This window comes from Pongo pygmaeus, chromosome 19, assembly GCF_028885625.2.
Source record: "Pongo pygmaeus isolate AG05252 chromosome 19, NHGRI_mPonPyg2-v2.0_pri, whole genome shotgun sequence".
Classification (NCBI taxonomy): Eukaryota; Metazoa; Chordata; class Mammalia; order Primates; family Hominidae; genus Pongo; species Pongo pygmaeus.
The window spans coordinates 43,658,500-43,781,374 of NC_072392.2; the positions used below are offsets into that span (position 1 = coordinate 43,658,500).

The following is a 122,875-nucleotide window of genomic DNA, read 5'->3' on the forward strand; positions in this document are numbered from 1 at the left end:
TCATGTCTGCAATTACAGCACTTTGGGAGGCTGAGGTGGGGGGATCACGAGGTCAGGAGTTCGAGACCAGCCTGGCCAACATGGTGAAACCCCATCTCTACTAAAAATACAAAAATTAGACTTGGCAAAGTGGCTCATGCCTGTAATCCCAGCACTTTGGGAGGCTGAGCCAGGTGGATCACCTGAGGTCAGGAGTTCAAGACCAGCCTGGGCAACATGGTGAATCGCCATCTCTACTAAAAATACAAAAATTAGCTGGGTGCGGTGGCATGGGCCTGTAATCCCAGCTACTTGGGAGGCTGAGGCAATGGCCAAGATTGTGCCATTGTACTCCAGCCTCAGTGACAGAGAGAGACTCCATCTCAAAATAAGTAAATAAATGAATAAATAAAAAGTGCAAGTTTGAAGCAGCAAGTGCTGATGTAGAAGCTGCAGCAAGTTATTCAGAAGATCTAGCTAAGATCATTGATAAAGGCAGGTCCACTAAGCAACAGATGTTCAATGTAGAAGAAACAGCCTTTTGATGGAAGAAGATGCCATTTAGGACTTTCCTCCTAGAGAGCAGAAGTCAGTGCCTGGCTTCAAAGCTTCAAAGGACAACTGACTATCTTCTTAGGGGGCTAGGATAGCTGGTGACTTTAAATTGAAGCCATTGTTTGTTTACCATCCAAGAAATGCTAGGGCCCTTAAGAATTATGTTCAATCTACTCTGCCTGTGCTCTGTAAATTTAACAACAAAGCCTGGAAGATATCTGTTTACAGTATAATTTACTGAATATTTTAAGCCCACTGTGGAAACCTACTGCTCAGAAAAGAGAATTATTTCAAAATATTATTTCTTTTTGACAATGCACCTGGTTCTGCAAGAGCCCTGATGGAGATGTACAAGGAGAGGAATATTGTTTTCATGCCTGCCAACACAATATGCATTCTGAAGCCCATGGTTCAAGGAGGGATTTTGACTTTCAAGACTTATTAGTTAAGAAATACATTTTGTAAGGCTAAAGCTGCCATAGGTAGTGATTCTTCTGATGGATCTGTGCAAAGTAAATTGACAGCCTTGTGGAAAGGAGTCACCATTCTAGATGCCATTAAGAATATTCATGAGCAGATCACAATAGCAACATTAACAGGAGTTTGGAAGAATTGATTCCAACCACCCTGGATGACTTTGAGGGGTTCAAGCCTTCAGTGGAGAAAGTAATGGCAGATGTGGCAGAACTCGCAAGAGAACCAGAATTAGAAGTGGAGCCTGAAGATGTGACCAAATTGCAACAATCTCATGATAAAATATGAACAGGTGAGGAGTTGATTTTAATAGATGAGCAAAGAAAGTGGTTTCCTGAGATGGATTCTACTGGTAAAGATGCCGTAAACATTGTTGAAATGACAACAAAGGATTCAGAAGTGTGTAGAAACTTAGTTGATAAAGCAGCAAAGCGGTTTGAGAAGATTGACCCCAATTTTGAAAGAAGCTCTACTGGGGGCAAAATGCTACCAAACAGCATCACTTGTTATAGAGAAATCTCCTCTCTAGGCCCCAGTTTTTTCTAAGTGAAGAGAATTTTAGAATCAATCTCATAGAAGTGTTGGGAGGATGAAGTTAAAACAAGTAAGACATTTAGGATAGGATGTGGCTTATAACAAGCTCTCCATGAATATTAGCTATCATCATTCTTAATAAAATTACCAAATTAATAGATTTTCTGCTCCTTCACACTTAATTTAGTAGTTTATTTCATTTATTTTATCTTCATTAAAACAGTTGGCACAAAATTAGTTTGTTGATCTGGGCAATAGACTTTTTTTTTTTTTTTTTTTTTTTGAGATGGAGTGTCTCTCTGTTGCCCAGGCTGGAGTGCAGTGGCACCATCTCACCTCACTGGAACCTCCACCTCCTGAGTTCAAGCAATTCTCCTGCCTCAGCCTCCCCAGTAGCTAGGACTACAGACACCCAGTACCATGCCCAGCTAATTTTTGTATTTTTGGTAGAGACAGGGTTTCACCATGTTGGCCAGGCTGGTCTCGAACACTTGATCTCATGTGATCCACCTGCCTCGGCCTCCCAAAGTGCTGGCATTACAGGGCATGAGCCACCACACTGGGCCAATTGGCATGTATTTAATAGTTATTCTCCTAGCAAACATTATTTTGTATTTTCTGTCTTAGCATAAACAAGTTTCAGTCTTACTGATGTGTGTTAAGCTGTTCCCCCATTTATACTTCAGTTTGTTTGCGGTTTTTAATAATGTAGATACAAATGTGAGGAATATTTATATGTGAATAACTTTTCACTTTTAAAAAGTTGTGATAGGCCGGGTGTGGTGGCTCATGCCTGTAATCCTAGCACTATGGGAGGCCGAGGCAGGCGGATTGCCTGAGCTAAGGAGATCGAGACCAGCCTGTGCAACACGGTGAAACCCCTTCTCTACTAAAATACAAAAAAAGTTAGTGAAGCATGGCGGCATGCACATGTAGTTCCAGCTGATCAGGAGGCTGAGGTAAAAGAATAGCTTGAATCTGGGAGGCGGAGGTTGCAGTGAACCAAGATTGCGCCACTGCACTCCAGCCTAGGAGACAGAGCGAGACTCCATCTCTTAAAAAAAAAAAAAAAAAAATTGTGATAAGGTCTGGCACAGTGGCTCATGCACTTTGGCAGGCTGAGGCAGCCGGATCACCTGAGTTCAGGAGTTTGAAACCAGCCTGGCCAACATGGTGAAACTCTGTCTCTACTAAGAAAAATACAAAACTTAGCCAGGCCTGGTGGCAGGTGCCTGTAATCCCAGCGACTCAGGAGGCTGAGGCACCAGAATTGCTTGAACCCTGGAGGCAGATGTTGCAGTGAGTCAAGACTGTGCCGCTGCACTCCAGCCTGGGCAACATAGCAAGACTGTCTCAAAAAAAAAAAGTTGTGATATAAAATATACATTAACATAAAATTTATCTTTATAACCATTTTGAAGTGTACAATTCAGTGGCACCAAGTATATTGACAATGTTGTGTACTCACCACCACTATTTATTTGAAAATCTTTTCTTTGCGCCACAAAAAACAAACTATAGCCACTAAACAATAACTCTTCATTTCCCCTCTCCCTAGCTGCTACTGACCTCTATTTTACTTTGTCCCTAAGAATTTGCCCATTCTAGATACCTCATGTAAGTGGGATCATACATTTGTCCTTTTGTGGCTGTCTTTATTTCACTTAGCATAATGTTTTCAAGGTTTCATCCATGTTAAAGCATGGATCAGAGCTTGAGACAGAGTCTCGCTCCATCACCCAGGCTGGAGTGCAGTGGTGCGATCTCGGCTCACTGCAACCTCCACCTCCCGGGTTCAAGTGATTCTCCTGCCTCAGCCTCCCGAGTAGCTGGAATTACAGGCGTGTGCCACTGTGCCTAGCTAATTTTTGTATTTTTAGTAGAGATGGGCCAGGCTGGTCTTGAACTCCTGACCTCAGCTGATCCACATGCCTCGGTCTCCCAAAGTGCTGGGATTACAGGTGTGAGCCACTGTACCCAGCCTATTTTATGTGTTTTGTACATATTGTTTAGCCATTGAACTTTTGATGGCCAGTGAGTATGACTGGGGCACATCCAGGCAGAGTGTGGAGCAGAGGACCCTCCTTTATGGGCTGGACTCACTAGTGGGCTGCTTACCTGTGACTCACCTCCAAGGCTCAAGTTGATGCTAACGTGTTGATTTGCTAGAACTCTGAGCTGTACCTGTGTCTCCCTGGGCTCTGGGAGATGTTTTTCTTATAGCAGTATTTTATGGAGATATTGTCTAGGTAGAGTAAAATGTACAGATCCTGGTTTTCTGTTGAGTTTTGTTTTGTTTTGAGGCAGGGTCTTGCTCTGTCACCCAACCTGGAGTGCAGTGGTGTGATCATAGGTCACTATGGCCTCCACCTCCCAGGCTGAAGCAATCCTCCTGCCTCAGTCTCCCTGTAGCTGGGACTACAGGCATGCACCACCATGCCCCACTAATTTTTTTGATTTTTAGTAGAAATGGTGTCTCACTATGCTGCCCAGGCTGGTCTCGAACTCCTGGGCTCAAGCAATCCTCCTGCCTCAGTCTCCCAAAGTGCTGAATTACAGGTGTCAGCCACTGCACCCAGCCTCAGCCTGTTGTTAATGGATATAAACAGCTGTGCAACCACCACCCAGAACCAGATCCAGAACATTTCCAGGCTCTCGAAGACTCCTTCATGCCCGTCCCAGTCAGAGACCCCCAAGGGTAATGCCATTCTGGCCTGTTGTTCAACTTGACTTGAATGGAATTTTCACAGCATATGTCTGTTTGGATCTGGCTTCTTCTGCTCAGTTGCGAGGCCCATTGATGTTTCCTGAGGCCTAGCTCCTTTTTATTGCTGAGGGCCACTCTGTTGTATGAAAACCACAATTCATTCTCCCTTCTCCTTTGGTGAACATTTGCACTGTTTCCAGCCTGGGACAATGATGAGTAAAGCTGTTAAAAACAGGCACATATGTTTTCCTTTCTCTTGGCTAATTTTTTAGAAGTAGAAAAGCCAGACAATAGAAGTAGATATTTGACTGTATTACAACTCACCAAGCAGTTTTTCTTATTTTTTTATTTTTATTTTTTTTAGCCAGAGTCTTGCTCTATTGCCCAGGCTGGAGTGCAGTGTCATGCACTCTCATGGACACACATGGATCCAGATGCCACAGCAGCCTTAGCTGGCCAACCTTAAAACAACACATTTGTTCTTATAGTGTTGGAGGTCAGAAGGCTAAAATCAAAGTGTCATGGAAGGTGGCCAGCAGGACCGTGGAGCCTCTGAGGCAGTGGGGCACTTTGGCTAAGAGCCACGTACTGGCTGTGGCTGGCAGGCAGTCTTGGCCAGCCAGGCTGAACTCCCCACTGTCGGGGCCAAGCCTGGGTGTCCTCTGGCGATGCTGAGTCCAGAACGAGGCTGCCCACATTCTGGTCTGCTGGGCTCAGCTCTGCTTCCTAGACTTCCAAATAGGAAGAAGAGGGAAAGTTCCCGGTCTCTGGGCACAACCAAGAACAGAGAGCAAGTTCTGACTCAGCAGAGGGATTGATTCATTCCATGCAAAGAGGTGCACTGCCAAGGCCGACACGAGCCAGGGACTCAGCACACGGCATCCCACCCAGTCCTCTCCAGAACTCTGCCGCATAGTGTTACTTCCCTGCCATTCAGAGGAGGGAAGTGGGGCACAGGCACGTCAAGCAACTTGGCCAATGTCTGAATTGCTAGTGTATGGAGCTGGGAGGGGAGCCCGTGGGGCCACAAATCCAGTGCAAAAATCCATCCTCCTGCACCCTACGAAGCAAAAGTGAGTCCAGTTGTTTTCCTGGGTTTCCTGGACACACAGATCTGAATTTCACAGCAGCCTTGGCTGGCCAATCTTAAAACAACAAATTTATACTCTTAATGACTCTAGAGGTCAGATGTTAAAAAGTCAATGTGTCAGCAAGGTTGTTTCCTTCTGGAGGCTCCAGGGGAGAATCTGTTTCCTTTCCTTTTGCAGCTTCTAGAAGCTACATGCATGCCTTGCCTTATGGGCCCTCCTGCCATCTTTACAACTGTCAGCTTTGTCCAGGCACATTGGCTCATGCCTGTAATCCAAGCACTTTGGGAAGCCAAGACAGGAGGATCTCTTTAGTCCAGGAGTTGGAGACCAGTTGGGCAACAAAGTGAGACTGTGTCTCTTCAAAAAAATAGAAAAAAATTAGACAAGCATAGTGGTGCATGCCTGTAGTCCCAGCTACTTGGGAGGCTGAGGTGGGGGGAATCGTGTGAGCCTGGAGAAGTGGAGGCTGCAGAGAGCTGAGATCACACCACTGCACTCCAGCTTGGGTGACAGAGTGAGATACTGTCTCAAACAAAACAAAACAAAACAAAACAAACAAACAAAAAACCAAAACCACCTTCTTCTTGCTTCTGTTGTCACATCTGCAGGACTCATTCTCCTGCCTCCTTTTTATAAGATCCTTGTGATCACATTGGGACCACCTGTATAATCCAGGACAATCTCCCCATGCCAAAATTATTAATTTAATCACATCTGCAAAGTCCCTTCTACAACATATTCACAATTTCCGGGGATTTGAATGTGGATGTTTCTGGGGGGTTGCCCACTGATAACCGGTGTTATAAGTTTCTTGAAAATCCTTCCAGAGATATTTTATCTATAAATAAATAAATGCAAGTCCATAGCCTCCCCCCACCCACTTTTTATACAAATGGCATCATTCCATATCAGTGCTCAGAGTTCCGTCTTCCTCTTTTTCTTTTCTTTTTAAGGCTACACAGAACTTATTATATGGAAATACCCTAATTTATTTCACTTTTTTCCTGTTGGAAGACTTTTAAGCTCTTTCCAATGCTTTGCTTTACAATCTTTTGTATTATAATGCTGCAATGAATAACCTTGTTTGTAGGATAACTTTCTATTTAAAATCTCATTTTTCAGGCCAGGCATGGTGGTTCATACCTGAAATCCTAGCCCTTTGGGAGGCCGAGACAGAAGGATCACTTCAGTCCAGGTGTTCAAGACCAGCCCTGGCAACATATCAAGAACCCGTCTTTTCAAAAAAACTTAAAAATTAATGGGGCATGGTGGCATGTACCTATTTGGTCCCAGCTATTCGGGAGGCTGACGTGGGAGGATCACTTGAGCCCAGGAAGTGGTGGCTGCAATGAACCATGATCACACCCCTCAATGCACTGCAGCCTGAGCAACAGAGTGAGAATCAATCTCAAACTAAAATAAAATAAAATAATCTTGTTTATCAGAATTTGAGGGCACCATTTAAGACATTTTGAAACTTCACAGAACTTTTTTGGAGAACTCGTTGCCTTGGAGATTAGCCTGTCCTGTCGCGCCCCCATGATCTGTACTTGCTCTTTCACCCTCCTGGCTTCCTTAATTAAGCCTTGTGTGTACTTGCCAGCCCATGTCCATCAAGCTCTGCCTTCAATTCTAGATGCTGTGCTGTGAATATGCTTAAGTGGAGGCCACATGCTTCCCAGGAGGGTGTGTATTTTCAGCGTTGTCTCTCATGATAGTATGAAAGGCTCTGGAGGGAATCACAGGCCTCCAAAAACAGGCAAGGGGAAAAATATTCCACAGACATGTTTCAGGGAAAACAGGTTTCCCAATCCTAGGCTGTGCTGGTCCATAATTGGATCAGGCTGACTCTCCCTCCCCCACACCACTGGTGTAGACAGGGACAAGAAAGAGAAGTTAGAGACAAAGAGAAGTCGGAAACACAGAGAAGCTGTGATTTGCTTGAGGTCACTAAAGTACTTAATGGCAGAGTTCAGACCTGACCTGAGGGGCAACAAAAGACACCCACCTCAAATCCATGGGGAGCAGAGTCTATCTGAATCAGATCCCAGATTTCCTGGGACTTTCACGGTGCCAGGTGTGTACACTGAGCTAGGATGGGTTTCCCAGGGTTCTTTGTGGTCACACAACTCAACAATACAGACCACAAAGCAGTGGTGAGTAGGCTGAATTTGGCTGGTGGGTGTTTTCTGTTTGGCCTGCACAGTGTTTAACTTGTTATTATAGGAAATTCAAACATGCAGAGAGAATTGTACCATCAACAACACACACCCACCACTCTGCTCCAACAATGATCAACTCTTGCCTATCTTGCTTCATCCTATATCCTCCCTCACTTGCTTCCCTTCCCACCCTCAGATATGTGGAAGCAAATCCAAAGATACCATTCCATTGCAAATATTTCATTGTGTATCTCTATAATATGGGAATTTGGGGAATTTCATTTGAGACAGGATCTTGCTTTGTTGCCCAGGCTGGAGTGCAGTGGCGTGATTGTTGCCTCAACCTCCCAGTCTCAAGCAATCCTCCCACCTCAGCCTCCCAAATAGCTGGGATTAAAGGTGTGTGCCACATCTGGCTAATATTTTTATTTTTTGTAGAGATGGGGGTCCCACTATGTTGCCCAGGCTGGCCTCAAACTCCTGGGCTCAAGTGATTGTTTTGCCTCAGCCTCCCAATGTCCTCCAGTTATAGATGTGAGCCACTGTGCCCAGCCAGGAACTTTAACATAATCCTTTTTGACAAAAATTTTCCTCCAAGAAATTAGAAAATTTTATAGAAAAATAAAAATCCAGATTTCTGTTTTCTCTTAAAAATTTGGAAGCTCTGCCAATACTGGGCCCAGAGGGTAATCATTGGTTAGCACTGAATAGATGTTGCCTTTTTAGATGAGGGGTGTGACGTCTACTTTGCCACAGTCCCCACCACTCCCCCACCTGGCCATGTCACCCATACACATCACCCGCCTGGCTCCTTTGGGCATTTAATTTGTGTAGGAAATTGACCTAAAGGAGATATTAGAGAAGACATTAAACACTTGAAGAATGTGAAAATCAGCAAGGAGATAGAACTGTGCTTTAATGTGGGTTATAGAACCACACTGGATATGAGGCATTTTGGGAATAAACTTTGAAAACTGGAAGTGCCAGTTTGTGAATTTTGCTCAGAGAGATCAAAGTTGGGGGTGGGTGACAGTGGTGAAGCACCTCCTATGTGCCACTCTCTTCCATCACAGGCCTTTTCTCACAAAATCATCAATCATATGCAGTAGGAGAAACACCTTCCTATTTTACAGATGAGAAAACGGAGGCACAAAGAGGTGAAGTAGGCTTCCCAAGGCCACTCAGGTCATGAGCAGCAGAGCTAGGATTCAGACCTGGAGTCGGCCTCACTCTAAAACGATGCATGCCTCACCATCGCCCATCGCTCCTTTAAAGAGCCCTGGAAGAGAGAATTTGACAAAGTGGTTGCCCATGGGGCCTGGGATGGGTGGGGAAACTATGCTAGGGCTCGGGGCTGCTGAGGGCCTGAGGGAAGGAATGGGGAGCCCGGGGGCAGAAGGAGAGGAGGCTGTCTCACGGCTACAGAAGGCATCTGGGAAGACGCTCTGCTGAAGGTGGCCAGGAGGACAAAGGTCAATGGTGGCCATTGTTATATGGTGGTGGTGGGGAGAGGGGGATGGCTTCTTCTTGACCTTTTTGGGTGAGTCGAAGGTTTACCCTCCAGACCGTTGATGGGTCCCTTTGGTCCCTTGGGCCTCCTGAGTCCCCAGCCAGGGCCCTGGGCACTTTGCTGGGAGCTTGGCATAAGGTCCAACAGCTCCCATTACTATCTAGTTCCTTACCAGCCCAGGGTGTCAGCCTGCTACTTCCCTGCCTGGAAGGAAGGCCTTCTGCCTGGTGCATTCCTGCTGCAGCCTCCACTGCCTCTTAGACTCTCACATAAGCTTGGCTCCCTGTTGCATCCTCTCAGGGACGGGCTTCTCCTTATCACAAGCTTAGACTGTGGAGGCAAACAGAAATCCAACACTAATTGGATTTGTGTTTGCCTCCACACAGGACCCTAAGGCCTGTGGGGCTGAGACTCCATCTGTTCTGGTCACAGCTGCACCCCAGCCCCTCGCATGGGCTGTCACACCCAGGCCGGCCACTGACTAGTGCTGGAGGGGAGCAAACGGGAGGCCGGCCATGTGACTGATGGTCCCACAACTTCTCCCTTCAGGCTGTCCCCTTTTCTGGGACTATCCAAGGGGGTCTCTGGGATGGACTTCAGATTGCTGTCAATGAGGCTGTTCTCAGCTCCAGTGGAACCCGGTGTGTGTGTATATGGATGGAAACGGTTCACTCCAGCCTCGTCCTTTAGTAAACCACTGTGCCTGTGAGCCTGGGTTAGTTCAAACAACAACATCCAAACTCACGTGCCTGGCTCTGGGGGGGACCCAATGCATCCCTAACCCATGCCACAGGACAGCACTCCGCAGGCACAACCTGCACCCAGGGGTGCCATTAACCTGGACTCCAGGATGAATGGGGCCTTGGGAGCTGACGGTCTAAGGAGGGAGTGGGATGGTCAGAGCTGGATGATTATGTTCTGGGTTGAACCTTGCACACTGTGACTAAGAGTTGCAAAAATCAAACTTCCTCCATTTCCCATAACTGCTCTCATCCACTCTGAGCTCTCCTTCTGCTGAGGTGAAAATATTGAAAATTGACATTCAAAGTAATTTGGTCTCTTTCAGTTTCAAGGCCTTTTTTGGAAACTACTAAGTCAATTCAACACACTAACATTGTATCAGGGCTGTTTCCCACCCCCTCCTCCCTCCCAAGGTGGGCTGTCTGGGAACAGAGAGGAGCTTACATGGATTCTCAGTGGCTGGGAGGGCTCTAAACCCTCACACAGGCCTGGCTGACCCCTGCCAAGGCACCCTGATCGGGTGACACAGAGGTGTGCAGCTCCCTCCTGGTTTGGTTAGAGACCACGGGGTGCCTTGCTGAAGTCTGCGGGGCCCACAGAAGAGCCTCTGGACTCATGGCTCTCCCACGGAAGCCTCTTTCCCTCAGTCCCAGGGGTCCTCTCCTTAAGACCTTCTGGGCCTTGCAGATCCCAACTCAACATCAGTTCGGCCACCTAGATTCTTGCTGACTTCCCCCAGGAGATGCCAAGGGCAGGGAGGCCCCGATCCCCCTGAACCCTCCAACCAGGGGAATCAGGACCACACCCATGATCTTCCGCCCCTTCCTCTCTCCCTCTCCGTCTGCCTCCCCCACCTCCCAGCACCAGGAGGGCTTCCCACTCCCATCCTGTCGAATAGAGACAGATCCTACCTCAGAGGGCCCTCCCCTCTCAGGAGCTTTCTGTCTCTCCCTTCCTTGGGGCAGGAATTTCCAAAGGACTACAGGGATGAAGCTGAAGGGCTCCAAAGGAAAAAAATACATTCAGAGGTATTTCAAATGTAATCATCTCCATTTATTCATTTATTCACTTAATTAATTAATTTTTTCTTTTGAGACAGGGACTATTTTCTTTGACCCAGGCTGGAGTGCAGTGGTACGATCATAGCTCACTGCAGCCTTGAATTCCTGGGCTTGAGTGATCCTCCCATCTCAGCCTCTGGAGCAGTTGGGACTACAGGAGTGCACTATGATGCCCAGCTAATTAACTTTTTTTTTTAAGTAGAGATGAGATCTCACTGTTGCTCAGGCTGGTCTTCAACTCCTGGGCTCAAATGATCCACCCGCCTTGGCGTCCCAAATTGCTGTGATTACAGGCATGACCCACTGCACCCAGCCCCAATTTCACATGCTCTTTACATTTGTTCTCTTCTTTCCCACTTGGTCAGGCATGTGCTGGCCTCCAACAAGTGTCCACTGGCACGGAAGGCTCTCTCTTCTAGGTGTGCTTAACAACTTCCAGCTTTGGTAACAATTGGTAATCACTTTCCAAGACCTATGCTTCTTGTTTGCTAATGTCAGCACTTTTCCTTAAGCATTTTCTACTTATTTTTAGAAAATCATACTGTAAAGGAAAAATCCAATAATTGCACAAAAACACATTAGATCCAAATTAGAGAAACAAAAAGATGCCAACCAAGCAGTCTCTGCCACACAGGTTGTATGCAAGATCCCAGACAAATGCAAGGCAGAATCACCAAGGCCCTCCTGTGCCTATCACTGGCAATAATCCATGCCACAGAAGACTATTTGCTTTCCCTGGGCCTAGGTTTGCTGTGCACTTTCAGACTGGCTTCAGTGGAAATGACATTGCCTTCCACTTCAACCTTCTGTTTGAAGAGGGAGGGTACATGGTGTACAACACGAGGCAGAAAGGAAGATGGGGGCCTGAGAAAAGAAGATGCACATTCCTTCCAGCAGGGGATGCCCTTTGACCTCTGCATCCTGCTACAGAGCTCAGATTTCAAGGTGAGCAGCAATCCCCTCCCCACCTCTCACCTCCAGAGCCCCCAGCCCTATAGGCCAATGGCCTTTAAGTAATCACCTTGATTGACATTCAGCCACAGTGATACCACTATACAGATAACACAATCATTTCCTTGTAAGGTGTTACCTATGGCTGCCTAGTCTCCTTATGCACCTTCATCTGAATCTACAGGTGCACCTGCTGCTTCTTTTACTCTGAAAATAAGAACTAGAGGAGTCATCACGTTGCTGTTTGGTGTTGTGTGTCTTTGAATTCCAAGCTCATTCCATTCCTCTGCTATCACCATACCTCCTCTCCAGGTGCCTGGTAACATTTATTTTTCAGCGACATTGTTCCAGCCTTTATCCAGGGTCTATTAAGGGTATAGTTTTGTAAGCACATTGCAAATTACCTTTGCAAGCACAGTAGGTCTCTGGGCTTGAGAAGCCTGTGGGTAAGTCAGTTCGAGTATGCTTATCTGAAATAAAGATGTTCCCATCCACTCAGTATGCAACCTGAGGTCACCTCTCCTCTGCTCCCCATGAGCATTTTATGCATATATAAATAATACCCCTGCAGCCATAAAAAGGAATGAGATCATGTCCTTTGCAGGAACATGGATGGAGCTGGAAGCCTTTATCCTCAACAAACACAGGAGCAGAAAACCAAACACCACATGTTCTCACTTATAAGTAGGAGCTGAACGATGAGAACACATGGACACACGGGGGGAGACAACACACCCTGGGGCCTGTTTGGGGAGGGAGAGCATCACAAAGATTAGCTAACAGATGCTGGGCTTGATACCAAGGTGATGGGTTGATCTGTGTAGCAAACCACCATGGCACCCGTTTACCTAGTTAACAAACCTGCACATCCTGTACTCGTACCCTGGAACTTAAAATCAAAGTTGAAGGGGATGGGCACAGTGGATCATGCCTATAATCCCAGCACTTTGGGAGGCTGAGGAGGGCAGATCACTTCAAGTCAGGAGTTCAAGACCAGCCTGGCCAACATAGTGAAACCTCACCTCTACTAAAAACACAAAAATTAGCTGGGCGTGGTGGTGGGCACCTGTAATCCCAGCTACTCGGGAGGCTGAGGCACGAGAATCACTTGAACCACTGCACTCCAGCCTGGGCGACAGACTGACATTCCATCTCAAAAAAAAAAAATTGTTCAAGGAAAAATAAATAATAAATAAATGAAACCCCAGGTGAGCTAAGACTAGAAAGACAAACCTACTGCAGGAAACAACCAGAAGAACGAAAACTCCAACTGGAGCCCAGTAGAGGCTCGGGTTGATGCACTTCGGGTCACACACACGTTCCTGTAACTGGCCCCACACTGAAGACCAGACTCCCGTCTTCATTTTCTAGAAAGAGGGTCCAGGAGCTCAGGGGTGGTTCCCATCCCAGCCTGGGACGCCTCCCCTGGAACACGGGCTCTCCTCTGGCAGGTGATGGTGAACCAGAGCCTCTTCGTGCAGTACTTCCACCGCGTGCCCTTCCACCGTGTGGACACCATCTCCGTCAATGGCTCTGTGCAGCTGTCCTACATCAGCTTCCAGGTCAGACTGTCCACCTGGCACCGGTCCCAGGGGCTGGGATGCAGGGCCCAGTGTAGCTGTGCCTAAGCCCTGCTGGGTGGACCCAAGCCAGTCTCCTACCCAGGTCACTCTGAGGACAACCTCTGCTTCCCTGTCCCAGTACCTGCCCGCCCCTTCTCCTCTGTCACTCTGCCCCTCCTTCTGTGTCACTGTGTCTGTCCGGAACACCTGCCTTGGTCTCCCAGACTCCTCAGCTGCCCCTTTCTCCTCACCCCTTGATTTCCACCCTGGTTAGGAGGCCATGTTGTTCTAGAAAGAATACAGGCTCAGGAACCAAACTGAATCCAGTTCAAATTCTCAGCTCTGCCATTCACCCTCTGTGGGATCTTAGACAAGTGACTTCACCTCTCTCAGCTTCAGTTTCTTCATCTGTAGAATAAGCATGGTCATTGCCTGCCCCCCATGGGTGGTTGTGTGGTTCAGTGAGGAGACAGATATCAGAGGTCACACAGTGGCCCCCCTGGGCCCACACCAGGGTCTGTTTGACCTCTGTGTTTTAACAACTTTGAATGTGTTGCCAACATCTAAAAGGTCAGGAGAGCCAGGTATGGTGGTGGAGGTCTGCAATCCTGGCTACTCAAGAGGCTGAGGCGGGAGAATGGCTTGAGCCCAGGAATTAGAGTTCCGCCTGGGCAACATAGCAAGACTCTGTCTCCAAAAAACTTTGTTTAAATAATAAAATAAAATAAATAAAACTAAAGAAGGTCAGGAGATACCAATACCACATGAAAAATGGGAAGATTAGGGTATGCTGGGCCCACATTCCCACAGGGCACCGGCAGCTGGGTGGGAGCTGCTATTACCCTTTTGGCATTCGAGGGAGCTCCCTGAGATCAGCGAAGCGCACAGTAGGCCCTCAGCAAATCTGGGCTCCTCGTCCTTTGGTCCTCATCTCTCATTCCCTCCTTCCCTGACTCTCTCCCCTGAGGGTGGAAGGGGAGGGAAGAGCCGGAGGGAGACTGCCCCCAGCACCCCATGCTGGCCACCTGAGCCTGGCCCTTTCCCCTCCCATCTCGGCGTGGCCCTAACCCCCTTGCCGCATCCCCCTGCCTGCCTGATCTCTCCCTCTTGCCCCTGCCTCTGACTATCGGCTTCTCCTTGGCTCTATTAATGCTTCTCCTCACTGGCCAGTGCCTTTTGTTTTAACAGAACCCCCGCACAGTCCCCGTTCAGCCTGCCTTCTCCACGGTGCCATTCTCCTAGCCTGTCTGTTTCCCACCCAGGCTCAGGGGACACAGACAAAAAGTGAGTTCAACACAGAGGCCCTGGGTGACTGAGCAGACAGTAGGAAGGACTGAGGGTCTGAGAGGCTGGCCCCAGCCACCAGGCCACCCAGAGCCTACAGGCCCCATCTAGTCCACTCAAGAGTTCCCTGTCTGTCCGCTGGGCACCCAGAGCTGGGGACCTGGGAGTCGCCCTGAATTCTTCATTCCCCCTTCTTTATGTCTCTCCAAGGCACCAAGGGTCCCAAAGCCACCGACTTGGCCCAGGCCTCTGGGATTCCTCACCATGACGACAGGGGTCCAGTTCCCCACCCCCCACACACAACCACTGCCACAGTGACCTTCTTATAAGCAAATCTGATCACACCCTCTCCCTGCTTAAAAATCTTAAAAGCCCCCAGCCCTTCAAATAAAGCCCAAATTCCCCAGTGGGGCATACAAATTCCTCCCAGTCTGGCCCCATTCCACGTCCCTGCCTCACCCCCAACCCATGAAGTTCACACAGCCTCTGCAGCTCACTCAAGGCCCTCTCAGGCCACCATGCTTTTGCATATACTGTCCCCAGAAGCACCCTCTGGCAGCCTGCCCCCAGCACACGCCTAATTGCCCTTCCATGCTCTGCCTAAGTGTCACTCCTCGGGGAGTCCTCCCTACCTGCAATATTGTTGGATGCTCCCCCGGTGTCCCCACGGAGTCTGTACATATCTGTGCCATGCCAGTTCACAACACCCCATTGTAACTATATTTGCTTGTCTGTCCCCATCACTCCACCCCCATCTCCCTATGCCCATGAGGCCCCAGAGGGCCGGGACTGTGGCTTGTTCATTTGCACTGTGCCTGGCACTCAGTAGGGACTCAGTGAATGAATGTGGAATGTGGTTCACACAGCCAGGGAAAATGGGATACCAGCCAGGGCAAGAACAGTCTACTGGGTGGGGCAGGATCCAGGACAAGGAGGCGAGTAGCCCTTCCTCTGGCCACTCAAGCAGTGGGGACTGGGAGGAGGGGCGCTTTGTCTATGCAGTCTTCTTATGGCTCATCACGGTACAGACAGGGCACCTGCCTCCTGCCACACTGACTTCAGGACTGGTCGAGCCCCAGGGAACATTTGTAGGGCAGCGCAAATTTGGCCCTGGCCCTGGCCCTGGCCCTGGGGAGGATAGAAAGTGTGCTGGATACAGTCAGACAGAACTGGCTGCCATTTTGGATTTGATCCCTTCCATCTGGGCAAGCTTGGGCAAGTTGCTTAATCTTTCTAAGCCTCATCGCCTCACCAGGGACGCAGGAGCTGAGGCTGCTTCCCTCACTGGAAAGCACTGAAACCCAGGAATCAACACACAATAGGCCTTCAACAAATACCACTTCTCATCTTAGTGGTAAAATATGGCACTGGAAGTAGTGCTCTTGGCTGTGGGAGCTACAGAGAGCAATGAGGTCTCTATCAAACCCAGCCTCCTCTCTCTGAAGAGGAACCAATGGGGATACCCTACCCCCCAACCCCAAAGCCCTGTGCACCTGGGGGTAAAAATCTGGGTGCCACGGGCTCAGGAAGGCTTTCTTGGGAGCAAGAGGGAGGTGGGTGTGTCTGGGGAGGCATTTCTGAGCACAGGAGCCTCCCTGGAGTTTTGCCATCGTGTCTTCCCATTCTGCGGTGCCTGGGATAACCACTGTTCTGACTCTCCTCACCCCTCCAGCCTCCCGGCGTGTGGCCTGCCAACCCGGCTCCCATTGTAAGTCTCTTGTTTTCTTTTTGGATCCTCTTCATTTTGGCTCTTCTGGGCTCATGGAGGAGGCAGGGTCAGGCATTGGGCCTCTCCCATTGGGAGTGGGGAGGGCACAGGCCAGGCCCTTGACCGTCTGCCCGGCCTGGTGAGGTTGGGGGTTGGATGTAGTTGGCTGGCCGTGATGAAACAACCTGAGTTGCCACCCTGTGGGCAGCCACGGAAGACCATGCCCCACATTCACTTCTCTCACCTGCAAAGGGAGGCTAGGATGAGAGACGTTTCCTTGAGAGGAAAGATGGGCCAGAGCCACTATCGTCCCCATCTGTGTTCTCCAGGGTTCTAACCTTTGCCCCTCGCTCATCCCCTTGAGAGAAGAAACACCTGGGCCCACCCTCTGTGGGGTCTGTGGGGCCATTGGGCTGGTTACGCCCCCTGGAGGGTGCCTGCCGTGTGGCGCCCTTTGGTGGGAGCTGGTGGTTTTCACGCGGGAGAGCCTGGGTGAGACCTGGTTTTTTCTTCCAGACCCAGACAGTCATCCACACAGTGCAGAGCGCCCCTGAACAGATGTTCTCTGTAAGTCTACAAGTTCTGGTCAGTTCACAGCTGCACAGTGTCCTCCTTCACCAAGAACTAAATTCCCTAGAGGCCTAGAGTCGGGAAGAAAGCGGTTTAGCAAGGAGGATGGGGACACTAGGGGCTGAGTGCCTGGCTCAGGTGACATGTGGCTAAAGCTGTCCCTGGGACAGCAGAGATTCTGGAATAAGCAGGATTCATCCAGTGGTGGAAGAGGCAAGTCCCCTAGAGACGAGGGGGGAAACTGGTCCGTGTGTCACCAAGTGGGGAGTGCAGTGGCCCCAGCACCCGGATATGAGGTTCCTGGCCCTGCATGTTGGGTCCCCAGGATGTCACTACTGATCACAGGCTTAAGCTCTTCTCCTGCTGGTGCAAATCAGGCCGGGAGCTTATCGTTAGTGGGGCTGCCTGCAGAGGGGTTGAGGGGCAGGTGACCGTGGTGTGGTCTGGGAACAAGGCAGGAAGTTCCAGGAAGGCTAACATGAAAAGGGAGGTGGATGGGAGAGTCCAAGGGCCAAAGGCTCACGAGGTCAGCCTCACAGTGGAGCCCCCTCTAGAATGCGTGGGTGCGCGTGGGTGAGTGCTCGCGCACATCTGCACTCGCCCATTGAATTTCCTGGTTTCTTTTCAGCAGACTCCCGCCATCCCACCTATGATGTACCCTCACCCTGCCTATGTAAGTGGTTTCTCAGGGAGGACGGAGGTTCTGTTTGTGGTGGGCAGGCTGGGGGTGAAGGGCCACTGCGGGGGTATCCGCTAGCCTTGCAAAATGAAAAGCGAAGGGCTTTCAAAGTGGTAAGCTGAAGGGCTTCAAAGCATCCCAGCGAATTAGAAGACTGTGGAGAGGAGCTTTCAACCTTAAAACTGTCATGTCAATATGAGCACATTGCATGTCCCTCCCTTTTCACCCCACGAGTCTTTTTGTGTTTGGCCAAAGTTCCTTTCATGATGCTAATCTAAGCCCATTAATCTGAGGAGCACTGGAAAGTTTTCCTTTGGCTTTTATGGAACCAAGTACAGATATCATGGGTTTGTTCTCAGCTGACAGCCCAAATTCATGGGAACTGGTACAATCTTCCCCTTTTGTGTGGTGGGCTGCCCTGGCTGCCACTGGCTGACCCATGCCTTTCCTTCTGAAAGCCGATGCCTTTTGTCACCATCATTCTGGGAGGGCTGTACCCATCCAAGTCCATCATCCTGTCGGGCACTGTCCTGCCCAGTGCTCAGAGGTAAGCCAAGGGCTCCAGTGACCTCTGGGAAGAGAGAGCCCTTCAAGGTGATTCCAGCCATTCCCCTGGCTTTGGGCAGGCTGTGGGTGATGGGGAGGAAATAAGGCCCAGAACTCAGTGGGCAAAGGTCCAGGTGGGCTGTCAACCCCAGGTTCCACATCAACCCACACTCTTGGAGCCACATTGCCTTCCACCTGAATCCCTGTTTTGATGAGAACGCTGTGGTCCACAACACCCAGATCAACAACTCTTGGGGGTCTGACAAGAGGGGCACAGCTGGGGAGAGGTGGGGATTGGGCAGTGAAGATGAAGCCCCAGGCTCAGTCCCCTCCCATCCCCCACGCAGCTCCACCCCAGCCCCAAGCCACCAGCTGTCCACTCCTGGTGGGAGGTGACATCCTCAGCCCCTCCCCTCTGACCTTTAACCTAAACTCTCACCTTGCACCCTGCATCAACTCTTCACCCCCTCCTGGAAAGCTAGCCTGATGGCATCCCACTGGCCTCCACCACCTGACCAGAGTGTTCTCTTCAGGGGACTGGCTCCTTTCCCAGTGTCCTTAAAATAAAGAAATGAAAATGCTTGTTGGCACATTCACGTGGGTTGACCATGGCTTCTTTAATTCATTTGGAGACATTTTGGAGTCTGTGGAATCAGGCGGGGGTGCTGCCGAGAGGAGTGGGATGGGAAAGCATGGACTCCCTTTGGGCAGGGGGGTCCTGACCTCGCACCTCCTCCCAGAGGGTCCCTCGCAAATCCCACGAGGGTGTTGGAGAAAGCAGGGTGGGGCTCTAGCTTTTTGGGCAGGAATCTCGGACACAGGAAGGTGGTAATGGGGGACCCCAGGAAACAGCCCCATGCCTCCGAGATGGGAGAGAGGCTGGGGCAGAGCCTGTGAGGGCCACAGTAGAGTCAGAGCTGGCTGCTCAGACCTGGCATCCCAGTGGGAGGAGGTGGCTTGGGGACGGGGGTCAGGAGAAGCCAACCTGAAGCACTGTCTGGGTGTGTGTTCCATTGTGGGTCTCCCTGGCATTAGGGGTTAGGACTTGCATAGCAAAAGTGGCTCAGTGTCCATGTGTTGGGTTCTGCCAGCCACTGGGCCACTGCCAGGAAGCCCAGCTCTGCATCCAGGTAATGCCAACACATCCTGCTCAGCCCAGCAAGAATCCAGTTCCTCAGGCCCCATAGTAGTCCTCAGAGCACTGGCACCAGTAGCACCCAGGAGTTTGTTGGAAACGCAGCATCCCGCACCCCACCCGACCTGCAAGATCAGAGTCTCTGTTTTCATAGGACCCCAGACGAGGCACGCACATTAAAGCTGGGAAGCCCTGGTCTGGAGCAGACTCCTGGCCTTGTTGCTGAGATGCACGGCTGTCACGCAGGGCATGGAGCTTTCCTGGAGCCTGAGGTTGGCACTACCCCTTCTCCTGCCCCTGAGATGCTATTGCTAGAAGGGGAAGGTGGCAAGGGAGGGGGCGAAGTCAGCCAGGGCACCCAGGAGGCAGAGGCCAAACCTAAGCTGGGAGCCGTGTGTTGCCAGGACCCCAATGGCCGCTGCTGAGCTCCTTTTTTGGTTCTGACCAGGAGAAGGAAACGGGGCCCACTCTACTAAGAAGGCTTCCTTGGCCTGCTCCAAACCCAGGAGGGTCCCCAGTCCCTCAGGCGAGGATGCTGTGGCCCACACTTGCCTCAACACGCTGCCTTCCCAGCGGCCACATCCGTACTGGCCAAACTCGCATGAGACTGGTGGCCCCAGAGCAAAACGCTTTCTAAGACAGTGTCCAAGAAGAAGCTCAAGGCCTTCCCTGAAGCACTGGCCTCATGCTAGAATCCCACCCTCAGCAGACCCCGTTTCATATCCTTTGTGTGGGAGGCAGGCCTGCGCCCCCTGCCCTACCACAGGTCTTTGGACCAGCACGAAGCTCCATCTGCTGCTGTCACACCTGGCAGCCATTTCAGAGGAGCCATGGCCTGCCTGGGGTATCCCTCTGTGGGGGATCTGTCCAGGCTGTGACACCAACCAGCTCCCCACTCTGAGAAGAGCTTTCCCTACAAAACACCCACACACACATACAGTGTGATAAAAATAAAATGCAATTCATATAAATATCTCCATCAAGGAATCATACAGGGAAGGCCCAAGTGGCCATGGGGAACAGACTGGGTGTTAGTTTTTTAAATACAGAGGCATAAATAACTGTACACAAGGCAGTTAAATACACAGTGGTGCGATAGCACCTCCTGGTGGTCACTTGAAGTGGTGCACTCAGCAGCAAGTTCCATCTTTCACCCAGTTGCCAGGCCTGGCATTGAAGATTTCATCTCCAAGGGACCAGGGAGGCCCCAGTTTGAGAGAGGAGGCTCCAATCAATCCAGGGTGCTACTTAGTAGGAGGTCAAGTAAAGGGCTTGATGGGGAGTAACGTGAGGAAATAAGACTTGAGGCTGGGGGATATCACTTTCCTCCATCTGCCCAGGCCCTGTGACCTCAGATAATGCAGAGCTGGCTCCATCCTTAAGTTCTGTGCTGGCAGCTTTAACCCCTCCTGTGGGCCGTCAGAGCACTGACATCTCCAGGCTGCTGGGCTGCACCGCCGCCGTGTCCTTCTTCGCCTCGTAGGGAAATACAGCACCAAAGATATCTTCATGATAGCGCTTCTGGCTCTTTTAGGTAAAAACAGAGAGCAACGTGTCAAGTCCAGGCTGGGATGAGCCCCTGGGGTTGCCCAGCTTCCCTATCGCATGGACCTCCATAAGCCATCTGTCTTCCCAACTGTTATACTTAGATTGTGCTTGAATCTGGTTTAGACTCTAACCCCGCTCAGCACCTGCTTTGGTGTGGGCCCGCTAACCATCTCCAAAGCTTTACTTAGTATACCCATTTCCTGCCCAGTGCTCATCCCCCACCCAAGATACTCCAGGAAGTGTGAGCTCTGAGATAAATATGTTTGGGAAATGCTACATCCTTTCTTTCCTTCCAGCCTTGAAGGGTCCTGATGAACAGCAGCATGCTGAAGGCTCCCAGAAGTCTTGTAGTAAAGCAAAATGTTTGGCTTGCCTTAACTAAGCATGTCCCAGGCTATTCAACCTTGGAACCTTTTTGATGCCAACTGTCTACCGACCCATTGAACACATTTGGGGAAATGCCTGTCATCTCCTCACTGTTCTTCAAACACGCCAGCTTAACTCCCACCCCCGGGGCCTTTGTACCTGCTGCCCCTCCAGAACAGCCCAGAGTGTTTCCTTCAGTATCCACAGGGCTCCTCCTCACCATCTCAGGTTTATTCTCAGATGCCGCCTTTCAGCTCCGCCTTCCCTGGCCACCCTATTTAAAATTACACTCCCCAGCATTCCCTGGGCTGTTTCCTGCTGTTTTTATCTGAAGCACTACACCTCTTTCTTGTCTGGGTTTGTCAGCCCCAGTAGAATGTAAAGAATTTTTGCCTGATTCATTTACTGCTCTATCCCTAGCACATAGTAGGTGCTCAATAAATGTTCAGTTGAACATATGAATGTGTCTTAGGGATAGTATGGAAGTGACAATCACAGGGTTTGGAACCAGAGAGAGGCAGACTGAACTCTAGGCTCTCACATTTACTGCTGTGGCCCCCGTAGGCCCCCTTCCCTCTGTAAAACAGGGTGCCTCCCTCGTAAAGTCCTCGGTAGGACTGAATGAAATGTCACAGGAAAATCCTTGGCAAGCAGTATGCCCAGTGAAAGTCCTTGATAAATATCACTATTATCATCATCAATAAAATGCAAGCCCTTCCTGCTGGGGGAATAAGGGTGAGCAGACACCAGCCTGGGTGTAAATAAGAAGTGTGAGGTTCACACAAGGCTGACCGGGGGCAGCCTTGCTCTCCCCTGTGTTCACAGCCTTGCTTTGGCCACACAGATACTTTCTGAAAGGGGGATTTGGGGAGAGGCCTGGGAGACTCTCCTGCCTGCATTCCACAGATGGAAAAATGGAACACATTCACCCGACTTCTCAAAGCTGCCAACCAGTCCAGGATGTGCAGTAGGGCCTTCTGACAGCCCACCCAGCTGAGATCTCAGCCACTGCTAAGATTCTCTTGGGGTCCAGAACCTTTCTGGGCCTGACTCCTCTGGGTCTACCTGCCACCCCTGGTCCTGGCTCCAAAGGCCTGTGCCCTTGGCCAGCACCCTCAGCCCACACACCCACTATTATACCTTGAGCTGAAAGAAATAGTCCTCGACCTGCTCCTCATTCAATTTCAGCTTGGCAGCCACCAGCTGCTTCAGGGTGTGGGCCACGTCCCGGGCCATGCGCACATCTCCGCAAACATAGAGGTGGCCCGGCTCCTCGTGGAGCACACGGAGCACCTCGCTGGCCAGCTGCTGCCGCAGGATGTCCTGAACATAGACCTGAAACCAGAGGAAGCAGTGGGTTCAGTCCTCAGCTGCTGGGGACAAGGCTTGCAGGCAGGCCTGCTGGCCTCAAGGAGGCGGGGAGAGGGCACTAAGGGGTGAGGAGTGAGTCCTCTCCCAGCCAGGACCTTGCATGGGGCCAGGCTCAGGATGAGGCACATGGACGCCCCTGGGGCTCGACTGAGATTAGAGAGATAAATGCTGGACACAGTCCTGCCCTCAAGGGGTTGACCATCCAGTGGGGATCCCAGACTGTCTCTGAATTTGCCATGCTTCAGAAAGGCATCAATGAAGGCAGTCCCCCTGCCCAAGGCTCTGCCTACACCCCGGAAAAGGGAGCCTCTCAATGCAGACTGTCCATCAGGTCCCTGCAGGGTACAGATCCAAGGCTCCCCAGATACAAGGTCCAGGAGTCAGTCGGGGACTCTCTGCTCCTGCTCCACACAGGATGCCCAGTGGCCCCAGCACTAGACACAGAGCACTGGGCCCAAGAGGTGCCCTGGTGGGACAAATGTGTGAAGGCCGAGAGTCTATTCTGACACCCCAGGCTCAGGGGGTAATGTGGCCCTGGGGACAGAAGAGCCCCTCTGAGGGCCGTGGTGGAAGCGTCGGGCGCCCTCCAGCCTTGCAAGGCTTGAGCGTAGCCAGCCTGGATCACCTCTCCCCAGGCAGTCGCGTGTCCCAGGGGGCCTGCTGGGGACCTTCAGCAGGCTGGGCTCTGGGGTTAACCCGTGTGTGACCTAGGTTAGTCCTGAACCTCTCCAGGCCCGTCGCTTCTGCTGTATGAGAGGGTGTGACGCTCTTCACAGCATCACTCTGATGGTTGTGAATTACCAGCATTTTAGAGCTCAGGAAGTGAAGGCTCAGTGAGGCGAGGGGCCTGTAGGGACCCAGGGCTCACACTGGAGCTTGTGTGTGTAATGCTTCACCTGCTTTGAGGCTGCATTTACCTTGGGCTTGCCAGGCAGGCGGGAATAGGCTGTGTGCACCGCATGCAGCACCCCCTTCTGGGCCATCTCCAGCATCTCCTCCTGGTAGATGTGGTCCTCATCTGGGCGGCGGCACCCAAACACCAAGGTCATGCGGCCTCCCCGCACTCCTGCAGGAGTCCCGAGCTGTTGTTACCATGTTGGTCACCAGACGGCGCCAGGGCTCCAAGCCCAACTGGAATTCTCACTTCACTCCCACTAGCTATTTAATAGCATTATCCTCACTTTACAGATGAGGAAACTGAGGCCCAGGGCATTCAGATCATTCATCCATAGTCACAGAACTGAAAGTGCCGATGCAGAATTCCCTCAGCCCATCGGAGGGCAAAAGCAGGGACTTTCCCGTTACCTTCACTCCCAGGAGAGGGAGCCCTGGCTACTATGCGGGAGACGGAAAGGCGGCCATTCTAATCCACAGAGGCCCGCACAGGGAGGCAAACTTGGGAGGCCTTCCCTCAAGAGAGGTCAGGAACCGTTTGTGGGGCTGCGGTTCTGCTCCTAGGCAGGCACCGGCCTCCTGGTGCCCCTCCCACCTGGGAAGCCTCCAGCCTTACCCTTGCGCTGGGAGTCATGGAGCCGCTGCTGCCAGAAACTGCGGAAGGGAGCGATGCCTGTGCCAGGCCCGATGAGGATGCAAGGATGGGAGGGGTCCTCGGGGAGGTGGAAGCCGCTGGCACTGAAGAGGACAAGAGAAGAGGGGGCCAGTCCTCAGACACCCCGGGCCCACGCACACACAGGATGGCTGAGGAGCTGGGCCTGTGGGAGGCAGTTGTGAGGGGGTGGAGAGGACAATAAGCTCCTATTTGATTTCCCACGTCCTGCAGGCTGCTTCACTTCTGTCCAGCCACCAGAACCTCCCCCAGGTCCTTCTGAAAAAAGGCCAAGCTCACTGGACTCTTGAGACCCACCTGTCATCGCTGTCCCTGCTAGAGACAGCCACACCAGTGTGACCCCAGTGCCTTCTTTATGGGCCACGGGGCTCTGAGCGTCTCCTAAACCCCAGATCCTTCCCTTTCCTCCCGGAACTCCCAGGGGTCGGTGGCCCCACAGGGGACAGAGTGGAAGGGGTGCTTACTTCCGCACAAAGCAGGGCACTGGGTCTTGGGGCTTCAGGTTGTTGAGCCATGTGCTGCAGACGCCGTGGTGCAGGGGACCCTGGCCATCTGCAACGATAACACAAAGTGACCAACGTCCCCCACTGCCCATGCGCAAATCGTACCAGCTGCTCCGCCCACACCACGTCCTCCTTGACGCCCCCACTCAGGCACTCTCAGGACTCAATGAGCAGCTGTTTGTTCTCCTGGTTCTGAGATCCACCCTCTGTGAGCGCGGAGCTGAGGAAGGTTGAAAGGGACTTAGAGAGGATGCAAGTTGCTCCTTCTGCCCAAGCAGAAACTGAGACGGGGAGAGGAAAAGTGACTTGAAAAAGGTCACTCAGGTCGCGGTGGAATCAGGTGGACAGCTCAGCTTCCCTGACTCCTACTCCAGTGCTCCTTCCAAAGACTTTCTCCAGGAACGCTCCCAGCTCACCACTGAGCTCCACTGACAGCAGCATGAAGTGACCCCTCAGGGTGGCTACTGCTGTGTGTGCTCATGAGCATGGCCCTTGCTGGTAGCAACCCGGGGTGGTGGATGAGCTCCGCGCATTTCAGCCTGCTCTGGCACCTCGCTTTCCTCCTCAGTGGGCCCTCCTGGGCTTGTAGAAACCCAGGAGGTTTCTCTGGGTTGTATTCCCTTTACAATGGCCCAGCACTTGAAGGAGGCCTCCAACCAACTGCAGAGGTCCCCCTGGTTTTCCTCAGGATTAAATTTTGATCTCACAGGACGTCTGCCTCTCCTCTCCTGGTCTGGGTGGGTGTTCTCTAGCAGGGCAAACAGAGTCTCTGCCAAGGTTTTAGAAACTGTGTTTTTGCTTCTTGAGGACAGAGGGCTCGGAAGTGTGGGCAGCTCCCAGCTTTGCCAACCCAGGCAACGCTCAGTTACAGAGGGCAGGGCAGGGGGCCAGAGGCCAGTGGTGGAGCCAAGACCACCTGGACGAGATGTTGGCCTCCCGCTCTATGGCAGCATCACCCCCTGCTTCGCTTCCCTCAGTGACCCTGACCTTTCCTTCTTGGCTTCAGCACAATGAAAATAATCTAATTATTTCTATGCCTCTCTCTCCACTGCTGCCTCTAGATGCTCCCTGAGGGCAGGGCTGATGTCTGTCCTATTTCCATACCCACCCCAGTGCCGGGCACCCACTGAATAGCTCAGTGAGTGAATGAACAATCAATGCAGAATCTCCCCTGCGTTCAGGCTGCATGACCAGGAAGGAAGACTAAGAACCACTGGCCTCCTACCAAGGGTTGAGTGCTCTTCACATCTGATCTCATTAAATTGTCCCAAGAGTAGTGGGACAGTGGAGTGGTGGAGGACTTGGACTCAGCAGTTAGACTATCCAGGTCTGAATCTCAGCTCTCCACTTACTAACAGTGTGACTTTCTGTGCCACCTGTAAAATGCACACAGTGCCTACCCCACAATGTAACTGATCATATACATACAGAAGGCTTGGTTTAGTGCCTGGTTCCTAGAGATCTCTCCCACACACCTCCTAATACTGTTAACAACTCTGGGCTGTGGGTTTTCCCTCCCTTCTTGAACTGATGAGGGAGCTGAATCCGAGTTGATGAACAGATGTCCAATAACGGGTGGAGCGGGGCTGTTCCAGAGCCTCTGCCCCCGGCTCACCTCGGGTGTGGTAGGTGACCACGGCCACAGTCAGGTGGATCTCCGTGGGTGTGTGATCCCGGGAGGAGCTGATGGAGTAGAACCTGGGCTTCAGAATGGGGAGCTGGGAAAGCAGGAAGCCAGCAGACACCCGCAGGGACGGGAACTCTTCTAGCACCTCCAGGAACGTGGGGCTGTTGGTGAACTTCCACTTGCTGTACTCTGAGGGCTGAAAGCCAAGGGTGATGTCAGTGACTCAGGGCGCCTGCCCCGCTTTGGGGAAAAGGCTGTCACAACCCAGTATTCATTCATTCATTCACTCACTCAACAAACAAGTCCATGGGCCAGGCACTGTCCATGGTGCTGAGACTACCGAACTTGAGACGAAGTAAGTGCCTGTCCTGGAGGAACTCAGTCCAGTACATTTATCTAACTTGTGTTACCTCCACTGTCGGCAACTCATGGGCAGGGGTCAAATCTTTATTGTAATTTATTTGGGGCAAGGCTTTGGAACCAATCAGACCTGGGTTCAAATCTTGGCTGGGTGTCCTCACTAGCTGTGGAATCTTGTCCCAATTACCCTTTGTGAAACAAGGATAGTATTGCCTGCCTTGTGGGGATGTTATGGGAATTAAATGAGAAAGCATGTGCCAAGTTAGTACATTGCAGCCACAAAATAATGGCGGTGGAGGTAGTTGAAATCGAGATAATTAGCTGTAATGATGATGATAATAATGACAACCAGTGCCTTTTGCAAAGACTTGGAACCAGACAGTTGCATGTGAGTTAATGCATTCTCTCATTAACTTATTATTTCAGCTCTCCATCTGTCACTCTGTTCATTATGCCCATTTATCCATTCATTGACACCATCCATCCCCCAATACATCTTAAGTGACAAGTTTATTCCAGTTTTGGGGAAAGCAAAGACAGATAAGGACAGCTCCCCTTTCTAGCTAATGTCCAAGGCAGTGCACTCTGGTTGTACCCTGCAGACACTTGGAAGAACTCAGTTCATTCAACACAACTGTGTCCTAGACATGGGCCAGCAGACGATGCCTGGCTTCCCACCAGCCTTTGACAAGTCTCGCTTTGGGAACCTGGTGTGGATCCCTCTTGGAAGTTAAAGACCAGCTCTGGACTCTGGCTCCCCACATGCTGGGACCCCCTACATATCCCCACTGCCCACCAGCCCTGATCTTCACCTGACACAAGGCCTCCAGCCTCTGTCTCTCAGGCTCTTCTGTGGCCACCTGGGCCAGCTTTTGGAGCAGCAGCTGGGTTGGGGGTGTGGTGATGTCCAGGAAGTAGGTGAGGGCCTGGCTGAGTGAGCAGGGGGGCAGCCTCTTGTCACTGACCCAGTAGCTGCCTGGATGGGGAAGGAAGGTGTCAGGATGGAAAAGAGGCCCCATTCAGGATTCTCAGTAGGTAGCGAGGCCCCTAGGCAGACACCCCCTATTCTCCAGCTTCAGGGGAAAGGAGGCTCTAAAGACCTGGCTCTAAGAGCAAAAGGCAGGAAGAAGGTGGCGCATGGAGAAAGGACTGCCAGGGAAGGCTGATCACCAGCCCCAAAGGGGCACTAAGTTGGCGTGGTCCTGATGAACTAACCATGTCCTTCTCTGGCCCAGACCTGAACTTTAACACTCACTGGTGATCTACAGACTCACAGTGACTAAATCCACCAAAGACTAATGGATACCTCACAGGCCAGTTGTTCACTTAGAGAAAAGCCCATGACTACAGTCCCCTGGGTGCTGTACCAAGAGGTGCTGGCTGAGCAGAAGATGAGCCCAAAGGGAAGTCCCAGGGGGCAGCATGCGGGGCAGTCACAGCACAGACCCAGGGGCCAGAAGACACGGGTTCAAACCCTGGCTCCCCACTTCCGAGGTGACTGAAGCCTCTGGGCCTTGGGTTCCCTCCCTGTGAAACAGATCTGATACCACAACCTATCTTGCTGGGTTGGCATGAGCGCTGAATGAAATTGTGCTGTAATAGTTGGTGCTGTGCCTGGTACACAGATGCTTTGTAAATATTGGGTGAAAATATGAGCATGACATTATCTCCTCTAGAACAGAGTCCTGATGAACCACATCCATCACCCTACAGTCACAAGGGCAACTGTCTCATTGTCCCCATGTCTCAGGTTCTCTCACTTTCTCCTGGACAGTGGGGGACACTGCCAGGCTCTGTTTCTCTGATCCCACTTTCTTTTTTATTTTTTTGAGATGGAGTCTCTGTCACCCAGGCTGGAGTACAGTGGCGAGATCTCAGATCACTGCAATCTCCACCTCCTGGCTTCAAGCGATTCCTGTGCCTCAGCCTCCCGAGTGGCTGGGATTACAGGCATGTACCACCATTCCTGGCTAATTATTTTTGTATTTTTAGTAGAGACGGGGTTTTGCCATGGTGGCCAGGAATGTCTCAGACTCCTGACCTCAAGTGATCCACCCGCCACAGCCTCCCAAAATGCTGAGATTGCAGGCGTGAGCCACCACACTCAGCTCATCCCACTTTCTGACTTTGGCCACTGCATTGAGGGGGATGTTGTTATCACTGGGGAAACTAAGGCCAGGGAGCCGTGCCTTATGGGCTGGGACTGTTTCCACAGCTGCTTTCACATAAGCTTTGGCGGCCCACCCTCTCACCACGAAGGACAGGGATGACTGTCACTGGCAGGCCCAGGCTCAGCCCCTCAGCCAGGTGGGGCGGCCGGAGGATGCCAGGCAGCATTGGCTTTCTGGCCCGGGGCTCACCGCTCTCATCCAGGACCTCCAGGCGCACTGTCTGGTGGGGCGCGGGGCCGTCCACCACTCGCTCCAGGATGCCTTGGACCAGGGCCGGCTGGTTGCCTGGGCAAACCCCAAGGTGCTCCCCCGGCAGGTAGTTCAGGCCTTGGCCATCCTCACAGGAGAGTTCCACCAGGATGGTGGCACGGCTGGGGAAGGAAAATGAAGCCTCAGGTGACATTGCAGGATTTCCTCCAGGGCTCCCTGATGGGCAGGCGAGATTCCCCAGGAAATGTGCCTTCCTTTCATTTTCCTGGCTGGTTCTACAAGCCTAGGCCACCACCCTGAGCTTGGGATGAGGCATCCCCACAGGCAGGGGTGCTTGAGAGGGCCCCAGGAGCTTCCCTCTGGGGAGGAGGGGGGCCCACCCCTTCCTAGCAGCCCTCTGAGCCCCCCGAGCGCTTGGCCACAGCCTCTGCCTAATGAAAGCATCTGCCTTGGAGATACGTGGACATCAGAAGAAACCTTTCCTTGTCACCAGGACAAACGCTGTTCTTATTAGAACCAAGGCCAGTTTTCCTAATGCATGCGGGGAGGACAGCACAGATAGATGAAACCTGCAAATAATCCACAAGACTCTCTCCCAGAGCTGGGAAATTTCCTTCCCTGCCAAGTCAAACAGTTTAAGTCTCTCTTGCACTCTCCTTTTAGTGAAAGAGTTCAATGAGGAAGGAGAGGAAGTGGAGCAGATGCTTAGAGTTCAAGCTGGAAAAGTGGCCCATGGTTAACCAACAGTAGACGTAAAAGCACAGGTGGCCGCAGGTTACCAGGTGGGCCGGTCCTACCGACAGTGTGGCTGCTAATGCCAGCAGATACTCCTCTCCTCTCCCTTCAAAGACTGACTTCTTCTGATCTTTCATTCATTAAAATAAAATCGACAGAGTATCACCCACGAAGCCCTGCACTTTCCCTTACCTGGATGTCGGACTTTGTAGATTCTGCCGAGATTTGAGCCTCAGGGTGAACACGTTCTTGGCGTGCATGCTGCTGAGGGCTGTGGAGGACACAGAGACGGTGAAATGGCAAAGTGGCTCTTGAGCATAGGTAGGGGAAGCTCCCAGATGTCTGAGTCAGTGACACCTGAACACCACCCTTGAGGCATCCTGCTGAGGTGGCCATTGGGGTTTTCTTTTTCTTCCTTTTATTCCACAAATAAGGCCGGGTGTGGTGGCTCATGCCTATAATCCCAGCACTTTTGGAGGCCGTGGCGGGTGGATTACTGGAGGTTAGGAGTTTGAGACCAGACTGGCCAACATACTGAAACCAGTCATGGTGGTAGTGCCTATAGTCCCAGCTACATGAGAATCACTTGAAGCCAGGAGGCGGAGGTTGCAGTAAGCGGGAACTGCGCCACTGCACTCCAGCCTGGATGACAGACCAAGACTCCGTCTCATAAAAAAAAAAAAAAAGGTCCTTGATCTGATACAGGGCAGCTTCTAGGTATTGCTTCTAGGTGTTGGGAAATTCAACCTAAAAATGGAAACTCCCAGGACATCTCCATGGCTTGGGATCCACAGGACAGCATCGTTGACGTTGGGGATATCTTAAACATGTAGAAACCTTCAGGACTATCTTAGACAGGGCACAGGGCACAGCACCCGGGGGTGCAGAGTGGAGAGTTCACCACTACAGCCTGGAATCGCCTCTGTGATGCCTTCTTCATGACACTTGGCTGCCTTCGCGGCTGGAAGGCTGGGGCTCAGACCCCAATGTGGCCACAGGCTAGCAGCTTGCTTCACCTCCCTGAACTGCAATTTCTCCATCTGTGCCTTTCTCCCAGGAGGAGTGTCCAGGTTCACTTAGCCCATGTGGGCCAGGAGCCCCACACAGTGCCTGGCACACAGTAGGCCCTCGGCGGATGCTGACCCCTTCTGTCTCCACTACCCTCCAGGGGCTCCCTCCTGAAACAGCCTCCCTCAGCGCCTTGAGTCTTGTACCCTAACAGGCTCTTGCTGCAGTGAGAGGGAGGCTCCGAGGCCAACTGTCTCTGTTCAGAAAGACCTGGGGGTCTCCTTGACCATGGGCTTAGGGCTCAGACCCCAACACAAACAAGCCCCATGTGCTGCAGAGAAGGAGGTACCTTTGCTGAGGTCCAAAGGCTGTGAGTCCTGCACGAGCCTATAGTGGTGCGGGTCCCAGGTCACATTGGAGGTGTAGAGCTTGGGGATCTGAATGTGCTGTTTGCCTCGGACATCAAACGTCTCACAGGCTGCCTGGAAGAAGGTGGAGCAGACTAGGGTTAATGGTCAGCAGCAGCAGCATCCCCAGCACTGGGGCTACCACTTTTTAGGCCCTTACCATGGGCTGAACACTGAGCCATGCGCTTCGCGTAACTTCGAAGCACACTTACCTGATAGGGTGACAGCAAGGACTCAAAGAGGTGTCTGGGCTTGGCACATGGTAGCTATTGCTACTATTATAAATACTGCTTTGTTTTTGTTTTGAGACAGGGTCTCACTCAGTCGCCCAGGCTGGAGTACAGTGGTGCCATCATAGCTCACTGAAGCGCCAACCTCCTGGGCTCAAGCAATCCTCCCGCCTCAGCCTCCTGAGTAGCTGAGACTACAGGTATGCACAATCAAGCCCAGCCAATTTTCTGTATTTTCAGTAGAGGCAGGTTTCACATGTTACCCAGGCTAGTTTCGAGTCCCTGGGCTCAAGCGATCTGCCCACCTCAGCCTCCTAAAGTGCTTGGATTGCAGGCATGCTCCACTGTGCCCAACCATTATGAATGCCAATATTGACATGATCTTGTTGTATCCTCATGCCCACACTGGGAGAGGTCTGATTGCTCCCATTTTCCTGGTGTGGAGCCACATGGAGGAGGCCTGGGCTTTGAAACCAAGCCTGCCCTGACGCAAGCTGATGCTCCTAAGCACCACCACTGAGTGACGCTCTGCATGAGTGATGAGTTTCCTAAATGACTGGGGCCAACCACAGCAATAAAGAGCTATGGAGATACTGAGTGGATCCAAAGTGGATCCGCCACTATGTGATGCCTGTCCCTAGGCTCTCTATGGCTGTGAGACTGAAACAGACACAGTAGTTAAGAGGTGACCTAGGTAGTCAGTGGAGGAAAGACCTTAAACTAGAAGCTCCCTAAGGGCAGGGGGTATCTGTGCCACCTTCTCCCCCAGAGTCGTGTGCACAGGGTGGAACTCTTCTGGGGGGCTGAGGGACAGCAGCAATGACCTAAGCCCTCAGCCTTGTGGCCCTGGCCCGTGCCTGGGACCACATCTACAGGACCATGGGCAGAGGTCATGGCACCTGGGACACCCAGCACAGATGTCCTAGGCATGAATGCACCGTGTCATGTCCCTGCTGCGGGGGCAGCTCTGGCTGGGAACTGACCTTGAAGGTTTGCACGGCCCAGCTGCGGAAGGCGTCCTCCTGTCCACTGAGCTCATCCCCTTCTCCCATCGGGGTGAGCTGAGAGGCCCCCAGGTGGGACAGCTTCTGATCAATGTCATGAGCAAAGGCGCAGAACCGAGGGTACATGCTGGAGCCAAGGCCAAACACAGCGTACCTGCCCAAGGACACACACAGAGACTCATGTCCCATGCAAGCAGCACCTGGCACCCAGCACCAACAGCCTGGAGGGCCAGCCCCAGACTCTCCCCCTCCAGCTGCAGCATGGAGCTGGACCCCCTTCTGGCCCCCCCGACCCCTGAGCCTTGTCACCAACTCCCACGACCACCCCATGCTTGGCCTGCAGACCTGTGAGAGAGACTTGGTTTCTGTGGTTTGACCCTCGACACGTTCTGAATACAAACCTTAGACCCAGGGTTTCTCTGTGCCTGCACGGTTCTGAGAAGACCCCCTGTGCACACCCAGTTCCATCCCCTGAACCCAGACTTTGGGTCCACAAGGCAGGGCTAGGAGGAGTAGGACAAGGGAAAAAGCTTTACCTGAATTTGTTGTTGAGCTCTTTCAGCATGAAGAGCGATTTCTTCAGTTTCTAGAAAGAGAGGGAATGACAGAGTTCTCAAGCCAGGATGAATAAAAACACTGTTTTTTCCTTTCTTCTGGAAACCTGGCCACAGCTTGCAGGAGAAGGCTCACGGCCCACAATGGAAGTTGGTTTACATATGGGGCTACCTGGCCAAGGACCTGGTTGTCAGCTGACAAGTTTAGCTTGTCTCTCACTCCAACTAAACTGTAGCAACTCGTGTAGGCCCTGCCCCTTAATGGGGTCCTGGAACAGCCGGGCCCCCACCCATCCAGCCCTAGCAGAGGGGGCCTGCCTTGTAGCATGGCTTCTCCAGAGGGGCTCCTAATGGGCCGTGATTCTTTTTGGAACCCAGTAGAAGCAACAACAATTGGTCCCATAGTCTCTGCAATAAGGCTGGCTTTCCAGGAATCCAAGATGATTCCAGGAGGTATGTGATCCAGCAGAACTAGCGTCAAATCCCATGGTGACTATTTACTCCCTTTTCATGATTTATTTTTTAGTTATTCCCCTTCAATTACATTTTCATTCTTCTGAGCACTGGAGAGACAGTCTCAAATTGGTGCTAATAGACCTTTAATACCTCTCTCATTGCCTAGTACTCTTTTTTAAAAACAAAGATAGCTGAGCACGGTGGCTCACGCCTATAATCCCAGCACTCTGGGAGGCTGAGGCAGGTGGATCACCTGAGGTTGGGAGTTCGAGACCAGCCTGACCAACATGGAGAAACCCCATCTCTACTAAAAAAAAAGAATACAAAATTGGCCAGGCGTGGTGGTGCGTGCCTGTAATCCCAGCTACTTGGGAGGCTGAGGCAGGAGAATCACTTGAACCAGGGAGGCAGAGTTTGCAGTGAGTTGAGTTCGCACCATTGCACTCTACCCTGGGCAACAAGAGCAAAACTCCATCTAAATAAATAAATAAATAAATAAATAAAACCAAAAAACAAACAAAAAAAACAAAGAGCAGGCCTTGGCCAGGGAATAGTATCTAGCTAAAATTCATTAACTTCATTTTGTTTTCATTGAATTTATGTTTTGCTGCTTCCCATTTGTGGGAGTGATACAAGTTTCCTTTAAGTATGAATTTTTAAATACAAACAGGTAGGCCATTCACAGAAATATATTAAATATGTCATAGGAGAGGTGGCACTCCCATATGGCAATAATTACGACAGAGGCCGGCAGATAACCTGAGTGACCCGGAGTGGCCTGAGCACTGACTCCCAAATGCCCTCTGTAGGACCTGCCGCATCCCCCAGACCCTTCCTGGGTCCTCCTGTGCCCTACCACCCCCTAGACCAGCCAGACCTCAGGCCACCCACCTCTCCATTGCCGGGGCAGTCTCCGTTGCCAAACGTACTGGTCACCACCAACAGCAGCCGCTCCTCCTCCAGGCAGCTGAGGTTGTACTTATCCATGCAGACAACCTGGATGGCACCCAAGTGGACATCAGCCCTCGGCTCCCAGTAGGGCCCTCCCTACCCTGCCCAGACACCCTGGGCTTCCTCCCACACTGTCCCCAGGCTGCGGCTCCTGTGCTCATCTGTCTCTCCCAGGGCCGGGCACAGGCGTGGCACAGAGGAGGTGAATGAACCAATTTGAACACATCATCCTCTGTTTTCCTTCCCCGCTCAAGCCCTACGGCTAACCTGTCGGCAAGCCCTGGAAGATCTGTCTCCAAAATACTGCCCTTCCCATGTCTAAATGCCTCTCACCATGTCCACTACTATTTGCAATTCTCCATGTGTGGAAATATTTCCACAAAATTGGAATGAGCAGGTCACAACTGTGCCCGGAGGGAACGGCCGGGGAAATGTGCCCTCACCTTGCTGTTCTATCCAGGCCCACCCAGCTGAGGATGGGGGACCTGCCACCACTCTCCTGGCAGTTCTGGACTCCTGGGAGCCGGCAGTTGAGGCTTGGACCCAAGAGGTTTTTTCAGCAACCTGGCCGACCTGGTCATCAGTCAGTGCCCCCTTGGCCTAGGCCTCTACGTGGCACAGATCACAGTTCATCCCATCGTGGCATTACGCTGGCCTGTGCCCTGTCCTCAGGGTCACATCCATCTCCCAGAAGCCGTGCGACCCTGGAAAACCCATCAACCTGTCTAACAGTCAGGTTCCTCCTCTGTGCATTAACAATGGCATTGACGCCTGATTTGCAGGGCGCTGGGAGGGGAGAGGGAGGTGTATGCTGGAGAGCTCCCCAGGGGCAAGGCCTGGCTCTGCACCACTCACTGTCAGATCCTCAGAGCCTGGGGCTGGTCCAGCACGTGACCACCATTCCCTAAGAGTTGGATTTTAACCGTCAGTGTTGAAGGCAGGGGATAGAGCTTAGACAGACCCTCTGCGGCCTTTTTTTTGTTTATCTGCAGCTTACTCATCTCTTCCCCCTTTCACATGTACCACTGCATCCTGCACAGCCGGTGTTCAGTGAGCCTGAATAAAGTTCAGCCAGAGCAGCTGATGTATATTGAGGCCTGGATTCACTGTGAAAGTGTTTCTCAGACTGTGTTCTCCAGAACACCATGAAAAACTCATCTTCTGTGTAAGTTTGGCAATCCCTGCACACAAGTCTTTCCTTCTCTTCCAGATTTATGATGCACATTAGCACATCCAAGGCTCTGAGACATCCAGGAGTGGGGAAACCGTTTTAACTTTTCCTAGACTCCCCTGCACACAAGCAGAAAAAACAACAGCCATCCCACTGAGCCAGTACCTTGGGGTTGAAGGCACAGCTGAACAAGGCCCCCAGGTCCCAGGCCAGCGCCTCTGATTTTCCTGTCTCTGTCGCAAAGAGGATGGTGACTCTGACTCGGGACGCCATTGTCTTGCGCATCAGCATACAGGCAAAGAGCACAGCTCTGTGGGGACAGACAGACAGGCAGGCGCTGTGTGCTGAGTCAGCCTTTCAGAAGAAAATGGGGGACCAGGGGAATGGGAGGGGACAGCGTTTAACGTGGGGCAGGTTGAGGGAAAAGCAAGCTACGTTTCTTACCAGCCATGCACCGTGACAACTCACCCTTTTCCTCCCCTCACCCACTACTATAGGCCCCTTTGGGAAAAGGGAGGAGAGAGAAGGTTGGAACAATGGCAGCAGGGGACCCTTGGAATTGGCAACTGGACCTCTGGGAGCCAAATTCCACAAAGAATATACATTCCCAGGCTGGGCGCCGTGGCTCACATCTGTAATCCCAGCACTTTGGGAGGCTGAGACAGGAAGATCGCTTGAGCCCAGGAGTTCAAGACCAACTTGGGCAACACTGCGAGACCCCGTCTCTACAAAAAATAAACAAAATTAGTCAGGCGTGGGTTTGTACCTGTGGTCCCAGATACTTGGGAGGCTCAGGTGGGAGGATCACTTGAGCTCGGGAAGCAGAGGCTGCAGTGAGCTGTGATGGCACCACTACACCCCAGCCTGGGTGACAGAGTAAGGACCCTGTCTCAAAAACAAAAGCAAAAAGAATATCCATTCCCTGTGTTCTTGCCCTTCGAGGACTGGAGGCAGAGGCTGACTAGAAGGGAGAGACACAGTTCACACATCACTACCAGCCACTGCCACTGCCACTCACTTGACCAAGACTTTCAACGGAATCTCCCTTCTCTTGGGTCTCCGCTTCTCGTCCTGCCAGACATGGGTTTTCCAGGCCTCTACCTTCAGAAAAGAAAGGAGATGTGAGGGCAGGGCGGGGTCCTGGCTTGGCTCGGCTTGCGGATGCTGCATTGGTAGAGGACCCTTCGCACCCGTCATGAGCCTGAGAGAGAAGGCTGGCCTGCGCTCCACCCCCATCACTGAACTCCTGCAAGGGAGGGCTGTGGCTGCCTCTCCCCCAGAGTTGCCTCTCCACTGCCCAGCATGGAGCCTGCACATCGAGGGGGGTGGCTAACTCTTATTCTCATTAGTGTCCTCCTGGAAGGAACAGGCTGCACTCCCTTTTGCTTTTAGCATCTTATCACCAGGCAGACGACATAATGTACAGTCCCAACCCAGACACCTTTGAGAGCAAGAAGAGCTGCGACTACAACAGGCAAGACTCTAGGACATGCAGTCACCCTGCATGTGAGGTCCTGTAGATGGAGGAAGCTCTTCCTTTAGATGGAGGAAGCTCTTCTTAAAATTGAACCCAAATCCTTTTTGGCACAAAATGAACTCGTCTCAATAGCTCATGGTTACTGAATGCATTCTGCGTTGGGCACTGGGCTGAGCTGTTCCATATACCAGCTTTGCGATCCACACAACCCCCTGTTGTGGAGTGAAGCCCATCCCTTTTAGAGATGAGAAGATCAGGGCTCAGAAAGGGGAAAGGACCCACCCAAGACCCTATTGCTAGGAAGTGGCAGAATCAATAGCGTCTGACTCGGGGGCTAATCCCCTCAGCACTCTGCTGAGTGACTGTTGCCGGACCCTCCCGTGGAAGCAGGTATAATGACAGACCCCGCATCCGAGCCACAGGCCACTAGCGGTGCAGTGGAAGGCACTTCCTTCAGTGCCACTCTCCGTGGAAATGCACAAAGGCTGCTCAGCATCCTTGAGTGGGGCCTGGAAAGCCCTAACAACATACTCCTGCCTCCCCTTGTGCCCTGCACGTGTAACAATGAGGTGCACACACACACACACACACACATACAGCCACACCTGAGCCCCCAGGAGGGAGAGAAGAGAAAGGTCCCTAACCTGATAGTAGTAGAAAGGGGACAGGACGTAGTTCAGCATCTCCTGGTGAAACACGGGGGTGATGCTCCCAGACATGGGAGGGACCAGCCAAATCCAGTCTGCCGGGCAGCCCCCACGGGACCGGTATTCATTCTGCATGTACTTCATGAAGGATTCTGCAGCCGAGTGGTGGTCCATGATGGTCACATTCTGCTTCTGTATCAGAAGGCAAGAAGGGGAGTGGAGATAAGGGTGGGGGAATCAGGAGAGGGGCCGGTTGGCTGCAGGGCTCCCAGAGAGTGCCTGGGAAGGCCTGGCAATCTATAACATGGGAGAGCAACTCCTCCTGGCCCTCTCCTTGCCTGCTGAAAATAAACACCCAAAGGGAAGGCGCTTGTGGAGCCTCTGACAGAGCTCAAGAAAGCACATTAGCCAGGGTCAGCCCACAGGTCCCATGGGGGCCTCCCTTAACTCTTTGAGGGCAATATCCAGCCTCTCATGCCCACAGGTTTCCCCAGACTCCCAGCAAATGGCTCTCTCTGGATCTACATAACTTAAACCACAGCACCTTTTGGCAGGTAAAGGAAATACCATCCCAGCCATTTATGGTGGAGAGTTCTAAGAGTCACTTGCATGGGGTTGTAGCCTCCTCAGCCAAAAAGAAGCCAGACCCCTCCGTGGGGAGGTCTGAAGCATTGGGAGAACTATAGTGTATGGGAGACGAATCACTCACAGTCTGAAATTATGGGCTGTGGGGTCTGACCCCATGGAATGGTCCAGCAAGGCAGCCACTGGCCTCTATGTCTGTGGCAACCCATTCAGTCAAGAGATACTTGTTTAACATAGTGGTTGAAACTCTGGCTTCTTATTTGCCATGTGACATTAAGCAATTAGTTCTTTAAGTTTCCTTATCTGTGAAATGGGAATTATATGAATTCCTATAATGGCCAGGTGCAGTGGCTCATGCCTGTAATCCTAGCACTTTGGGAGGCCGAGGTGGAAGGGTCGCTTGAGCCCAGGAGTTTGAAATCAGCCTGGGAAACATGGTGAGACCCTGTCTCTATAAAAATTTAAAAATTAGTAGGCCAGGTGTTGGGGCTTACGCCTATAATCCCAGCACTTTGGGAGGGCGAGACGGGCAGATCACCTGAGGTCAGGAGTTTGAGACCAGCCTGACCAACATGGTGAAACTCCGTCTCTACTAAAAAATATAAAAATTAGCCAGGCATGCTGGAGGCACACACCTGTAATCCCAGCTACTCAGAAGGCTAAGGAAGGACAATCGCTTGAACCCAGGAGGCAGAGGTTGCAGTGAGCCGAGATCACGCCATTGCACTCCAGTCTGGGTGACAGAGCGAGACTCTGTCTTAAAAAAAAAAAAATTAAAAATTAGCCAGGTGTGGTGGCACATGCCAGTGTTCTCAGATACGTGGGAGGCTGATGTGGTGGGAGCATTGCTTGAGCCCAGGAGGTCGAGGCTGCAGTGAGCCATGATCAAGCCACTGCACTCCAGTCTGGGTAACAAAACAAGACCTTGTCTCCAACAAAAAAGTTCCTACATCATGAGGTTGTTGAAAGGATGCAATAAGCTGAAATAAGCAAAGCATAGTAAGTGCTTAATAAATGTTAGCTGCTCTTATAATCTCCATCTGCCAGGCACTGCATAAGGCATCGGCGTTATAGAAGGGAAAGACACAACCCCTTCTCTGCATTAGAGCCTAGTCTAACTGGGTGGGGAAGCAGAGGAAAATCAGTCATTTTCACATGGCCTGATAGAAACTCTGATGGAGGCAGGCAAAGGTGCTGGGGAAGGGCAGAGGAGAGGATACAACACCAGACAGAGGCCCAGGGCGAGTTGGCGAATTTCGGGAGCAGCTCCTGAGAGGAAGGGAGACTTGTGAGAGGGGTGCAAGTTAGTTGAGTGGGGCACCGTATGAGTCAAGGCAAGGAGGCATGAGAGGACCAGCTGGTGTCAGGCCTGGGAAGGCCAGCCATGCCTTGTAAATCCTATAGACATACATAAGTTATATATGTGTATATAAAAGTCCGGCCACCACTCTTGTGGACGTGGGCTCTCATTCATTTATTCTTCCAAGACACAGCAACTCCTGGGAGCCAGATCAGTTCTAAGCTCAGCGGTAGCTACAGGATGGGTGCAGTGGCTCACACCTGTAATCCCAGCACTTTGGGAGGCAGAGACAGGTGGATCACTTGAGGCCAGGGGTTTGAAACCAGCCTGGCCAACATGGTGAAACCCTATCTCTACTAAAATTACAAAAATTAGCCGGGTGTGGTGGTGCAATCCTGTAATCCCAGCTACTTGGGAGGCTGAGGCAGGAGAATTGCTTGGACCCAGGAGGCGGAGGTTGCAGTGAGCCGAGATCACACCATGCACTCCAGCCTAGGCAAAGGAGGGAGAGTTCATCTCCAAAAAAAAAAAAAAAAAAAAAAAACTCAGTGGTAGCCACGATCATGATGACAACATAATAAACAGTAAGAAAATCATTGCTTACTGAGTGTTCTCCATGGGCCAGGCAGTGCAGCTAAACATTTTGCATGCATTTTTACTTAACTCTTATAATCCTCAGGTGAGGGAGGCACTATTATCCCCATTTTACAGAGGAGGAAACAAGGGCCCATCTTTTGAATTTTACCCTGAAGGAGGGTGGTGAGGAAGTCCTGGAGACGCTCAGGCAGTGGAAGGACACAGTCAGCCACGGTCAGGAGACAGCAGAGGCTCACAGATTTTCTGGGACGTATCCACATCCTGCCAGCATCAGGGCTGGTGCTGGGAGTCCCCAGGAGTCAGGATGTGTGGTGCAAAGCCAGCCCTTCCTGAAACACCGGGGGGCTTTTCCTGTTCCATCTTCCCCTCCCCTGTCAAGCACAGGCCTGATCTGCCTATGGGGTGACCCAGTCATGGGGAACAGTGTGTGCTCATCTGTACTCTGTTCACCACTCACATCCTTGGCCCAGCCTAGTGCCCAGCACCAGGCAAATGCTGAGTAAAACATTGCTGAATGAATGAATGAATGCCCAGTGGTGGGGTCTCCAGGGCATCTGTCAGCTTTGTGGCAATGGCCGTGGCTTCTAAAGTAGTATCTTCCTACATCTCAGGCCTCCTTCCCACAGGGAAGAGAAGTGTTTCTATGAGTAAGAGCAGCGGATGGGCCAGAGGGCTTAGCCCCACACAGGAGCCTAGTGGCTGTGTGTGGGCTTACGAGGAGGTGGAGGCTGTCATCCTTGCACAGCAAGCAAGAGCAGCCACAGCTCATAGGTCCCCTCCCAGCATCACTCATTCATGCACGCATCGGACAAGGACTGAAGACCCAGTTTGTGCCAGGCCAGTACGCGAATGTGGCCCTCATCATTCATTCTTCCAAGACACATTATTTTAGCATCTACCATGTGCCAGACACTCTTCCAGGCCAGAGGTGCAGCAGCAAACAGACAGACAAGGTCCCTGCCCCATGGAGCTTACATGCTAGTGGGGGAAACCAAACAATAAAGAAAGCCGGCCCGGCGCTGTGGCTCATGCCTATAATCCCAGCGCTTTGGGAGGCTGAGGCAAGCGGAGCACTTGAGGCCAGGAGTTCAGAACTAACCTGGGCAACATGGAAAAACACAACTCTACTAAAAATATAAAAATTAGGCAAGCATGGTGTGCACCTGTAGTCCCAGCTACTCGGCAGGCTAAGGTGGGAGGATCACTTGAGCCCAGGAGGTCAAGGCTGCAGTGATCATGCCACTGCATTCCAGCCTGGGTGACCAAGTGAGATGATGTCTCAAAAAAAAAAAAAAAAAACGGAAAAGAAAGAAGAAAGTCGATGTCCTATATAATGCCAGGAACTGTATGAGGAAGTATTTTGAAGAAAAATAAAATGGTTAAAGGACTAACACAAAGAGACAGGTTGGCAGTGGGGTGAGGGCATCATTTTACATGGCATGGTCAGGGAGGCCTTCTTTGTTTTTTTTTTTTGTTTTTGAGTGGAGTCTCGCTCTGTCGCCCAGCCAGGCTGAAGCAGCTGCGGGATGAGGAAGCGCAATGAGATCTCTCCATAGTTTTGCTGTAGAAAGGAGCAGAAGGGTGAGGCAGTGGCTGGAGGGAGCCTGAGGTTTGGCAGGAGTTATGTGGTTAGCTATTCATTTATTTCTTTGAAATGGGGCTAAGAGAGCCTGTCTGTACACTGCTGGGAATGACTCAGCAGAGAGAGAGACATTGATGATACAGAGAGAGAAGAGGGAAATTTTGGGGAGTAAAGTCCTTGAGTGATTGAGAGAGGACAGAATTCAGTGCTCAAGTGCAGGGATTGAACAGTCTTGGGAGGTGAGGAGCGCCTGTTGCTCGACCTCTAGAGTGAGCAAGGGGGCTGACTTATAAATTAAGCATCACATAAGTCACTGGATCAGATAAGCTTCTAACCAAAAAGTCTTCAGACTCACAAAACTCCAGACATACCTGGAAACTATGGAGCACAGCAATGTTGATCTCAACGACAGCCTGGTCTTTCCAGAGCGAGGCCAGCTTGTGCGTTTCCAAGCCCATTCTCCTGCCCACTTCCTACAGAGGCAGAGTGATAGCGGGGAGTCAGTCCCTGAAGCCACCCCCAGGCCCACACCTTCAACTGGCCAGCTGGGCTGCCTGTGTTACCTCCAGGATGTTGTAGCGCTGGACGTCACAGAAGTCCCGGACTCCGATCTCTGTGCCCATGTACCAGCCATTGAAGGGGCACCCTGGGAACTCCAGGCCGCCCACCTCGAGCAGCATGTTGGCCACTGCAGGCAGGGCGTACCACTTTAGCTCCAGTTCCCGAAACCACTCGTATCTGGCAAAAAGGCAGACACAATTTAACTGGGGCCTTCCTTATTTTTTTTTTTTTTTTTTTTTTTTTAGTGACTTGGTCTTGCTCTGTTGCTCATGCTGGAGTGCAGTGCAGTGGCACAATCATAACTCACTGCAGCCTTTAACTCCTGGGCCCACGCGATCCTCCTGCCTCAGCCTTCCAAGTAGCTAGGACTGCAGGCATGTGCCATCTTGCTCAGCTAATTTTTTTCCTTATTATTATTATTATTTTTTAGAGTCTTACTATGTTGCCCGGGCTGGTTTCGAACTACTGGCCTCAAGTAATCCTCCTGCCTCAGCCTCCCAAAGTGCTGGAATTATAGGTGTGAACCACCATGTCTGGCGCTGGGGGCTTCACTTTTGCACCTTTGGCCTCCCACTGACCGCCCACCTGCCCACCAAGAAGAAAGCTTCAGAAAGAGTCAAACAAGAAAACTCCTTTCCAAGAGTTGATTCTGAGTTAATCCCAGCCAGAGAGACGTATTGGACACATAGGATGCCATTTATTAAATTATGCATTCATGCACTCATTCATTCATGCAAAACTATATTAAGCGTCAAGTATGTGCCAGGCTCTGTGCTAAATGCTGAGAACGCAACACAACAGAGCAATTAAGGACTCTAGTGTCAGAAAGCTGGGGTTCAAGTTCTGCCTCACCACTGACTAGCAGTGTGAACTTGGGATGTTTTTTAGCTTATCTGAGCCACAACATCCCCATTAGCAGAATAGAAATCATAGCATCAAATTCATGGAATTATTATAAAGCTAGTAATATCATTCACTTGTATATTCATTTATTCCACAAACATTTATAACTGAGCACCTACTATGTGCCAGGCACTCTGCTAGCTGTTGGGTATACATTGTGAACAGAAAAGAAAAGATCTCCACTCTCAAGGAACTTGTAGTCTAATGTCTAGACTCTAGATTATAAATGGGTAAACAAATATCTAAGAAATAAAAACAAGATGATGTGTTAGACTGAGGGTAAGGGCGCCTCCTCTAGCTTGAGTGGTCAGAGAGCCTTCTCAGAGGAGGTGACATTATAGGAAATACCTTTTGACAAGAAGAAATGAGCCTAGAAAAGTTCTGAGGAAAAGGCATGTCAGGCAAAGGGAACAGGGAGTACAAAGGCCATGAGTCGGGACTGAATTTGGTTCATTCAATGTCCAGGAAGAAGAGCCCAGCCCAATGTCTGCTAGAGACTAAATCTCAATACGCAGAGGTATTTTTGCAATTATGAGAACTGCATAGAGCAGGGGCTGGGCCAGTGGGACTCTTGAAGTCACTGCAGCCCTATATGCTCCCGACAGGAGAGGGACAGCTAAGAGCATTGGCAGGAGGGCAGAAGAGGCCTGGGCTGCTCCTTTCTAGAATCTCAATGCATTCCTCTCTTGCAGTCACTGCTTCTCAAGCTCCTGGGGCCCCATCCGCCTAATCCTCTGCTTCCCCTCAGCATCAACACATCCTCCTGTCTGAGGCCCAAGGTGCCAGTGCAGAATGGCTGCAGAATGCAACAGTGACAAAAGAGTCCTTGAAAGCCAGCCCCCTGAGTGTCACCTGCTGCTGGCTGGGCTTTAGGGGAGGTATGGGGAGGGCTGGAGCCTCACTTAGGAAAGGAGAAGGGCTGTGTGTTGACTTGCCCCTGCCCCCAGCACCCTCAGCCTACTTACTTGGGATGTTCCATGGCCACCTCAAGCACAAGGTCAGGTGGAATTTCGAAGAGCTCAGGGTCACGGCCATCGGCTTGCAGGACCAGGGGGACCACATCGAAGCGGCCGTACTTGGGCTTCCAGCCCAGGTCGATGCACAGCTGGGGAACAAGACAGGCCCTGTGAGTCTGTAAGCCTGGGCTGCGTGTCTCCTCTGGGCTCCACTCTGTCACTCACTCACCACAGGGCTCCCTGCCCCAATGGCCGGGGGCTGAGGCTGGGCCGGGTACCTGAGTGAATTCCACATTGGCAGGGTCCCCTCTGATGCTGCCATCTGGCATCTGGTAGCCAGCATAGCGGATGAGCTGAGCATTCCACACCCGGAAGTCGTGCTTGCCATCGCTCCGCTGGGGGAACACGGTGATGGCCGACCTTCCCGGGACAGGAACAGTGCTGTTTACCACCTGGCCCTGGTGGGGGCCCAGCCATCCTGCACTGGCCCAACCTCCCTCTCCACCATACCTGCTCTGCAGCCCCTGATCCCAAGCTGACTGAGCCAGCCTCCTGACATGCCTTCTCCTCCTGCCCTCCCTCAAGACCCAGGGTCCACCCCCTCAAGGGGGCCTTCCCATCCATCAGGCAGGGTTAGCTGATCTGCCAGTCTTTCCCTCACTGCCTATGTCTCCGTCCTTGAAGTTGAGTTAGCTGGATGCCTGTCCAGTGCAGGTCGTAGGCTCACACCACCTGGAGCAGCATCTTAGGGTCCTAGTCATCCTTCCTCCTACTCCCCCATACCCCATCTTCCCCCAGCTCCCCCAGCCTAGTCCTGTGTTGGGTTGCATTAGGTAGGCACTGAGTGTTTGCTGAACAAAAAGATGAATGAATAACCAAATGAGCTGTTCAGTCCTATTAGCTTTGACCTCGTTGGTTGGGAGAGGAAGGTAACCTCTTAATATCCCATCCCTTCTAAAAAATGGGAGCCCCCAACCCTGAATAGTGAAGCAGTTACTTCTTAAAGATCCTCCATCCCCTCCAAATGGCTCCACATCAGAAGGAAACCAAGGGCATGGGCTGCCGATGGGAGCTGAGCTCACAGGGGCTGGGCTCACTACTGGAAGTCTCTGAAGAAGCCTGAGTCTTTCTCTTTTTTCTTTCTCCCTGGTTTCTCCTGGAGCTGGAGATGCCTCCCCTAGACCCAAGTGCTGCATCTTTTGGCTAAGATTCTCAGGCAAGGCAAGCCCCTCTGCAGCCCTGGGAAACGTGCACCGACCTGATGTTGCCATTGTTGGTGGAGTAACGCACGTGTCTGCAGATGTGTTCAAACATTTCCCGGGCAGTGGAACAGCTGCGGGCATCAAAGACCTGCAACAGCCCATCCAGACCATGCCCATCAAAGACTGGGTAGACAGAGGCTTTGAGGCTGATCAGAAGTCACTGGGAACCAATAGAGCAGCCGAAACACTCAACACCCAAACACTCAACACCATGCCGAAGAGTGCAGCCTCCCATCTGCACCTGCCACTCTCAACACCATGCAGAAGAGTGCAGCCTCCCATCTGCACCTGCCACTCTCAACACCATGCAGAAGAGTGCAGCCTCCCATCTGCACCTGCCACTCTCAACACCATGCAGAAGAGTGCAGCCTCCCATCCGCACCTGCCACTCAACACCATGCAGAAGAGTGCAGCCTCCCATCCGCACCTGCCACTCAACACCATGCAGAAGAGTGCAGCCTCCCATCTGCACCTGCCACCCAACACCATGCAGAAGAGTGCAGCCTCCCATCCGCACCTGCCACTCTCAACACCATGCAGAAGAGTGCAGCCTCCCATCCGCACCTGCCACTCTCAACACCATGCAGAAGAGTGCAGCCTCCCATCCGCACCTGCCACTCTCAACACCATGCCGAAGAGTGCAGCCTCCCATCTGCACCTGCCACTCTCAACACCATGCAGAAGAGTGCAGCCTCCCATCTGCACCTGCCACTCTCAACACCATGCAGAAGAGTGCAGCCTCCCATCTGCACCTGCCACTCTCAACACCATGCAGAAGAGTGCAGCCTCCCATCCGCACCTGCCACTCAACACCATGCAGAAGAGTGCAGCCTCCCATCCGCACCTGCCACTCAACACCCTGCAGAAGAGTGCAGCCTCCCATCTGCACCTGCCACCCAACACCATGCAGAAGAGTGCAGCCTCCCATCTGCACCTGCCACTCTCAACACCATGCAGAAGAGTGCAGCCTCCCATCCGCACCTGCCACTCTCAACACCATGCAGAAGAGTGCAGCCTCCCATCCGCACCTGCCACTCTCAACACCATGCAGAAGAGTGCAGCCTCCCATCCGCACCTGCCACTCTCAACACCATGCAGAAGAGTGCAGCCTCCCATCCGCACCTGCCACTCTCAACACCATGCAGAAGAGTGCAGCCTCCCATCTGCACCTGCCACTCTCAACACCATGCAGAAGAGTGCAGCCTCCCATCTGCACCTGCCACTCTCAACACCATGCAGAAGAGTGCAGCCTCCCATCTGCACCTGCCACTCTCAACACCATGCAGAAGAGTGCAGCCTTCCATCTGCACCTGCCACTCTCAACACCATGCAGAAGAGTGCAGCCCCCCATCCGCACCATCGCTCCCATTTCATAGCTGCCCTCCAGGGGAGCACAGGCAACCCCACTCAGAAGACCTCAGCAAAGCCAGAATTCCAAGAAAACCTGACTTGAAAGCACCATGAATCGGGATTCCCACAGCCCCAGGCTAGGTCCTTTCCCACACCAGCACATATTACACAGCCAGAGTTGGTTTCACTGGCAGTTCTAATCGATTTCTCTGTCCAAGTGCTTTTGATATTATCCTGCAACAAATGATTCCCCAACAAAAAGACGGCCTAGGAGGCTAGGCTAAATAGAATGTTCTCTTGGAGCCAAGAATTCAAGCATTCGAGGAAAACAACACATCTTGCAGCACCACGGCCTCAAGAGTAATAAAAACAAGGTCGTGGTTTACTCTAATGATGGCATTTAGTCTCCTGAATTTGACACAATAGAGAATGGGCAGTTAGAAACCCTGGTGCTGAAACAGGACTCAAGGCTTCTAGGGAGGGACCCTAGGTGCCCCATCTCAACATTTGGGAATGTGACAGAGGATCCAGGGCCATGGCTTCAGTCCCAGGAGGCCTGGGCACAGCTCTGTGTGGCTGTTCCAAGCCATCTGCTCCGGGCCTGGCCGCCTCCAGCTCTCTCCCGCTCAAGTCTAAGGAAGTTCACCTGCAGGTTGGACCACTGGATCCTCCCAATGCAGCGTGGGGCATTGCGCCAGGCCTGCTTGGTGGCGAAGATGAGCTCATCTCCCGTCAGTTGGTAGGTTCCTGTTGTTTCTATCTCCTTTGTTACTGCTTCCACTCTGGCCAGATGTTCCTCTATTTTTGCCCTGGGGGACAGGAAGACAGCAGGAAGATCAACAATGAGATGGCCTTACATGGGGATTAATTCAATCCACAGACGCTGGAACTGAAATAGGACACCAGGAGGGCAAGATGCCTCTCACCAGAGACAGCTCCCTCCAGGGCTGGCTTTGGGGACCTCACACTTAGCCTAGAAGCACCCCATGCTTAATGCTCTGTTGTCCCCATCTTGAAATTCTTAATCATTTTAAAATAAAGAGCCCACATTTTCATTTTTACATTGAGTCCTATAAATATTACCTAGCCAGTCCTGAGCCCATGGGAACACTGCTTATTTTCAGGTGCTTTTTCTTTAATCATATTCATCTCAGTAAGGGGTGCAATCCTTCTCAGACACTTGCAAGCCTGGGAGGAGTGTCCCATCCAGCCATAGCAATGTCCTTTCTCTCCATTAGTTAGGAGAGTGCCCTCCTGCCTTGCCGTGACTGAGAGATGAGCCAGTCCCTCCGTGGCAGCTCCAGTGTACTGGGTACCCACATGAGCTAGGCACTGGCAACTCACAGGCAGGGTCTCACTGAGTCTAGGAGGGAGGTATTTTTGCATCTATTTTATAGCCAAGGCTCTAGGAGGTTAAGTACCAGGCCCAGGAACATAAGTACAGGAAAGAGCAAAGTCAGGACCCAGACCCAGGTCGCCCTGATGCCAAGCCCAGGTTCTTAACTGTCAGCGATGTGACCTTCCATCTTCCACCCTAGCGGGGACAGTAAGCCCAAAGATGTTGAGGGCCTGCCCACCCTTCTCAGGAGCCTGGTCAAGCCAGGACTGGGACCTGGCTATCGGAGCTCAGTCTGCAGGGTCCCAGGGCCTGGCCAGAAAAGAGCTGCCCATGTCATAGTCTCTCTAAACCGTGCTGTTCCTCAGCCTCAGAATTGCTCATTCAGTCACTCCATAAGCAATTCTTAACTTGCTTCTCTCCTCCCATCCCAGACTTCAAAAATATCCCAAAGGGAGGGAGGGACTCAGTCAGAAAGGCTTTGAAACACACAGACACACACACACACACACACACACACACACACACACACACACCACCACCACCAACAACAACCTTGAGAATTCCAATCAGCACCAAAGCCTTTTGAAACAGCATCAAAACTATTTAAAGAATGAACTCCTGATTAAGGAGAGTGGGTAACTCCGAACAAAATGGCCTTTCTGTGGATGAAGAGTGTCTCGACAACTTTTCCTTGATTAGAGAAAAAAAGCACAAAGACAAAACACTTGATGATATTTATCCCCAAGGACACCCCCGCCATAAGAAGCTGCAGGGTGAGGTGGGAACCACCCCACTGCTGGGAGACTTCCCTCCCCAAACAAAGCTTCCAGCAATATTCCCCGCTCTGCACCCAAGCATGAAAACAGTAATGATCACCATAACACCCACACCACCAACACACATGGTGGTCAGCACGTGCATATGCAAGAAAGCGTTATTTTTTACATTCACATCCAATTCCTTCAGAGTTTTAGATGTGATAGCCATTTTCATATAGTCATGTTTCTAAGGCATTAGAAATGCTATGATGTCTATGAGCTCTGAAAAAAAGGAGTGGCTTTCATCATCAGTGAACAGATTTAAATGTAACATGCAGCAAGTCACAATCTCTAAATATACTATGATTCTTCAGATACAAAAGGCCACTGAACCTGCTCAGCTGGTCATGTCTTAGACTGCCAGGGTCCTTGTGAGAAGAGGCTGCCAGTCCCCGTCCACACCCCCAGGATCTCTTGGTCAGGGAAGCAGGGGTTCAAGGTATGTACTTGTGACTTGGAAAAATACAATTTTCCTCTGTGAGAAGCAAATGGGTTCCAACACCACCAAGCATGGCCCTGTAGCCCTGCTGGGCTTCTGCACACCTGCCCAATTGCCTTCCACACAACAGCAAGGCCTCCCAGGTCCAGAACAGAGTTGGGAACCTGCAAGGCCACAGGGCTAGGTACTAGAGCATTGACGGGAAAAGCAAGGGCTCGGGCACCAGCTGCCTGGGTTCAAATCGCCACTCTGGGGCTTTGAAGGGTGTAACTTTGAGCAAGGTACATCTCTTCTGTAGATTTCAGTTGCCTTGCCTGTAAGATGAGGATAATAATAATACCAATCTCGTAGTGTTATGGTGCACACGTGCTTTGTGCTAAATAAATAAATAAATAACATAAGTACTGTGGCCCAATGAAACCCATCCAGGAAAATCCCTGGACCCCGAAAGGCTCATTAATTAACAACCGAGCTGAAAGGCCAAGGATCTTGTGAAGTTTGCGGTCACGAAGCAGGCAGCCCCTAACAGGCTGCTCAATTCAGGCTGTGCATTAGAATCACCTGGTGAGCTTTTGAAGCACACACATGTCTGCCTCGTCCCCATCTCCCAAGATTCTGCTGCCCTTGGCTCAAGGGACCCTGCCATCAGAATTTTGCAGGCTCTCCAGGTGAGTCTACTGTGCAGCCAGGGTTGAGGACCACCGACCCTGGAAGATGAGGGCCTCTTCTGAAGACTCACGTTCCCTCCCAGCTCAGACATTCTAGGGTTGTAGAAAACTGGAGGTGGGCCAGGTGCAGCGGCACACACCTGTAATCCCAGCACTTTGGGAGGCCGAGGCAGGAGGATCACTTGAGTTCAGGAGTTCAAGACCAGCCTGGGCAACATAGTGAGACCCTGTCTCTATTAAAAATTTAAAAAATTAGCTAGGCATAGTGGTGCACACCTGTGGTCCCAGCTCGTCAGGAAGCTGTGGTGGGAGGATTACTTGATCCAGGAGATCGAGGCTGCAGTGAGCAGAGATTGTGCCACTGCGTTCCAGGCTGGGAGACAGAGCAAGAACCAGTCTCAAAAAAAAAAAAAAAAAAAAAAAAAAAGACGAAGAAAAGAAAAGAAAAGTGGAGGTGGTACCACCAGAAGCCACTCTTCCCGCCAGGGAGTCCCAGGTACACATCTGTGGCTCACTTCGTGTGGTGCAGTGCTATGTGAGGCTCTCCCCTAATAGCCACACTCCCCTCCTAGCCTAGAAAGCAATCCATTTCTGGGCCGGGCTCAGTGGCTCACGCGTGTAATCACAGCACTTTGGGAGGCTGAGGTGGGTGGATCACGAGGTCAGGAGATTGAGATCAGCCTGGCCAACATGATGAAACCCCGTCTCAACTAAAAATACAAAAAAAAAAAAAAAAATTAGCCAGGTGTAGTGGTGCACGCCTATAGTCCCAGCTACTCAGCAGGCTGAGGCAGGAGAATTGCTTAAACCCGGGAGGTGGAGATTGAAGTGAGCCAAGATCGTGCCACTGCACTCCAGCCTGGGCAACAAGAGCAAAACTCCATCTCAAAAAACAAAAATAAAAACAAACAAACAAAAAGAAAACAATCCATTTCTTTCAGACATTCTTTCTTACAATCTCTTCACGCATTTTTGTTTTAAAAGTTTTAAAGGGGCCTAAATTACATAGCCACATATTTTATTTGGACAATGCAGTGTTCTAAAAACATAATAATGTCCAATACTTACGTCGTGCTTACTGTGGGCCAGGCATTCTTCCTAGCTCTTTATATTTTTTAACTCCTTTCATCTTTATAAACTCCCACAAACTACCCTCCTCCTGCAAGGTGGGTACTATTACTATCACCATTTTCGGTAAGAAAATAAGGCATAGAGAGACAAAGTAACTTGCCCAGGCTTACTCAGCTCATAGGGCCACAGCTAGGATTTGAACCTGGGAAGGCCACAATGCTATACAACCTCTCTTTGGATGATTAAAATTGTATACGTTGGCAATAAAATTGGCAAATGACAATTAAAAATCTTTGTATTCCAGTGTCTGACACAAGGCTGGGGCATACTCAGTGCCTGATGTGTGCTGTCAACCAAATGACCAATTGGCCATAGAAATGAAGGATGTCTAGCATGGTCCTCAGGGAAGCCTCACTGGGTAGAAAAAAGAAGAGAACTCCAGAAATGTAGAACCCCACCAGGGTCAGGGCAAAGAGCAATGGCCTGCCCTCTCCTAGTCAGGTGGCCTGGCTTCCAGCTGGAAGGAGGTGACTTCAAGTATGTCACCAGCTTCCATGTTCACACCTGTAGGAGTAGGGGCCTGACTAGGTGGTCTCAGAGATCCTTTCTGTCTCAAACATTTCATAATTAAAGGGTCCATATTAATTCATAATCAAGGCCTCTGGATGCCAGGACACTGTTCTGAACTTACTGAATCCTCACAAAAATCTCACGAGCCACCTTCTATTATTATCCCCATTTTATATTAGGTTGGTGCAAAAGTAGTTGCAGTTTTTGCCATTAATATGATGAGGACGTTGAGACACAATGCGGGAGCCAGGGCTCAAATTCAGTCACTTTTAACTGGTATCGCTATGTACAACGTTATCCCACAATTATGAGAACCTGCTCCAGGGTCTTCTCCCCTAGAAAACCGTGATTTTCGCTCTGCAAAATCATAGTGATTTAACACCACAAATCTGGAAAGGAAAGGGATCTAGCTAGGATCAGAGGGTGATGGGTAGAGACAGGAGAGCAGGAGGAAGAGCAGGAGGCAGCGACCCTGCAGGAGGCAGCGACCCTGCAGGAGGCAAGCCTTACTCTTTGAAGGAGCCGTAATATTGGTTGACAAATTCGATAGCTTGAGGTAGAAGCTCATCTGGAGGGGTAGGCTTGTCCCTGGGTCCTCTGGTCAAACTTTTGGGAGTCATAATGGACCCCAGGCAAGATTTGGACCTGCAAGTTAAAATCTGGAAAGAGAGAAGCAGGTGGTGAGGGTGGGCCATTCGGCCTCTTGCCATCCTCCTCTGGGGCCAGCTCTCCTGGCTACCTGGCTCCTCTCTGGCTGCTCCGGCTCCCTGCACCTCCTCTCCACCCCTGTGGCACCTCCTCCTTGGGGTCCACCTGGCTTTCTCCCACCTAGATCTCCTCTCTTCCACTGGCTGAACCCCAGTGGGTGTGAGTCAGGTTTGTCCCCCTACTCCGGACTCAGTCTCTGGCCCTGCTCCCCAGCCAGCTCCAGATCCAGAGCAAAGTCAATCCAATAAGGCTCCTATGGGAACATGATATTGGTATTTGGCCAAAACAAACTGAAATGAGACATAGGAAGGCACACACGTGCACGCACGCGCGCGCGCACACACACACACACACACACGAATGAAGTGCACCCGAATGTTAACTGTGGTGGTTTGGGGGCATGTGGGAAATAATTTTGCTTTCATGGTCTTGAAATTGTCCATTCTTTCCCACTTTACAACAATAGAATGTATCCTGAAGTTAGAATTAAAAACTTAGATGACAGAAAGAAGCCTGAAAAGACATTTAGTCCAACCACTCACAGGATACTTGAACCCCTCTGCAACCTATCAAATTGCATTTAAATCCTTCCAGTGACAGGGAGCTCACTACCTCCTGATGTAATACAGTCCAGCTCTGAGCAGTTCTGTTAGAAAATTCTCCCTGACATCATCCTGAAATCTCTCTAAGAAAGATGAATTTGTTTCTGCAATCATTTATTTGACCTTCTGGATTATCCATTATTTACTGGGGTGGTTAACAGGGAGTTGGCATCATTTACTTCCTACTGTAATCGGTGAGGAATGTCTCTGTTCCCAGACCCCTTTGCCCAATTAGATGATTGTTTGGTTTGCCCAGGGGGACAATTGTTTGATCCACAAAGCCCTGGCAGCTTCACCAGCTTGGGACAAAGGTGGTTCTCCCTGAAGCCCCAGACTTACCCCTTTGGCCTTATGGTGAAGTGTGTCTTGGAAAGTCATCCCGCTGCCCCAGTTTTTGATCCTCACATGCCGTGGGGAGGACAATGGGGTTGCATCCAGCTTGACCAGAGATTCTGGAGACTTCTGCAAGGGGAAAAAAACAGGGTTTTCTCTCAGGTCTCTCCTAGACCCCAGGCCCTGCCTTGTCTTAGAGTGGGGAAGGATCTATGGGTGGCCACACAGGGCAGGGTGTCCCTCCACGTCCCTCGTCTGTTTCCACCTCCCGGGCCACCTGGGCCAGTGCCTGCTAAGAGCTCCAGGTGCCTGGGCCACTGGCCAGGGTCCTCTCCTCACCCACGATCTTGCCAAATGCTTCCTCAGAGGAACTGCAGTAGGAGGGACTAAGGACTAAGTTGGAGGTGAGGAGGATGACTGTCAGAGCCAATACTACTGAGAACAGAAAGGCACCACTGCATTCCTTCCCTGGGAGCATGTAAGGACATACAAGCCACCCTCTCTCCCACTCCTACCCATTTCTCTGCCCACCTCTCTAGAATGGTATGGAACCCAGGAGATAGAAGCCAGCTGTCAGTGCACCTTGGGGGCCACCACTCCCAACCACTGGGGGTTGTCCCACTCTCCCAAAGCCCTAAGCCCTTCCTCATTCCCACCTGTTCCCCCCAACACCCCAGGTCTGGGACTCTCCACTCTCCATCCAAACCCTGGCTTCCTGCCCTCTCCAGCCCAGCCTCTAACAGGCTGCTATGTATGCATCTGCCTGGACCAGGGAGGAAGGGGCTTCCCACACCCATGTGACTCACTGACCTTTCCCGTCTCCACGAGGGGCTGCGGGGACTCATTCTGCTGCTTGCTGAGGCTGTGATACTGGAGGTCATCCTGTGTCACTGGACTGTGAAAGAAAACAGCTAGCATGAGATGGGGTATCCGAGGATGGAGGGGCATCTTGGAGTTCCCTCTGCCAGTAACCTCATTTGACAAATAGGGAAACTGAGTCCAGAGGGTGGGAGTGAATTGTTCATGGTTGGCCTGACCAACTGCCCCCCTATCCCTACCTTCCCTCTTCCTCTTATCTTCTTCCTCCAGCAGAGCCAAAAGGGTATGAGCAGAGCTGAGCCAAAGCTACTGGCCCAAACAGCAGCCCATAGAGGATTTGGAAAATGCTCCTTCCCCCTCTGGAAAAGCCAAGTACAAACGTGGTACAGGGGCTGGGTGGGCAGAGAATGGCTCCAACAACTCTGCCTCCCAGACTAGCAGCACTGCCCAGCAGCCACTTGGATTGGTTGATTGATTGATTGATTGATTGATTGATATTTCTTGAAACAGAGCCTTGCACTGTCATCCAGGCTGGAGTGCAGTGGCATGATCTCAGCTCTCTGCAACCTCCACCTCTCAGGTTCAAGTGAACCTCCCACCTCAGCCTCTTGGGTAGCTGGGACTACAGGCGCACACCACCACGCCCGGCTAATTTCTGTATTTTTGGTAGAGATGGGGTTTCACCATGTTGCCCAGGCTGGCCTCAAACTCCTGGCCTCAAGGGATCCTCCCGCCTTAGCCTCCCAAAGTGCTGGGATTACAGGCAGGAGCCACCGCGCCCAGGCCCAGCCACTTGTTTTTCATGACTTAAGCTTTTTTTACTTAAAACACTTGATTTATCTTGGTTTATTTACTTATTCTACATTTCTATTACAGAAAATGTTAAGTGTACAAAAGTAGAGAGAATAATAACCTCCCATGGGCCCTTCACCCAGATTCAACCCAATTCAACAGTGATCAATCCACAGCCGATCTTGTTTCAACTATACCTTCCCTGCCCCCATTATTATTTTAAAGCAAATCTAAGATGTCAAGTTACCTTCACCAAGGTAAAAACAAGCATTGTAAAAATTAGCATTAAATTACAGATTACTTACAAATTAAATTAAACATTACTTAAAGTAATTTTTTAAATTAAAGATTACCTAAAAATTCAGTATTCTGAAACTGGTCAGAAACCATTTGTTCTGGTTTGGGATTTCAGGTTCCTTCAGGCAAACTGAATAGTCACCACTCACACATGCCTCCCCTAGGGAGAATCATCCCACCAGGGCACCTTGGTTTGAAAGCATATTGTGTACCATGTTCTCGGCAGTATTTTCCAGGGTGTGCATGCTTGTGCATCAGAGGGAGAGGTGGTTAGAGACTATTATGAGGGTCTCACATTTTCTACTTGATATGTATCTATGATGGTGAAATGGGATAAATGATCATGTATTGCTTTTACGCTTATTTTTTTTTTTTTTTTTTTTTTTGTCTTTTGTTTTTTTTTTTGTTTTTTTTTTCCTTTTTCTGGAGAACAGGGTCTCGCTATATTGCCCAGGCAGGTCTCGAACTCCTGGGCTCAAGCTATCCTCCCGCCTCTTGCCTCCCTGAGAGCTGGGATTACAGGCGTGAGCCACCGCGCCCGGCCGTATTGCTTTTATTATAGGAAAAAAAGACTATATGTTACCATTATATAATTAATTATATACATTACATAGTAACAGTAAGTGATTTTTAACTACAAAGTGATACTGTCTTAAAAGAGGATGTAAGTATGTATCAGAAAGCAACTTATATCTGAATCAAGGCATTCCACAACCCTGTAAAGGACCTTCCATGTGACCAACCATTGCCACCTGGCAAAGATGCTTTGTTTAGCCAAACTTTACTCAGACTTCTGAATCTTCTGCTGGGCCCATCCAAGCATTTCCTTGTAAAAATGCAGTTTTAGCAAAAGAATCCCTGCTTAGTCAGTTTAACAAGAACCCTCCATCCTTGATAGCTTGTCGCCCTCCCCATCTGATCAGGGTCCTCATCCTCCATCCTCCCCCAGGCGATGTCTGATCACCTTAGCCTGTCCTAAGCAAGAATCCTGTTAGGTTGGGTGAGGCAGAATTCCCCCTATGCCTGAAGTTTTTCTTGTTAATTTTCCATCCACAGACCCCACCCTGATCCTTGGCTATAAATTCCCACTTGCTCCTGCTGTATTTGGATTTGGGCCCAATCTCTCTCCTCCACTGCCAGATCCCACTGCAGTAGGTCCCTGTACCTATTGAGATGGTCCTAAATAAAGTCTTCCATACTGTTCTTTAACAAATATCATTGAATACTTTTTTCTTTAACACACCCCTCTGGTCTAGACTGGTGTGGCCTGCCAGAAAAAAAAAAAAAAAAAATATATATATATATATATATATATATGGTAATCTGGATATTCAGATATTCTGGATATGCAGAACAGGTAAGCCATGGCTGAGCAGTCATCATGGGGCTGCTTCAATAGGAAGATGTATGGGGGATGGGGTCCCCAAGGAGACAACTGCCCCCCTTGCTCTTTTGCCATTCCCCCTCACCCCAGCACCCGCCCTGCACCCATTCTTGCTTTCTCTCACTTACTTCTGGAAGTAGAGTTGGACAATTTCAGAAGCTTCAGACCAGAAACATCTACAGTACTGTTTAGATTGAGAAGCAATGTCTTTGTACATTTAACATAATCATTTTACCCCATATATTAAAAAGTATCATTTTTAAAAGTTGCCTAAAAATCCACTCTACAGATGGACCACGATTAGCCTGGTCCCATCGTCTATGGCTGGATGTTAGACTGTGTCTAGTTTTGCCCTCATATAAATAATGCCTTAAACTGTGTACATGGTCTGATGCTGGCTGTGTGTGTGTGTGTGCGTACAAGCACAGAAAAACACCTCGAGGGAATGTTAGTAAATGTTAACAGTGACTAGCATTAAGTGATAAGATCACAGGCAATTTAACTTTTCTTATACTTTTCCACATCTTCCAACTTTTTACAGTGACAATGAATTCCTTTCATAATTGGACAATTCTTTAAATTTGAAAAATGAATAAACAAAGCTTTGCCCAGTCCCCTCCCACACCATTTCTTCTGGCTGGCTGCTGGGAGACAGGATGACAGGGTGACCAGACTCCACGTGAGCACCTTCAGAATCTGGACACTTCTTTCCAAATTATCACATTGTTGATACCGACCCCGCAGACACTCATGCAATTTGACTAAACCCACAGCTGTGCGGGGTCCTGAGGACCCTCAAGGACCTGCATTCAAAGAGAGTGCTGGCAGCTGGGCGCGGTGGCTGACGCCTGTCATCTCAGCACTTTGGAAGGCCGAGGTGGGCGGATCACTTGAGCCCAGGAGTTCAAGACCAGCCTGGGCAACGTGGTGAAACCCTACCTCTACAAAAAAAAAAAAAAAAAGGTGCCAGCTATGTGGTGATGCGCGCCTGTAGTCCCAGCTACTCAGGAGGCTAAGGTGGGAGGATCACCTGAGCCCGGGAGGTGGAGGCTATGGTGAACCGAGATGGCGCCACTGTCGCCTGGGTGACAGAGTGAGACCCTATCAAAAAAAGGGGTCGGGGCGTGGGGAGTGCTGGAAGTGTGGTGGCTTGCTTAGATCCAGAACTTTCTACAAGCCCTTGACCAGCCAAGCCGGTCACAGCTGCAGACTGTGGCTTGCCTGGGCTGACCTGGGGGCCAGATTCCCCTGCGGTTCCGACGCCTCCCTGCCTGTTTACCTCGCTTTACACCAAGGGTGGTGGTGGGGACAGATGGGGAGGGTGGGGGGGATGGCGCCCTAGGAAATGGATCTCATTTGTGAAACAAGAACCTCCTTGCTCTCTTAACCATATTTGATCCAAAGAGTGTAGCAACTTTCAACTCCAGTGCTGAAAAATTTCAAAAGCTCCCAAGTGCTGAAACATGCGCAGCGCAACTCAACCGCATAGACGCCTCTCATAGTGCATGGGGGGTTTCTCTGGGCCGTCTGGGCTCCTGAATTGCGACCTCTTAAGCGTTCTAAACGAGGAAAACGCTTTTAGTAAACCCTCAGGAGTCCCACAGGGCGCACATCCCCGCCCTCCGATTTCTCCCAGAGAGGGATGGGGCCCCGCCCGGGCTCGGAGCCCACCGCTTCCCTCCCAGGACGGACTTCGGCCCGCCGGGTACCTGGCTCTGCGCGGGCAGCAGTCAGGCTTCGGCCGAAGGATCCTGCAGAGCAGCCGGCACAGCCGGGGCCCGGCGGCCTCGCACGCCGCGCCCAGCCCCTCGCGCATGGCCCGGCTCCTTAGATGCAGCTCCGCTGGCTCCCCGCGCCTCCCAGCGCCCGCGCTTTATCGCTCGGAGCCCGCAGCCCCCGCCCCGGGGGCGGGGCGAGCCGAGCAGCGGCGGGGGCTCTTCACCCACGCGATGTCCCGGGCCAAGCCGCCCCTCCTTCCCTGCCTTCCCCGGCGATCCCGGGACCCAAGCACCCAGGGGCCCGCAGCCGGCGTCCGCCGCGGAGTTTGGATGGCACTGGACTGTGTCTGGGCTAAGAGGCCCGGGTGGTGTTGGGCCTCGTGTTTGTTTATTCCCCATAAAATCGCAATAAAGCTTATGATAATTACCACCATTGCGCGGTGCTTTCTAGTTTACAGAGCAAATTTCCTTTCTGTCATTTCGTCCAGTCCCGTTAAGAAGACAGCTCTACGCTGTCATCTCCACTTTATTGAGGCATTAGCTGGGGCCAGAGACATTAAGGATCTTGTCCAGGGCCACACAGCAGCCCCAGGGCCACAGCCCAGCCAAAGCTCACACCACCTCACAAGGCTGTCCCGGGAAGTGTTATATCACTTGTTACATACAGCAGGTTGTGTGCGATTCCAGAAAAGAAAGCAAAGAAAGCACTGGGTTGGGGGTGACTTCTAGTAGGAATATTGCAGGAGGGATCGTAAGTCCCCTCCGGTGCCTTGCAGGCCCCTTGTCCTTGCTACCTGGACTGCGCAGAGCCTCCTGACTTTTCTCCACCTGTAAGGTGTTCCTTATCTCAAGCAAGATAACAGGTAGGGTCCAGACCCAGATGGGGCAGCAGCCCTGGACCTCAACATGCAGGGGGCCCTTCTGGCAGTATGCAAGCACATTAAATCCCGAACCCTAGTTAAAGCAGAATGAAAGAGGGCACATATTTATTTCTAGCCAACTGCAGCCCAGCAAGCAACATGTAGCTCGACTTGGTTCTGAATTCCGTGTGTCTTCACCTAGATGCTCCCACATTTGCCTTTGTCCCTAAAATACACATATGCACACACACACACACACACACACACACACCATGCTCACTTCCTAATTGTTTACAAAGGTATAGAATCACCAGTCACTTAGAATAGGCTCTTGGTTTCATGACACCTGAACAGATTAGAAAATTACTTTTTAAAATCAAAATATATTCGTTGGCTGTCATTGCTTTCAGGATGAAATCCCCTTTGCACGGCTGCTTCCTCTTCCAGTAACATCACCTCTCCCTCAACTGAGTGAATGTTGCACTCTGGGTGGACCCACCTCCTCCCCCCAACTCCTCCCCACACTACAGCCCGCCCAGGCACCTCTGCAGTCTCTCCAGAAGAGGCCTCTATCATGGTCCCAGTACACCCACAACTACGACCTCCTGTATACTCTCTATCCTACCTACTCCTGACACAATTTCTCCAGCTCGCATTCTTCATGTACATCTCCCAAACCAGCGAGGAAGACATCCGTTTCCCCATTTCCTTCCTGACAGCAGGAACTGGGTCGTTTTTCTCTGTCTCTTGAACAGTGCAGCACACAGTAGGCCCTCCGGGAGAGCACAGATAGTGTAGATGTTATGAGTTTGGACTTGACTCAAACCTTGGCTCCACCATTTTCCGGGAATTGACCTCCAGTAAGTCACTCAATCTTGTAAAACAAGGATAATAGTTCCTGTCTCATTATTTACACAGTAATAAGGACCTTATAAATATCATCTATTGTTTTAAGCAGTGGTTTATGTAAGTAATAAGTGGCTCAAACAGTTCACTGATGAGCAGAAGGGTTTCATTGATATCTTAACTCTAAGCACAGAGCCAGGGGAGTGGGCATCCGCATGTACTCGTCAATGGAATGTGACATGCCCAGGACACAAAGGTGGCAGCCCCATGCAGGGGTCCCTCCGGACTGCCTGGATCTGAATCCTGGCTCTGTCATTTGCTAATTATGAGATCTTGAAAATTACTTCAACTTTCTGGGCTTCAGGGTCCTCATCTTTAAAATGGGATAACTAAAATTCCTTCCTTGTGGATCGTTGGGAGAGTTGAATGAATTGATGTGTGATATTTTTTTCTTCAACCCCTCTTCTATCTGATTGGATCCTTTCCACCAGCCCACCCCAGCATGAAGAGGAGGGGGAAAAAGATGGTCAAGTTAGCTGGTTTGTCACAGGTCCACTGCAGCTCAGGGCCCTCCCTGGAATCTGAATTCATATTTCCTGAATGGTCTAAAGACACAAGTCAGCCCCCAAAGACATAGGGATAACTGGCAGTGCTATTAGAGGGTGTGGGGATGAGGGTTAAAGGCTGCAGCCAACACCGTAAGGGTTTTGGGAGATTCAGGGTGATCTGGAAAGATAGCGGATAGATCACTAGGGCCCAGAGTTCGACGGCAGCCTGGACAACATAGCAACATTCTCAGCTTTAAAAGAGAGAGAGAGAGAGAGAAAGAGAGAAAAGAAAAGAAAAAAGAAGCCTAGGTGTGGTGGCTCACACCTGTAATAGCACTTTGGGAGGCCAAGGCAGGAGAATCGCTTGAGGTCAGGAGTTCGAGACCAGCCTGGCCAATATGGTGAAACCCCGTCTCTACTAAAAATACAAAAATTAACCAGGTGTGGTGGCACATGCCTGTAGTCCCAGCTACTTTGGAGGCTGAGGTGGGAGAATGGCTTGAACCTGGCAGGTGGAGGTTGCAGTGCAGTGAGCTAAGATGGAGCCACTACACTGAGGTCTGGGCAACAGAGTGAAACCCTAAAAATAATAACAATAAATTAAAAAATAAAAATAGAAAAGAAAAAAATAGGGGATGAGTTAGGTCTGGATGAGCTGAGGGAGGAATGTGCTGTGCACAGGCACTGGGGAGCTGAGGAAGGCTGGGATGGGCAGGTGGGATGGGCTCTCCATTTGGGTAGGGTGCTCGCTCAGAATTCTGTGGAAGCTTTAATGTGGTGACAGGCAATGGGGAGCCACTGCAGCCTCTAGAATAGGGGCGTGACTTGCTAGAAGTCCAGTTGGCAAGAGAGAGCTCAGAGCCAGTGTGGGGAGCTGGAGTCAGGGAGGTCAGCTGGCAGCAGCTGCAATGATGAGATGAAGAGAAGGAAGGGGTGAAGCTGCTGCCCCTCTACAGCCCTTAGAATCTGGACATCTAGAGGCCATCAACCCTGTGTTCTCACCTCTTGGTCTCTTAGCCACCTCAGTTGCCATAGCCCGGACTGCCTGGTTTCAAAGTCCTCTCCTCCAACTCACCTACCACACCACAGCTAGACTGTCCTGCTCAAGAACCTACAATGGCTTCCCTACTGCCAGGGAGAGCGAGTCCAAATCCCTATCCTGCGTTCAAGCCCTTGTGCTCTGGCCTGGCTTTGCCTATCCCAGCCCCCAGCACACTCCTGGCCAAGCACAGTCAGGCTCATTCCTGCCTCTGAACCTCTGCTCACCTCTCCCCTCTTCCTGAATGTCCTTGCTACTCCTCTGCACCTGTCTACATTCTACCCATATTTCAAAGGCCACAGAGTCCACCTGACTTCTGGGAAGCCCCTAGAGAGAACTCTGTTCAATTTTGCTCCATCACCTTCTAACTGCCAACACCACCACTACTGATGGCAATGCCAACAGTGCCATTTGCTGAGCACTTACTCCAAGCCAGGCCCTGTGCTAAGTTGCTCACATGGGAAAGCTCATTTACTCCTTACTCCAACTCCAGGAAATCACCATTGTTACCCTCTTCTTATAGAGGAGGAAATTGAGACTCAGAGGCTAGGGGACTTGCCAAAGTTTACAGGGCTACTGAGTGGCAAAGCCACTTGCTCATCCCCAAGCCCATCCTCTTAGCCACTGGCATTTTTTGCCGCCTCTGACAGATACACTCAGGGCCGTCATGCTGCACACATCCAGGGGGCACCCTACGCTTTGTAGTCCATGGGAAAGGCTCCTCTGGGGCGGTGGGATTGTGTGGCTGTGTGGTGGTCCTGTGTAGATGGGGGCTTTGGTTTCAGTTGCACTATTGCGTTATTGCAGATTGCCTTGTCTTTCCACCTGAGCGAGCCTCAAGCCTGTCCCTTGACTTGTTCATTGACTGACTCATTCTCTTGGTTCTGCCCTGGGAGGAAGGATGGGCCCGGGGAGGAGGGACATGAAGAATCCAAATCTGGGCTCAAGTTCCAACTCTGTAAACTCTGTAATTACCAGTCATTCAGGCTGGGGGAAGTCATAATCCTCTTAGAGCTTCTATTTCCTTATCTGTGAAATGAGTCAATTATATGAACTTCAAAGAGCTGCCACAGAGATCAATTGAGATGCAAAGTCTGTCAAGTGGCCTGTGTAGCTCCGGCAAGGGCAGGTACTCAGTAGATGGTGATGAACCCTGATGTGGACTGAGTGTCTGTTCTGTGTGGGCACAGTGCTGAGTGCTGTAGATCTCATTTCATCCCCAGCACACTATGAAGAGGGCCCCCTTGGGTTCCTCATACCGCAGGTGAGCACTAAGGTTCAGAGAGGTTAACTTACCCTGAGTCACACAGCCGGCTAGAGGCAGCACCTGGCAACTAGTGCGGCCAGCACAGGGCTTGGAACTAGTTTGTCTAACATCCTGATGCCCTTCACCAGGATGATATTCAAAGCATCTAGTGAGTGGTGAATTGGAATGGACGCAGGCCAGGATGCTGACCCTCCACCCCCACCCCTCCGCCATGGTGCCCACCACTAGGCTCTACTGCCACCCATTCTCAGGCCAAGCTCCTTCCCATATTCTTCCCCAAAGATTCCAAGCTTCTTCGGGGCCAGCCCCGTGCCATGTCCCTTCCTTCTTCACATACTGTCAGGCACAGCGAGGTGCCCAATAATCAGCGGCAACAGGGACTTTCAAGAAGCAATGAGGAGATCAGACCTCAGGTGAGAGAGGAGGAGCAGAGAGAGGAATTCTGAGTCATCAGTGCCGACAAGGCGTGGGTGCCCAAGGAGACAAGCTGGAGGTTCCCCCAGGGAAAACTCACCTGGAGGTGGCACAGGGGGCTTTCTCCACGTTGTTGTTGATGTCTTTTTCCCCATTCATTGCATACTGGTGGAATTTGGTCTTGAACAGAAATTTCCAAGGACAGGCCATCTCTATGGCTTTGCAAAGCAGGTCACTTATGTCACTTATCTGGATTTGAGCTCAGATGTTCTTCACTGTGGGGCTGAAGAAGGGAAGCAGAGGTGAGGGAAGGCTGAAGAAGAGTTTACAGAACAGGGCTTCTCAGTGGGGTTGGCTCACTGGGGAATCGATTCGTACGCCAGCGTGAGCCCCTTCATCAATGCTTTGCAACCTCTGTCTCTATTTCGGGGTTGGAATGGGGAGCCTTCGGACACAGACTTCAATTCTGTAAAGCCACCTAATAATCTTAAGGAAAAACAATGAACCGCCCCATCCCCATCGCCACTTAACAAGGACAAACTATATGCACCATGAGCCTCCTTAGCGGGACCTGCTGGCCCACCGGACCCAGCCGGGCTTCATCACTGGCCACAGGCAGGGTAAGGAAGAGCCGGGAGGTCGCTGAAACAGGGGTGCCTTTGCCTGACCCTGAAAGACACTTCTCAGCAGCTCTCATTATCAACTGTAGTTTTAGGTCTGTTACTGGGGAAAGCACTCAAGCTGAAGCTGCCTTTCTTTTAAAGATTTTGCAGTTGTTGTTCTAACTCAGCATTATTACTTGCTCCTCTTTTATTATGTGGGGAGGAAGTATTTGTGAAAAATGCACTCATCTCTCGAAATCTGAGATCATCTCCTTTGAAACAGACAAGAGGAAGATCAAAGAGGCAAAAACCCTGTCTTTAGAAGACAGTGTAGTGAATATAGTCCATGTAAGAATTTTAGGCCAAGCGCAGTGGCTCACGCCTGTAGTCCCAGCATTTCGGGAGACCGAGGCAGGAGGATCGCTTGAGCCTAAGAGTTCGAGTTCAGCCTGGGCAACATAGGGAGACCTTGTCTACAAAAAGTTGAAAAATTAGCCAGGCAGGCATGGTGTCTTGTGCCTCTAGTCCCAGCTACTCGGGAGGCTGAGGCAGAAGGATTGCTTGAGGCTGGGCAGTCAAGGCTGTTTCAAAAAAAAAAAAAAAAAAGAAAGGGAAAGGAAGGGAAGAGGGAAGGGAAGGGAGGAAAGGACAGGAAGAAAGGAAGGAAAGAGGGAAAGAAAGAAGGAAAGAAAGAAAAGAACTTATAGCCCCACAGATCTGGGTTCAAATCCTGGAATCCTAGCTCTACCAGTTATGTGTCCTGGATCAAGTTATTTAACTGAAACTCATTTCTTCATCCATAAAATGGGTTTAATATATCCATCTTACCAGGATTTGTGGGGAGGTTACATGTTATAAGGACTGATAAGATAATCTATGTTAAAAAAAATTCTTAGCAGATACAAACTCCCATTCTGAACTTTTCAGAAAGTTTTTCCTTGTCATGTAACAACCACAGCTAATATTTGCAGAAAAGAAATCTGACCGAGATGCCATGTTCAAATGACCAAACCTCATGTCGGCATTTCTTTACCTATACTTTGCAACACCTTCTCTCTGTAGGCAGAAAATTCCCACAATTTTCTGAGCCTTCTCAAACAGGAAGAAACAAAACCCTCTCAAAACAGCTGCTTCCTCAGAAATGAAGGCAACTCACCTTGCAGCTGGCTGCACTGCCTCCCTGGGGTAAGGACAGTCAAACCGGGAAGAGACCTGTGCCTTGAGAACTTCGGGACTGTCTAGAACTGCCCAGTCCCCTCACCAAAGGTGGCCGAGAGATTTTAAAGCAGCAATGAGGCTGAGTTCTCTGGGGCCGGAGCCTCAGTTTTCGACTCGGTACAAAGTTATGAACACACTGGCAGCCAAGAAGTATTTATACTCACCCCATGCCATCCAGAGAGTTGTTTTTGCATAAAGGTCTCTTTTTTTTTTTTTTTTTTTTTTTGGTTTCCGAAGGGAGTGTCCCCAGCTGGCGTACAGTTAGCTAATTTATGACTGTGACTGCCAGGGCCTGTGGGTGACCTGATCTTGCTGTTACATCACTCTGTGTGGTGCCTCTTCACCCAACCCACCTCTTTCTGGTCCCAAGTCCAAGGTGGCAGTTCATCAGCAGGGTGGCTGCTAAGATAGAGGCACCACGGAGCCAGGTTTTATTTGGCCAAGCCACATGGCCTCACTTTCAGCATCTGGGAGATTTTTTCCTCAGCAGGGAGCTCTCTGGTTAACCCCTGTCCGTCCTCTCACTTTTCCAGCTTGTGACGGGAGTCCAGGAAGCTGGGGGAATATTGACAGTATGGAACATGCTGGAAAATGCCCAGGTTCCAGAAGGCCAGTGATATTAGATGATGCCATTATTCCAGACAGGCCCCTGAACTAGTCACTTGAGGTTTTTGGAAGGGAAAGGAAGGAAGGCTATTGGCACAGAGAGGCCTCTGAGATGTTGGTCTTACTAACACCTCATCCTTTAGCACTAGGTAAGCTTTGGTGGAACGGCAGGTAGGATTATTTTCTACGGGGGAAAAAATTCCTTTTCTTATAATGGAAATGATCACTTCTTACATGAAAAAGTGGTAATTTCTTATAATTTCATTTCATTTCTTTTATTTATTTATTTATTTTTGAGATGGAGTCTCATTCTGTCACCAAGACTGGAGAGGAGTGGCATGATCTCTGCTCATTGCAACTTCTGCCTCCCAGGCTCAAGTGATCCTCCCACCTCAGCCTCCCGAGTAGCTGGGACTACAGGCATGCACCACCACACCCAGCTAATATTTTTGTGTTTTTGGTAGAGACTGGGTTTCACCATGTTGTCCATGCTGGTCTCGAACTCCTAAGCTCAAGTGATCTGCCCACTTCAGCCTCTCAAAGTGCTAGGATTACAAGGGTGAGCCACCATGCCCGGCCTATAATTTCATTCCTTATAACGCCTCAAATACAGTATTCCCATACATATGCATTTTTCCATCATAAAAGTAAAATAACAACTACATTAGGGAGAAGTTGAGAAGCAAAGGGAAAAAAAGTCACCCTTGATCTCACCGTCCCAACACTTTGCTGCCACTGTCCACTCATTTCCTTCCTGTCTTTCCCAAGTTAAATTCAGCATAATATATTAACTTTGTCAAAGATAAACTAAGAGCCACAAAAAAGACATGGCTATCAGAGCTCAAGGATCTTTGTTGAGTGAATGTGTGGATGAATGAACGAAAAATAGGAGTAAACTGGAATGAGTTTTAACATATCAAAGCCATCTTTCTTTCAGGCTTCAGCCGGTTCAGTTCAGGTAAACAACACTCAGGAGAAGACTCAGAATCCTGGCCTTAGGGAGTGCAAGGCCTAGAAAAATAAATGGATAATTATAGTGCAGAGTGATATCTGTAGTGATGGAGGGATGGTATGGTGCTGATGTAGCTGGTTCTGCCTTGTTCAAGGAAAGTTTAAAAGGGAGAGGACACCAGGGCAGGGTTTTGAGGGATGATTAGGAGTTTGCTGCACTCTATTCCCTGTAGCTGCTTTCACATATTCTGGCTATACCTGCAGCAAATGCATGTGTTAACACATTTAATGCCCCCACCCAAGAGCCTCTGAGGGGCATACTACTATTTGCTATTCATGGAATCCTCAAGAATCCCATCTACTTGGCCTCAAAGCACTTCGTTGATTTTCCTTCAGAAAATGCAGTTATTCAGTTATGTGATCTGTCAAACGTGTCACCTCAGGTGCCCCTCTAACACAGCGTCTGCTTGGTGTGGCATTGTTGACCTGTGGCAGGGTTTGAGTCAGCAGTTACTGTCTAAACCGAGCATCAGGCTTGAGGACACATTTGGAATTAGCCAGCTGGGAAGGAAATATAATTTCTCCTCAATCCTCTTATTTGTTGGGAAAGACACTGTAACAAAAGACAGATTAATAATAGAGAAAAACAAGCAAGTTTGTTAATGTCTGTGATGCACACCACGCAGCAGAAGCCTCAGTGAAAGCAACTCAGTGCTGCGGCTTAGAACTCTGGCTTATGGAGCATCTGCCACGAAGAGCAATGCATTTTAGAAAGTGACAAGATGGCCGGGCGCGGTGGTTCATGCCTGGAATCCCAGCACTTTGGGAGGCTGAGGTGGACAGATTGCTTGAGGCCAGGAGTTCGAGACCAGCCTGGGCAACATAGTGAGATCCAATCTCTACAGAAAAATTGAAAATAAATTAGCTGGGTATGGTGGCATGCCCAGCTACTGTAGTCCTAGCTACTCAGGAGGGGATAGTATTATCACTTGAGCCCGGGAGTTCGAGGCTGCAGAGAGCTATGATCGCGCCACTGCACCCTAGCCTGTCTCAAAAAAAAAAAAAAAAAAAGGAAAAAAAAGAGGGAAAGGAGGAAAGGAAAGGAAAGGAAAAGAAAGGAGAGGAAAGAGAAAGAAAGAAGAGAAAGGTGACAAGACGAATGCAGTTGTAGGCTTCCAGGGGTGGGAAGCTGTGAGAAGGTAAACGTGTGGGAGTGAGCTAAGGAGTAGGATAGCAAGGTTTGTTTGTATTTGTAGATGGCTCTGGTGCCATCTCTGAGCTGATAAAAGTTATCTTCTCATCTTGATGCTAGGAAAGCATCTTTCTCCAAAGAATGTTTATGGCTTGCTGCAGGCAGGACAGGGCAGTTCAGATAGCCCTCTCTCCAGTTGCTCTTTCTCAAATGCCTTCAGCTGGAAATAATCAGGATGCCATATTGGCATATTTGGGGGTGGCATGTTCTGGTTTCCTTTAACCTGAAAGGTCCCAGGTTCGAGGCACAGCTTCACTGCTGACCTGCCATGTGACCTTGGAAAAGCCACTTCTCTCTGGGCCTGACTTTTCTCGTGACAAAAGGTGATAAAAATACAAGTAAATAAACGAGATACAAGAAAATGCTTTGAGCCATTGAGCAAAAAAGTCAGCCAAGTAAGAATTTATTATCCTTGCTGGGAGTCAGAGAGTAACAATTTCCCTTTTGACAAAGAGCAAGTGGATGCCAGGACTTGCCTTCTGAAGTATCCTTCCTCAGACAGTTCCCCGTCCCACCACAAACACCTGCTTTTAAATTCCCGGTCCTCTCTCTCCCTTTGTAACATTAAATTCATGTATGTATTTTTAATTTTTAATTGGAATAAATTTCACATAACATAAAATTACCAGTTAACTATTTTAAAGTGTAAAATTCAATGGTTTTTAGAATATTCACAATGTTGTATAACCACGGCCACTATCCCAATCCTCTCTTAACCGGCAAATAGGAAGAGGAGGGGAGTAAAAATAGTGATAATGATTGTATGATACAGAGAGGTTAGGAGACTCACCAAGGTCACACAGCAGACAGCCTTCAAGCCGGGACAAACAGTGAGCTTCTGGTACCCTCCCCAGAGCGCCTGGCTGCAGGGTCCAGGGCTGGCCCCCTACTGGAGGTTGGCAAGTCTCCTACGGCTTCCTAGGCCTGCTCGGCTGCCTTCCTCTTGGCCCTGCCCACCCAGCAGGCCACATTCCTGGGCCTCTTCTGATGATGGATGCGGCAGGTGAATTCTGCTGGGGAGAAATCAAAGAGCACCATGAAGGGCAGGCGGGGGACAGGTGGGCCCCCCGGAGGGTGGTGATAGAGGTTCCGAGGCTGCTGTGGAGAAATGCCCTCCTCCCTGCCTTCCCAGGCTGTCCTAGGCACCATGCTGACAGCAGCCGGCACGGGAATGTCTTGGGGTCATTATCCTGGAACTGATTTTCCATTGGATTGATTTGATCTGTTTCTATGCCAGGCTGCGAAGATGGTTCAGATCCAGTTAGCCCTTGGAAGTTAGCAACTTTGAAGCCCTTTCTACAAAAACAATGATCAGAGCTAACGTTTACTGAGCAAGGCACTTAAACATACCAAGCATTTAATCCACACAACAGTCCTGTGGGGTGGGAATGATCACTAGCCCCATTTTATAGATGGGGAAATTGAGGCTCAGCAAAGCCAAATGACTTGTCCAAGACCACACAGTCAGGTGGTGGCAGGGCTACAACCCTGGAGTCCCAACTTGCACTTGTTCTGGTGCTTGCTCCATAAATACAGCCAGGCCCTGGGCTTTCCATTTATTATCTCAGTTAATCCTCCAACAACATTGTGTGGCAGGTACTATTATAATACTATCCCCAATTCACCAATAAGGAAACCGAGACACAGAAAGCTTGAGCAACCAGCTCAATGTCACTCAGTTTGTAAGTGGCAAAGCTGAGGACTGACCCAGGTCTGAGACCTTGACTGGACCCCACTTGTGCGCCCACTGTGTGCGTACCCATTTTGCTACAGGTGAGCACACCCAGGGGCAAGGAGAGGTGACAATGAGAGAGTGGGAAACTGAGATGGAGGTAGGAGCTGAGGATTACGTGGGGTTGAATGTTCTCCCCTCCATGTCAGTGTCTGGTGCCAGCTCTGTGCAAGGCCATGAAAGGAGGAGACAGAGTTCCTACTGTGTGCCCCACCTCACAGAAAGTGATAAAAATTTTATTTTAGAAATATATTTAAGGTTTAAAAAGAGCCAGTTTAAAGTAAAATGTTTAAGCAAATAACAGTATAGGTGCATGCAGATGTGACACAAATAATAAAGGTGGGACGTGAAGGAAACACAGGGGTGTGGCTCTTTCTCTCTATTTGTGTGTGTGCATGTCCCGTGGTGAGTCACATGTCCTGTGGGGCCTTCACTCCACTCAGCTGTCAAAGGAAGGCATTGAGAAGAGGCATTCCTGGGACCCTCCCGGTTCTGAGGCCCTAACAAGCTCAAGTCCCCAGACCCTGAGCCCCATGTCATTTGTCAAGTGACCACTGGAGGGCGTGAGTCACACAAATTCCAGCAGCTCCGAAGCTGGGGTCTTCCCAGATTTCCACCACCTTGCCTGAGGTGGAGATGACGGAAGTGAAGTGAAGGGATTTTTACTGGAAATGCCTGGTGGTCACGCCAGGGTGGACAGGCCCAGGGTGGACCAGGAAGGTGAACAAGCTTTGCTGAGTCCCTGGAGTGTGACTCAAGCTGGCTGGTGTAGGCCTGGCACTTTGCTGGTGTTTCAGCCAGGAATTTCTTTTAAAAGCCTCATTTCTTGTCAAGCCTCCCCAGAACATCCTTCCTTCCCTGCCCTCCCATTTTGCTTCCTGGGTGCCTGTCCTTCTAGGTTGAGAAACAACAAACAGAGTGGCACCTGGGGTGGTCCCAGGGTGTGATGGTTCAAGGCGCAAGCTTCAGGAGCAAGTAGTGTATCTGGGAAGTGCAGGGGACATCAGGAGGGGAATGAGGAAGTGAGACAGAGAAAGGGAGGCAGCTGGTAAAGGTACTATAGGTCAGCTTTCACAATTTGCAACTAGACTCAGCCCCACCAGGGAACTTGAAAAATGGTGCAGAACACAGGGCTTCAAATGATCCCACCCGAGGGGCCAGGGGCTGGGCTACTGACCACAGCAGTTCCAGAGCATCACTCATTGAGGCTGCTCCCAGGGAGGTTAAATTCCCAAGGCTTGCTGTGGGCAGAGCAGCCTTCCTTGGTCCTGGAAAAGCCCTCTAGAATTCACAAAGTGCACTGGAATGAGACGAGGACAGACGTCACTGCTACAGAGGGTTTAGAATTAGGCCAAATGGAGGAAGAGAGGTGTTTGATCACCTCCCCAGGTACAGCCTCTGAGGGTGCTGGATGCTGATCCAAGAAGTTCTAAATGCTAAGAGCTTCAGCTAAGGCCACCCTCTCGTATCCTTCCCTAAGAAGCGCTGCATCTTTGGTTAGGCCGCATGAGCCCTCCGGGCCTCCTTTTCCTCGGTTAAGGGTCTCTGAGGCCTTTCCAGCTGTGGTATCTGGGCTTTCTGAGTCTCCCCACCTCATACATACCTGGTCTTTGATGCTCTTGGAAAAGTTATCTTCCCCACCAGAGTGCCCCTGAAAGGCAAAATGCAGCAACGACTGGCAACTTCTGCAGAGCCCGGCCACTGTGTGCAGAGATGTCCGGAGCATCGTTCTCTATGAACCAGAAACAACCCAAGTGATCAGCATAGAGAAAGGCACACTGGGCCCACTTTATAGTGTACCATTACGTGGCCAAAAAAAAAAGTGTATTAAGAATTTTTTGGCCAGGTGTGGTAGCTCATGCCTGTAAATTCTAGCATTTTGGGAGGCTAAGATGGGAGGATCGCTTGAGCCCAGGAGTTTGAGACCAGCCTTGCCAATGTGGCAAAACCCTGTCTGTATAAAAAATACAAAAATTACAAAAATTAGCCAGGCGTGGTGGTGAACACCTGCAGTCCCAGCTACTCAAGAGGCTGAGGTGGGAGGATCGCTTGAGACCAGGAGGTCGAGGCTGCAGTGAGCTGTGATTGTACCACTGCACTCCAGCCTGGGCAACAAAGTGAGACCCTGTTTCAAAAAAAAGGATTTATTTAGCTAGGCGTGGTGACAAGCATCTGTAGACCTAGCTACTGGCTGAGGTGGGAGGATCACTTGAGCTGAGGAATTAGAGACCGCAGTGAGCTATGATTGCACCATTGCACTCTCCAGCCTAGGCAACAGTGAGACTCTGATCTCTTAAAAAAAAAAAAAGAGTCTTTATGATAAGAAATAATGTTCATGATATCAGTAGAAAAATAATAACTCCTAACATGTAAAATAAAGACGGAAAAAAATACTAAAATATTAAAAAGTGGTAGAATTATGGGCAATAGTTATCTGTTCTTTACCCTTCTCTGTATTTGCTATCTGTGCATATGTTAGTTTTATAATATAAAAAGTGACTCCTTATTTTTTGAAATACTATCTCAGACGTGCGGCTGTGCCAGTAATTCACCTTTCCCAAAGGAAAAGAGCTTCTAGCGCCCATTTTCATTACAGGAGGCACAGAGAGGGCGGCTGCCCATGCCACTGGCTGTTCTGCAGGAGTTACACCGGTTTTCTGAGCATCGTCCGTGAGATTTCCAAGCTGGGCCCTAGGGATCAAGTGGTGAGTGATGGCAGACAAGCTGGCTCTCTCTCTCCCTCCCCACTCTGCTGCCAATAGAGATGGCAAGATGAGTCCCAGAGCCTGTTGGAGGCAGTGCATTTGGGGGACAGGGGCTGTGCCCTTAAAAACAGAGTGGAAACCAGGGGGATAGGCCAAGTGCATCAAAATGCTAGGACGGTTGGCCAAAGCTGAGTGGCTCACTCTTGAAACAGAGGTGGGGTCTGGCTCTTGGTGGGTGAAGGAAGAACGGGAGGAACGGAGGAAGGGTAATTCCTCCAGCAATTTAAGTGGGAGGCTGTGGGGGGCAAGCGATTAATAACAGCAGAGGCCACCGTCAGGCAGACTCAGGGACAAGTCTCAGGCCTGCCACCTAAATTCATCTGTGGGCATTGGAGAGGTTAGTTTTGGTTTCAGTTTGCTTATCTGTAAAGTGTGGATAATCACAGAGTCCCCACCTCCTCGAGCCTTGGGGAGGAGTAGCGAGATGATGTACACAGCACCTGCCCTGCAGTTCAGCTTGAGCACACTCCTATCTTGCCAGAGCCAGAGCGTAGCTGCAGCTTTAGCAGAGCAGCAGCACCAAGCTGGCTGGCTCTGCCTACTGCTATTCTCCCAGCACCTGGCACATGCTGGAGCTCAAGAAACAATGCCCAGTTGACTGCCAGGGCCTTTTTTATGTGTTATCTCATGCATTCCACACCACCACACTGTGAGGTGAGCTGTGTCAACCCTATTTTACAGATGACAAAATTGAGGCTTAGGGAGATTAAAGAATTTTTCCCAAGATCATACAGCTAAAGCTGCAGAACCAAGATTCAGGTCCATTTGATTCCAAATGCATCTGGGAGGAGCATCTTAGGGACGCCGCCGGTCTGAGGCTCAAGGCAGCCCTCTCTCACCCAAGACCAAGCTCTTATAGACAACAACTGTTTAAAGGGCAAAGACAGTTCCTGGGGAAGAGGCAAGAAAATCAAGGAAATGATCTGTGATGCTGTCAGGGCCCTGGAGGAAGGACTGAGCAATGCAGGAGTTCCTCGGGGGCTCCTGGGAGGGCCCAAGAGGCCAGGTAGGGGCGGGGTTGGGCGGGGAAGCCTGGGGAAGTACTCTCAGAGGAGGTGACAGTCCCCAACAGGAAGAAAGGCTGTCCTCCTGCTGAGCTTACAAGGGAAGCTCCCATACTGGAAGAAAGGACCTTGAACTTCTGCTTCCAATACCTGTGTCTAGCCTGTCTCATCCTGGCCTGCATTTCAGAGCTCCCCCCAACTCCAGGAGCTCTCTAGTAAGCCATGCCTTTGCACACACTGTTCCCTGTTGCTGGAATGTCCTTCCTGACAGCTCCCTGGCCCACCCTTGCCCTGACTCGAATCCCCTTCAGACTCTGCTTTACTTCATGGCATTGTTGCCTCTAGGGGCTCCCCTGACCCTCCATCCTCAAGCCCCTTGGGGTTCCCCAAATCCCTTGGGCTCCCCTCTCCTCAACACTGATCCCACTGTTTTAATTGTGGTCTCACTGGTCTGTCTCTTTTACTAGACACAAGCTTCCCAAGGCCAAGGTCATGTCTCACACATCTCTGCAGCACCAGCAGCATGCTTGGCCCGGACTAGGTGCTCAGTGGACTTTGTTTTGTTGAGACAAAAGTCACGTCCCATTAAATTCTGCCATTTAAAGAGTATAATTCAGTGGTTTTTAGTATATTCACAAAGTTATGAAACTATCACCACTATCTAATTCCAGAACGTTTTCGTCACCCCAAATAGAAACCCTGTACCCATGAACAGTAACTTCCTACTTCTTCCTTACCCCCAACTCTTAGAAACCACTAAATCTACTTTTTTTCAGTATAGATTTGCTTATTTTGGATGTTTTATATAAATGGAATCATATAATATTTGGCCCTTTGTGTCTACCTTGTTTCACTTATAATATTTTCGGGGTTCATTCATGTGGCATGTTTAAGTTCTTCATTCTTTTTATGGCTTAGTAATATTCCACTGTATGGATATACCACATTTTATGCATCCATTCATCAATTGATGGCCATTTGGGTTGTTTCTATTTTTTGGTGACTGTGAATATTGCTGTCCAAATATAAACGTTTGAGTACAGGTTTTTGTGTGAACATGTACTTTCAATTCTCTTGGAGTAGAATTGTTGGGTCATAGGGAAACTTTATGTTCAACTTTTTTGGGGAACTGCCAGACTATTTTCTGAAGTGGCTGCTGCACCATTTTACATCACTACCAGCATAGGAAGAGGGTTCCAATCAGTCCACATCCTTGACAACACCAGTAATGGGCTTTCTTTTTTGTGTTATATAGCTTCTAGTGGCTGTGAAGTAGCCAATGGACCATTGATGAATGAGTGAGTGACAAACGGATGGATGGATGGATGGATGGATGGATGGATGGATGGACATATGGGAGTAGATACCCGACCCTGAGTTCTGAGCTCTGATTTTGGTGGGACAGCCTGCTTCCCTGAGGACCTGCATCAAGTAGAGACATAGCAACCTGCAGCCTGCCCCTGACCATCGTGGTTCCAGATGTCCAATCTGCCTTCGTCCTCGGTGGCTCTTAAGCCCACAGGTGACCTGAATTCCTTCCACAGAGCCTGTGGAAGGCCCTGGAGGGGGCCCCATTCTGGGTAACACAAGTTTTATTACTCATCAGTTTCAGTTTCTTCTTCTGTGAAATGGAAGGAGAAAGAGAAAAGGCACACAAGTTTCTGCAGAGGGTGTGGCACATAGCAGGTCCACAATAAATGGGAGTTTCGTTTTTCCAGTCTGTTTCTCATCCAGTGTGTATATAAATGCCACTCCACTAATTATCTACTGGAAAAGAGCTTGAGAAGTGGGGCAGTGGAAAGGTGGGGGACAGGGAAAGCCAGGCGAGAGATTTACATATGGCAGGAAGCTGCAGCAGGTCATCGAGGGACTGGGAGTCACAGAGCAACCCTAGGAGGATTGTCACAGGCTTCGGAAGGGGATCTCCTCCCAGCCATTTGCATACCCAAGCACCACTCTTACTGTCAGGAAGACCTGAGCCTCCTATTTAGGCCTTTGGATGGGTGTGGAGAGAGGGCAGCATCTAACTAGTGCTGATCAGAGATCAACTGCAGGTCCCCAGGTAAACCCCACAGAAGGGTGAATCAGATTCCAAGGCCAATGAATTGTACCCATTGTGCCAACCTTCGTAGACAAGGAATGGCTGCTCAGAGCCTTGCAGTGAGATGACTGTTAAAGTTCTGTAGTTTTAAGGCTCAGTAGGAAAAAGTAGCCACCCGCATCTGCCTTGGGCCGATGACCAATGACCTGTATTTACTGCCCCTGTTCTAGACCAGTATAAGATTAGCTGTCTGTTGGGTAGTTTCCATGTAAATAGTTTGTTACTTGGGGCAGTTGAAAGGTCAGGAGGAAAAGAAGAGGGGATTAAAATAAATTGCTGGAACGGGGGACTGGTGGCGGCAGTGGTGCTCACTCAAGGCTCCAGGGTGCAGTGAGCATTGAGCACTTAGTTTATGGAGTGCTCAGCTGAGGTTGCCACTAGCTGCTTACGAGAGGCCAGCAGCGCCGTGAGCCAGGCCCACTTAGGGAAGATTCTTGGCTCATCTGTGTGACTCAGCTTCCTCATACGTAACATGGGGACAATGGGGATATATGTCACAGGGCTGCTGTTTATCTTGCCAGATGATCTCATGCATGTGGATGAAGAAGGGAATGTGGGAAATACATGCTCTCAGTCTTAACAGAAGGGAAAACTGAAGCCCGCAGTGGGTTGGAAGAGGTGGAGAAAATGCAAGAAACACAGACAGCTTTGTGATTGCAACTTTGTTCCAGGTCCTGGTTGTGTCTTTAATTCCATATTAATTGTTTTGTCTTTAGTACTTAACTCCTATCTGGAAGAACTCCTCATTAGCCCATCTGCCCTGGCATGGCCCACTTCTGAGGGGTTTCCTTGGCCTGTTTCCCTGCTGTGTATCATGTGACCCCTCCAGTTGCCTGGACAAGGGTGGGCATGTCACCAGGGAGCAGCCAGTGGCCTCAGAGGTACCCTGATGGACCTCAGGCCCTGCAGGTTTGAACTGGAGACAGAAGAGCAGTGATTGATAGCAGAGCTGATATCCAAAAGCCCCCCAGAGAGATGATGGATGGAGCTGCAGGCAGAAGAAGCCTGCAGTGGGGAGTACAGGGCAGGTTGCTGCAGGAGGAGCAGGGAGTGAGGGGTTAAGCTCCAGACCAGGACGCCACAGGCAGGCAGGGTGGAGAGAACCCAGGCCCTGGAGAGAACGGCCTTCGGGGTCCCAAACTCTCCCCAGGCTGCATGATTCCTGCCATGTGGTCCAGCTTCCTTATTGCCCAGAGTTTTACCGTAACCTCTTGCTCTCCGGAAGAACCTGTGCGGGGAACTTGCATTTTTGCAGCTCCATGACAGAGTCTGGCATAGGTACTATTGGTTAATTGAGGAAGTCTGCTATTTTATGGCACAAATGAGAGCCAGCAGTTTGCAGGCATTGAGGAAGGAGAGGCATATGGACTACGATAAGGGACGACCCTGGAAAGCACCCTGATACGGCATTGGCTAGGGTTCTGAGGAAGCTAATAACTTTGCCGAATTTCTTTGGAAAGGCAATCAACCTTTTTACAGCTCTATAATGACTTTATCAAATCACTGCTTTTATGATCTCTTGGTGAACCCGTCAATCCACGTAGAACATGTAGACTCTTGGGTTTTCTCCCCATGAGGCGAGAGAGGTTGAATCACTCACATGAGGTTATGTGGCAGTTACCGTCTAACTCAGGGACTCCTTCAGGAAGATCCTCAGCTCCCCTACTACCTTCCACATACCCAAGCTGCTGTCTGTCTGAATATGCTTTTCCCCATGTAACTCAGAGTGTCAGGAGGATGGGGGAGGATTCCCAGAACAAGTGGCACTTAAACAGGGTTTGGTTTGTTTTTGTTTTTGTTTTAAGACAGCGTCTCACTCTGTCGCCCAGGCTGGAGTACAGCAGTGTGGTCACAGCTCACTGCAGCCTTGACCTTCTGGGCTCAAGTGATCCTCCTGTCTCGGCCTCCTGAGAAGCTAGGACTACAGGTGCATGCCACCAAACCTGGCTAACTTTTTTGTTTTGGTAAAGATGGGATCTGGATTTGTTGCCCAGGATGATCTCAAACTCCTGGGCTCAAGAGATCCACCTACCTCAGCATCCCAAAGTGTTGGGATTACAAGTGTGAGCCACGGCACCTGGCCTGAGCATCTTTTTACATGCTTGTAAAAAGCATGTAAAATGTCTTTATCTTCATTGGTGAAGGGTCTATTCAAACCTTTGCTCAATCTTTAAATTACTTTTTGTTTGTGTTTTGAGAAGGAGCCTCTCTCTGTCACCTAGGCTGGATTGCAGTGGCACAATCTTGGCTCACTGCAACCTCTGCCTCCCAGATTCAAGCGATTCTCCTGCCTCCGCCTCTTGAGTAGCTGGGACTACAGGTGCCTGCCACCGTGCCCGGCTACTTTTTGTATTTTTAATAGAGACAGGGTTCTGCCATGTTGGCCAGGCTGGTCTCAAACTCCTGACCTCAAGTGATCCACCCGCCTCGGGCTCCCAAAGTGCTAGGATTCTACTGTGCCTGGCCCCGGTCTTTAAATGTGTTATTTGTTTTCTTACTGTTGAGTTTTGTGGATTCTTTCTGTAGTCTGGGTACAAATCTTTTGTTGGATATGGGGTTTGCAAATATATTCTCCCAGTCTTTTCAGTTTCTTAAAGTGTATCTTGCAAAGCAAAAGTGTTAAATTTTATTGAACTACAACTTGCCAATGTTGTTTTGTGTGGATCACTGCACAAGGTTTTGAAGAACATATTCACTGAGCTGATAAGGGAAGAAAGGGAGTTCTAGGCAAAGCAAACAGCACATGCAAAGGCATGGAGGCCTGAAAAAGTGGGCTGGGGTTGGGGAATTCTAAGTACAGTTGACCCTTGAACAATGTGGGGGTTAGAGGAACTGACCCCTGCACAGTCTGAAATCCGTGTATAACATTTGATTCCCCAAAAACTTTACTAACAGTCTACTATTGACCAGAAACCTTACTGATAATAGTTAACACATATTTTTATATGTATTATATACTGTGTTCTTACAATAAACTAAGCTAGAGAAAAAAAGTTATTAAGGCAACCATAAGTGGCCGGGCAGGGTGGCTCATACCTATAATACCAATACTTTGGGAAGTTGAGGCAAGAGGATCACTTAAGGTCAGAAGTTTGAGACTAGCCTGGGCAACAAAGTGAGACCCTGTCTTTATAAAAAAAATTTTTTTTTAATTAACCGAGCACAATGGTGCATGCCAAGTAGCTAGTCCCAGCTACTTGGGAGACTGAGGTGGGAGGATCACTTGAGCCCAGAAGTTCAAGAGTGCAGTGAACTATGATTGCACCATTGTACTCCAGCCTGGGCAACAGAGCAAGACCCTGTCTCAAAAAAGGAAAACCTATAGAAGGGAAAATATATTTACAGTTCATTAAGTGGTAGTGGATCACAATAAAGGTCTTCATCCTCATCATCTTCAGGTTGAATAGGTTGAGGAAGAGGAGTGGTTGGTTTTGCTGTCTCCTCTCAGGGATGGCAGAGGCAGAAGAAAATCCACTTATAAGTGGGCCCATGCAGTTCAAACCCCTGTTGTTCAAGAGTCAACTGTAGCTCAATATTGCTGAACTACAATATTGTACACTTAATATTGGTACACTACAAATTGGTATACTCCTCAGTACCAATTTTCTGTATTAGTTGATATGCATTGCTGTAAAGGAATACATGAGACTGGGTAATTTACAAAGAAAAGAGGTTTATTTGGCTCACATTTTGCAGGCTGTACACAAAGCATAGTGTTGGCATCTGCTACTGGTGAGGGTCTCAGGAAGCTTCCAATCACGGCAGAAGGCAAACGGGAGCCATCATATCACATGGTGAGAGGGAGCAAGAGAGAGAGAGATGGGTCTTGGAGGGCAGTCCTCAACCCTTTTTAAAAACCAGATCTTGCATAAACTCAAGAGTGAGAACTCACTCATTAACATGAGGATAGCCTCAAGCCATTTATGAGGAATCCCCCCCATGACCCAAATACCTCCCCAGCAGGGCCCACCTCCAACATTGGGGATCACATTTCAGCATGAGATTTGGAGGGGACACTATGATTCTAGTGTGTGCATCCATGTGTGTATCTGTGCATGCGTGTGGCTGGGAGGGGAAGGGAAATGACTGGATCATAGAAGGGACCAGATCATAGGCTCTTGGGGGCTGTGCCAAGGAGTGTGGGCCCCTCATCCTATAGGTAAGAGAGCTACCAAAGGGTACGGCAATTGCTTACTTTTATTTTTGTTAACTTTTTTATTATAAGAATTATATATGGCCAGGCACAGTGGCTCATGCCTGTAATCCCAGCACTTTGGGAGGCTGAGGAGGGTGGATCACTTGACCCCAGGATTTCGAGACCAGCTTGAGCAACATGGTGAAACCACATCTCTACAGGGCAAAATGCTGGTTAAAAAATTAGCAGGTGTGGTGATGCATGCCTATAGTGCCAGCTACTCAGGAGGCTGAGGTGGGTGGATCACCTGAGCCCAGGAAGTTGAGGCTGCGGTGAGCCAAAATCACACCACTGCACTCCAGCCCAGATGACAGGAGTGAAACTCTTTCTCCAAAAAAAGAAAAAAAAGAATTATATATAATTTATTGTAGAAAAATATAGATCAATGAAAATATGATTAAAACTCCATATACTTCTACCACCCAGAGGGTAGTTACACTATTACCATTTTGGCTGGTTCTTCTGTTCACACACACACACACACGTAATTTTTCTATAAAAATGAGATCACTCCATATACACTGTTTTGTAATGTGGTATTGTTTTTGCTTAATAAATAATATATGTGATTGGTTTTCCATGCCATTATTCTGTATCATTTTTTGTTAAGATAAACTTTTTTCTTTATTATAATTTAATGTAATATTTCATGCATTCAAATTAAAGCATTACATTACAAATGTAATCTTATGAATTACCATGGACTCCCATATGGCTACAGGATGAGAAAAACCTACTCCCATCATCTCTGTAGGCTAGCATATATTTAGTTCTTATTATGCGCTAGATACTGTTCTTTATGTGCAGTAACTCCTACAGCCATCGAAAAAATTCTCTGAGATAGTGATATTATTATCGCCATGTTACTATGGGGAAAGGCACAGAGAGGTTCATCAGCTTACCCAAGGTCACACAGGAGATAAGTGGAAGAAGTAGGGCTGGAAATGTTGGAGATGGACTTGAAGATGAATGCATATGGAAGATAAGGGAGCAAAGGTGACAGCAGTGACTTCTGGGTTTCTGGCTGTTGAGACTGGGGGGCAGGGATGCCCCTGACTGAGATAGGAAAGGCAGGCCGAGGAACTAATTTAGGACAAGGATAAAATCAGGAAGTCTATTTTGGAGGCATTAATGTTAAAGGACCTGTGGGACATGAAAATGGAAATGAACAAATGACTATAGAATGAACAAGTGCATGAATGAATTGATGAAAGACAAATCCTCAATGATATGGTTTGGATCTGTGTCCTTGCCCAAATCTCATGTCAAATTGTCACCTTCAGTGTTGGAGGTGGGCCTGGTGGGAAGTGATTGGATCGTGGGGGTGGATTTCCCTGTTGGTCTGTTTTCATAATAGTGAGTGAGTTCTCATGAGATCCAGCTGTTTTAAAAGTGTGCAGCACCTCCCCCTTCTCTGTCAGTCCTGCTCCTGCCATGTAAGATGCCTGCTTTGCCTTCTGCAATGAGTAAAAGCTTCCTGAGGCCTCCCCAGCAGCAGATGCCAGCATCATGTTTCCTGTACAGCCTGCAGAACTGTGAGCCAATTAAACCTCTTTTCTTTATAAATTACCTAGTCCCAGGTATTTCCTTCTTTTCTTTTCTTTTCTTTTTTTGGCAAGGTCTTGCTCTGCTGCCCAGGCTGGAGTGCAGTGGTGCAATCTCAGCTCACTGCAACCTCCGCCTCCCGGGTTCAAGCGATTCTCCTGCCTCAGCCTCCTGAGTAGCTGGGAGTACAGGTGTCTGCCATCACACCCTGCTAATTTTTGTATTTTTAGTAAAGTCTGGGTTTCGCTATATTAGTCAGGCTGGTTTTGAACTCCTGACCTCAGGTAATCCACTTGCCTTGGCGTCCCAAAGTGTTGGGATTACAGGCATGAGCCACCGCACCCGGCCTAGTCTCAGGTATTTCTTTTTAGCAATGTGAGCATGGACTAATCAGGCAAGATTATTCTCAGCACAGCAACAGACAGATCTGGCCCATCATGTTAGGAAACCATAAGTTGAAGTGTAATGATGGGAAGGTTCACAGCTGCTTACAACAGGCCAGGGTGGAGAGGATGCATAGACACACAGGATGGGGGCAGGTTGTTTTCAGTGATGTTTATCAAGTACCCGGGATCCAGCAGCTGCTCCATCTGGGAGTGGCTGCTGCTTTCTCTTCTGGGAAGATTCCTTCTGATCTTGGGAGTAGGATTTGGGGTGAAGGCTGTGTCCAGAACTGGGTCCTGCCACCCCAACATCCTGCTGAGAACAAGGCACATTCCTTAGCACTCAGGGTAGGACAGAGGCGGAGGGATGGAGAGGCTTCAATCCCCCTTCTCGGGAGACAAAGGGCTCTTCATGATTTAATTAAAATGCCCATCAAAACCTCAGAAGATAGGGGTTAGTTGAGATGAAATAAAAATAGTTGGAGTGAACACATTACAATTTCATTTCATTTCAGGGATATCTATGAGGTTCTAATATTAGAGAGAGACTTAATCCATCACTAAATTCCTATCTGGCCTGCCACATTGGGGGCATTTCTGAAGATGTCCAAATTCTGTTTTGAGAGGCCTGGAGAGTCCTCTGTCCTTTGTTTCTCTGTTCGAGGAGAACCACAGGGTGTGACAGTGTTTGGTATGTGGCAGGCACTCAATCAATATGTGCAGAAGGAAGGAGGGAGTTTCTTCTCTACTCCTTTAAGCTTCAGATTTAGAATTTGCCTAATCTTGGGGTGAGACAAAGCCTTGAGACCTCCACAGAGGTTTCCTTTGCATGGACAACTTTTCCTCCAGATAACACATGACTCACTTCCCTGCACTTCCAGTCTTTGCTCACGTGTCACCTCCTCACTGAGGCCAGCCTTGCCACCCCTATTTAAAATGACAGCCCTCCTTCCCCCAACCCTCCTGACACCCCCCTCCACCTTGCTCTGTGCATCTCCCCCAGAGTTCAACCTCACACCTTACATCATTTACTTATTATTTGTTCATTGTTTCTCCTCACTAGAATGAAGGCCCCCACAAAAGCAGGGATTTTTGTCTGTTTTGCATATGGATGTATAAGTCCTGTGCATAGTGCCTGCCTCAATAAATATCTGTTGGACAAATGCATTGATTAATAAGGCAGAGAAGAAATTTTGTTAATTGCAATTACTATTGCTTTCCAAAGAGAGCAGACCCCAAGGATAATCCCGGGATGGTAGAGCCCACAGATCCGAAGGTGCCTTATCCCCAGGTGCAGCTGCCCCACAGACTCCAGGTGTTCAGGAATAAACCCCGAGTCAGGGAATGAAATACTCCTCCAGCATCAACCTGAGGGCCAAGGCCCTACCTCCACACCCACTCCCTGGCTCGGTGCCCACCAGCCAAGTCCAAACCCACACAAGTTGTTCCCACTCTGGAAATGGTGGGGGAAAAAACCAATATCCAGTGCCAGAAATCAGTGTTATGTACACAAAAGCTGCTTTTTTGCCTTTTGCAGATGCAGAGTGGCTGCCGAGGCTCACGTAGCCAGAGAGCAGGCCCTGGAGAATGGTCCAGGAAAGCGCTGGACAGTAGTCATCTGTCTGGAAAATATTAGCCCACAGTCTGATGTCTTCAAAACCTGAGCCAGGTCACCCTTTCTCTTTCACTGACAGAAATAAACAGTTCTTGGTCTTGAAATACACAGGACTTTCCCCAGTTACTGCTGCTGCTAACACTGGCTTACTTAGTCTTTCATGGTTTAGAGCCTGTTTTCCTCCGGAAGCAAAAATTTGGCTTGAGCGATATGAAGAGTAATGAAAACATTTTAAAATGCAAAGCTGGGTTCTTTTTCCCAAGGGTAGCTTCTTGGAAATATCTGGGTTTTTCAGCAACAGCTGAAAAATTGAGGCCTAATGGATACTCTGTGTCATGAAGTCAGAGAACTCCACAGATGGAAAGAATCAACCTCCTTTCCCTGGATGCCCTTCATTTTAGAGCTGATGATGCCAGATGACTGCAGCCTAGAGCATCTAGACCCACTCCCCTTCATTTCTTCCTCCTGATGCATAGTCTAGAGACTTTGAAAACACTAGAGGTGTTCAGATTCCATTTAAAGACTAGAGCTCGACATTAAATACAGCCTTCATATCACTATGTATGGGGGAGAGATGGTCTTTTCACTAAATGGTACTGGAACAATTGGATTTTTATATGAACTATAATGAATATTGACTCCTACCTCAAATCAAACAGAAAAAGGTATTAAGACAGATCATAGACCTAGATGTGAAAAGTAAAGCAATAAAGCTTCTAGAGGAAAACAGGAGAATATCTTCATGACCTTTGGGCAGGCAAAGATTTCTTAAACAGAACACAAAAAGCACTAACCATAAAGAAGAGATTGTTAAATTGGACCTCATTAAAATTAAAAACCATCCTTCATTAAAAGATATTATTAACAAAGTGGCCAGGTGTGGGGCTCACACCTGTAATCCCAGCACTTTGGGAGGCTGAGGCAAGAGGGTTGCTTGAGCCCAGGAGGTCGAGACCAGCCTGGGCAACATGGTGAGACAACATCTCTACAAAAAAAAAAAAAATAGTAATAATAACCAAGCATGGTGGTGGATGCCTGTAGTCCCAGCTACTTGGGAGGCTTAGATGGGAGGATCACTTGAGCTCAGGAGGCTGAGGTTGCAGTGAGCTGAGCCAAGATCATGCCACTGCATTCCAGCCTTGGCAACAGAGCAAGACTCTGTCTCCTGTCTTAAAAATAAATAAATAAATAAAAAGTGAAAAGGCAAGCTGTGGACTGACATCTAACAAAGCATTTGTGTCCAAAATATATATCAAACTTCTATAAATCAACAAGAAAAAGACGAGAAAATGACAAATAATTCAATGTTTAGAAATACTAGAAAATTCTTACTTCACAAAGGAGAATATCCAAGTGGCCAACAAGCATTTGAAAAGGTGCTCAACATCATTCATCTTCAGGAAAATTCAGATTAAAATCTGCAATGAGATACCACGATGCACCTACCCAAATGGCTATAGCTAAAGAATTTGACTGTATCAAGTGTTTTTGCGAATGTGAAGCAAACTTACTAGTGGAGTGTGCTTTTGTACCACTACTTTGGGAAACCACTTGGCAGTATCTACTAAGACAACAGCACAAAATGAGTGCATATGTTCACCAAACACAGTGCAGCACTAATCATTGTATCCCAGACTGGAAATAACCCAGATAGATACCCATAACAGGAGAATGGGTAACTGAATACATAGTGCTATATTCATAATTATTTCTAATTCTCATCATAACTCATTCTTCCATGTCATATATTCATGATTATTTATAACAAAATATTGAAATATTGTAAAGCAGAGGTTGGCAAACTGCGACCCACAGGCCAACCTGTAGCCTACTTTTTTGTGTGTGTTGCTTATTACTGCATTTGAGCTATGATGGCAGGGTTGAATAGTTGTAACAAAGACTATGGCTTTCATAACCAAAGGTATTTATTATCTGGTTCTTTGCAGAAATAGTTTGCTGACCTCTGGTAATCAGCAGTGAAAAAGACAGACTCTCTATTACGTGCAAAAACATGGATGAATCTCACAGACATAATGTGGGGTAAAAGAAGCCAAATATGGTTGGGCATGGTGGCTCATGCCTGTCATCCCAGCATTTGGGGAGGCCGAGGCAGGAGAATCACTTGAACACGGGAGGCATAGGTTGCAGTGAGCTGAGATCGTGCCACTGCACTCCAACCTGGGAGACAGAGTGAGACTCTGCCTCAAAAAATAAGAAGCCAAATACAAAAGAGTACAGCCCATGTGATTCCATTTACACAAAGTCCAAAAACAAGCAAAATTAATCCATGGTGATAGAGGTCAGAACAGTAGTTACAGTAGTGACAGGGAGGTATGAGGAAGGGGCTCAAGGAAGCCTATGCTGTAGATCTTGCTGGGGGGAGTGGTTCAACAGGAGTATAATTATGTAAAAATCAATCAAGCTACACAATTAGATTTTGTGCACTACATATCACTTCTACCCTAATTTTTGAAAAGGGGAACAATTGCCGGCCTCCAAGCAGGGCCTGCCACATGCAAAGCAGAGTGGTGCAGTTTCCTCCTTCACCCCAGAGATTGGACACAGTAATAGTAGGGCCATGCCACAGTCCCTTTCTGAATAGAGCAACCCCAGATGGTGGCTTTCCTACCCACAGGCCACCACATATAATACCACTTGACCCCAACAACCTGGCTCCAAATTCCTGGATCCAGCTGATGGTGCCAAAGCCAACCTTCCACATCTGGTCCTCAAACTTTAGTCCACTTACAAACCACCTGGGGGCTTGCTAGCAACACTGATTCCAGGTCCCTCCTCTCCCAATTCGTAGTTTTTTTGAGTCCTGGGTGGGATCCAGGAAACTGCATTGTCAGTAAGTCCTGCAGGTGATTTTGATGCAGATGGACCAGAGACTAGACTGGAGAAACGCTCTGTGCAGGCTGAGGGAGTGGGCATGAGGAGGCAAAGGGGAGAAGGCAAGAGGGTGAAATTGCTCTTGATCAGAAAGGGAAGCAGGAGAGAGCTGAGAGGAAGATGTAGCAGAAGAGGAGGTGAGTGAGGCTGAGGGAGAGCAGGCAATGAGGTGGCCTTGATGAAGTCTGGGCATGTTGTGTGTCATGGAAAACCTGTTTCCTACCTCTCTACCAAAGAGTTGGTAAAATATCTGTTTATCAGGGAAACCACCCCCAGCATTTCAACGTAGGATCTTTTCTATTTCCCTAAGTGTCAGCCAGTCTGAGAAATAAAGGGAAAGAGTACAAAAGAGAGAAATTTTAAAGCTGGGTGTCCAGGGGAGACATCACATGTCGGCAGGTTCCGTGATTGCCCCCAGGCTGCAAAACCAGCAAGTTTTTATTAGTGATTTTGAAAGGGGAGGGAGTGTACGAATAGGGTGTGGGTCACAGAGATCACATGCTTCACAAGGCAATAAAATATCACAAGGCAAATGGGGGCAGAGCGAGATCACAGGACAAGGGTGAAATTTAAATTGCTAATGAAGTTTTGGGCACGCATTGTCATTGATAACATCTTATCAGGAGACAGCGTTTGAGAGCAGACAACCAGTCTGACTAAAATTTACTAGGCAGGAATTTCCTCGTCCTAATAGGCCTGGGAGTGCTACGGGAGACCAGGGCTTATTTCATCCCTTATCTACAACCGTATAAGACAGACATTCCTAGAGTGGCCATTTTAGAGACCTCCCCCTAGGAATGTATTCTCTTTCTCAGGGCTGATCCTTGCTGAGAAAAAGAATTCAGCGATATTTCTCCTATTTGCTTTTGTAAGAAGAGAAATATGGCTCTGTTCTGCCCAGGTCTCAGGCAGTCAGACCTAATGGTTACCTTCCTTGTTCCCTGAACATCGCTGTTATCCTGTTCTTTTTTCAAGGTGCCCAGATTTCATATTGTTTAAACACACATGCTTTATGAACAATTCGTGAAGTTAACGCAATCATCACAGGGTCCTGAGGCGACATACATCCTCAGCTTATGAAGATGATGGGATTAAAAGATTAAAGTAAAGACAGGCATAGGAAATCACAAGAGTATTGATTGGGGAAGTGATAAATGTCCACGAAATCTTCACAATTTATGTTCAGAGATTGCAGTAAAGACAGGCGTAAGAAATTATAAAAGTATTAATTTGAGGAACTAATAAATGTCCATGAAATCTTCACAATTTATGTTCTTTTGCCATGGCTTCAGCCAGTCCCTCTGTTCAGGGTCCCTGACTTCCTGCAACATATGTTTCTTATTAATATGCTATGAGGTTGGCATTTGCAGGGTGTGTTGAAGGGCTGAGTCCACCTTTACAGGGTGAAAAAAGAGGCTGTCCAGAGAGGTTCTGTTCTGTCACATGTGGATTTGATTACTGTAGAGAAAAATGAGTATCATCCTCCTCCCAGCTCTTGGGCTCAGTCATTCCCATCAAACCTTCTGGTTGTTTTTTTTGTTTTTGTTTTTTTGTTTTTGGTTTTTTTTGAGATGGAGTCTCACTTTGTTGCCCAGGCAGGAGTGCAATGACTCAGTCTTGGCTCACTGCAAACTCCACCTCCTGGGTTCAAGCCATTCTCCTGCCTCAGCCTCCCAAGTAGCTGGGAATACAGGCGCGCCACCACACCTGGCTAATTTTTGTATATTTAGTAGAGATGGGGTTTCACCATATTGGCCAGGCTAGTCTTGAACTCCTGACCTCATGATCCACCCACCTTGGCCTCCCAAAGTGCTAGGATTACAGGTGTGAGCCACCGCACCTGGCAACCCTCTGGTTTTCTTCATTTGGTTCAGGTTTAAAGTTGCCTCAGCCCATATTCAGGTACATATATATGTAGGTGTGTATGTAGATTCCTGAGCAGGCCCCTATGGGCAAGACCAACCAAGCCAGATGATGAAAGAAAGAGTGGGCATGAGATAAATTACACTAAAGAAATTGATGACGTCTTTTGTAGCTTACAGACAAAAAGCAGGTCTTTAGGGACTGATACGCTATAACCTCCAAGGTAGATATTTAAGTTTAAAAAGCAAAGTGTCTTAGTATAATATGACTTCTGAACAATTAGTGGGGGAGGGATGCATCTGTAGGTTTTTATACATTAAATGTCTTAGGAAGAAACACTGAAAACTAGCAGAGTCATGGGCTCCAAGAAGAGAAATTGGGCATGGAAGATAATCAAGCTTGGGAATAAGACAACTCTTTTTAAGGGACGGGGTCTCATTCTAGCTCCCAGCTGGGGGCCTCCTGGCTGGAGGGCAGTGGTGCCATTATAGTTCACTGCAACCTCAAGCTCACAGGCTCAACTGATCCTCCCGCCTCAGCCTCCTGAGTAGCTAGGACTACAAGCATGCACCAGCACACCCAGCTAATTTTTTAAAAGTTTTTGTAGAGATGGGGTCTCACCACATTGCCCTAGTTGGTCTTGAACTCCTGGGCTCAAGCAATCCTCCCACCTCGGCGTTCCAAAGCACTGAGATCACAGGGGCATGAGCCACTGTGCCTGGCCCAACTTTTATTCTATATTCTTTGATGCTATTTTTTTCCCCACATAAATTTTATTTATTTAAAACATTTTAAATTGAGGGAGGAAAGAAGGAAAAAAGGACAAGAGGGAGGGAAGGAAGGAGGAAACAGAGTATTCCTAGATGGGTATTGGCTCCTGAAGAGACAGTGCAGAGTTGAGAGCTGTTCCAGCATATGAAGCAAGCACAGGCCCTGGAGGATACTCTGCTGGCCACCACTGATGCCCATGGGCAGGAAGCCAAGTTGGTTCACCAAGCCAGGGCTCCCTCCTCCATCACTTCATCCATGGACTGTGGTAAGAATGTGTTGTCTTGAAGTCATGCCCACACCCTGGGTGGAAACACCGTGGTGTACTAATGTGGAATTTCCAGCAGCTTCTCCAGCACAGTACAATTCAGAGATTGTTTTCTTTGTGTTAACATGGCCAAGATTGAAGCAAGAAGGCTGAAGTGTGGAAGGTGCAGAAATTTGGAAAATACATGAAGGGCTGTCAAAGGGCCTCCTCCTGGTCACTGTCAGAGCACAAAGACCTGACAGGCAGGATGGCAGTGGCAAAGGCTCTAGGCCCAGACTATCTGGAAACAAATCCTGGCTTTTCTACTTGCAGACTGTAAGACCCTCCCGAGCATCATTTCCCCTGAGAACCTAACAGAATCTACCACATAGGGCTGTGGTGAGAATGAAGTGCATTAATGTATACAATGTTTAAGCAGGGCCTGGCAGAACAAACACACAGCAGATGTTAGCTGTTCAGGCTATTGCGTCTTATCTGAATTCTAATAGTTCCTTGTAAAGCAGGTTACTTTGATACTCCGAAGCTTAGGTAAATAGACTTCATAAGGGCTACCCAACGGAGTCTCTGCTACCAAGCCCAGGGTTTGGCCCACGACATCAGCATTTCTCAAACCCTATTTGAGAACCCTTAGTATCCCACCAAAATTTTAATAAATACTACTCCAAAACAGGGTTTTGTGACCAATAAGTTTGGGTAACACTGGTTTAAGTGAAATTAAGCAGGTTATTTGCTGCAGAACTTATCAGAACCTTTACAGTGCCAATGCATGTGTGGCTCTTAGATAGAGTAGCATTTGCCAAATCATTTGACCATTAAATAATTTTCTTTTCATAGTACACTATTAACACCTAAAGGAACATTAGGGTTGTATAGAAAATAACTTTGGAGGTGCTATGTTACTGTATAGAACAGGCATGGTTAGAGAAAATCATCTGTTTTCAGGCCAGTCTCCATCAAAGAGAACGTCTTCAAAGTAGACTGTAGAACATACTTGGGCGTGGTGGTTAAGAGGGAGATAATGAGTTGTGGAAAGAACATGAGTACTAAGACTGGGATCTGAATTCAAATTCTGACTCTTCCAACTAGAGAAAGGCGTTTGCTTTCGCAGAACCTCAGTTTCCTCATCTATTGGTTGGCAGACTAGCATCTACTTCATTTTGTTGATTTAAGATTTAAATGTCAGTGGCTCCAAAGTGATTGCCACATGATAGTTTCTCAGGGTCAGTTTCCTTTTTGTATCAGTTAGGATGTTTTCAGTGGCAAATAGCAGATTGCCAAACTTAAATTGGCTCAAACAAAAAAAATAGAGGGGGGAATTTATCAATGTAAGCAAACGTCCAGGTTGGGGTTTATCAGAGTTTGTGGTGTCCTTAGAGCACGTGGGAATTCTCACTACCAGGGAGCTTAATGCCCAGCCCTGGAAAATTCTAGACTGACCATTGTATATAGATGATCTACAAGTGGCTTGATCCCTAGGGGTCAACACATATCCACCAAAAACAAGTCATTTGCACTTTTGCAGATCATCTTTAGTTTCCCCTTTTTCGAAAGGATTATTTTTTCAGGGGAACACGATGAAGCAGTCAGTCTCAAGCCACGTGGGCAGGCAGCCCCAACAGCTATGAGAATTTTCAGAAGGAGTTTACAAAAGCATAGCCCAAAAGCCTACAGTTTTACTAATAGAAACTGCTGAAAGTAAAGCCTACAAAATCTCTTTGGCTTGTAGAGATATTTTAAAAACTGAAATAATTAATTATTGCATAGGGCATGGGCAATAAGAAATAAAAAGTTTAAGAAGCACAACCATGGATGTACTGTAGCAGAATAATAGCAGCTGCCACTGGTGGAAACACTGTTATGGTTCCATGTAAAACACATAGAATTTTGACTTTTCTATTAAAGCACAATTTTAAGTGTTTTTATTAAGGTGCGTTAGTTATATGTATGCTGCTCAGTGGATTTTTTTTTCAGTTTTTATTTCTTTTTCTCAGTCAGGGTCTCACTCTCTCACCCAGGCTGGAGTGCAGTGGCGCAATCTCGGCTCACTGCAGCCTTGACCTCCCAAGCTCAGGTGATCCTCCCACCTCAGGCTCCTGAGCAGCTGGGAATACAGGCATGCACCACCACACCTGACTAATTTTTGTATTTTTTGTAGAGGTGAGGTTTTGCTGTGTTACCCAGGCTGGACTTGAACTCCTGGCCTCAGCTCAGTCTTCCAAAGTGCTGCAATAACAGGCATAAGACTCCGTGCCAGGCCAGCTCAGTGAATTTTTATACACATACACATCTATACCTACCATTCAGATCAAGATATAACACATCTCCAGCTCCCCTTCATGAATGCACCAGTTGATGAAGGTTCATTCATGCTCCTTCCTTGTCCATCCCCTGCTTCAGGAACCAGTATTCTGATTCATTTTGCCTGTTCTTGAACTTCATAAAAGTGGAATCACATAGAATGTACTCTTGTGTCTGGCTTTCTTAGCTTACTGTTATAGCCAAGAGAGGTACCATACTGCTGAATGTATTATTAATTTCTTCTTTTTCATTGCTATGTAAATTTATTTGATAGACATTAGGGTTTTGCAGACATTTTGTTGCTACCTTTTATCATAATATCATCAAAATACTTATGCTAACATCCAACTTAGTGGTAAACTATTGAATAATTTTCTTCTGAGTTTGAAAACAAGACAAAAATCTCTACTACTGTCTGGGTGTGGGTGACTCATGCCTGTAATCCCAGCACTTCAAGAAGCTGAGACAGGTGGATTGTTTGAGCCTAGGAGTTCAAGATCAGCCTAGACAACATAGCAAAACCCTGTCTCTGCAAAATAAATAAATAAATGAAATAAAAATTAGCCAGGTGTGTTGGAGTGCACCTGTAGTCCCAGCTACTCAGGAGGCTGAGGTGGGAGGATCACTCTTGCCTGGAGGTCAAGGCTGCAGTGAGACACAGTCATGGCTCTGCACTCCAGCCTGTTGACAGAGCAAGACTCTGTCTCAAAAAAAAAAAAAAAAAAAAAAAAAAAAAAGTCTACTATCAGCAGTCCTATTCAACACTTTACTAAGAGACCTGAGTTCTGGCCCTTACCCCTGCCTCTAACTAACTACCTAGGGACCTTGAATAAGTCAATTAACCACTCTGCTTCTTAGTTTCATCATCTTTGAAAATAACTAGATAATGCTTAAGATTCCTTCTGCATATCTAAGTTTCAAGTAAATGCACCTTTTTTTAAAAAAGTGATACCACAACATGAATGAATCTTGAAAACATTATTCTAAGTGAAATAAGCCAGACACAAAAGGACTTTTTCCACTTACATAAGGTATCTAGCATAGTCAAATACACAGAGACAAGCTAGATCAACTAGGAGAAACAAGAGAGAAGACTCAAATAACTAAAATGAGAAATGAAACATTAGTACTAATTTTACAGAAATCAAAAGATTATGACAGTGCTTTGAACAATCATAAACCAACAAATTGGATAACCTAGATGAAATGGACAAATCCTAAAAATACATGCTACCAAGACTGAATCATGAAGAAACCAGAAAATCTAAATAGACCTATAGTTTTAATAAGGAGATGGAATAAGTAATCAAAATAACTCCCAACAAATAAAAGCTCAGGGCCTTATGGCTTCATTGATGAATTCTACCAAACAATTGAAGGAGAATTAACACCAATCCTTCTCCAACTCTTCCAAAAAATTGAAGAGAAGGAAACACTTCCTAACTTATTGCACAGACACAGGCACTACAAGAAAACTGCAGACCAATACCCCTGATGAATATTGATGTAAAAGTTCTCAACAAAATATTAGCAAACTGGATTTAACATCGTATTTAAAAGATTATATTGAAAGAATGAGCCAGAGTAATTAGGCAAGAAAAAGAAATTAAAGGTATCTAAATTGGGAAGTAAAAAGTAAAATTATCTGTTCACAAATGACATAATTGTATATGTAGAAAACCCCAAAAAGTCCACAAAAAAATCTATTAGAATTAACAAAGGATTTGGCAAAATTCCAGGATACAAAATAACACAGAAAAATCAGCTGCATTTCAATACACTAAAAATGAACAATTGGAAAAGAAAATTAAGAAAACAATTCCATTTACAATAGCACCAAAAAGAATAAAATACTTAGGAATTAACTGAGGGAGTGAAAGACTTATACACTGAAAACTACCAAAATATAGCTAAAAAATTAAAGAAGACACGATTAAATGAAAAGACATTCAGTGTCTTTTCACTGGATTGGAAGACTAATGCTGTTAAGATGTCAATACTACCCAAAGTGATCTACAGACTCAATGCAATTCCTATCAAAATCCCAAATGATATTTTTTGTAGAAATAGAAAAATTTATTGTAAAATTCATATGAAATCTCAAAGGACCCTGAATAGTCAAAACAATCTTGAAAGAGCAGAATAAAGTGGCAGGTTTCACAGACATTTTTTCCGCCACTGTGTGACCTTGGGCAAGTTACTGAATCTCTCTGTTCCCAAGTTTCCTCATCTGTAGATGAGGATAACAACATCACCCACATCATAGGGCTTTTATGAATATCAAATGAGTAAGTATATGGAAAATGCCTAGAACACAGCCTGAAACATAGTAAGTACTATATACAGAATAGCAGCTATTATTAATTTTTTATTATTATTAATCCCTGGATGGCTGGGGGAGCCTAGAGAATTTCTGCAGAGATATCTGGCCCCCTTGTAGGTGGTTTAGCCAAGTGATACCCATTTCTGAGAAGCATATTTTTTCTAGAGTCAAGTCAAGACTTAGAGCCAAGTTCCAAGAAAGAAAATTAGCCAGAGGGCTGAACCACTTGACTCACCCAGACAGGGAAAGCCCCACATCGGCTATGCTCAGACCTGCACAGGGTGCCTCAGAATGCACCAGTTTAATAAACTGGGGAAATTGGGGAGCTTGTTTCCTGTCCTTTGACTTGACTTTGGCAGCAAGGGGACAGCCCCAGCCCTTGCTTCCCAAAGCCAATTCACGCCCTTCCGTTGACCATAAAACAGCACACTGTCCTAGAGACAAGACTGTTACTCACCTCCCCTGCCATTTACCTGGCACCCTAAGAAGGAACCTGTGCCTTCCAAAAGACACACAGCTAAAAAGAATCAATCACTGAGCCGTCCCCGCGAGTGGAAACTTTCTCATTAAGAAGGCTGGAAGCAGGAGATAGAGTGTCTGCATTTAATTCTGTACCCTTTCCTTGTGGGAAGCATTGGTTGTCAATCCAGAGAAGCTGGAATCTTCCCTGGGAATCGCCGACAAGAGTGATAGGGGTCACTATGATTCTAAACATTCCCTACAGGCATTTGCAATGCAGTTCTCACAGCTGGTTGCAAAAGTACCAGAAGAGAGAAGGCAAGAAAACAAGGTAATTGAATTCCCCAGCAAATGTGAATTAAGAAAAGTTGCCTTTGTATACAAGGTTAAACATTGGAACTGGGCCAGCTTGTCAGCTGGTTCAGGAGGGCAAGCCCAGGGCCAGGACATTTGCCTTTGAGCACAGGCCACTTGTACAGGTCTGGCTGTTTGCCACCATCCCAGCAGGACCACATTCCAGGTGGAAATGCCAAAATCTGCACACTGAGAATTTCCAACAGCTGAAGCTCCTCTTCGGGCCATGAAGTCAGTGCTAGTCCTTGTAGCAACTCTAGCCAAGATCACCCTGGTTTTTTTACTTTCTGTCTTGAGAGCAGCACATAGAGGTAAATACAGTATTGAGCAACTAGTGGAAATAGAAGGCCTGGGGGTTTTCTGGTGGCTGACTCAAGCTGGCTTGTTTGTGTTACCTGTATCAGCTGTGACTCTAAAAATCCATCTTTCTGAAACTCAAGTCATTGTGAGCAACCACCTCTCATCCCTGAACCAAAGTCAAAAATAAATATGACATGGGATCAGGCATTGATGCGGGAGCTTAATTATAAATTGACTGCTCTCCCGAGAAGAAACATCACTGATTCGAGCTTTCATGATTTCATGGTAAGACCTAAACCATTTTTGCTTCTGCAAAACCACACGCAAAGACATCTCTGAACAAGTTACCCCAAGTCTCTTACATGAGGATCTATGAAATTTAATTTTCCAGAAATGTAATGCCAAGTGAATGTTTGCTTCTCCAAACAAAAAATGCTGCTTGTCAACAAGCAAACAAACAAAATGCTGATGCTGCTACTTCTTGTTGTTGTCCTTATTCTTCCTTGAAAATCAGGTGATTGGGGGAGGAGCCAAGATGGCCGAATAGGAACAGCTCCAGTCTACAGCTCCCAGCGTGAGTGACGCAGAAGACAAGTGATTTCTGCATTTCCATCTGAGGTACTGTGTTCATCTCACTAGGGAGTGCCAGACAGTGGGCGCAGGTCAGTGGGTGAGCGCACCGTGCACCAGCCAAAGCAGGGGCGAGGCATTGCCTCACTTGGGAAGCGCAAGGGGTCAGGGAGTTCCCTTTACAGGGGTGACAAATGGCACCTGGAAAATCGGGCCACTCCCACCCGAATACTGTTTTCCAACGGGCTTAGGAAACGGTGCACCAGGAGATTATAGCCCGCACCTGGCTCAGAGGGTCCTACGCCCACGGAGTCTCGCTGATTGCTAGCACAGCAGTCTGAGATCAAACAGCAAGTCAGCAGCGAGGCTGGGGGAGGGGCGCCCGCCATTGCCCAGGCTCGCTTAGGTAAACAAAGCAGCAGGGAAGCTTGAACTGGGTGGAGCCCACCACAGCTCAAGGAGGCCTGCCTGCCTCTGTAGACTCCACCTCTGGGGGCAGGGCACAGACAAACAAAAAGACAGCAGTAACCTCTGCAGACTTAAATGTCCCTGTCTGACAGCTTTGAAGAGAGTAGTGGTTCTCCCAGCATGCAGCTGGAGATCTGAGAACAGGCAGACTGCCTCCTCAAGTGGGTCCCTGACCCCTGAGCCCTGAGCAGCCTAACCAGGAGGCACCCCCCAGCAGGGGCAGACTGACACCTCACATGGCTGGCCGGGTACTCCAACAGACCTGCAGCTGAGGGTCCTGTCTGTTAGAAGGAAAACTAACAGAAAGGACATCCACTCCAAAAACCCATCTGTACATCACCATCATCAAAGACCAAAAGTAGATAAAACCACAAAGATGGGGAAAAAACAGAGCAGAAAAACTGGAAACTCTAAAAAGCAGAGTGCCTCTCCTCCTACAAAGGAACGCAGTTCCTCACCAGCAACGGAACAAAGCTGGACGGAGAATGACTTCGACGAGCTGAGAGAAGAAGGCTTCAGACGATCAAATTACTCCGAGCTACGGGAGGATATTCAAACCAAAGGCAAAGAAGTTGAAAACTATGAAAAAAATTTAGAAGAATGTATAACTAGAATAACCAATACAGAGAAGTGCTTAAAGGAGCTGATGGAGCTGAAAACCAAGGCTCGAGAAGTATGTGAAGAATGCATAAGCCTCAGGAGCCGATGCGATCAAATGGAAGAAAGGGTATCAGCCATGGAAGATGAAATGAATGAAATGAAGTGAGAAGGGAAGGTTAGAGAAAAAAGAATAAAAAGAAACGAGCAAAGCCTCCAAGAAATGTGGGACTATGTGAAAAGACCAAATCTACGTCTGATTGGTGTACCTGAAAGTGACAGGGAGAATGGAACTAAGCTGGAAAACACTCTGCAGGATATTATCCAGGAGAACTTCCCCAATCTAGCAAGGCAGGCCAACATTCAGATTCAGGAAATACAGAGAACGCCACAAAGATACTCCTCGAGAAGAGCAACTCCAAGACACATAATTGTCAGATTTACCAAAGTTGAAATGAAGGAAAAAATGTTAAGGGCAGCCAGAGAGAAAGGTCGGGTTACCCTCAAAGGGAAGCCCATCAGACTAACAGCGGATCTCTCGGCAGAAACCCTACAAGCCAGAAGAGAGTGGGGGCCAATATTCAACATTCTTAAAGAAAAGAATTTTCAACCCAGAATTTCATATCCAGCCAAACTAAGCTTCATAAGTGAAGGAGAAATAAAATACTTTACAGACAAGCAAATGCTGAGAGATTTTGTCACCACCAGGCCTGCCCTAAAAGAGCTCCTGAAGGAAGCGCTAAACATGGAAAGGCACAACCAGTACCAGCCACTGCAAAATCATGCCAAAATGTAAAGACCATCAAGACTAGGAAGAGACTGCATCAACTAACAAGCAAAATAACCAGCTAACATCATAATGACAGGATCAAATTCACACATAACAATATTAACTTTAAATGTAAATGGACTAAATGCTCCAATTAAAAGACACAGACTGGCAAATTGGATAAAGACTCAAGACCCATCAGTGTGCTGTATTCAGGAAACCCATCTCACATGCAGAGACACACATAGGCTCAAAATAAAAGGATGGAGGAAGATCTACCAAGCAAATGGAAAACAAAAAAAGGCAGGTGTTACAATCCTAGTCTCTGATAAAACAGACTTTAAACCAACAAAGATCAAAAGAGACAAAGAAGGCCATTACATAATGGTAAAGGGATTAATTCAACAAGAAGAGCTAACTATCCTAAATATATATGCACCCAATACAGGAGCACCCAGATTCATAAAGCAAGTCCTGAGTGACCTACAAAGAGACTTAGACTCCCACACATTAATAATGGGAGACTTTAACACCCCACTGTCAACATTAGACAGATCAACGAGACAGGAAGTCAACAAGGATACCCAGGAATTGAACTCAGCTCTGCACCAAGTGGACCTAATAGACATCTACAGAACTCTCCACCCCAAATCAACAGAATACACATTTTTTTCAGCACCACACCACACCTATTCCAAAATTGACCACATACTTGGAAGTAAAGCTCTCCTCAGTAAATGTAAAAGAACAGAAATTATAACAAACTATCTCTCAGATCACAGTGCAATCAAGCTAGAACTCAGGATTAAGAATCTCACTCAAAACTGCTCAACTACATGGAAACTGAACAACCTGCTCCTGAATGACTACTGGGTACATAACAAAATGAAGGCAGAAATACAGATGTTCTTTGAAACCAACGAGAACCAAGACACAACATACCAGAATCTCTGGGATGCATTCAAAGCAGTGTGTAGAGGGAAATTTATAGCACTAAATGCCCATAAGAGAAAGCAGGAAAGATCCAAAATTGACACCCTAACATCACAATTAAAAGAACTAGAAAAGCAAGAGCAAACACATTCAAAAGCTAGCAGAAGGCAAGAAATAACTAAAATCAGAGCAGAACTGAAGGAAATAGAGACACAAAAAACCCTTCAAAAAATTAATGAACCCAGGAGCTGGTTGTTTGAAAGGATCAACAAAATTGATAGACCACTAGCAAGATTAATAAAGAAAAGAGAGAAGAATCAAATAGATGCAATAAAAAATGATAAAGGGGATATCACCACCAATCCCACAGAAATACAAACTACCATCAGAGAATACTACAAACACCTCTACACAAATAAACTAGAAAATCTAGAAGAAATGGATAAATTCCTCAACACATACACCCTCCCAAGACTAAACCAGGAAGAAGTTGAATCTCTGAATATACCAATAACAGGAGCTGAAATTGTGGCAATAATCAATAGCTTACCAACCAAAAAAAGTCCAGGACCAGATGGGTTCACAGCCGAATTCTACCAGAGGTACAAGGAGGAACTGGTACCATTCCTTCTGAAACTATTCCAATCAATTGAAAAAGAGGGAATCCTCCCTAACTCATTTTATGAGACCAGCATCATCCTGATACCAAAGCTGGGCAGAGACACAACCAAAAAAGAGAATTTTAGACCAATATCCTTGATGAACATTGATGCAAAAATCCTCAATAAAATACTGGCAAACAGAATCCAGCAGCACATCAAAAAGCTTATCCACCATGATCAAGTGGGCTTCATCCCTGGGATGCAAGGCTGGTTCAATATACACAAATCAATAAATGTAATCCAGCATATAAACAGAACCAAAGACAAAAACCACATGATTATCTCAATAGATGCAGAAAAGGCCTTTGACAAAATTCAACAACACTTCATGCTAAAAACTCTCAAGAAATTAGGTATTGATGGGACATATCTCAAAATAATAAGAGCTATCTATGAGAAACCCACAGCCAATATCATACTGAATGGGCAAAAACTGGAAGCATTCCCTTTGAAAACTGGCACAAGACAGGGATGCCCTCTCTCACCACTTCTATTCAACATAGTGTTGGAAGTTCTGGCCAGGGCAATTAGGCAGGAGAAGGAAATAAAGGGTATTCAATTAGGAAAAGAGGAAGTCAAATTGTCCCTGTTTGCAGATGACATGATTGTATATCTAGAAAACCCCATCGTCTCAGCCCAAAATCTCCTTAAGCTGATAAGCAACTTCAGCAAAGTCTCAGGATACAAAATCAATGTACAAAAATCACAAGCATTCTTATACACCAATAACAGACAAACAGAGAGCGAAATCATGAGTGAACTCCCATTCACAATTGCTTCAAAGAGAATAAAATACCTAGGAATCCAACTTACAAGGGATGTGAAGGACCTCTTCAAGGAGAACTACAAACCACTGCTCAAGGAAATAAAAGAGGATACAAACAAATGGAAGAACATTCCATGCTCATGGGTAGGAAGAATCAATATTGTGAAAATGGCCATACTGCCCAAAGTAATTTACAGATTCAATGCCATCCCCATCAAGCTACCAATGACTTTCTTCACAGAATTGGAAAAAACTACTTTAAAGTTCATATGGAACCAAAAAAGAGCCCACATCGCCAAGTCAATCCTAAGCCAAAAGAACAAAGCTGGAGGCATCACACTACCTGACTTCAAACTATACTACAAGTCTACAGTAACCAAAACAGCATGGTACTGGTACCAAAACAGAGATATAGATCAATGGAACAGAACAGAGCCGTCAGAAATAACGCCACATATCTACAACTATCTGATCTTTGACAAACCTGAGAAAAACAAGAAATGGGGAAAGGATTCCCTATTTAATAAATGGTGCTGGGAAAACTGGCTAGCCATATGGAGAAAGCTGAAACTGGATCCTTTCCTTACACCTTATACAAAAATCAATTCAAGATGGATTAAAGACTTAAACGTTAGACCTAAAACCATAAAAACCCTAGAAGAAAACCTAGGCATTACCATTCAGGACATAGGCATGGGAAAGGACTTCATGTCTAAAACACCAAAAGCAATGGCAACAAAAGCCAAAATTGACAAATGGGATCTAATTAAACTAAAGAGCTTCTGCACAGCAAAGGAAACTACCATCAGAGTGAACAGGCAACCTACAAAATGGGAGAAAATTTTCACAACCTACTCATCTGACAAAGGGCTAATATCCAGAATCTACAATGAACTCCAACAAATTTACAAGAAAAAAACAAACAACCCCATCAAAAAGTGGGCAAAGGACATGAACAGACACTTCTCAAAAGAAGACATTTATGCAGCCAAAAAACACATGAAAAAATGCTCACCATCACTGGCCATCAGAGAAATGCAAATCAAAACCACAATGAGATACCATCTCACACCAGTTAGAATGGCAATCAATAAAAAGTCAGGAAACAACAGTTGCTGGAGAGGATGTGGAGAAATGGGAACACTTTTTCACTGTTGGTGGGACTGTAAACTAGTTCAACCCTTGTGGAAGTCAGTGTGGCGATTCCTCAGGGATCTAGAACTAGAAATTCCGTTTGACTCAGCCATCCCATTACTGGGTATATACCCAAAGGACTATAAATCATGCTGCTATAAAGACACATGCACATGTATGTTTATTGCGGCATTATTCACAATAGCAAAGACTTGGAACCAACACAAATGTCCAACAATGATAGACTGGATTAAGAAAATGTGGCACATATACACCATGGAATACTATGCAGCCATAAAAAATGATGAGTTCATGTCCTTTGTAGGGACATGGATGAAACTGGAAGTCATCATTCTCAGTAAACTATCGCAAGAACAAAAAACCAAACACCGCATATTCTCACTCATAGGTGGGAATTGAACAATGGGAACACATGGACACAGGAAGGGGAACATCACACTTCAGGGACTGTTGTGGGGTGGGGGGAGGGGGGAGGGATAGCACTGGGAGATATACCTAATGCTAGATGATGAGTTAGTGGGTGCAGCGCACCAGCATGGCACATGTATACATATGTAACTAACCTGCACATTGTGCACATGTACCATAAAACCTAAAGTATAATAATAATAAAAAATTAATTAATTAATTAATTAATTTAAAAAAAGAAAATCAGGTGATTAAATTTACATGGTCCACCATTTCTCTTTTTGCCTTGAGTGCTAGGAAGCTCAGAGTCAAATTTCATGCTCAAACTATTTATCCACATTCCTGATAGAATATTTCCCACTTTGCCATTAGGAGGCTTCCAGTCTCTTTTTAAATGCTTCATCTTCACCGTATTTTAAGTTGTAAAACCCCTCATGTCCTTTTTAAATAAAGAGGCAGAATAAAATTAATTACTTAACTGGTTTAATCACTTAAACCTTACTCTGGGGTTAAGTGCCAACCATGCTACTTAAAATAGAATTGAGCGCCTAATGCTCCTGAGACCTTGGTAACAGCTATTGTTCAGAAAGAATTGGCTCTGGGTAGGGTTTGGGTTACTGATTTGAATCTGTTTTCTTGGAACTATTTGAATTGATTGGTGAGGCTGAGGGACGGTCATTTCCTACACTCCTTTATTTGAAAGGATTATGTTTCTGTATTATAGCCAGGGAGGCAGGCAGGTGCAGTGACTCAAAATAATCTTCCTTGCTCTCAGCCGTGTAATCTTCTCATGGCTACAGACGTCCATGTTCTTATCTTTTAGCCAAATTGTTACAACAAATACCAGCCCTGCAAAAATCTCAACAGAACAAAAGATCCCCAAGTCCTGGGAATTAAAAGAGATCCACTTATTAGAACAAATGTTCTCCTGCTTTGTTAACTAACAAAGCAGCAGAACAATTACAATATTTGGATTGCACTCAGGATTGGTTAAAACAGGTTTACACCTGGTTTACGAAATAAGTAAACACAGGTCGTGTTCACAATGTTATGTTAGGGCCCACTATTTGCAAAATCAATCAATTGCAATCTATTCAGTTAGAACCCTGGATTAGTTGGAATTGTGCAAGTTGCTGCTACCAAAATGGAGTCTCTTATGTCAAAACTCTAACAAACTGGAGTCGGGGGCATGAAAGAAGGAGCTCCCATGTGCATATCTGTACCCTGTCTTATCACAAGAAATTCCTACACATCCCACATGCCCCACTTGTCCCACATAGCATACATGCCCTGCATGTACCCTATAACAGCTTATCAGAAGAACTTTCTCAATATTGCAGTATTTTAGGTAAGCTGCCTACACCAGGACACTTAGCTGGCAATGGCTGTCACCACCAATGAACAAATGCCAACTCTTGTCATGAGCTTCTGTGATCTATGGACTTTGTTTCAAAGCAATTTATGTGGACTTCTTTTTGTCTTTAAAAGACTCTCCTTTGCCCCAATACTCCTGGATATGTTTATGATCAATCATAGCCCACATATCCTGAGCTTGCAACCCCTCACTATTCCCAAATAAACACATTTGTTCTGGAGAGCTTATCCCTTTGAGTTTATTTTTAGGTTTATATACAATGATGTCAAAAGTGGAATCCAAAGCAAGCTTCACCTCAGACAGATTGGTGGCCCCCAGGACTATGTGCTGTACCCACCAAGCCACTTGCACTCCCCACTTCCATGAGTTGTCGCTTTGCCCTGGTCAGTCTCCTCTTGAATTTTGGTTGCTCCTGAATTTTGGTTAACTTTATTCAATATCTGGTTCTATAAAAGCCTAAAGGTCATCATCCTTCTGGTTTGACCTGCATGTCTGGCTTACAATTTTGGTGAGTTAGATTTTTCTTATTTCTGAACATCTTCCAAGGGCAAAATAACATAATCAGGGGCACAGGTCAACACTGTTTTGGCTTTCTATCTACCGGGGCATACAGGTTATTAGGCCTGCCTCTGCAGGTGCCCGATCAAAAGGTTGGCAGCCCCCAAGAAAATGGCTGGACAGAAATGTGGATTGCACCACATTTGTAGTGAGTATATTTATAAAGTTTTTCCTTTTGCTCTTGGGAAATTAATAAGAAGGAGAATGGAATCCCCAAATTCTAAAGTCTGAAGAGATAGTCCTTCTTTAGGGACTCCAGCTGACTACATGTTCAAACATTGTGGCCCATTATCATGCACATTTTTAAACCAATGGGCAAATTACAGCAAAGATAATTTTAAAATATAATGGCTATTATCTAGAATGTTCCATATGAACAACACCACACTTTAAGAAGTACATTTAAAAATTAGGGCTCCCAAATTAGGCTACCCAGAGGTGTCTATTGATGTGCAGAATCTTCTAAGAAGATTTCAAAATTTTTTATTATCTCTTTAAAAAGACTTCTTATAGACAGCAAATAAAAAAAATTTAAGTGACTAATTGGAAAAAAAAAAAAAAGGATACAAAGGAGTATAATGGCTAACATTAGAGATTCCCTTAGCAGACCCCTCATAGGAGCCTGCAGGCCCCGCCCCACAACGTGGAAATAAAGGGAAAGAGTTCCTTCAAGGGAAATTCCAGCTTTGTTTAAAAATCTTCCCTTAGCAAGATTTTTAAAAGCTGAAATCAGAGCAAAGTTAAAATTATTTAAACCCACCATAAATTCCTTTTCTCTGTAAATTCCTTTGATTCAGGAGAAAAGCATTTACAAGAACTTGTTTAAATTATTTGTGCATTTGAAGCATTATAAGAACTTCTGTTTGTTTGGCCTTCTCTCTTAAGCTAAAAAGGAACTATGTACAATCATGGGTCACTTAATGTCAGGGATATTGTATTCGTCCATTCTCACACTGATAATGAAGTTATACCCCAGACTGAGTAATTTATAAAGAAAAAGAGGCTTAATGAACTCACAGTTCCACATGGCTGGGGAGGCCTCACAGTCATGGCAGAAAGTGAAGGAGGAACAAAGGCACATCTTACATGGCAGCAGGCAAGAGAGCATGTGCAGGGGAACTGCCCTTTATAAAACCATCAGATCTTGTGTGACTTATTCACTATAAGGGGAACAGCATGGGAAAAACCTACCCCATGATTCAGTTACCTCCCACTGGTTTTCTCCCACAACATGTGGGGATTATGGGAGCTACAATTCAAGATGGGACTTGGGTGGGGACACAGACAAACCATATCAGATATGTTCTGAGAAATGCATCATGAAGTGATTTCATTATTGTGCGAATATCATTGAGTGTACTTACATAAACCTAGATGGTATAGCCTACAGCATACCTTGGCTATATGGTACAGCCTATTGCTCCTAGGCTACAAACCTGTACAGCATGTGACTGTACTGAATACTGTAAGTAACTGTAACACAATGGTAAGCATTTGCATATCTAAACATAGAAAAGGCACAGTAAAAAATACAGTACAAAAGTTTTTTTCAAAGGTATACCTGTAGAGGGCATGTACCATGAATGGAGCTTGCAGGACTGGAAGTTGCTCTGGGTGAATCAGTAGGTGAGTGGTGAGTGAAGATGAAGGCCTAGGACATTATTGTACACTACTGTAGATTTACTGTACATTTAGATAACACTAAATTCATTTAAAATTCCTTTCTTCAATAATAAATTAACCTTGGCTTACTATAACTTTTTTACTTTATAAACTTTTTAATTTTTAAAAAACTTTTTGACTCATAATAACACAGCTTAAAACACAAATACGTTGCACAGCTATACAAAAATATTTTGTCTCTATTCTTATAAGCTTTTTTTATTAATTCTTGTTTTTTTTTTACTTTTTAAACTGTTTTGTTAGAAACTAAGGCACAAACACACATTAGCTTAAGCCTACACAGTGTCAGGATCATCAATATCACAACTGCCTTCCATCTCCACATCTTGTCCCACTGGAAGGTCTTTGGGGAAACAATGTGCATGGAGCTATCGTCTCCTGTGATAACATACCTTCCTCTGGAATACCTCCTAAAGGACCTGCCTGAGGCTGTTTTATAGTTCACTTAAAAAAAAATAAGTACAAGAAGTATACACTAAAATAACAGTAAAAAGTATATTGTCATATTAACATAGTCAATACAAATAATAGTTAGTTTTTTACATATGTATAGGAAATACACAAACCAGTAACATAGTCATTGTATTATCATTATCAAGTATTATATACCTTACATAACTGTCTGTGAGATATTTTTGTACAACTGCAGCACGGTAGGTTTGTCTACACCAGCGTCATCACAAACATGAGTAATGCATTGCACTTGGATGCCAAGATGGCTATGACCACACCCAGATCTGCAACACTGCAGGTATTAAGACCAGAGGTGTCTCACTACTGATCCCAGCAAGTCCATTTGTGTGAAAACAGACAGGGAGCTGCCAGGAGTTCAAATGTAGGATTTCAAGTGCCCAGCCAAGTCATTGGCTCCCAGAATACATAATGAAAACCAACAACAAACAAATCGAAACAGCTCAGAAGCAAAGCAAAGTGCTATTGGAAAAGCAGCACCAGTGCTTTTGTGAGATTCAGAGATATAATCCCTTCCACCTCCAAACAGAAGCAATAAGAAAAATTATGTAAGATTCTTTAGGGCAAGGACTTAGATAGAGCAGGGACCCCTCATAGGAGCCTGTAGGCCCCTCCCTGCAACATGGAAATAAAGGAAAAGAGTTTCTTCAAGGGAAACTCCAGGCACCTAGCTAGCCCTGAGAGGCAAATGAGTGACCTGATCATTAAGAAGGTAATAGTAGCTTAAAACTATAACCAAGGAAGTTAGAGTCACAGGATGTTCCCTGTAGAACATTATATTTATCCCTTTACCCCTAACGATAACGTCTTAACATACGTTTCTCTGAGTTGTTTTTCAGGTACCTGGACCCCCACCAAATGGATCCACTAGCACATAGGCCTCAGATAAGGGGGAACTGCGGATTGAACTCTGACCACTCCTCTTTCTTCTGAAGTTCTTCCTGGGGGACCTGGAGGAAGTCATACCCACACACCAGAGCTTACATTCTTTTCTACTGACTCCAAATTTTTAGACAAAGCTTTGCTTCCTTAACCAATTGCAAATCAGAAAATCTTTGAATCTTCGAATGCTTTGAGACATCCCCCCTTTTTAGGTCAAAGCAATATATAGCCTCCGTGTATTAATATGTAGTTGTGCCTGTAACCTCTGCCTCCCTGCCTTAAAAAACCCTTAACAAGCCATCGGGGAAGCCAGGTCTTAAGCATGAGCTGCTGGATTCTCCTTGCTGGGCACTCGCAAATAAACATCCTCCTTTCTCCTACTGCAAAACTTGGTGTAGATGTTTGGACTTACTGTGCCACATGAGTGGTCACTGGATCCCAAGTGGATTCAGTAACAATTAGTTGGCAACTACAAAGGGGCGAAAGTCCCAACTGGTGGCCTTGCCCATGGCACACCAGCCCCTGGCTGCAGCCACCCTCAGACCCTGTCTAGCAGTTGGCTGAATTATTTTGCTCAGGGATGGATCCATGCATTTTATGCTTGACCAAGTGTCATGGGCCATGGCATTTTTACTTTTGTAGCATTAAAAATAAGGCACTGGGCTTGGAAGATGTCCTTTGTAAGTGGTAGGTTTGTGGGCAACAGCCCCAAGGTATTTTTTTCTTTGGACACTGGGTTCTGCTTTGGCAGGACATCTGGCTTTGCTTTGGCAAGGCCCTGGGCCCTGCTTTCTTAGAGTATTTGGTTTGATTGGGGATACTCACTAGAGAACTGAAGGGATCCAGAACTTGAGAAACCATATTTGGTTTTGACTTGCTGAAAACAGACTTGCTTGAAACTCTATCTGAAGCCTGGCTGAGGCAGCAAGGTTTTCATCACCTATGATTTTGTCATCTAAAATGGGAAACACAAGCTCTATTGTACCTTGCAGCCCATTGGGGTGTATTCTGCAGAACTGGGCCATTTTTAGCTTTCAGCCCATGAAAAAGAAAAAGGTTTTTTTTTTTCTTTTTTTTTTTAATTGTAGTACTGCTTGGCTGCAATATTCTTTAGACTCTGAAGGAAAATGGCCTGAAAAGGGGTCCTTTAAATTGGACTCCTAAATTCAAAAAATAATTTTAGAGATCTCTTTGTCTAAACAGTTGATGGGAAAATCAAATTTTAAAAAGGAAATGCAATAGCGTCATGGCTAGCTTTAAGAATTCTCTTGACTAAATTAAAGAACAAAAATATAACCTAAAACAAAGTTAAAAAATCTTGCAAGCTAAAAACTACATGACTTAGATCTTCTCCAGGAATAACAGCAAAGACCATTCTATACTGTAGTCTAGCAGCTAAAGTTCCACCATTTCACTACAGCAGCTTGGGTTCAGTGAGGGAACTGAAACCACCTTTGCAAAAATTATATCAATGAGAAAATTATGACAGTGAAAGAGATCTGATCTAACCCACCCTCCTCTTTCATTTCCTTTAATCATTCCTGGGCTTAGGCCTAGCTAACTTGGGAAGACATTCAGGTTATAGGCCTTCCCCAGAGTTCAACCACCTTTGTAAAGCTAGTAAGGGACCCTCAGGCTAGGGGGAGGAAAGAAGCCAAATTCTGCTAAGGTATAGACGTAAATGATTGGCAGCCATTATTCCAGGGATCCTGCAAATAGCATCACTATTGTAGAACCTAAGATTGGCCTTTTTATATATCTTTTCAGGCTTTTTGCATGTCTTCTATCCATGGCTCCACCTAGACCTGCCAACTCCATTCCTGTGGCCCCACCCAGAAGCAACTCAGCTCAAGAGCCTTTGAAAATCCCCTAACCTACTACCCTGAGATGAGATTGATTTGAGTGCTAACTCAATCTCCTGCATGGCATGGCCAGCCTCATGTCAATTAAACTCTTTCTTTGCTGCAATGCTGTGGTCTTTATTTGTGCAGTGGGCAGGAAGAACCCAATGGGAAATGACAGAACAAGTCTTTTTGATTTGATATTCATGTGACTTTTGCAACTTATTGATTCTTTTCCTTTCCAGGAACCACTTTTGATTTCCTGCCCTCTTCCATCTTAGAGGCATATGGACTTTGGGGGTCTTCATGTTTAGATTCTCAGCTGAGATTCTAGAGAATATGGCCAAACAGAAATGTGGCTTGTACTCCACTTGTAGCTAGCAAAATTTTTCTTTCTTTGAGCTGTCTTGAGGTTGATTCTGGATCTTGTGAGCACTGATTTTCACCTCTTTGGAGACCTCATGCATCCCTTGGTTGAGTCATGTTAAAAGAAAAACTTTAGCCAAATTAAGTTTAAAGGAGTTTAATTGAGCAATGAATGATTCGCAAACTGGGCAGTCCCCAGAATCACACCAGATTCAAAGAGACTCCAGGGATGCCTCATGGTCAGAACAAATTTATAGACCAAAAAAGAGGGAAGTGATGTACAGAAATTGGCAAAGGAGAGTCTTTTAAAGACAAAAAGAAGTCCACATAAATTGCTTTGAAACAAAGTCCATAGATCACAGAAGCTCATGACAAGAGTTGGCATTTGTTCATTGGTGGTGACAGCCATTGCCAGCTAAGTGTCCTGGTGTAGGCAGCTTACCTAAAATACTGCAATATTGAGAAAGTTCTTCTGATAAGCTGTTATAGGGTACATGCAGGGCATGTATGCTATGTGGGACAAGTGGGGCATGTGGGATGTGTAGGAATTTCTTGTGATAAGACAGGGTACAGATATGCACATTGGGAGCTCCTTCTTTCATGCCCCCGACTCCAGTTTGTTAGAGTTTTGACATAAGAGACTCCATTTTGGTAGCAGCAACTTGCACAATTCCAACTAATCCAGGGTTCTAACTGAATAGATTGCAATTGATTGATTTTGCAAATAGTGGGCCCTAACATAACATTGTGAACACGACCCGTGTTTACTTATTTCGTAAACCAGGTGTAAACCTGTTTTAACCAATCCTGAGTGCAATCCAAATATTGTAATTGTTCTGCTGCTTTGTTAGTTAACAAAGCAGGAGAACATTTGTTCTAATAAGTGGATCTCTTTTAATTCCCAGGACTTGGGGATCTTTTGTTCTGTTGAGATTTTTGCAGGGCTGGTATTTGTTGTAACAATTTGGCTAAAAGATAAGAACATGGACGTCTGTAGCCGTGTGAAGATTACATGGCTGAGAGCAAGGAAGATTATTTTGAGTCACTGCACCTGCCTGCCTCCCTGGCTATAATACAGAAACATAATCCTTTCAAATAAAGGAGTGTAGGAAGTGACCGTCCCTCAGCCTCACCAATCAATTCAAATCAGTTCCAAGAAAACAGATTCAAATCAGTAACCCAAACCCTACCCAGAGCCAATTCTTTCTGAACAATAGCTGTTACCAAGGTCTCAGGAGCATTAGGCGCTCAATTCTATTTTAAGTAGCATGGATGGCGCTTAACCCCAGAGTCAGGTTTAAGTGATTAAACCAGTTAAGTAATTAATTTTATTCTGCCTCTTTATTTAAAAAGGACATGAGGGGTTTTACAACTTAAAATACAGTGAAGATGAAGCATTTAAAAAGAGACTGGAAGCCTCCTAATGGCAAAGTGGGAAATATTCTATCAGGAATGTGGATAAATAGTTTGAGCATGAAATTTGACTCTGAGCTTCCTAGCACTCAAGGCAAAAAGAGAAATGGTGGACCATGTAAATTTAATCACCTGATTTTCAAGGAAGAATAAGGACAACAACAAGAAGTAGCAGCATCAGCATTTTGTTTGTTTGCTTGTTGACAAGCAGCATTTTTGTTTGGAGAAGCAAACATTCACTTGGCATTACACTTCTGGAAAATTAAATTTCGTAGATCCTCATGTAAGAGACTTGGGGTAACTTGTTCAGAGATGTCTTTGCCTGTGGTTTTGCAGAAGCAAAAATGGTTTAGGTCTTACCATGAAATCATGAAAGCTCGAATCAGTGATGTTTCTTCTCGGGAGAGCAGTCAATTTATAATTAAGCTCCCGCATCAATGCCTGATCCCATGTCACATTTATTTTTGACTTTGGTTCAGAGATGAGAGAGGTGGTTGCTCACAATGACTTGAGTTTCAGAAAGATGGATTTTTAGAGTCACAGCTGATACAGGTAACACAAACAAGCCAGCTTGAGTCAGCCACCAGAAAACCCCCATGCCTTCTATTTCCACTAGTTGCTCAATACTGTATTTACCTCTATGTGCTGCTCTCAAGAGAGAAAGTAAAAAAACCAGGGTGATCTTGGCTAGAGTTGCTACAAGGACTAGCACTGACTTCACGGCCTGAAGAGGAGCTTCAGCTGTTGGAAATTCTCAGTGTGCAGATTTTGGCATTTCCACCTGGAATGTGGTCCTGCTGGGATGGTGGCAAACAGCCAGACCTGTACAAGTGGCCTGTGCTCAAAGGCAAATGTCCTGGCCCTGGGCTTGCCCTCCTGAACCAGCTGACAAGCTGGCCCAGTTCCAGTGTTTAACCTTGTATACAAAGGCAACTTTTCTTAATTCACATTTGCTGGGGAATTCAATTACCTTGTTTTCTTGCCTTCTCTCTTCTGGTACTTTTGCAACCAGCTGTGAGAACTGCATTGCAAATGCCTGTAGGGAATGTTTAGAATCATAGTGACCCCTATCACTCTTGTCGGCGATTCCCAGGGAAGATTCCAGCTTCTCTGGATTGACAACCAATGCTTCCCACAAAGAAAGGGTACAGAATTAAATGCAGACACTCCATCTCCTGCTTCCAGCCTTCTTAATGAGAAAGTTTCCACTCACGGGGACAGCTCAGTGATTGATTCTTTTTAGCTGTGTGTCTTTTGGAAGACACAGGTTCCTTCTTAGGGTGCCAGGTAAATGGCAGGGGAGGTGAGTAACAGTCTTGTCTCTAGGACAGTGTGCTGTTTTGTGTTCAATGGAAGGGCGTGAATTGGCTTTGGGAAGCAAGGGCTGGGGCTGACAGCTGCCAAAGTCAAGTCAAAGGACAGGATACAAGCTCCCCAATTTCCCTAGTTTATTAAAGTGGTGCATTCTGAGGCACCCTGTGCAGGTCTGAGCCCCTGTGCAGATGTGGGGCTTTCCCTGTCCGGGTGAGTCAAGTGATTCAGCCCTCTGGCTAATTTTCTTTCTTGGAACTTGGCTCTAAGTCTTGACTTGACTCTAGAAAAAATATGCTTCTCAGAAATGGGTATCATTTGGCTAAACCACCTACAAGGGAGCCAGATACCTCTGCAGAAATTCTCTAGGCTCCCCCAGCCATCCAGGGAGTAACATTAATTAAAAAAAACTGTAACCTAGTTTAATAGGCAGACAAGGTTGAAAACCTAACTTAGGAATATGCACCTGTAACAGTAGCTGAGTCTTGGCCAATCCCAACAGCCATACTGCAACCACTCAAGTGTTCAAACTGTGTTCAAATAAGGTAAATGCCAACCTGTAACCAATCCGTTTTTGTATCTCATTCCCAATTTCCACAAGGACTCAAATAGAGAAGTACGGAGTCCTCTCAGACCATATTTAGTTTGCTTTAAGAGTCATAACCCTGGTTAAGACCTATTAGTTTCACAGGGAAGGCTATCTTTGGAAAAATTTTCAAAAACCAGAAATATCAGTGGTTCATCCCACTAAAATCTGGTAATGAGATTTGAAATATTTTTTAAAGAGCTTTATAATCAAAAGTCAACATAACTAAAACAGAATTTAGGCTATTTGTGTGTGTGTTTGTGTGTGTGTGTGTGTGTGTGTGTGTGTGTGTATTTTAAGACCTCTGTTCTCTCTCTATAAAAATTTCTCCATCAACTAAATTCATTTTATCTTGAACTCCTGCTAGCCTTATGCACTCCGTCTGTCTCTCCATTCATTTCTGTTGGCCCCTCCTTCCTCTTGCCATCCTTGATGCCACATGAGAGGACCAGAAAAATACGTTCTAACAGCCTGGGATCCCTTAAGGAAAACAGAAAAGATGCCATGAACTACTCTTTTGAGAAGAACTTCTGTTTTTCCTCAGGGAATCCCAAGAGTTGTAAATGTACAGAGGCCTCCCAGACCTAAAATTCTGTTCTCTTTTGTATTCCATTACCTTATCTCTTGGTTTTTGAGGTGCCAGAAATTACTCTATATTATGAAAAAAAATCCCTTATAAGATCCTGTGGTAAATTCCTGTGATTTTATGTTGCTTGATATCCATTTTTAGTTTTCCTGCAGCACAGCCTAAACTCCTTCTTAAAGAATAAATTCCTGCTCTCTCTATCTTTTGAGACATGGATGGCTACATCTTGTTTCCACTGGGGCTCCATGATGACTTGGGCCATGTGAGACAAATGGATTTTCCTTTGTTCCACTTACAGCAACATAAATTGAATCCAGCTATCCTTTTAACTTTAGCCAGTCTCATGGCCAGAGTTTTAAAATCAAGACTGTAGTGTCTTTGTTTATGCCTGTTTGGATCTTTATTATGCGCATGTGTATGACCTTGTATGTTGCCTATGATACCAAATTGGCTTGTAAATGAAGGAGTACTTATAAATTAAATGAATAAGTCCAAATGCTTTTCAGGTTCCCATGATTTTAATAACCTTTAGTAAATAAAGATAGTTTTGAAATTGTTGGTAAAACAAAACAAAAGTGTTTTCAGAATTTAATGTAGACATTTCTGTCCAGATCTATTGGTCAGATACTGTCTCTGCAAGATGTTTTAAGGTCATAAAACTATTGCTTCTGTAGTCCTTTCGATACTTGCTTCACTTGTCTATAAACTTAAGTCTTTAGATTTGAGCCTTCAGGCCATGATGAGGCCTAGATCCAGGAAAAGTCCTTTGTCCTGGGGTCTGCATCTGAAACATTAAAATTGCTTATTTCTTGTGCTTTTCATTGAAAATAAGGGTTATTAAGAATTAACATTGTAATTAATATATGCAGTGAAGACTACTAGATATGAGAAAAGCAATTCTATATGCAAAGGATATTTTTTAAAAAAAGGATGTGAGCGGTGTTTTGTTTTGTTTTTTGAGACAAGGTCTCACTCTGTCAGCAAGCCTGGAGTGCAGTGGCGCAATCATGGCTCACTGTAGCCTCAACCTCTTGAGTTCAAGTGATCCTCCCACTTCAGCCTCCCAAGTAGCTGGGACCACAGGTGTGCACCACCATGCCCAGCTACTTTTTAATTTTTTTCACAGAGATGGGAGTCTCACTATATTTCCCAGGCTGGTCTTGAACTCCTGAGCTCAAGGGATCCTCCTGCCTCAGCCTCCCAAAGTGCTGGGATTACAGGCGTGAGCCACTGCACCTGGCTATATGATTGTTTTTGATTTGGTTATAAAAGATATAGGAATGTGGTTTTTGTTAAAGGGAAAGTAAAATGGAAAGAAAGTTTAAGAGAGAAAGTAATTTTTCTTTTACATGAGATACAACTTTGTGTGGTCAAAATGATGATGGAGAAAAGAAAGTAAATTTTTGTCCTAAGGTAAAATGATAGGACAAAACTGAAGGTTTAAGCAAGTTGTAGAAAAAGATTTATGAAAGATTAATCATGTGAAAGGAGCTTTGTGTATGATCAAGTTGACTAAAATTAAAAGGGGATTATTTAATTTTTTCAAAAATTAAACATTAATATGAAAAGCACACTAATGCAGGGTCAAAGTCTGGACCTCTGTGTCAGAATGGCAAAGTTTTCTTGGAGCATTGAACTTCTCTTTAATAAACAATTATAAAAGGTTATAAAAGGGTAATAAAAATCTTACCTTGTGTGGTCCAAATTAACTGAAATTTGATGGATTTGTTTATAAGGTTTTATTAAAATTATCTTTAGCATTAATAATATGCTAATGAAAAGGTAAAACTTGGCTTTCTCTTTTAATAAGATTTTCATGTAATATTAATAAGACATAATAACAGATTATGTTTACCCTTAGAATAAGCTCCAAAAATAAAACAGGCAAAAGAGAAAGAGACACATTCAGCTGGCATTATGCTGTCTTTATTAGGTCTTATGATTATTCGGAAAACTGAGTCTCCTCCCTATGAAAGAGTAAATTTTGCTTTTCAAAATCCTTGAATTATCACTTTGGCTAAATGAATGACTATTGCTTTACAGTTACCTGTGATCCTATTTTGTGATATCAAGTGTTTTAAACCTCCAATATCTGACAAACATTCCAAAATTAAATTTCAAATTCTTGATTCAGTCTTTTTGACCTCAAACTAATTTTTTTATATTAGGACCCCTGGAAGTCCAGGAAAGACATATTGGGTTTAGTTGGTATGTTAAAATCATACAGGAAACATTGTGAAATATAAAATGGTATTTAACTTTGTTTGGGTTGTATTTGCATAAATGTGTTATTAATATGTGTTCCAAAATTATATGAGATTCTTAAAATTCTGATGCCTTAATATGTTATCAGCAATGATTATAATTATTATGTTAAATTGTTGTATGTCACAGTCTCTTGTCAATTGCATCTTTAATCATAGCTTTTCCATGACTTGCTATCTATAACTTCTCAAAAAGTGATTTCTTCTTTGAAGAAGTTCATGGAAAGGATTCTAACAAATACTCTTGAATACAGGTCTCTGATAACTTTGGAAATGGTTCCATTGACTAGGAAAAAACAAAAACAAAAACAAACAAATGAAAAACCTCCAGAACTCTAATTAAAAAGCTGATGTATTCATGAGGATTGCTAGCTCAACATCAAACAGAACAGGAGTTAATTATATGGAGCTAAACTAATAGATAACTGGAACCATTTTTTTACTTTATTGATTGAAACATTGCTGATTCTTTTTGTTTTATTTTCTTCAGTCAAGAAAACTTTTTCATTTGAGCTATTTGTAGCTTTGAACAATTGATTAAAGTAAACTCTTGTAAGCAAAACTTGAAGCATGTTTCTCTCTACCTAATTTTTCCAAAATTTGGAAACCGTTAGTGAGTATTCTTAGTTTATAGCAATATAGTTATTTGCATAAGTTTAATAGGAATCTGGGCCGGGCACAGTGGCTCATGCCTGTAATCCCAGCATTTTGGGAGGCCGAGGCAGGCGGACCATGAGGTCAGGAGATCAAGACTATCCTGGCTAACACGGTGAAACCCCGTCTCTACTAAAAAATACAAAAAAAATTAGCCGGGCGTGGTGGCGGGCGCGTGTAGTCCCAGCTACTCTGGAGGCTGAGGCAGGAGAATGGTGTGAACCCAGGAGGCGGAGCTTGCAGTGAGCCCAGATCGCACCACTGCACTCTAGCCCAGGCGACAAAGCGAGAACTCTGTCTCAACAAAAAATAAAAAATAAATAAAATAAATAAATAAAAAATAAACAAGAAGTTTTCTTTTGTAACAGGACACAATTGGAGACACTGACTATTTTACCAAGGCTTTGAATGGAAATGCGTATTTTCACATATGACAAGACTGCTTTGAGGAACTGAAGTTAACTTTATAGAGCCAACAAAAAGTCCCTGGGAAAAACTGTCTGCACAATTCCCTCACAAAGTTTCTGACCCTGTGGTAAGTAAAGTATGTAATTTTCTGACAGCCCAAGAACCTCAGGATATTTTGAGACCTCAAGAATAGAGGAATTAATGCAATTCATACAGGTATCTGCAGGCACAGATAAATCCTTGACTTGGCTTTAGCGGCTTTTAAAAAGTCTAATCTGAGATTCCTTACGAAAAAATATTCCAGCAAAGCCAACTTTAAAAGAGCTTAGTCAATAACTATTTTCACTGCACATTATGCAAATAATCAGGCCAAAAATAAGAAGACTAAAACTTATTTTACAAATAAACTGGTCCTGCTGTGATTTGTCTTTGATAGAAATGGGGGATAGAGAGAGAAAAATTTCTTCCATTTTCCTGACTTAGACTCAATGAAATTGCTACTACCTTTTTCCTGAGCTGAAATTCATGCCTTGTGATGTTTTGAGCCTAATATCTAGATGACCCAACTGACTGCCCTCCAGACTGTAAGACAGCTAGTTTAAGGTCAATTTCATCCTCGATGGACAGGACCATATGATGTTCTGTTGATGACTCATTCCTCAGTAAAATTAAGAAGAGTCAAACTGTAGAGCCACTATTCCTGGGCAAACCTGGTTCCCCAAGAGTTTCCTAACCCTGTCCATCAGAATGTGACAGAAAACAGGAACCACACCTTAAAAATATCGCGGTCCTAGTCGTCTAAATTTGGAATGCTGGCACATCCCGAAGACTGACTTCTCCAGGTGGACTAGTGAACCCTGACAGATCTCACGTTGCTGTTCAAAAGACAGACGCCTAACAATAAACAATAAGAGATACAGACATAAACCATTCTTTGTCATCATTTATTTTGTCTATCAACTACTGGCTAAGCAGATTCTGTGTGCTGCCCTAGGGTCTTAATTACTTCAAGTGCTCATATTGAACCATAAACATGATTGCCTTTTTGTTACATTTCCTTGTGGACTTTGAGCCCCCTAGATTAAAAGGATAATTATGTAACTTGGATTTCTCGAACACCGGCAAAGACAGATAATCTGGAGCTATGTTATCTGACCTGGCTAATAGAATAACAGTACAACAGTTCACTATATTGTCATAATCTGAGCCCTCCCCACAACGAAAATATTATATAAGACAATTTTATTATTTTAGTATTCCCCTCTTTTGGTTGCCTCATTATAAAGTCTGCTTTGATTTTGCCTCTTCGGATGAGCCGGGCCCTCAAACATACCTCCTTAGAGGCCTGCTCTCTGAACACATTGGAAGTCCCATATCTTAGTGTGTCCAGAATTGGTTCCTTCCAGTGAGTTCTTGGTCTCACTGACTTCAACAATGAAGCCACGGACCCTCGCAGTGAGTGTTAAGTTCTTAAAGATTGTGTGTCTCGAGTTTGTTCCTTCAGATGTTCAGATGTGTCCGGAGTTTCTTCCTTCCGGTGGGTTCATAGTCTTGCTGACTTCAGGAAGGAAGCCACAGACCTTCGCAGTTAGTGTTACAGCTCTTAAAGGTGGCGCCTCTGGAGTTGTTTGTTCCTCCCGGTGGGTTCGTGGTCTTGCTGACTTCAGGAGTGAAGCCGCAGACCTTCGCAGTGAGTGTTACAGTTTCTTTGTTTTGTTTTGTTTTTTTTCTGAGACAGAGTCTCGCTCTTTCGCCCAGGCCAGAATGCAGTGGCGCGATCTCGGCTGACTGCAAGCTCCGCCTCCCGGGTTCACGCCATTCTCCTGCCTCAGCCTCCCTAGTAGCTGGGACTACAGGCGCCTGCCACTGCACCCGGCTAATTTTTTGTATTTTTAGTAGAGACGAGGTTTCACCGTGTTAGCCAGGATGGTCTGGATCTCCTGACCTGGTGATCCACCTGCCTCGGCCTCGCAAAGTGCTGGGACTACAGGCATGAGCCACCGCGCCTGGCCATGTTACAGCTCTTAAAGGTCCTGCGGACCCAAAGAGTGAGCATCAGCAAGATTTATTGTGAAAAGTGAAAGAACAAACTTTCCACAGTGCAGAAGCGGACCCCAGCAAGTTGCAGCTGCTGGCTCCAGTGGCCAGCTTTTATTCCCTTATTTTGCCCCGTCCACGTCCTGCTGATTGGTCCATTTTACAGAGTGCTGATTGGTCCATTTTTACAGAGTGCTGGTTGGTGCATTTACAAACCTTTAGCTAGATACAGAGCGCTGACTGGTGCATTTTTACAGAGTGCTGATTGGTGCCTTTACAAACCTTTAGCTAGACACAGAGTGCTGATTGGTGCATTTTTTCAGAGTGTTGATTGGTGCGTTTACAAACCTTTAGCTAGACACAGAGTGCTGATTGGTGTGTTTACAATCCTTTAGCTAGACAGAAAAGGTCTCCAAGTCCCCCCATCGACCCAGGAAGCCCAGCTGGCTTCACCTCTCATTAGCTCCCAGCAAATTAAACAACTCATTGGAACTAAATAGTCCATATACTCACTCTGGGGATCCACAAACCCGTATTCACCTGGGTTCCAAAAAGATGGAGCTGACTACTTCTTTGGGCAGATGTTGTTACCTTGGTGGGGAGTGGCATCCCATCAGCACACAATTAGAAATTTTTTCCTCACTTTCAAAATTCTTGCTGCTAAAAGTGCATACAGCAGCCACCCAGCCAAGAGGAATTGGCTCAGGTTGTCTTAGATAATAGGATAGTCTTAGATTGCATCTTAGCTGAATAGAGAAAAATATGTATAATTGCAAATACCATGTGCTGTACTTATATAAATGGATCTGGGCAGGTAGAAACTCATTAGAAAGAATTAGAGAACAAGACATTTTGTTACAACAGGTCTCCCCAACTGTCCGCAAGGACTAGTTTTCTTTGTTTTCTTGGATTCCTCATGGAATACAGTCCATGTTTTCTGGATTGCTAAAGTTAGGCATGTCCGTCTTGCTAATTTTGCTTATGCTTTCTATTGTAGCCAAATTAAAATGTTGTAATAAAGCAGTGATGAAAGCAAATAATATAATGATAATTCTGCACCATGGTGCCATGCCTGAGGCACGTGAATATCTTGAGCTACATGCTAGAAATTTGTCTCCTCATTTCCTGGTCCCTAATCTTTGTCCCAACTCAGCAGGAAGTAGCCACAGCCGTCTGTGTTCCTGTACCCCCCAGGACTGAGAAGTGACAAAAGACAGGAGGAATTGAGACCGAGCAGGACCCCTCTAAGGGTCCTGCCGGGACCTCCTCCCCACCCCCTCCAAAGCATGGAAATAAAGGAAAATCTTGAGTTCCTTCAAGGGAAATTCCAGGCACCTAGCTAGCTCTGAGAAGTAAATGAGCAACTTGATAAGCAAGAAGGTAATAGTAGCTTAAAACCATAGCCAAGGAAGTTAAAGTCACAAGATGTTCCTTGTAGAATCTAAAGATAACTTCTTAACATATGTCCCTGAGTTGTTTTTCAGAAACCCCCACCAAATGGATCCACTGGAGCATAGACCTCAGATAAGGGGGAATTGAGGACTGAATTCTGACTGCCATTCTTAGTTCTAAAGTTCTTCCTGAGAATCCTGGAGGAAGCCATGCCAAAAAGCCAGGGCTAACATTTTTTTCTGCTAATCCTAAATTTTTAGACAAAGCTTTGCTTCCATAGCCAACTGCAAATCAGAAAATCTTTGCATCTACCTATGACCTGTAAGCCCCTCGTTTGAGATGTCCCACCTTTTTAGATCAAACCAATGTATAGTCTCTGTGCACTGATTTACAATTTTGCCTGTAACCTCTGCCTTCTCATCTTTAAACCCCCTTACTTGCAAGCCATCAGGGAGGTCAGGTCTTAAGCATGAGCTGCCTGATTCTGCTTACTTGGTTCCCTGAAAATTAACACCCTCCTTTCTTCCATTGCAAACCTCTGTGTGAATGTTTGACTTTACTGCACCAGGCAAGCAGACCCCACTTCAGTTCTGTAACAGGACTCTCTGTTTCACAACTATAACCCCATGCCTGGCACATACAAGGTGCTCAATGTTTGCTTGTTGACTGGCTGATTCATTGCATCTTACATGTTCTCTTTTTTAATATTCACAACACTCTTCGATATAATAGGTGCCAGTAGGGGACATGCTGATGAGACAATTCAAGCACATGGTCAGAATAAGTTCTGGTTAATGTGGCAGCACAACAGAAGAACACACTGTCTGACTCATTTGGAAATCAGGGACGGTGTTTAAGGAATGGGAGCAAGGGACTATTGAATAACAGCAGCTGTTGAGTGTTATGTGCCTAACACTGGCTGGGCACATTGCCAGGTGGTTTATGCATATTGTCTGTAGCTCTCACCACAACACTGCAAGGTGGATGTTTCCTCAGTTTACATTTGAGGAAAATGAGGCTCGAAGAGCCCAAATAACTTGTTTTAGACCAGTGGACTGAACTCTGTAAAACGGAATACCTGGAAAAAATATAGAAAGACAAAGTAGAAGACAAACTATCATATAGAAAGAAGTAGAATAAAGTTAAACCCCTAAACGTATGCAATTACCACGGCCAAACACTGTTGGCAAGCAGCAAGGTGTAACAAATAGAATATAGATTCCGGAGTTGGACAAACTTGTATTTGAATCCCAGATTCACCATTTCCTCATTGTAAAACTCTGGGTAAGTCATTTAACTTTTTTTTAGTTTCAATGTTCTCATCCATAAAGTGATAAGTACTTTAAGGGTAAGTATTAAATAAAATGAGATGACTTGCATAATTATTGATACTCAATAAATGCTGTTTCCCTTTCTTAATCTGTCAGTCAAGGCAATAGAAGAGACAAAGAATTATGCAATTATTATTATTTCTAAATATTGTTTTAATGGTCTTCAAAGTGTTGCCCCTGGGCCAGCAGCGTCACCTGGGAACTTGTTAGGCATGGAAATGACCAGGTTCCACCTCACACCGACTGTATCAGAGACCCTGGGGCTGGGACCCAGCAGTCTTTTTCCAGGAGCCCCCCAGGTGATGGTGTGTGCACTGAAGCTTGAGAACCATGGCTGTGGTTCATTATCCTCCTGGTCTCTGCAACACTGCAGTGGAGGGAACTGAGAAGCCGAGTAGGTTGGCAAGATCACAAGGTTATTCACTGGAGACATCATTCAAATGCGGATCTCAGGCAAGTAGTGCTCTTCTTACTCGGAAAAAGAAAACCAATAGAGGCAGATGCTGGTGACTCATGCCTGTAATCCCAGCACTTTGGGAGGCTGGGGCAGGTGGATCATCTAAGCTCAGGAGTTCAAGACCAGCCTGAGCAACATGACAAAACCCTGTCTCTACCAAAAATATAAAAAATTAGCCAGGCGTGGGGGTGCACACCTGTAGTCCCAGCTACTCGGGAGGCTGAGGTGAGAGGATCACTTGAGCCTGAGAAGCAAGGGTTGCAGTGAACCGAGGTCATGCTACTGCACTCAAAGCTGGGTGACAGAGTGAGACCCTGTCTCAGAAAAAAAAAGAAAAAAAAATAGAACACAGACTTTGTCATTTTTATGTTGGAAATATGGAACTCTTTGTACCTCTGTGAGCCTCATTGGTGGAATTTAGAGACTCTCATAAGGCAGTCTCTCTGTTTATATGTCTTTTCCCTACCTGAATCTACAATGTAAGTACTCAATACATCTTCTGCTCACTCATTGTGAGGAAACATAGGGTAATAATATGTATAAAAACATATTAAATAATCCTGAAAAAAGAATCATGCTCAAAGTAAATGCGCATACCTGTTATCAAGGAAACTCTCTTAAGAGAGCCCTCCAGGTGTCTTTCAAGGACTAGAGCAAGTTAGCAAGTTAGCAGTTGCAGGTAAACAGCTGTGGAAGGAGAGTGATGCTGGGGCCTCAGTCATGTGCGCCTGCCATAGGCTCAGTGTCATGGTCGTAAAAGCACAGCTTGATGTGTGCCCAAGCGAGGTGTTTGGCAGGTTGGGGTTGGGAGGAACTGCTATGGGCATAATCACAAATATTGTCTCAGACGGCTGTGTGCAGGTAAACTGGCTGTGGTGGGAACGGGGGTGCCCTGGTTGTTTTGTTTTTTGAGACAGAGTCTTGTGCTGTTGTTGAGGCTGGAGTGCAGTGGCATGATCTCAGCTCACTACAACCTCTGCCTCTCGGGTTTAAGTGATTCTCCTGCCTTAGCCTCCTGAGTAGCTGAGATTACAGGCACGTGCCACCACACCCAACTAACTTTTGTATTTTTAGTAGAGACGGGATTTCACCATGTTGGTCAGGCTGGTCTCGAACTCCTAACCTTGTGATCCAGGGTGCCCTGATTTGTAGCATTTATTGATTTCCATGGTGAATACTCTCACTATGGGAGATTTCAAGCTACCAATGGTTTAACAACCTGCTTGCAAAATTCCTGAATATTGAACAATCTGCTCTAGGGGTGCCAGTGTGGGCTGGCCTCAGAATACCCCTGTGGCATCAACTATCGGTGGGCCCCATCTTGACTAGCAGGTGGCACAGCAAAAGCTGTTTAACAATGCTGAGTGTTCTTCAATCTGCCTGTGTCCTGTTTAGTATCTATTGTCTTAAATATTTGGAAAATGCTAATGAAAATAAGAGGTAAGAAAAAAAATCACTGAGGAACTTTTAAAAAAAAAATCAATACCAAAGCTATACTTACAGATTCTGATTTAATTGGTGTTGGGTAGGACCTGGCATCAGCTTTTAAAGCCCCTCTCCCAGGTGATTCTAGTGTGTAGCCAGGGATAAATAATTGCAGATAATGTGGGTTAGCAAGGGGCAGGCCACCCCTAAACCTAGAGTCTATTGCCATAGTGCCCCATACGAGAAAGAATGTGTTATCCCCACCTTGGATATCTTTTCTGGCTTTATTGAGGTTTACTTGATAAATACAAATTGTACATATTTAAGATGTACAGTGTGATGTTTTGATGTACGTATACACTGTGAAATGATTACCACTATGAAGCTAATTAACACATCCCTCACTTCACATAGTTACCTGTGTGTGTGTTTCTGGAGATCTATTCTCTCAGCAAATTTCATTATTGTATTGTAATTATTCCAAAGCTGTTTTATGTATGTTTGACCTCCCCAAATAAGGGAAGCTCCTCAGGGACAGGGTCAGAGCCTCCTGTTAGAACATAGCAGGGTTGTGTGGATGGCGTGTCCTCAGTAGATGCTACATGCTCTGGGCTTGTCTTCAAACACCTCACCACACTGGAAGGATCACAGCCTTCTGTAGACATTACATGACAATCCTCAGAAGGAAAAGGGAGGACTGGGGACACCCCCACCATCACCAGACTGGGGACACAGAGGCTGCCCCATTAACAATAATAACTCAAAATGCCCTG

At 47.1% G+C, this 122,875-nt stretch overlaps 1 protein-coding gene and 1 pseudogene across 2 annotated transcripts; one reads left to right on the forward strand and one right to left on the reverse strand.

Annotated features, from left to right (window-relative positions):
• Positions 1-7,436: 7,436 nt before the first annotated feature.
• Positions 7,437-19,674, forward strand: LOC129017551 (galectin-9B-like; annotated as a pseudogene).
• Positions 19,675-20,189: 515 nt separating this feature from the next.
• NOS2 (nitric oxide synthase 2) lies at positions 20,190-68,721 on the reverse strand. 2 transcript variants are annotated; one of them, XM_054459843.2, is made up of 27 exons: positions 68,660-68,721; positions 63,341-63,523; positions 54,067-54,151; positions 53,263-53,385; positions 52,124-52,272; positions 47,355-47,517; positions 45,355-45,446; positions 44,375-44,516; positions 44,106-44,245; positions 42,240-42,414; positions 42,048-42,149; positions 37,610-37,804; positions 36,507-36,589; positions 35,654-35,798; positions 34,258-34,362; positions 32,893-32,942; positions 32,336-32,510; positions 31,065-31,197; positions 29,900-29,978; positions 28,952-29,133; positions 27,404-27,567; positions 26,220-26,427; positions 24,566-24,653; positions 24,045-24,166; positions 23,452-23,600; positions 22,304-22,498; positions 20,190-20,776 (listed from the first exon to the last, which is right to left on the reverse strand). In XM_054459843.2, the coding sequence occupies exons 2-27, from the start codon at positions 63,448-63,450 to the stop codon at positions 20,669-20,671; spliced, it is 3,462 nt and encodes a 1,153-aa protein (XP_054315818.1). In that variant the 5' UTR covers positions 63,451-63,523; positions 68,660-68,721; the 3' UTR covers positions 20,190-20,668. The 2 variants fall into 2 exon arrangements, with proteins under 2 accessions (XP_054315818.1, XP_054315819.1); XM_054459844.2 differs by lacking the exons at positions 63,341-63,523; positions 68,660-68,721 and adding an exon at positions 58,258-58,355 and having other exon boundaries at positions 20,191-20,776.
• Positions 68,722-122,875: the final 54,154 nt, after the last annotated feature.

Bases quoted from the DNA above. Each gene is read 5' to 3' on its own strand.
- NOS2 (XM_054459843.2), bottom strand. From the start codon at position 63,450: ATGGCCTGTCCTTGGAAATTTCTGTTCAAGACCAAATTCCACCAGTAT. The intron at 42,150-42,239 runs GTAACACAGGCA...CTGCCTCTGTAG, and splicing joins AGCGCTACAACATCCTGGAG to GAAGTGGGCAGGAGAATGGG. The intron at 34,363-35,653 runs GTACTGGCTCAG...GGTGCCATCCAG, and splicing joins GCTGTGCCTTCAACCCCAAG to GTTGTCTGCATGGATAAGTA.